The following is a 144,179-nucleotide window of genomic DNA, read 5'->3' on the forward strand; positions in this document are numbered from 1 at the left end:
AACCAGATTCTGGATTAGAGTGGTGCTGGAAAAGCACAGCAGTTCAGGCAGTATCTGAGGAGCAGGAAAATCGACGTTTCGGGCAAAAGCCCTTCAGGAATGGAGGCAGAGTGCCTGTAGGGTGGAGAGATAAATGAGAGGTAACCTCAGTTAGTGCAGGAATTGAATCTACATTGCAAACCAGCTTTGAGCCAACCAAATACCATTATTGAAAATTATTTTCTCATTGAATATTAAATCTATCATTGTCCACTGTAGGACAATGTACATTATACAGAAGAGTGTAAGGAAAGTTACAAATTCCAAGTGCCATACTCTGCTTGCACCCTGAGAAATGTTAAAGATTAAAATATAAAGGTTAAACATAAATGCCAATATTATCCTAGTGTATCCGAGTGCTCTTTCTAATGGGCGCCATGTACTTTGAAGTGTGGTCCTGGCATCTGCAATAGAGCTGGAGGTAGGCTGCTGACCCTGATGGCCTATGGCTTCAGATGACCTTAGCAGCTGTCCACTAGATGCTTAAGACTAGAATTGTCCCACACTGCTGAGAGTTCAATGCAGAAGTCTCCTCCGGTTCCATTTGAGTAAATTGAAACATTGAGAGGGAGACTGGGGAATGCTGACCAACTTTGGAGTGCCTCAAAAGGAATCCCCCAGTGTAGCAGATTGCAGCACCTCCTCGGGTGGCTTACTATCTACTGGAGGTGGAAGGAGGACTGGGGAATGCTGTTGAAAGAGACACCTACAGGTGCAGGTATAGGTTCCTTGAAAGTGGTGTTACAGGTGGACAGGTGGTGAAGAAGTCGTTTGGCATGCTTACCTTCAACAGTCAGAGCAGTGAGGAATCCAGGAGTTGGGATGTCACATTACAGCTGTATGAGACATTGGTAAGGCCACATTTGGAATACTGCATACAATTCTTACTAACAACTGAGGTCCTGTCTTCTGCTTTCCTCCCTTATTAAACAGAGGTGTTACATTAAAAATTTTCCAGACCTCTGGGACCCTCTCAGAATCCAGTGATTCCTGAAAGATCACCACTCCAATGCCTCCGCAATCTCATCTGTCTCATTTGGAACTGTGAAGTGTAGTCCATCTGGTTCAGGTGATATATCCACCTTCAGACCTTTAAGCTTCCCCACCACCTTCTCTTTAATGTTGGCCACTACACACACCTCTGCCCTATGACTTTCTTGAAGTTCCAGTATGCTACGAGTGTCTTCCACTGTGAAAACTGATGCAAAGTATCTATTCCGTACCTCTGCCATTTCTTTGTTCCATATTATTACTTCTCCAGCCTCATTTTTCAGTGGACGAGTGTACAGTCTTGTTTCTCTTACCTTTTAGATATCATAAACATGCTGTTGCCATTTTCTTTTCTATTACTAGCTAGCTTACCCCATCACCCAGACCACATCACCCAGACCCAGGCCCCCTCGCCCAGACCCAGACCCCACATAGCTTACCCACATAGTTCATCTTCTGTCCCTCTTACTGCATTTTTAGTTGTCCGCGAATGGTTTTTAAAGGCTTCCCAAACCTCTGGCATCCCACTAAGCTTGACAACATTGTCTGCTTTTTCTTTTTGTTTTAGGCTGTCCCTGACGTCTCTTGTCAGCTATGCCTTGCCATCCTCTTAGTGTGTTTCTTCTTCTTTGGGATGAATTTCTGCTATACCTCCCAAATTACCCCCAGAGATTTCTGCTCCACATCTTTCCTACTAGATTTCCTTTCCAATCAACTTTGGCCAGCTTCTCCATCACGTCTTTGCAGTTATCTTTACTTAATTGTAATACTATTACATCCTGATTCCAGGAACAAATGACCACAGATGCTGGAATCTGTACTGAAAACAACAAATGCTGGAGATCACAGCGAGTTATCCATGGAGAGAGAGCAAGCTAACATTTTGAGTCTAGATGACTCTTCATAGAGCTGAAGTGAAGTGATGAAGAGCCATCTAGACTCAAAACGTTAGCTTGCTCTCTCTCAATGAATGCTGCCTGACTCGCTGTGATCGCTAGCATTTGTTGTTTTCAGTTCACATCCGATTCCAGCTTCTCCCCCTCAAACCGCAGAGTGAACTCAATCATATTATGGTCACTAACCGCTAGAGGCTCCTTCACCTTAAGCTTTTTAATCAAGTCTGCCTCATTACACATCACCAAATCCAGAATTGCCTGTGCCTTAATGTACCCTAATAGGCTCTACCACAAGCTACACCAAAACAAAAGTCATCTCATAGACATGCCACAAATTACTTATTTTGGAATCCACTATCCATTTGATTTTCCCAGTCTGCTTACATATTGAAGTCTAGGAGAAAGTGAGGACTGCAGATGCTGGAGATCAGAGCTGAAAATGTATTGCTGGAAAAGCGCAGCAGGTCAGGCAGCATCCAAGGAACAGGAGAATCGACGTTTCGGGCATAAGCTTATGCCCGAAACGTCGATTCTCCTGTTCCTTGGATGCTGCCTGACCTGCTGCGCTTTTCCAGCAACACATTTTCAGCTACATATTGAAGTCCCCATGATTATTGTAATAATGTCCTTCTCGCATATCTTTTCTATTTTCTGATTTTTTTTTCCCCCACATCCTGACTACTAAGATGCCTATATATAACTCCCATTAGGCTCTTGTCTGCAGTTCCTCAACTCTATTCTCACGGATTCTACGCCTCTGATCATATACTACTTCTTGGTATCAATTTAATTTCATTTCTTATTATCAAAGCAACACTGCTCCTCCGCCTATCTACCTGTCCTTTCAATAAGACATGTATCCTTGGATATTTACTTCCCAGCCTGATCCCCTTGCAGCCACGTCTCTGTGATGTCCACATCATGTTCACCAATTTTAGTCTGTGCTACAAGCTCATTTCCCTTGTTTTATATATTGCCTGCATTTAAGTACAATACCTTCACTCCCGCGTGGACCGTCCCTTCTCATAGTTATCTGCTGTGCCTAATGTTAGATTCTAGACCCTTTCCATACCCCGTCCTATTACTTGTTCTGGAAGCTTTAATAGCCTCTCCTGAGCCCTCCCCTGATTCCTTTAAGTAGTGTAAAGTCCTTGTGACCTCGACCTCCTCATCAATTCATTTACCTTATTCCAAATGCTTTGAGCATTAAGATACAAATCCTTTAAGTTTGTTCTATTATAATGTTTCCCTATACTTGTATGGTTCTTGGTACAATGGGATGCTCACAGTTCTTTGAGTTTTATTTTAGCAGAATGCACTAATAGAAATCAGTTCATGTGGTATTTTTGAATTTTTTGAGGCATTTGTTAGGTCACATAGTTGATGGTTTTTTAAAAAGATATTGTTCGGTAGTACAGAACTTAATCATTGCCAAAAAGAGGCACAAACTCGAACGTCAATCGATTTCCCTGATATGGACTGGGACATACGCATCTAAACACGTTACCTTTGTAGGTTTGGTTTCTTGCTTCTCTGTTCTAATGAGTGTAAACTGAAAAGCTTTGAGTTTGTGTCTCTGTTTAGCAATGTTTAGGTTAGTAAATAAAATTAGAGGACACAGAATTTTGTTTATTTTTTAATTCGTTCATGGAATTTAGATATATTTGGCGAGGTCAGCTTTTATTGCTTATCCCTGTTTGGCCTTGAGAAGGTATGCTGTTTATGAAACTGCTGCAATCCATTTTGTTGCAAGTAAACCCACAAGCCATTAGGGAGAGATTTTCAGGACCCTCCCACAATGAAGAAACAGCAATTAATTTACAAGTCAGGATACCAAATGGTTTAGCAATTGATTTACAAGTCAGGATAGTGAGTGGTTTTGAAGGGGACTTTCAGATGATGGTGTTCCCCTGTATCTGCTTCCCTTGTCCTTCTAATGGGATTGATCATGTATTTGGAAGTGGTGTCTAATAAGCCTTAGCGAATTTCTGTAATGAATCTTATATATGGAGTGCGATGCTGCTACCTAGTATCAGTGAAGAAGGGAGTGAATGTTAGTGAATGTGGAGCTAATTGTGGGGAGTTGCTTTAACCAGCTTCTTGAATGTTGTTAAAGCCAAACTCATCTGGGCAAGTAGATAGAATTTCAACACACTCCTGACTTTGCATTCCAGATAATGGAGAAGCTTTACGGAGGTTTCCTAACCTTTGACCTACTGTTGTAGCCATGGTGTTTAAATGGTAACCATAGGATATTGATAGTGGACAATTCAGTGATGGTGGGAATGTCAAAATGCGATGGTTAGATTCTCTCTGTTATTTGAGTGGCCTGAATGTTATTTGCCATTTGTCAACCCAGGTTTGGTTATTGTCCAGGTCTTGCTGCATTTGGATATGGACTGCTTCATTACCTGAAGAATTGCAAGTGGTGCCAGATGTTGTGCAATCATCAATGGACGTCCCCAATTGTGATGGAGGAAGGTCATTGATGAAGCAACTGAAGAAGGGCCTAGGACACTACCTGGAGAATCTCCTGCAGAGATACACCTTGGAGCTGAGACAACTGACCTCCAATGACCATGACCATCTTCCTTTGTGCCAGGCATTACTCTAACTGGCAGGGAATGTTCCCTCTTATTCCCATTGATACCATACTTGATCAAATATGCCTTCATTTCAGTCTCTCTCACCCGACTCTAGAATTCAACTCTTTTGTTGATGTTTGTAACAAAACTGTATGAGGTCAAAAGGCCTTTGACCCTGGCAGAAGCCAGACTGAGCATCAATGAGCAAGTTATTGTTAAGCAAGAGCTGTTTGACAGCGCTGCATCTTCCATCACTTTACTGATGATTGAATGTAGACTGATAGGGTGGCAGCTGGCTTCGTTGGATTAGTTCTTTTTGTTGTATGGATTGTTGGTGCTTTAGTAGTATTGGAGCAGCACATTTAGAGGTGCAGCAAGTTCTGGAGCACATCTTCTGCACTATTGCTGCAATGTCTGGACCTATAGTCTTTGCAGTATTGCATGCATCCTGACATCATATGGAGTGAATCAAATTGGCTGAAGATTAGCATCTGTGATGCTGGACGCATCTGGAGGAGACGAGGAAGGACCATTACTCAATACGTCTGGCTGAAGCTTATTGTAAAATGTGTCAGCCTTATCTTTTTGATGATGTGCTGGGTTTCCCTGTCATTGAGGATGAGGATGTTTGTGTGGAGTTGCTTCCTTTACTCCATTGTGGTTTAATTACCCACCACTATTTGCATCTAGATATGCAGAACTGTAGGGTTCATATCTAATCCGTTTGATGTGGAATCACTTAGCCCTGTGCATCACTGGTTGCTTATGCTGTTTGGTACAGAGCTGTTCCTATTTTATGGTTTCACCAACTTATTTTAAGTTATGCCTGATATTGCTCCTGTCATGCCCCACACTCTTCTCGGAATAGGGGTAATGTGCTGGCATGGATTGAGAATTGGTTAATGGAAGGAAACCAGAGGAGGAATGAATGAGTTATGGTGATATACGGAAGGATCAGTGCTTGGGCTTTAGCTGTTTACAGCCTCCATTCATGATTTGGATGTGGGGACCAAATGTCATATTTCAAAGTTTGTGAATGACACAAAACTAGATGGGAATGCCAAGAGCTGCACCAGACTGATTAAAAATGAGATATTAACCAAACGAATCTACAACTTGCTAGCCAATCAGTGAAGCACTATTCAATAGACTGAGCTATATGATTCCTTAACTAATGGTTCAGATTAAAGCTCTGCCACATCCAATCATGAACGATGGGGTCCAGTTAAACAACTGACAGGAGGCTTCACAAATATACCCATTGGTAAAGGTAGAGAAGCCCAGCACAAAAGTGAAAAAGACATTTACCACCACTTTATCCAGAAGAGCAGAGTGAATGATGCATAGCTACAACAGCAGCATATCGGAGAAAGTGAGGACTGCAGATACTGGAGATCAGAGTCGAGAGTGTGGTGCTGGAAAAGTACAGCAGGTCAGGCAGCATCTGAGGAGCGGAAGAATCGATGTTTTGGGCATAAGCCATTTCTGATGAAGGGCTTACGCCCAAAACGTCAACTCGCCTGCTCCTCATATGCTGCCTGACTGGCTGTGCTTTTCTAGCACCACACTCTCAATACTAGCAAATACCCAACAAGTCAATATTGTTTCAGTATGTTATGCTCAGAAACATGAAATATAGGGACAGGTTCAGTTCATTTGGCCCTTCAAGCCTTCTCAGGGGCTGATCATCAAAACTATATCCAACTCCTTCTTGAAAACATCCAATGTTTTGACAGCAACTGTTTTCCCTCTGAGAAAAAAATACCTCATCTCTGTTTTAAATTGGTGATCCAGATTTTATGTTCTTAAAGTTCCTAAAGCATTTCATAAATGAAGGATTACATTTTCCAAATTTGTTTTGGCAAATATAGCAGCTGGTTTCAAATAGCAAAGTCTCACAAACAGGAAATGAAAGAAATAACAATTGACCTACTTATCTCAGAGTATAGGTCAACTGACACTGCTGTTCAGGTGACAAAGAGAGCTACGCTATAGAATCTTGTTGTATCCATTAAATGAGAAGCTAAGGCCTATGTTTTGCACATTGTTTGACAGAAATGATCTCTGAAAATGCAATCTTAGTTTTGTATTGCACTGACCTTTCAGCCTTGGTTTTGTGTTGATGTCATGGGCTTGAGTCCTTATCAAAACCACAGTCGAGACAGAAAACCATATCATTTCCTGTGAAGTTTATATTTCATGATCTAAGTTTGTATCATTCTAGTTTATATGATGTTTTAAGAACTTCTGAAGTACAAACTGAACTTTTCAAGAGCAAGTAAGTGTGTACAGTTAGCACCTGTTTGCGCTCATGTGTGTAAATCCAGTGAACAAAGGAGAAACAAACTGAAAATGAACATAAGTACATTCATTCCTTGTGCCTTGCTTCATTATTGAACATGTGGCAGTACAATATTACGTTTGTTGACTACCACTGGTTTTGACTCTGTTCTAAATTTGAAGGTCAAATAATCTGAATACTGTTGAAAGGGATAAGGATGTGGATCCTACTTGTAATTGAATATTTGTATCAAAATGTGTTCAGAAAACTCTCTCAAAAGGAGAAAGAAGTCCTGGTGTAATCTTGGGGAAGGGGTAGAATTACCTTAATAGTTATGAAAAGTATTGAATCTTTGGTGACTGTTGAAGGATCTAATTGATGTCTTTTTGAGAATCAATTTCCTCAGGTGAGGTGTCTAGAACAAAAGGGCATATTTGTAAAATTCAAACTTGCCACTGTAAGAAGGAAATTAGGATGTATTTTTTGTACACTGGTGGAAATCTAGAAGTTCTTTCCTTAAGGCGGTTGGGTGAATTGAAATTTCCAAAAGTAAGATTGACAGATTTTTGTTGGATGAAGGTACAGAGGCAGGTAAGGACCATTGATGTTAAGAATCATTATGATTTCATTTTGTCATGGAGCAAACGTAAGGAATCCTTTATTCAGTGAACTAAATTAAAGTCCACAAGCTTTTCCAAGTATTTTGTGAAAGTGTGATAAATGAAGATATGACAAAGAGAAAGAAACCTTTGTGAAAGGTGGTGAGATGCAAGTAGTTTGAATTACTCGAACAGAAAAATTAGGCAACTGTTCTACATCAGTTTTAAATATAATCTAGTTTCTCTGTGCCCCAATATCTTTTCTGATCTTTGTTTCTCTCTGTCCTGAAGCTACAAATGAAGAAATAAAAGGAGAAAGAGCCCATCTACTTTTAGAAATGTAACCACAATCTGACCTGTGTGATCATTCACTCCCTCAATTCCATTTGCTAACCATGTCTATCTGGGGAAAGAAAGAGAGTTAAAAAATGGCGATTCGGTACCAGATAATGCGAAGAGATTATTGAAGCCAGAAGAGTCACTAATGATCTTGATACATAAAATGTCTTGCATAATAAGGAATATCCCCATTCTTTGGTATTATGGATCCTTGAAGGCAACATCTGAGTGTTCGGCATCAAAACTGGAATGTCATCTCATCTTTGGGTGAGTATCTTATCAATTTTAAAAATCACACAGCACCCAGGTTATAGTCCAACAGGTTTATTTGGAAGCGCTAGCTTTCGGAGTGCTGCTCCTTCATCTGGTGGTTGTGGAGTATAAGATCGTAAGATACAAACAACCATCTAATGAAGGAGCAGTGCTTTGAAAGCTAGCGCTTCCAAATAAACCTGTTGGACTATAATCTGGTGTTGTGTGATTTTTAACTTTGTACACTCCAGTCCAACACCAGCATCTCCAAATCATGTCTTATCAATTGCCCTAGTTGCTACAAACTGGTAGCCTATTATTTGCGATGCACTTCTTTTTTACTGGATTGTATTATGATCCCAATAAAAAGGTTCAACATTGAGTTGGAAAAGGATAAAAATCAGTCAATCATTAAGGTTTCAAATTGGAAAAAGGCAGATTTTAAGAGGTTTAAATATTGAACTGGAGCACATCAATAGGAAATACATTTTGGTGAATAAAATCAATAGTTGAAAAATGGGAGATTTCAAGAGTCGAATATGATGCAAGCTAGGTACATGCCTATGTGAAATAAATGTGGGGTATCCAAAGCTAGACTAGCCTAGATGACTAAGACTATTGATGAGAAAGTAAGGAAGCATACGATACCGGAATAGAAGGAAGTATAACTCAAATGCAGGAGAGCTAAGGCTGGAATAAGGAAAACTAAGAGGAAAGGATGGCAGGTTGTACTAAAACAAATAGTAAAATGTTCTTCAAACACATTAATATTAAAAGATTAGTGAAAGATAGAGTGGGGCCCATAAGGAACAAATATGGCAAGGTTCTCACTGAAGCAAAGGATATGGCAGACTTAGTAAATGAATAATTTGCTTTTGTCTTTTCCAAATTAGAAGATGGTGACAATGGCTGAGTTGAAATGTGGGTATTGAGCAACTGAGTAGTATAGTGAGAGATAAAGAAGAGATGCTAAAAAGGTTGGCAGTATTCCAGGTAGAGAAGTTGCAAGCCTAGATGGCATACATCCTAGATTGCTAAGAGAGGTAACGGAGCAAAATGTGTAGCCATTGCCAGAAAATTTTCAGGTCTCTCTAAATGCAGAATTAGCCTCAGGGACTGGAACATTGCAAATGTGGCATGACTGTTTAAGAAAGGCAAAGGATAACCCAGGAAATTACAGATCCGTCAGCTTGACACCAATAGGGGGAAAATTGATGGAAGCCATATTTACGGGAAAAGGTAAACATATACTTAGAGAAAATAAATTAATACTAGACAGCCAGTGTGGCTTTGTCAAGGCAAGTCTCATCTGACAAATTTGACTTAATTTGACAAAGTGACGTAGGCAGTGGATGAGGGTAGTAATGTGGATGTTCCATATTTAGACTTTCAGAAAACAATTTATATGTGCTACATGGCAAGTTGGTGAGCAAATTAGAAATGTTTGTGATTGATGAGTCCTTGGTGGCATGAATGAGAAGTTGGCTAAAAGGTAGGAAACAGATGGACATTTCACACGCTGGCAACGAGTTGAAAGTGATACGCTCCAGGAATCAGTGTTAGAACCCTTGTTTTTTCTGATGTTTACAAATAATTTGGAGATGAGCATTGAGGGCAAAATCTCTAAATTTGCAGAAGATGCTAAAATTAGGAAGAATAGAGAATTGAGGATGATGCTGAGAGACTTCAGAGGGACATTGATAGATTGACCAAATGGGCAGAACTTGGCATATGAATTTCAGTGCAGAGAAAAATGAGGTAATGTATTTTGATAGAAGAAAGCGAGAAACAATACAGGCTCAATGGTACAGCTTTGAGCAGCGTACAGGAGAGGAAGGACCTCAGGGTTCACATGCATAATTCTCAGAAGGTGGCCAGGCAAATTGAAATCATTGTTGAGAAGGCATATAGAATCCCTGGGAAGGCATAGAGTATAAAAGCAATCTACACCTCTGCATATCACTGGTCAGATCACTTTTGGAGTATTGTATTCAGTTCTGGGCATCTTATTTAAGGAGGGATGTTAAAGCACGGAGTGAGTGTGCAAAGGATATTACCAGAATTATACGAGGAATGAAGGATTTTAGATACAAGGAAAGATTAGAGAAATTAGACTTATTCTCCTTGGAGCTAAGAATATTAAGGAGGTCACCTTACTGAGGTGTTCAAAATTATAAACAATTTTAACAGGGAAAAGAACGATATTCTGTTTCCACTAATTGGTATGTCAGTAACTAGGGGTCACAATTTCAAGTTTGTCGGCAAGAGAGCTACAAGTGAGATGAGGAGAAACTTCTTTACTTGGTTGTTAGAATTTGAATTGCACTGCCTGGGAGAATTGTAAAGGTGGATTCCATAGGAGGTTTCAAAGGAGAGCTGGGTATATATTTGGAAGTGATGAACTTAGAGGGCTACTGAGATAGGACTGAGAATGGGATGAGCTGGACAGCTCTTTTGAGAGCTGATAAAGACACAATGGGTCAAATGGCTTCCTTCTGTATTGTTAAAATTCTATGATTCTATAATAATACTGTATATGTGAGATCCCAGAGTACAAGTTGGCTTGATAGACTGTAAAGTTAATTTTTGCCATTTGTTTATGTGATAGTCAGTGACTGAACATACTCACAATAGGCTGTCAGTGTACTTAACAAAATAATGTAAAATTTATTACACAAAGGGAGAAGAACACTTATTATATCAACTATGCAAGAACTAGTTGAAATAATCTTATTACAAATATGAGAAACAGAGAGTTAAACCCTTTAACCCTTAACAATAAATTTACAGATATTCCCAACTCAGTGAGAGGTTAGCCTGTCTATACTTCTTTGTTTAGTTGACAAGGATACAGTTGCTTTTTGAAGCTTTCTCCTTACTGACATCTAAGTAATTTCAGAACAAACACATGGGTTTTTGTTACATTAAGCTTTCAGCATCTTCTGCTTTGGGATATTTTTCTTTTAGACCACTTGGGATTTTTCCACAGCCTTGATATTTTTGAGACCACTGAAGTAATGATACCCTTTCACTGTGACTGAACCTGTGCACATTGCTCAGTCTTCTGTGTGATTTTGTCTTTGTGATACGGGTTCCTAACATAAGCTACAGCACTGCTTTTATTTTTTACCTGTGTTTCTAATGCACTGATTTGTTTACCTTAAGCTATACTCCAATTCTGTGAACTCTGATTAAAAATGCATGCATCAACTAAATTCACACACTTGACTACACTCCCAGTACAAGTTCCTTCTCAACATACACTATCTGAAAATACAAATCAAACTTGGGGCTCTACATTACTTTTGCAGTAAAGTACATGTAGTGCCAGTATCTGACCTATTATTTGTGAGTGTGAGATTTAGTGGTGTGGTTCATAAGGGTGATTGGCATCCCTTTTTCCAAATCACATGGGTATGTTCATATCTTAATCAGCTGAAATAAGAGTATAAAGGTGCAGCAGACAGAGAAATGTTAATAAAAATATTTTGCAATTTGTTTTGCAGACTGTATCAGTTTGAGATAGAAATAAGAAAGGGTAAAGGAAGATAATGTCTCCTGTAAATCCAATGGGCTAACCTATGCACAACTCTTTTAACACATGAGTTCATGTCACACTGCAGGTGACGCCTCTGCATTACGCACAAACACACACAGATGCTCTCTCATACATTCACACATGAACTCCCACACGCACCTCCTTTCAGACTTATACCCCTTAACACTCTCACTCATACCCCTTCGCGCACACACCCGACATGCACATATACTTTTGTGGGGTGAATTTGCACTTGCAGAATTACATTTTATTTTGCTCAAATAATTCAAGAATCCATGTAAGATGTTATAAATCCCTTTTTTAGATTAGAATCAGTCTGAACATTGGGGCACAGACGGCCTCACACAGGGCACCTCACACCTTCAATCCATTATCTGGGCCAACATGGCACCTATTGTTCAAGTTCACTTGAGAATGTAACTTTAAGAAAGTTTGGGATTTACATATGAAAGAACTGAAACTAACATGCCCATTCTAAAAGATGAAAGACTTAAAAAACAATCCAGGTATTTTTCAATATATAATTTCAGTTACATCACACTATAAACTTTTGCTATAAATTCAGTGTCTTACGATCTTATACTCCACAACTACCTGATGAAGGAGCAGCGCTCCGAAAACTCATGCTTCCAAATAAACCTGCTGGACTATAACCTGGTGTTGTGTGATTTTTAACACTCACATACCTTTTAACTGCCCTAATTGCTTTGTAACACTTGACTCTCTCTTGATTCCCCACTTCATTTTGTTAATTGCACCACCTACTCCAATCCCAATTAAATTCCCAATCTACAAAGCTCTCTGTGATCATTCCCACTTGCTTCTCATTCTCTGGAATGTGCCCAACTCCCAACCCCTGCACTGACAAGCAACCAATCCATTGGCTTTTGAAAACTTCATCCATCAGATGTAATTTTCACTGGTGAGGCTAACAATTATTGCCTGTTCCTACTTGCCCTTGAGAAGGTGGTGGTGAGCTGCCTTCATAAACTGCTGCAATCTATTTAGTGTAGGTACATCCACAATTCTGCGAGGGATGATTTTAACCTAGCTACGGTGAAGGAGGCAAGGAATCTGTTTATAATGGAATGTGTATTTTAATATAATGTATATATGTACAGTAGACACCATTACATTTGGGGAAACCTGGTCTTATTGTTGAGTTACACTCAAATTACAATTAATGCTCGGATTGCAGGAGAGGAGAAAGATTGCAGGGTGTGCTTAGGTCACAGCATGCTCTCAGATCAACAGAGTTGTCCTGGATTGAAGGGAGGGTTCAAATTGTACAGTGGCCCCTGATTGTGTGAGTGCAGATGGATTGTAGTGTGGACTGGCAAGGTGTGGTGAATGCAGCTGTGGGGAAGGGAGTTTACGTGATGTGTTCATCTCAGGAGGGAAGGGAGATTGTGAGGTGCACTTAGACTGCAGGAAGGAAGTTTGCAGGAACACTTGGATCTCGGTAGGAAGAGACGGTTCAAATTGCATTGTGGGCAAAGATTGGAGGGTGGATTTCTATTGCAAGAGGGAAAAGTGCTAGTGAAAGGGAATAAAGATTACCGGATATAAGAGATCATGAGGTAGGCTTAGATTGACGAAGTGAAGAGTTTGTAAGGTTAGTGGAAGAGTCCACATGACATGGTTTTGGATCACAGCTTAGGATCAAGGGTATGTTCAGATTTCAAAAGGGAACAGAGTTGACAGGTTGGATGTTGATCTCTGATTGCAAAGGGTAAGAACGCCATTTCCAGGGAAAAAAACCTGACAGCAGATATAGTTGTTGAAGAAATTTAAGCATCGTGCTGAAAGATTGCCTGATCATCAGAAACTGTGGAGGATTCTGACTGAATTAATAGTTGCCCATAAAAAGGATTAAAATCTGCTTTAATACTGATTATACTGAACCCTTGGCCTGACATCCCAACCCTCCCTGTTACTGACCTCACAATCCCACTACCAAACTGAGCCTCACACCTGACCAGGCTGGATACAGCATCCCAACTTCCAAACCAACCCCGACATCCTCCAGCCGCACTGGAACTTGAATCTCCCCTTTACCCTGTGTAAAGACTATGTCTTTTTATTTTGTTTTTTTAAGAAAAGTTATGAACTGAAATGAGAAAGATATGTTTTAAAACAATGGCTGCGTGGAACCTGACACCCAAGGCAACCATTGTGTTTATACATCTGTTTAAACAAGTATTAACTGAAGTAGTTGCAGTTGAATTGGAGTTCTATGTACAGATGCAGCTGGGTGGCAACATGAGGTTAATTGGTCTGTGGACTACTGACCAGTTATTGATGGCAAGGGCCTTTTGCTTGACAACTACGTGATTTGGTCTTGGGTATCTAAACAGCTTGAAGCTGGGGAAAAGAATTACAAAAGTGTTTTGATCACAATAAGCTTAAATTCAATACCCATTCTCTGCAGTCAAAACTAACCTGAAACCTTACAAACTCCAGCTAATTTGTCCTTCAATTGCTGTAAGTTGTGAGAAGGTTACCTGCAGCTAGAGCCTCATTACTTGTAATAAATAGTAATTCTTATTAAGTACAGAAACCTGAAGTATCAGGTAAATTGTGGAATTTTGTATACTTATTTTAAAATCTTTAATTTTTGTGGTGAATTTGGGAATAGAGGGGCTTGGTTTCTACTGTGTTACCCCAATGAGTCCAACTGATCATTAGGCCTAACACGCCCTCACGTCTGTCAGGCATGAAACCTCACCAAACCTAACCCTCACAGATCCCTTTCAAAATTTCCCACTAGTGCTTCCTGACCTGGCAATCCCACCCTAAGCTGACCTACCTTCACATCCTGAAACTGCCCTAAACACTCATCTACTTACCTTCCATCCTACCCTACATCTGTATTCAGTTGCATAAGCAAATATTATTCGGAACTGAAAAAGACTCGTTCGACTCTCTAGTGGTTATGAGTTCCGCCCTTTCCCGGAGTTTGCTTCCCTTGTGACCAGTCACATGTCGTTGATGCTGCATTCTACCTCAGAGAAACCAGAAACAGCTTGTGAATGAAGATAGAGTTTCTGGCTTGCAGCAAGTAAAAGGCTGCATAGAAATTGATCTTAGTCACAGCTCTACAGTTGGAAGTGTATGTATTAATCAGGTAGGTTTTTTGATGTTTTACCCAGATATAATGCTGATGCAATGTTATTCTTTACACATCCTCTATAGATGGTACAACATCTGTTGCTAACTGTAATCACATCAGTTAGACCATTTTTTCATTAGTTTTGAGTTTTTGTACGTTTGTAATTATTGTTAATATATTATAGCCATTTGATTGAGATAATGATCTGTATGTCAGTTGCTACTGTTCTGCTTCCTTCTCTGCTGTGGTATAGTTTTAAGTTGACTAGCACTAGGTGTAAGGTCAAAAACAGAAACCACAACCTCGATCAGCAATCAAGGGTAAGTTTGTCACAAACTGTCCAAATTTAAATAAAGACATTTTTTAAAAAATCTATAACATAGTTATCCTAATCACTGTACATGTAACAACCAAATTTCTAGTGCCAAGACTGGCTCTCATGTAATTAGGGGTACATCAGGTTCCAAGCAATTGATTGTGAAAGGGAACTCTCTCCAATCAGAGGCACAGACAGACTTTTCTGAGGCAGAGAAATCAGAATGGTGTGTTGTCTCCCTGGTACCGTCATCAAAGATATCTCCAGAGAGGGTGCAGAATATTCTCAAAGCGGCGTGGGACCAGCAGCAGGTCATTGTACATATTGAAACTAATGACATAGGAAGGAAAAAGGATTAGATTCTGAAGGGAGAATATAGGAAGTTAGGCAGGAATTTAAAAAGGAAGTCCTTGAGGGTAGTAATATCTGGATTACTCCCGGTGCTACGAGTTAGTGAGGGTAGGAAATGAGGGATAGAGCAGGTAAATGTGTGGCTGAAGAGCTGGGGGTACAGGGGAGAAGGGTTCACATTTTTGGATCATTTGAATATCTTCTGGGTAGAAGTGACCTGTACAAGAAGGATGGATTGCATTTGAATTGGAAGGGGAATACTATACTGGTGGGGAGATTTTGCTAGAGCTGCTTGGTAGGATTTAAACTAGTAAGTTTGGGGTGTGGGGGGTGGGACTCAGAGAGACAGTGAGGAAAGAGACCAACTTGAGACTGGTACAGCTGGGAAAAGGAGCAAATCAAACAGTCAGAGCAGGAAAGAACAAAGTAGAGAATGTGGTAGGACTGATAAATTAAACTGCATTTATTTTAATGCAAAAGGGCAAACAGGGAAGGCAGATTAGGCTATTATAGCGATTCCAGTGACATAGTTCAGGGATGAGTGGGACTGGCAGCTTAATGTTCCAAGATACAAATGCTGTAGGAAGGATGGAAAGGTGGGGTGGGGTACAAGAGAGGAGGGGGACTGGAGTTTTTGATAAGGGATAACATTATGACTGTACTTAGGGAGGATATTATTGGAAATATGTCCAGGGAAGTTATTTGGTGGAACCGAGAAATAAGAAAGGGATGAGCACCTTATTGGGATTATAGACAATATAACAGACCCTTCGTCCAACTCATCTGCTACCACCAGATATCCTAAACTGACAGTCCCATTTGCCTGCGTTTGGCCCATATCCTTCTAAACCCTTCCTATTCATATATACATCCAACTGCCTTTTAAATGTTTGTAGTTGTATCTGCAGAGTATTTTCTTAGTTTTTAAATTTTAATATATTTTCTTAAAAGTAGGGGCTTTCGATTATGATAAAAATGAAGGAAGGTCCCCAGCTTAATTAAATTCTCTTTATAGGTGAGGTTGTGGAAGACTGGAGATTGGCTAACATGGTGCCACTATTTAAGAAAGGTGGTAAGGAAAAGCCAGGAAACCATAGACTGGTGAACCTGACATCGGTGGTGGGCAAGTTGTTGGAGGGAATCCTGAGGAACAGGATTTACATGTATTTGGGACAGGCAAGGAATGATTAGGGATATTAACATGGCTTTGTGTGTGTGAGAAATCATATCTCACTAACTTCATTGAGTTTATTGAAGAAGTAATGAAGAGGATTGATGAGGGCAGAATGGTGGATGTGATCTATATGGACTTCAGTAAGGCATTCAACAAAGTCGCTCATGGTAGACTGGTGAGCAAGGTTAGATCATGGAATACGGGGAGAACTAGCCATTTTGGATACAGAACTGGCTCAAAGGTAGAAGACAGAGGGTGGTGGTGGAGGGTTGCTTTTCAGATTGGAGGCCTGTGACCAGTGGTGTGCCCAAGGATCAGTGCAGGGTCCACTGCTTTTTGTCGCTTATATAAATGATTTGGATATGAATATAGGAGGTATGATTAGTAAGATTGCAGTTGACCAAAATTGGAGGTGTTGTGAACAGCGAAGAAGGTTACCTCAGTACAACAGATCTTGATCAGATGAGCCAATGATAAATGTGAGGTTCTGCATTTTGAAAAGGCAATTTAGGGCAGAATTTATACACTTAATGGTATGGTCCTGGGGAGTGTTGCTGAACAAAGAGACCTTGGAGTGCAGGTTCATAGTTCTTTGGAAGTGGATTCTCAGGTAGATAGGATAGTGAAGAAGGCATTTGGTATGCTTTCCTTTATTGGTCAGAGCATTGGGTTTAGGAGTTGGGAGGTTGTGTTGTGGCTGTACAGGACATTGTTAGGCCACTTTTGGAATATTGTGTGCAATTCTGGTCTCCCTCCTGTAGGAAGGATGTTGTGAAACTTGAAAGGATTCAAAAAAGATTTACAAGTACATTTCCCGGATTGGAGAGTTTGAGCTGTAGGGAGAGCCTGAATAGGCTGGGGCTGTTTTCCCTGAAGCGTCAGAGGCTGAGGGGTGACCTTATAGAGGTTTATAAAATCATGAGCATGGAGAGGGTAAACAGACAAGGTCTTTTCCCTGGGCTGGGGGAGTCCAGAACTAGAGGGCAAAGGGTGAGAGAGGGAAGATTTTAAGAGGACTTAAGGGGCAATGTTTTCATGCAGAAGGTGGTACATGTATGGAATGAGCTCCCAGTGGCAGTGGTGGAGACTGATACAATCACAACATTTAAAAGGCATCTGGCTGGGTATATGAATAGGAAGGGTTTAGAGGGATATGGACCAAGTGCTAGCAAATGGGACTAGATTAACTTTGGATATCTGGTAGGTGTGGACGAGTTGGACCATAGGGTCTGTTTCTGTGCTGTATGACTCTGATTCTGTATGCATGTTTTATACATGATAAAAAAAAAGTTCCATGGTTTTGTCAGAGCTCTTCCCCCTTTTTTTTCTGGTGAAAATGAAAACAAGCTTAGGTTTTTAATGTCATTGAACATTTTTTTTTAGCTCAAAAAGGATGGAATTAAATTCCTGACAAAATGTTAGTACCTGAAAATGATCAAGGCCCAGCTTTTGCTTCTGGGGTATAGAGTCGTAGAATTGATCCAACTCCTCCATGCTGACCAGGTCTCCCAAACTAAACTATGCCCATTGCTTGTGTTTGGCCATATCCCTCTAAACATTTCTCATTCGTGTGCCTATTCAAGTGTCACTTAAATGTTGCAGCTGCATCTACCACTTCCTCTGGCAGTTCAATCCACATATGAAACACCCTGTCTGTGGAAAAAAGTTGTTCCTCAAGTCCTCTTAAATTTTTCTCCTATCACCTTAAAATTAAGCCCTCTTGTTTTGAATTCCCACACCTTTGCTATTCACCCTATCTATGTCCCTCATAATTTGTATATGTTCATCCCTTAACCTCTTATGTTCCAGGGAAAGGAGTCCCAATGTATTCAGCTTCTCCTTATAATGCAAACCCTCGAGTCTCAGTAACATCCTTGTAAATCTTTTCTGCACCCTTTACAGTTTAATAATATCCTTCCTATAGCAGGGTGACCAGAACTGTACACAATACTCCAAATGTGGCCTCATCAACATCCTGTAGATCTGCAACATGACATCCCAACCTCTGTACTCAATGGACTGAGCAATGAAGGCAAGTGTGCCAATCACTTCTTTTACTGTCTACCTGTGAAACAACTTTCAAGGAACTATGTACCTGAACCCCGAGGTGTCTGTGTTCAACAACACTCCCAGGGCCCTACCATTAACTGTATAAATCCTGGCCTTGTTTGTCTTACCAAAATGCAACGCTTCACATTTACCTAAATTAAATTCCATCTGCTGCTCCTCAGCTCAGTGCCCAGATGATCAAGTATACTTAGATAAATCTCTTCACTGTTCACTATACAATCGATGTTGGTGTTATTTGCAAACTTACTCACCGTGCTTCCTATACTCTCATCAAAATTGTTTAGGTAAATGACAAACAACAGGGGATCCAGCACTGATCCCTCGGGAACACTGCTGTCACAGGCCTCCAGTCCAAAAAACAACTCGCCACCACCATCCTCTGTCTCCTAACACCAAGCCAATTTTGTATCTAATTGCCAAGCTGTCCTCTGGTCCCATGTGGTCCAATTTTATAAATTAGTCTACCATGCGGTACGTAGTCAAAGGCCTTACTAAAGTCCACTTAGACAACTCCTACTGCTCTGACCTCCTCTATCTTCTCAGTCACATCTTCAAAAATCTCACTCAAGTTTGTGAGACATGATTTCCTATGCACAAAGCCATAATGACTATCTCTAATCAGTCCATGCTTCTCCAAATGCATGTAGATCCTCTCAGAATCCCCTTCAAAAATCTACCAATGACTAATGTCAGATTCATCAATCTATGATTCCCAGGCTTCTCCTTGTAGTCTTTCTTAAAGACACAACATCAGCCACCCTCCATTCTTTTGTCACCTCGCCTATGGCTGTAAATGATTTTTTAAAAAAGTCTGCTCCAGGGGCTCAGCCATCTCTTGCCTATCTTCTCACACTGGGGCCCTCCAGGGGTGCTTACTCAGCCCCCTACTGTACTCGCTGTATACCCATAACTGCGTCATCAAATACCAGACTAATGCCATTTACAAGTTTGCTGATGTCACCACCATAGTTGGTCGAATCTCAGATGGTGATGAAACAGACTAAAGGTGCGAGATGGAAGACTCTGAAAAATGGTGCACTGAGAACAACCTAGCTCTCAATGTTGTCAAAACCAAGGAACTCGTTATTGACTTTCCAGCAGGATGTTACTCATGCCCCCCTACACATTAACAGCACAGAGGTGGAACGAGTGGAGAGTGTCAAGCTCCTGGGAGTGGTCATCATCAACAAGCTTTCTTGGACTCTTCAGGTAGACGCACTGGTTACAAAGGCCCAACAACGTCTCTTCTTCCTCAGGCAGTTGAGGAAATTTGGCATGACGGCGAGTACCTTTGCCAACTTTTATAGGTGCACCATTGAGAACATTCTGTCTGGATGTATCACTACCTGGTATGGCAACTGTACCATTCAAGATCGGAAATGGTTACAGAGAGTGGTGAACTCAGCCCGGACGATTACAAAGGCCAACCTCTCATCTATAGAATCCATCTACCAGGCCCGCTGTCAAGGAAAGGCTGCCAGCATTCTTAAAGATCCATCCCACCCTGGCAGTGCTTTTCTACAACCTCTGCCATTGGGGAGAAAGTACAGAAGCCTGAACACGTGCACCAGCTGGTTTCAAAACAGTTTCTACCCTACTGTTGTTAGACTACTGAATGGACTCTCAAACTCTTAGCATTCACCTGTATCTGTGTTTTTGTTTACCTATTATTTACTTATCTATGCTACTTAACTCTATGATCTGCCTGTATTGCTCACAAGACAAAGCTTTTCACTGTGCCTCGGTACAAGTGACAATAAATTCAATTCAATTCAAATTCAATGTATTGCAGTTTGCAGCAATAGTGTACCTGTGGTGGTATTATTTCTTTTTTCTCTTTTTCTTTTTTTTTTCTTTTTTTTCCTGTTTTTTTTTAAATTAACCCCCACACTACCACCTAAGTGCGGTAGTGCTTATTTTATCCCCCGCACCCGTGGTGTGTGTGTGCAGGTGTGAGACACAGTGAAAGACACAAAGTGCACAAATCTTTATTCAAATTCCACCACCAGGAAGATAGGAAAACACATGTGGTGGTATTAATATGTAAGGACTCAATGGAGTGCCAATGGAGTTCCTTGACTGGTGCTGTTAATCTACTCCAATCAGGGAATCCGGGCTGTCAGATAAGAAGTGTCAGACGTCTCACACCTACACACACACACCATGGGTGCTGGGGATAAAATAAGCACTACCGCACTTAGGTGGTAGTGTGGGGGTTAAAAAAGAAGGAAAAAAAGAAAACAAAAAGGGGGAAAAAAAAAGTGTCAGACATCCTGTTAACTCTGACAGCTGCATCTTAGGGAGCTAGAACTCTGCACATGTAAATAAAGGGTGACTTGGTGCTGGGATACCAGCCATTGTGAAGTTATTCCAGAGGTGTTGAGAGTGGAATGAATGATGTAACCATGCAAATGCACCTACCATCTAAAGCAAACATGGCCCATGTCAAGCTTCGTGAAGGACAGCACCCCCCTGCCAACTTTGCATGAAGATCTTCTCTGCCAAGGACTGGGTATTTATCCAGCTGTGAAGAGTGGTTTACCGAGTCTTTAACATCCCCATAAAAGTGAACCGACCCATCGAGCTTCACAATCAGTGCTGTCCATTCTGCAACTGGACTGGTTTGATGATTCCCTTGTTTTCCAGCCTTCTAATTTCTACCCCTAATTTTGCCCATAAGACAAATGGCACTGCATGGGCCTTGCAGAATTCAAACATACTCTACAACTGGCTTTATCATTGGAAAATTCAGAAAGTGGAGCATGAGAGTTGCAGGGTATTCAAATGGAATTGGACACCCTTGCCAGTCCAACTGAGCTTGGGGAACACCACTTGAGTGAAGGCAATTACATCGCCTCACTTGACATATCCTGAAGAGTGGGTTTGTAGGTCAACCCATAGCAAAACCCCAAAATAAAGCCAAGCCTCAATCAAACAGTTAAAATTTTGTTCAGAAGCCATTGCTGCTGGTATGCGGAGTAGAGACATCAAAAGAATCCCATGAGACCTTAAATTGAGTAAGAGACCTCAGGCTGGTATCCTGGACAGTATACACCTTGGAAAGTTCACCCACATCTGGTTTGAAACAGTTAAATGGCTCAGCAACATCCTAGTTAGAACCAATCAAAATAAACATTTGGTTAAATGGTCACCTGTTTATAATGTAGGTCGACACTGGTGCAGCTGTTTCAGTCTTTAACAAAGTTCGCTCTGGACTCCAACAATTAAATTTGTGCAAAGACCTGGGCTACACTGAGAACCTATACTAGGGAACCTTTTCAGATTAAGGGTGCGACTTCAGTGACAGCCTCTTATGCGAAGCAGTTAGTTCAGTCAACACTGATTGTAGTAAAAGCCTCTGTTCCAAGCTTGGTGGGGCAGAATTGGTTGAGAAAGATTCACCTAGCTTGTCTCAATGTTTTGATTAGAAAATAGCTGCCTGAGTCCTAATTAAATACCCAGAAATTTTTCAGGATGGTCTCAGGACTATCTAAGGAGCATGTTGACCAGAAAGCAATTCCACAATTCTGCAAGGCCCACGCAGGACCATTTGCCTTACAGGCATTTTTAGGGGCAGAAATTAGAAGGCTGGAAAGCAAGGGAATCATCAAACCCAATGCCATTTGCAGAATGGGCAGCACTGATTGTGAAGCTCAATGGGGTGCTTTATTTTAGTGGGGATGTTAAACACTTGGTAAACCACTTTTCACAGCCGGATAAATACCCGGTCCTTGGCACAGAAGATCTTCATGCAAAGCTGGCAGGCGATGCTGTCCTTCACGAAGCTTGACATGAGCCATGTGTACTTAGGTTAGATGAGGATTCCTAGACGTCTGCTACAATTAATACCTATAATGGTTTGTGTGAATATACGAGACTGCCATTGGGGATATCAACAGTCTGTGCAATTTTTCAGCGGACGATGGAAAACAATTTGCAAAGTCTACCCTAGATCATTGTTGATGGTCTAAACAACGTGCTAATAACAGGAAAGACCAGTAAGGAGCTTTGAGAGAACTTGGATATCTTCCTTAGATGTTCCTCCCAGGCAGGCAAATGCTTTAGAATGGAATAATATGTATACCAGGCACCCCAAGTGACCTTCATGTGCTACAGAGTTGACACGACTGGGTTACACCAGTTAGAAGATAAAGTGAAGGTGATCAAAGTTGCCCAGGCTCCCACACCTGAATTGGAGCTTAGGTCTTTCCAAGGGTGGCATGGTGGCCCAGTGGTTAGCACTGATACCTCACAGCATCAGGGACCCAGGTTCAATTCCCATCTTGGGCGACTGCGAGTGTGGAGTTTGCACATTCTCCCCATGTCTGCGTGGGTTTCCTCCCTCAAACCAAAGATGTGCAAGTTATGTGAATTGGCCATGCTAAGTTGCCTACAGTGTTCAGGGATATGTAGGTTAGATGCATTAGTTATGGGTAAACGTAGAGTAATAGGGTATGGGAATGAGTCTGGGTGGGTTACTCTTCAGAGGGTTGGTGTGGACTTATTGGGCCTAATGGCATGTTTCCACACTGTCGGGATTCTATGATTTTAGGGCTGGTGAAATATTACGGAAAGTTCATATATAACCTGGTCTCCATCCTTGCACCTTTGCATCAACTTGTAAAAAAATGCTCAGCCTTGGAAATGATCATGTAGCCAAACCAGAGCTTTCAGCGAAATGAAGAAACAGCTAGCATTCTCAAAGGTGTTGGCACACTGTAATCCCTAGTGAGATCTGGTGCTGATGTGTGATGCCTTCCCATTGGGCATTGGGGTAGAAATAACTCGTAGGTGGCCCAATAGAGGGGAACCCCCAATAGTGTATGCATCCAGGACTTTGGTTCATGCAGAGTGTAAATACGCCCAGACAGAGAAAAAAGGTTTGGCAGTCAGAGATGGAGTCAAGAAATTCCACAAATACCTTTTACAGATGTAAATTTGTAAAGTGATAAACTACAAACCTCTGCCAGTGGTGATGTGGGAAACCAGAGGGCCATCACAACCAGAATTGTAACCTTTTTGAACCTGGAGAGACCAGATCACAGTAGAGAACAGCATATTATTATGGGGAGCAAGAGTGATTGACCCCAGCAAATGTCACCACCAGATATCAGCTGAACTCCACCAGAGTCATCCAGGAGTTTCCAAAGTGAATATGTTAGCGAGAAAAGTTACATCTGGTGACCAGGATTGGATGCAGACCCATAGCTGCATTGCTGGGGCAGTGCCCAGAGTGCCAACAAGGACAAACATTATCGCCAGCAACTGCCCTACATTCGTGGAACAGGCCGGGTAAACCCTGGACTCGGTTACACGTCAACTATGCAGCTCCTTTCATGGGCTCAATGTTCTTAGGCACTGTAGATGCCCACTTAACATGGTTGGACATGCACAGAGTTCATTTGTCAAACACAATGATAGAAAATCTGTGCCCATCTTTTGCTGGAAAAAAACTCTTGGAAGTGTTGATCACAGATAATGGGGCATCGTTTACCAGCAGGGAATTTGAATATTTCCTAAAGTTCAATGGTATTTGTCATATGAGGACAGCTTTATACCATCCATTGTCCAAAGGTCTAACAGAAAAGGCAGTCCAAAATTTGAAGGTAAGCTTAAGAAAACAGCCTACAGCTTCACTAGATATGAAACTGTCCCGGTTCCTATTTGATTATTTGACCACTCCTCATAAAACGATAGGGATAGCTCCAGAAAAGTTGTTAATGGGGAGGCAACTTTGCACCAGGTTAAATCGATCTTCCCGGATGTTGGTGGGGGGGGGGGGGGCACAGGTTGGTAAGTGTTGGTTGTGGTTAATTGGCATCAGGAGTGCCAAAGCTGGACACAAGACTCTGCTAAGTGAGTGTTTATTTCAGGGGATGAAAGTTGGTGTAGGAATCTCAAGAATAGCTCTGCATGGATAAGAGGCATGGTTAACGCAAGTTCAGGTCCAGTGATGTGTAAAGTTCAGGTAGATGTGATGGCCGTGAACAAGCACATGGACCATATAAAAGCTGCAAATTTGCAAACAGTGCAGGAGCAAAAGATGCCCGGCTCCTTACAAGCTTTCCAACTGTTCCAGTGCCCATGGGTTCTCCCTATCCATCAAGTGTTGAAGATACCACAGAATCTGAAATGGACATGGAGGATGTTGATGCCTTTGCTGCCTGAAGAGGAGAATGAATTTCTTCTGAGACGCTCCGGGTGCAAGAGGTGAGCTAGTGTGCTTTACACGCTGCCCATGTCAGAGGCAGAGGTGGAGGAACTTGACCCCAGGAGCAACTGCAAACAAAACAGCTGTGCTTGGACTTGGTGAGATGGGAGTGGAAGAGATGAGGCGATTGTAATGAGGTCAGCCAGGTGTACCTCATAGAATATGAGTTCCCTGATTTGGAGTAGATTTACATCCCCATACGGGGAGCCCTGGCTGACAGATGAGAACGGGAGTGTCAGGCAGAGAGCTGGATCAGTGCCAAGGACTCTCCAGGTGCAAATAAAGGGTGACTTGGTGACGGGATAACAGCCTCTGTGGAATTATTTTGTTGTCCTGGTTAATATTGAGTATTTTAGTGTGTCATTGGAGTCGCAGTCACTCAGGCTAGCAAAGTTTACTCATTTTTTAAATTTAACCTATTTTTCCAATCAACTTGTTCACTGGTATTATTACACTCACCTCAAGAGCAGGTGGACTGGAATCCTGGTCTCCTAGTCCAGGGGTGGGACAGTACAAGAGGACAAGGCCTATTCAATCACATTCCTGATATGTGCCTTACAGATGGTGGAAAAGTCTTTGGGAATCAGGAGGTGAATTATTTACACAGAATACTCACTCTTTGGTTCATAATCACAATCCAGTTAAGCTTTTAGTTAATGATGACCTCAGGATGTAAATTGCGGGAACATAGTGATGGTAATGATGACTCTATCTTGTAAGAGATGCTCATTCCATCGCTCATATATGGCACTTGATATTTATCGGTTTAAGCAGGAGAGAATCAGATATTGTGGCACAGTGCTATACAGTTGGGAGCAAGCAGTCCCAGATATTATCAAATTGATTCCACAAGGCTCAGTTAGGGTGCGTGAGAGTTACAGGTTAGCCAGGAAAGACCCAAAGAGAGTGCTAAGAAGAGCCAGGAGAGGACATGAGAAGTCATTGACAGATAGGATCATGGAAAATCCTAAAGCTTTGTGTAGGTATATCAGGAATAAAAGAAAGAGCAGAGAAAGATTAGGGCCAATCAAGGATAGTAATGAGAAGTTGTGCGTAGAGTCTGAGGAGATAGGAGAAGCACCAGATGAATATTTCTCTTTAGTATTCACCCTGGGAAAAGATAATGTTATTGAGGAGAATACTGAGATACAGGCTACTAGACTAGACAGGATTGAGGTTCACAAGAGGGAGGTGTTAACAATTCTGGTAAGTGTGACAATAGGTAAGTCCCCTGGGTTAGTTGGGATTTATCCTAGGATTCTCTGAGAAGCCCGGGAGGAGATTGCCGAGCCTTTAGCTTTGATCTTTATATTGTCATTGTCTACAGGAATAGTGCCAGAAGACTGGAGGATAGCAAATGTTGTCCACTTGTTCAAGAAGGGCAGTAGAGACATCCATGGTAATTACCCTGACTTTGGTTTTGGGTAAGATGTTGGAAAAGGTTATAAGAGATAGGATTTATAATCATCTAGAAAGGAATAAGTTGATTAGGGATAGTCAATACTATTTTGTGAAGGGTAGGTCATGCCTTACAAACCTTGCTGAGTTCTTTGAGAAGTTGACCAAACAGATAGATGAGGGTAAAGTGATTGATGTGTATATGGATTTCAGTAAGGTGCTTGATAAGGTTCCCCAAGGTAGGCTATTGCATAAACTACGGAGGCATGGGATTGAGGGTGATGTAGAGGTTTTGATCAGAAATTGGCTAGCTCAAAGAAGACAGGGTGGTGGTTGTTGGGAAATGTTCATCTTGGAGTTCAGTTACTAGTGGTGTACTGCAAGGTTCTGTTTTGAGGCCACTGCTGTTTGTCATTTTTATAAACGATATGGATGAGGGCGTAGAAGGATTGGTTAGTAAATTTGCAGATGACACTAAGGTCGATGGAGTTGTGGTTAATGCTGAAGGATGTTGCAGTTACAGAGGGACAGTGATAAGCTACAGAGCTGGACTGAGAGGTGGCAAATGGAGTTTAATGAGGAAAAGTGTGAGATGATTCACTTTGGAAGGAGCAACAAGAATGCAGATTACTGGGGCATTGATGAGATTCTTGGTAGTGTAGATGAGCACAGAGATCTGTGTCCGTGTACATAGATCCCTGAAAGTTGCCTCCAGGTTGGTAGGGTTGTTAAGAAGGTATACAATGTGTTAACTTTTATTGATAGAGGGACTGCGTTTCGGAGCCATGAAGTCATCCTGCAGCTGTTCAAAACTCTGGCGTGGCCGCACCTGGAGTATTGTGTACAGTTCTGGTCACCGCATTAGGATGTGGAAACTTTGGAAAGGGTTCAGAGGAGACTTACTACGTTGTTGCCTGGTATGGAGAGATGGTCTTATGAGAAAAGGCTGAGGGACGTGAGGCTGTTTTCGTTGGAGAGAAGAAGGTTGAGATGTGATTTAATTGAGACATATAAGATACCAGAGGGTTAGATAGGGTGGACAGTGAGAGCCATTTTCATCAGATGGTGATGGCTAGTACGAGGGGGTATAGCTTTAAATTGAGGGTTGATAGATATAGGACAGATAGTGAATTTTCAGAAGATTTGTAGCTCAGGCTGAGGTTCTGGATGTAGGTTTGCTCACTGAGCTAGAAGGTTTGATTTCAGGCGTTTCATCACTATACTAGGTGGTGTAGCCCACTTTCTATTTATATGTTTGAGTTTCCTTGCGTTGGTGATCTCATTTCCTGTGGTGACATCATTTCCTATGGTGATGTCATTTCCTGTTCTTTTTCTCAGGGATGGTAAATTGGATCCAAATTGATGTGTTTGTTGATAGAGTTCCAGTTGGAATACCATGCTTCTGGGAATTCTCGTACATGTCTTTGTTTGGCTTGTCCTAGGATAGATGTGTTGTCCCAGTCGAAGTGGTATCCTTCCTCATCCATATGTAAGGATATTAATAAGAGAGGGTCATGTCATTTTGTGGCTAGTTGATGTTTATGTAACCTGGTGGCTAGTTTTCTGCAATTTGTCCGCTGTCATGTTTGTTACAGTCCTTGCACGGTATTTTGTAAATGACATTAGTTTTACTTGTCTGTATAGGGCCTTTCAAGTTCATTAGCTGCTATTTTAGTGTGTTGGTGGGTTTGTGGGCTACCATGATGCCAAGTGGTCTGAGTAGTCTGGCAGTCATTTCCAAGATGCCTTTGATGTAGGGTAGAGTGGCTAGGGTTTCTGGATGTGTTTTGTTGTGGTTTGTTGCTGAGAAATCGACGAACTTTGTCCATTGGATAACCATTCTTTTTGAGTACACTGTTTAGGTGTTTTTTTACTCTGTGTGTAGTTCCTCTGTGCTGCAGTGTGTGATGGCTTATTGAAATAATGTTCTGATGCAGCTTCATTTTGTGGATGTTGGGATGATTGCACCAGTAGTTCAATATTTGGTCCATATGTATTGTTTTCCTGTAGACGCTGGTTTGAAGCTCCCCATTTGCTGTTCATTTTACTGTGACATCCAGGAATGGCAGTTTGTTGTTGTTTTCCTCTTCTTTAGTGAATTTTATGCCAGTAAGGGTATTGTTGATGGTCTTGAAGGTTTCCTCTAATTTATTTCGTTTAGTGATGACAAAGGTGTCATCCACACAGCGGACCCAAAGTTTGGGTTGGATGTTTGGCAAAGCTGTTTCTTAGAGTCTCTGCATTCCTGCCTCTGCTAAGAACCCTGATATTGGAGATCCCATGGGTGTTCTGTTGGTTTGTCTGTAGATTTTGTTGTCAAAGGTGAAGTGGGTGGTAAGGCATAGGTCCACTAGCTTGACGATACTGTCCTTGGTGATGATGTTGGCGGTGTTCGGTGCATGTGTGTTTGGTTCTTCTAATAATGTAGTCAGTGGTTCCTTGGCCAGGTTGACATTGGATGTGAACAGGGCTGTTACATCAAAGGAGATAATTACTCCATCCTCTTCTGTCTTGGTGTCTTTGGTCTTCAGGAATTCTTGGATGGAGTGGCGTGAGTCTTCTGATAAGTATTTTAGTCTTTTGTGTAGCTCCTTGGCCAATCTGTAAGTTTGTCTTGCAGGTAATGAGACTATGGGTCTGAGGGGGGGCCCCTGGTTTATGAATTTTGGGCAATCCGTAGAAGCATGGTGTGTTGGATCCGTCTGGTTTCATTTCTTTGAAAGTTGGTCTTACTTATTTCTCCAGATTTCTAGAGTTTTTTTGAGTAGGGCTTTGATTCAGTTCTCTAGTTGTGGGGTTGGGTCTATTGCCACTTGTTGGTAAGTGTTTGTATCTGCAGGTTGTGCATTTGCTTTCTCAAAGTAGTCTCTTTGATTTAAGGTGACTGTCAAGCGTCCTTTGTCTGCAGGTAGGATAACAATGTTTTTATCGTTTTTTAGTCTTTTTAGTGCTTTTCTTTCTTGTTTATTGAGTGTGTTGGTGCGACTGCCTGTCTGATGGTTTGCTGGGTTTCTTTTGTGAGTTTGTTGTCTTTCAGTATTGTTTCTAATGCTGCTAAGAAATCTTTCTTGTCTGCATCCTGGAAGTTATAATTTAATCCTCTTACTAAGACTTTTTTTCAGTGCCTGTTAAGGGTCACTCAGATAAGTTTCATTTTTATCCATGCTTCTGTGTTGTCAGTGTTGTTATTTTGTGTAAGTTTGTCTAGTTACTTTTTTGCAGGTCTAGTTTTTTTCATTTTCTGTGTATGTCGCTGTTTAATATCTATGGCTGTTTGTCCATTCATGGTCTGTTGCATTAGTGACTAAAGCTTTTTGGTGCAAAATTTTCTGGTTGTATTTACGGAGTCTGTTGTGGATGAGGAAGGACACCACTTCGATTGGGACAACACATCCATCTTAGGACAAGCCAAACAGAGACATACACAAGAATTCCTAGAAGCGTGGCTCTATATCAACAAACACATTGACTTTGATCCCATTTACCACCCCTGAGAAAAAGAACAGGCAATGACATCATCCTAGGAAATGACGTCACCACAGGAAATGACATCACCAGCCCGAGGAAACTCAAATATATAAATATAAAGTGGGCTACACCACCAGTGTTTCATTCGGAGGCTCACCAACCCAACCACCCTGTAACACCCGGACGAACCAACCCAACCACCCTGTAGCACAGCATTTCAACTCCCCCTCCCACTCCACCGAGGATATGCAGGTCATTGGGCTCATCTACCGCCAAACCACAACAACGCGACGGTCGGAGGAGGAGCGTCTTATCTTCCGACTGGGAACCCTCCAACCACAGGGGATGAACTTGGACTTCACCAGTTTCTTCATCCCCCCCTCCCCCCACCTTGTCTCAGCCGAATCCCTCCAGCCCGGCACCGCCTTCCTGACCTGCAGTCTTCTTCTTGACCTCTCCGCCTCCATCCTACTCCGACCTATCACCCTCACCTTGACCTCTTTCCACCTATCACATTTCCAACGCCCCTCCTCCAAGTCCCTCCTCCCTACCTTTTATCTTCTCCTGCTGAACACTCTCTGCTCATTCCTGAAGAAGGGCCTGTGCCCGAAACGTCGAATCTCCTGTTCCCTGGATGCTGCCTGACCTGCTGTGCTGTTCCAGCAATAAAGTTTCAACAACAATCACTGAAGATGTTACCTAGTATGGTGATGAAACATCTGAAAACGAACCTTCCAGCTCAGTGAGCAAACCTACATCAATAGAGCACAGATGTCAGAGGTAGTTTCTTTACTCAGAGAGCAGTAGGGGTGTGGAATGCACTGCCTGCAACAGTTGTAGACTTGCCAAACTTAAGAGCACTTAAATGGTCATTGGATAGACATATCAATGAAAATGGAATAGTGTAGGATAAATAGGCTTTAGATTGGTCAGTCAGATCAGCGTAACATTGAGGGCCGAAGGGCCCCTACTGTGCTGTAATGTTTTATGTTCTATCCCATGAAGTCACTCGATATGAACACCCACGCCCAAGAAAAAGCTGATGGATCAGCATTCTTTAAAGTTGAATACTACATGGTAGACTCGAGGTGTTTCAGAGTAAGGCGCTCAGCTAGAGCGCGTCCATTCCTTATGTTTCTGTCATTTTTTTTTCTCTCTGTTTCTTGTCTTCTTTCTTCTCCCAGACTCCCAGACTCCCAGGGGTCCTCCTGGCCCAGTGTGTGGAGGCACGTGGTGGTCTGTCAATCCAGCATTTGAGGCAGCTACCAGTGAGAGTGAGGTATAGTCAGGTGATCAGAGACTGTGAGCAGGTCCTGCAATCGGAGGCTGCGAATGGGTTGTTCCTGGACTTCTTCCAAGGCAGCAAGAGGAGATCTAAGGTGGCAGCTTCAGCGGGAGCAACTGCAATAGTGGTATTGTGGCCCAATATGGGAAAAGTGAGCAGTGCGGGAGGTTTCCTGGTATCTGCAGCAGCGGGAACAGACAGCTAAGGTCTCCCAGAGAGTGACCTAAGGGGAAGAGATTGGTCCCCCAATAAGCACTCCAAGACTGTTAAACTTTTAAAAATTTATTCCTTTTATCTTTCTCGTTTACATTAAGAACTTTAATGGTAACTATTACTTTATTTCCTTCTTTTCTGCTTATTCTATGACAGTCTAAAATGCTTAACATTTTAAACTTTGTTTCTTTACTACTTTGTATCTGAGATTTCTGTACCTAGATACTTCGGTACCTAGGATGGTCCCGTGTGTGGCGACATTAGACACTTTTCCCTGTACTTCTTTATCTGTGTCCACATGACAATAAAATCTAAATCTAAACATGAGAAATCATTGAAGGTGTCAAGGGCCCAGAATGTATTTTAAATGGAGGACTTCAATATCCATTACCAACAGTATCTCAGTATCACCACTACTGACCAGCTGGTCAAATCCTAAAGGACAGAGCTGCTCATTGGATCTGTAGCAGGTAGTGAGGGGAAAAACATACTTCACCTCATCCTCATCAATCTGCCTGTTGTCGATAAAACTGTCCATGACAGCGTAGGATGGAATGACCACCACACAGTCTTTTTTCAATATATTTATATTGGAAAACATTTTTTTTATTCTTTTACAAAAAAATTATAAAAATACAAACATACAAAAGAATAGGGATAACACAACATTGCTAATATTATTGTAATATAATAATAAACTACCCTACTGTCCTACAAGATACAATTGTCTTATACTTACTCAAATTAAACTAAAATCAAATTAAATGAAGTGAAATTAAATTTAAATTTAAATTAAATTAAGTTACATTACTCTACTCGCCACGCCTTTACCAAAGTTCCTGTCCACAGGAGCAACAATTATTATACCAGTAATTACCAAATCTGGCCCCCACGCCTAGACAAAAGCTCTAGTCAGTATCACCGGCAAATCCATGTCTATGTAATTGCCACGTCTTCTAAAATTGCTCCATATTTGTAAGATAATCTTAGGGGATGTGCTCCATCACGAATCTGCACCACCCTGTAAGACCTGGGTTTTTTTCTGAAGTCCAATTCATTATAATGTTCCTCTTGCACAGTATGTAAGAATGTTAAATAACCTCTTCCCATGTTCATTCTGAGAGGGCAGATTCCCAAAAGAAGGGACACCGGGTCTGCCTTAATTCCCAGGATCTTCTCCAACTCATTCACTATGGCACCCGAGTATCTACGAATCTTGAAATATGACCAGAAGCAATGTATAAGGGTGCCTGTGCTAATTTTACATTTAGGCTATCCTGGAGACGATCCTTCTTGTAATTTGTTAACATCTCTGGTGCCATATGGGCCCTGTGAAGAACCTTGAATTGCATAGCTTGTGCTTTATTGCATATTGAGATTTTCTTCACATTCTCCCATATATCCTCCCATGTTTCTGATGAAATTTCTTCTCCTAGTTTCTGATTCCAGATTCCATGGAGTATCTCCATATCTCCCAAGTTACTCCCTCTCTGTAAATGATATATGGTACTGACTGAGAGAGCACCCGCACACTGGAGCACTCTGCTCTCTCTGTCCGGCTTGTAGGGCTGAGCCAAGATCGTGGTCCTCCTATGTATGTAATCCCTAACCTGGAAGTATCGGAAGAGGTCCCTACTAAGTAGCCCATATTTCTGACTTAATTGGTTAAAAGACGTCAAGACCTCTCCCTCAAATACGTCTCCTGAACAGGGGATTTCCTTGCTCTCCCATGCTTTGAAGCCAAAGTCCATTGGCCCCAGCCTGAATCCTGGAGCTCCCACAAAGGGGGGTAAACGGCGAGGTCTTAAGCAAATTGCCCTTACCCTGCCGCATTATTCTCCATGCTTTCAGTATGTTTAAGATAATTGGGCTCTTACAATGCTCAGCCATGGATTTCATCTTATCCATAAATAGTAAATTTAAGAGGGGACACTTGTGGACTCAAGCCAACCAGTGAACTTCTACAGCACCTGTCAGGGTAGCAACAACAGGAGCGTCCTCGTAGGATATAATAGCTGAGGAAGAACATTCATTTTAATCAAGGCTATTCGGCCTAACCATGCTATTAGTAATCCATCCCATCACTGCAGGTCCTGTTTTATCCTATTAAACAATAGCAAAAGTTACCTCTGTACATCTGATAGAAGACGGGGGTGGGTAATAATAATTCCCAAATAGAGAAAACCTTTTGGCAACCCTGAAAGAGAAACTGCGTTCCATCCTCCAGCTCAGGCACTCCCACCAATCCCACAGGGACATGGCTTCCAACTTTATAAAATTTATCCTGTATCCCAAAAAACTGCCAAATAATTTAATTTTTTGTTTTAGCTGGGGTACGGATTTTTCCGGGTTAGTCAGAAACAGAAGGATATCCTTTGGCCTTCCTACTATTTTTACCTCCCTACTATTTCAGGATCCTTCTGGATGGCCTCTACCAACGGTTCAGTTACCAAGGTAAATAGCAGGGGCGCGACAGGACACCCATGTCAGCTACCTCTCCCAGTACTATAATCCGATTTAACACTGTTTGTGATAACGCTGCCTTAGGATCATTATATAGCAATGCCACCCGCTGAGCGAAGGCTCCCCCAAGACCAAAACAATCCAGAACGCACAGAGATATGACCACTCCACCCGAACAAACGCCTTTTCTGCATCCAGGGAGACCACCGAGCCCGGAATCAATCTCTGCTGACATACTTGCACTATATTCAATACCCTCCTGATATCAAGCTTCGACCCTTGATAAAACCTGTCTGGCCTTGTTTTATAATAACAGGCAGTACCTTTTCCAGCCTACAAGTGACTACATTCACAGAAGTGGCTCAGCCAACATGTATATAAACTCCTTGTAAAACTCACTTGGGAACCCATTTGGGCCATGTGATTTGCCACTTTGGAGCTGCCTTACTGCCTCTTGTACTTCTTGTATTGTCAGGAGTGTATTTAAAATGGAGGCCTGCTCTGCAATTATACCAGAGAAGTCCAAGTTCTCGAAAAAGGAGTCCATTCTCGCTACTCATCCTCAAAACCCTCTGACCGGTATAACTCTGTATAGAATTCCCAAAATCTGGCATTAATCTTTTTCAGCTCATGGATGATAGTACCAACTCTCTCCCTAATAGATACAATGGACTGCGGAGCACTTTCCTTTCTAGCCAGGTAAGCCAGGAATTTACCTGGATTATCCCTACATTCGAACAACCTTTGCTTTGCAAAGGAGGCCTCTCCTTTTGCCACCTCCGTAAGTGCAGAGTCCAGAGCAGCCCAGAGAGCAATGGCTCGTTGTAACTTAACCACAGATGGCCTGTTATAATATGCTGACTCGGCTGCTTCCAGCCAGGCCTCAAGCACCAGCTGCTGCTCCCCTCTCTGCCTCTTTCTAGTTGTTGAATATGAGATGATCAAACCCCTTAAATACACGTTGGTGGTCTCCCAAAGCACTGATGGATTACTGGCCATACCGAATTGATGGTCCAGAAGACCCTGAACTCTCTTGTAGTGTACTCCACAAATTTGCCAACCTTCAACAGAAATGGATCCATACGCCGGTGCCATGCACCAGTTTCATTACCCTTAATCTTGATATCCAAGTACACTGCCACATGGTCCGAAATAGTTACGTTCCCAATCCTGTAGTCTAAACAATGAGTCTAAACAACCAATGTAATAAAGAACACATTAGTTCTTATGTGGCACTTGTGTGGGTTGGAGTAGAAGGTAAAATTCCTCTCATTAGGGTGGAGACACCTCCATACATCCACTAGCCCCAACTCCCTACACAAGTCCACAAGCTGCCTAGATTGCAAGGGTATACCTAACAGATCCCTTGGCATCTTGTCTACCCCGGGGCCCATGAGACGATTAAAGTCTCCTCCAATGATTGTGCGGTGCACCTCAAGAGCCATGAATTTAAAGCCTGCGTCAATGAAAAATTTGAGGGTGTGCACTGGGGAACAATAAATGTTCAAGATGCCATACTGTTCTCCGTGTACTAAGGTCTTGAGAATGCTGAATGCCTGTGTTCATCCCTGATTTGATCTATTATCTGGAAAGGGAGGTTCTTTTGTACCAGTCTGGCCATTCCTCTACTTTCAGAGTTGAAGAAGAATACCCTATCATATCCCCTTGCTGTGACTTCAAATGTTCCCCATCAGTTAAGTGTGTCTCCTGCAGCAGAGTAATGTCAACCCTTTCCTTCCTAAGGTTTGAGAGCACCTTTTTCCTTTAACCGGGAGAATAGCTTGCTGTTATATTCCAGGTGCACCATCTGAACGGATCATGGGCCATGACTGCCCACCACAGCCCTTGGTCCCCGAGAGGAAGAAGCTTATTGAATGTGCAGCAAATGGAAAAAACAGACTTTACAGAATCTAAAAAAAACTATCCCTACAAACTCTACTGAAACTAAAAAATCTGACCACTACGCTGAAATTGAACGAATAAACATCTAAACCACAAATTGCTAGAGATTTCCCCCTGTCACCCATAGGGGGCATTCTTTCCAAACCTTACAGCCATCCTGGTTCCTTCCAGCTAAGGCTGCGCCGCAGACCCAAGCAATGCACAGACAAAGAAAACAAGTTATTTACACCCATGGACATTAACAATGGACGCCGTCCACTCCCCCTCCGTACCTCAATTCCATACATCTTTACACAAAAGAAATAACCACCCCTCACCCAGAAAAAAGAGCAGTGAAGTAACAGATAATTACAAAATGGATGAAATATTAAACAAACTATGTTTTACACCAAAGCAGTGCCAAGCCTATAGGACCAAAAACCAAGGGAAAAGAACAAAGAAAAAGTAAAAAAAATACCATTGTCCGTAATTATCTACTCCCCCCACTGCCCAAGTCATTTATTTTAGAGTTCAAAAATTCTTTTGCTTTTTCTGCCGAGTCGAAAATATAAACAGACCCTCCATGATTAAAACGCAGTAATGTTGGGTACCTCAGAGAATATTGAATATTCAGGTCTCTTAATTTCTTCATCAAAGGATTTCCTCCTCTTAATTATGGCTCTGGAAGAGTCTTGGAAGAACATTATTCTTGAACCTTTATTCGCCAGGGTCTGTGGATCTCTTGCCAGTCCTGTGGAGGTTTCTGTTATTAACTGCTTCTCTTTATAGTGCTGGAGTCACACTAGGACCGGGCGGTGAAGCCAATCCAGTGGGCCTGCTCCACACTCACCTGGCCTGACTCGATCTCCAGTCCCAGGAACTTTGGGAGCCACTGTTCCAAGAATCCAACCAGACTCTTGCCCTCCTCGCATTCTGGATGACCGATGACCCGTAAGTTTTTCCTCCGATCTTGGTTCTCAAGGTTGTCAACCTCATCCAATAGGGCCTGAACCTGGCCTTCCAAGGTTTGGATCTGCCCCTCCAAGTTCTCCGTCGCAGTCTCCGATGCCGCAATCCTTTGCTCGACCACTTCCACACGTCAATCCCACATCTAGATCCTCTGCTCGTGCTTTTTCAGCATGGCAGAGATCAGCTCTAGCACTGTTTCAATTTTTCCTCGGAGTTTTATGAACTCTGAGAGTAAATGCTGCTGCTCCACCGGGTTCAAAGGCGCTGCCATGGGAGTCGGAGCAGCACTGTGGGTGCGCCTGACACAATAGGGGAATGCCCTGCCTGCTGTAATCCTTTTTCCTTCCTTTCCCTTGTTCGTCTTCATCTTGATCCCAGAATTTGCAAATCAAAATTTAAGAGGTTCGAGGTTCTTTTCCTGCTTTGTGCTACCAGTCTTTCTTAGGGGTGGCTAATGGGGGAGGTGTAGAATCCCACCTTGCTTGCAGACTTTTCAGATTGCCGCCATCTTGGATTTCACCACACAGTTTTTGAGGTTCACTGTGTTTTGTGTAAAGTGTGGCACGGTGGCTCAGTGGTTAGCGCTGCTGCCTCACAGCACCAGGGACCTGGTTCAATTCCAGCTTTGAGCAACAGTCTGTGGGGAGTTTGCACATTCTCCCTGTGTTTGGATTTCCTCTGGGTGCTCTGGTTTCCTCCCACAGTTCAAAGATGTGCAGATTAGGTCAATTGGTCATGCTAATTTGCCCATAGTGTGAGGGATGTGTAGGCTAGGTGAATTAGTCAAGGTAATTGTAGAAATAGGGTGGGAGTGTGGGAATGATGCTTTTTGGAGGGTCAGTATGGACTCAATGGGCCAAATGGCTTGCTCCTACACTGTTGAGGTTCTATTCTAGAATTTTCTCCCCTCCCCCAAGCTGGATGTCCTTCCCAATATTCCTAATGACCTTTTCTCTTCACCCTCTGGTCAGGGGAGGTAGTATAGCTGTATCACCCTGACCAGCCCTGACAGAATTTTAAACATTTCAATGAGATTCTTTCATTCTTCTGAACTCCAGTGAATAAAGTGTCCACTCAATTTGCATTGTTCTCATAAGACAAACTGCCGTCCCAGGAATTAGTCCAGTGAACTTTAGCTGTACTCTGTATAGAATGTATATCTTTTGCTTGATAAGGAGTTAAAAACTGCACAGAATACTCTAGGTGCGCATACACACACACCCCTGTGCAGCTGCAATAAGATTTCTTTGTTCCTGTACTCAACCCCTCTCGCCATGAAGGTCGGCATACCATTTGCTTTCTGAATTGCTTGCTGCACCTGCATGCTTGGTTTCAGTGACTAGTGTACAGAGGCACCTTGTAAATTTCCACCTTGACCAATTATCACCATTTAAATATTACTTTGCCAATTTGTTTTTCTCACCAAAGTGGACAACGTTGTATTTATCCGCATTATACTGCATCTGCCACGTACTTACTCATTCACTCAACTAGTCTATGTCATCTTGAAGCCTCTTTACATTCCCTCGCCATTCACAATCCCATTTAGTTTTGTGTCATCAACAAATTTGGGAATATTATATTTGACTCATTGATTTATATTCCGAATAGCTGAGGCCCAAACTAGGAAGAGAGTGTGGTGCTGGCAAAGCACAGCAGGTCAGACAGCATCAGAGGAGCAGGAGAAATGACGATTCGGGCATTAGCCCTTCCTGAATAAGGACTTTTGCCCGAATTGTCAATTCACCTGCTGCTTGGATGATGCCTGCCCTGCTGTGCTTTTCCAGACCACACTCTCAACTCTGACCTTCAGCATCTGCAGTCCTCATTTTCTCCTTTTTGCCCAAGCTACTAAAGCACTATCACTGCCTTCTACTCTGAAAAAGACTCATTTTTCCTACTGTCTGTTTCCTGTCTGCTAACCAATTTTCAATCCATGCCAGCTGTATTACCACCAATCCCACGTGTTTTGAATTTGCACACTAAACTATGTGAAACTGTATCAAGTTTCTTGTTTTGCCTTCCTCTATTCTACTAGCTGCACCCTCACAAAAAACTCCAGCAGGTTTGTGAAATACTATTTTCCTTTCATAAATCCCATTGGTATGTTCTGGGTGTCCTGTGATCTCATCCTTTATAATAATTGCCAGTACTTTTACTACTACTGATATTAAACAAAGTGAACTGTAATTCCCTGTTTTCTCCCTCTTTTTCCTTTTAAAAAAAATAGTTTGTGTTACATTTGCCACCCTGCAATCTGCCCAGCCTGTACAGAATCTTCAGAGGTTTGGAAATGATGACCAGTTTACCCACTATTTCCATGGCCACCTTCTTTAGTTCCCTGGGATGTTGATTATTAGCCTTTGGGATTTATCAGCATATCATCCTAATAATTTCTCTGACACTTATAAAATGTTAATATGAATTCCTTAAATGCTTCTTTCCCATTTGACATTTGCTTCTGTAGCATTTCTAAGAAGGCAATTTGTGTCTTCTGGGAAGATAGAACTAATGCACTTGTTTAATTACTCAGCCATTTCCTGCCCCCAATTATGAATTGTTCTTATTCAGACTGTAAGAGACCTACATTTGTTTGCACCAAACTTTTTCCTTTTACATGCTTATAGAAACTGTTACAGTTTGCTTTTATTTTCCATGAAAGTTTACTCTCTTACTTTATATTTCCCCTCTTAATCAATCTCTTGGTCCTCCTTTGCTGAATTCTAAACTGCTCCCAGTCCACTAAGAACACCGGCGGAAGGCTGTTATTATGCAATCAAAAATATTTGCCCTTTGTGAAACATCCTGGTAGTAAAAAAGAATGGTTGCAACCAAAAAAGCATACCTGACAATGAGGGCCTTTTTTGTAGCATCAGCAAACGACCTTGGATCTAACGCTGTTCTTAAATTCTTTTGTTAACCACAGGTGAGCCATTTTCACAGTTGTGTTCTTTCGCCTAAAAGGAATGTATAAATGTTACAACGCATGTAGTTTTTCCTTGGATATTAACCATTGCCAATCCATTCTCATGCTTTTAAATCAAGTTACCAAGTCTTTTACAGCCAGCCCAGCCCCTCATTCCTTCATAATTTCCTTTGAAGTTTGGTATTTGTTTAAATTTAGAGCCTAGTTTCATAAGATGTAAGAGCAGAAGCAGGCGATTGAGCCAATCGAGTCAACTTCACCCACGAGATCATGGCTGATCTGATCATTCCCAGCTCCACTTTCCTGCTCTCTCCCCATAACCTTGATTTCCTTACTGATTAAAAATCTGTTTATTTCAGCCTGGAATATACTCAGTGACCCAGCTTCTACAGCCCACTGTGGTAAAGAATTCCACAAATACACTACTCTGCGAGAGAAGACATTTCTCATCATCTCTGTCTTAAATGGCCTACCACTTACTGTGAAATTATGCCCTCTGGTCCTAGACTCTTCCACAGGTGGAAGCAACCTTCCGTGTCATGCCCCTAAGAATCTTGTGTTTCAATAAGATCCACATCTCATTCTTTTGGACTTCAGGCTCAACCTATTCCATTTGTCTTCTCTCCATACCTAGAATGAGCCAAGTGAACTTTCTCTGGACTGCATCCAATGCCAGTACATCTTTCCTTAGATAATAGGCCCAAGATTGTTAACAATATTCCAGCTTTGATCTGACTTGCATAGTTTTCGCAAGACTTTCCTATTATTATGTTCCATTTCCTTTCAAATAAAGGCCAACTTTCCATTTGTCTTCTCTGATACCTGCTGAAGTTAATGGTTGCTTTTTGTGATTTATGCACAAAATTCCTCTGTTGTGCAGTGTTGTGCAGTTTTTCTACATTTTAAATAATATTCATCTCCTAAACTCTTCCTGCCAAAGTGAATAACCTCATATTTTCCCACATTATATTCCTCACTTACTCATTTGCTTAATATGAAAATGTGATAAAAATATATTAAAACAATATGATCACTACCTTTTAAGAAGTTAACAGCTAGAAAGGTGGGCTTGCTCACATGGTGTCTGCACACTTGTAGTAATGACAGTACAAGAAGATTGTTTTGGGAGTTAAAGTACATTTGCTACATTCAGTGAGGTCAGGTTAAGCATAGCTCAAAGCAGGTTAAGTTGTCATGGCGCTAGTGGAGCTTCCCTGAAAGTTTACTGCTTTCAGCTTTTCTGGGTGTGTATTTTCTGGAACAGATTAGTTGCAGCTTAGAACTTGGAAACTGCTGAGGCAGAAGTGAGTCTTATCAGCACAAGTACTGCTGTAAGCAAACTTCAGGCAGTTAGGGCTCAGGAGAAGTTCCAGGGAGTGGTGACTCCGCTGTGAAATAAGTGAGGGCTAAAAGAAGTCATGCGACCCATCATTGCTGGCTAAGTGCAGCTAATTGTAGTGAAGAAAAAAACAGGAATCCGTTTTAATGAGATTCATTAACACACAGTATTGCTAATACATGTTTGGGATCCATCTTGACTGCATTGGCCATTTAAAGTGCAACCTATGAGATGTTCACCCAATGTTAATTTGATAATTTGTGTTTACCTTGTAACACTAAATGTCTTGAATCCTTTTACCTAGTGAAGAAAACCACAAGCAATATTTGATTGACGCAATTGTGAAAAAAATCTGAGCTTAGAGAAATTCACTAGTTTGGTTGAAGTTAGCAGTTTGATAAAATCTGAAGTTGTTCTGATAATGAGTCCTGAGGCACTCATTCTTTGGAGAAGATTGAACTATTAAGACATGAACAGTTGTTAAGATGGTCCGAGATGGAGATACTCTGTAGGTGTTGCAAAGCTTGATCTTTGAAAACCAAGAACAGGAATCCGTTTTAATGAGATTCATTAACACACAGTATTGCTAATACATGTTTGGGATCCATCTTGACTGCATTGGCCATTTAAAGTACAACCTATGAGATGTTCACCCAATGTTAATTTGATAATTTGTGTTTACCTTGTAACACTAAATGTCTTCGGGCTTATGCCCGAAACGTCGATTCTCCTGTTCCTTGGATGCTGCCTGACCTGCTGCGCTTTTCCAGCAACACATTTTCAGCTCTGATCTCCAGCATCTGCAGCCCTCACTTTCACACTAAATGTCTTCCCAATGTACACAAAGAACTGTACAGCACAGGTTAAGGCCATTTAGTCCTTAAATATTGCTATTGTACCTGTTTCTGCCACCACCTCAGGCAGCACATGCTAGCCCCTTCCAATTTTCTGTGTTTTAAAAAAAAAACCTTGCCTCTCACATCTCCTTTAAACTTTTCCCCCTTCTATCTTAAACTTATGTCCCATAGTAATTGACATTTCTATCCTGGGAAAATGATTCTGACTATCCATACCTGTCTTCATTTTGTATATTTTGTATATTAGAGCATTTAAAAAGAATAGGGAGGGGAGAAAAAGAGGAGGGGGTGTAGCACTACTAATCAGAGAGGGTATCACAGCTACAGAAGCTTCCATTGTCGAGGAAGATCTGCCTACTGAGTCAGTTAGGGTGGAAATTAGGAGCAGCAAGGGAGCAGTCACCTCGTTAGGGGTTTACTACAGCCCCCCATTAGCAGCAGGGAGATTGAAGAAAGCATAGGTCAGCAGATTTTGGAAAAGTGTGGACGTAGTAGGGTTGTTGTAATGGGTGACTTTAACTTTCCCCAATATTGATTGGAACCTCCTTCGAGCAGAAGAGTTGAATGGAGCTGTTTTTGTAAGGTGTGTTCAGGAGGGTTTCCTAACTCAGTATGTTGACAGGCTGACGAGGGGAGAGGCCGTTCTAGACTTGGTGCTCGGAAACGAGCCGGGGCAGGTATCAGATCTTGTGGTGGGAGAGCATTTTGGTGATAGTGACCACAACTGCCTCACATTCTACATAGCTATGGAGAAGGAGAGGATTAGGTAAAATGGGAGGATATTTAATTGAGGAAGAGGAAACTATGATGCGATTAGACATGAGTTAGGAAGCATGGACTGGGAGCAATTGTTCCATGGTAAAGGCACTATAGACATGTGGAGACTGTTTAAGGAACAGTTGTTGCGAGTGATGAATAAATATGTCCCTCTGAGACAGGCAAGAATGGGTAAGATAAAGGAACCTTGGATGACGAGAGCGGTGGAGCTTCTCGTCAAAAGGAAGAAGGTAGCTTACATAAGGTGGAGGAAGCTAGTGTCAAGCTCAGCTCTACAGGATTACAGGCAGACGAGGAAGGAGCTCAAAAATGGTCTGAGGAGAGCCAGGAGGGGGCACAAGAAAGGCTTGGCAGAACGGATTAGGGAGAACACAAAGGCATTTTACACTTATGTGAGGAATAAGAGAATGGTCAAAGAAAGAGTAGGGCCAATCAGGGATAGCATAGGGAACTTGTGTGTGGAGTCTGAGGAGGTAGGGGAAGCCCTAAATGAGTTTTTTGCTTCTTTACGAAAGAAACAAACTGTAGTGAATGAAACCTTTGAAGAGCAGGTGTGCATGCTGGAATGGATAGAGATAGAGGAAGCTGATGTGCTGAAAATTTTGTCAAACATTAAGATTGATAAGTCGCCAGGCCCGGAACAGATTTGTCCTTGGCTGCTTTGGGAAACGAGAAATGTAATTGCTTCACCACTTGCGAAGATCTTTGCATCCTCGCTCTCCACTGGAGTCGTCCCTGAGGACTGGAGATAGGCAAATGTAATTCCTCTCTTCAAGAAAGGAAATAGGGAAATCCCCGGCAATTACAGACCAGTAAGTCTCACGTCTGTCGTCTGCAAGGTGTTAGAAAGGATTCTGAGGGATAGGATTTATGACCATCTGGAAGAGCATGGCCTGATTAAATGCAGTCAGCACAGCTTTGTGAGGGGCAGGTCATGCCTCACAAACCTCATCGAGTTTTTTGAGGATGTGACTAGAAAAGTTGATGAGGGTCGAGCTGTGGATGTGGTGTATATGGACTTCAGGAAGGCATTTGATAAGGTTCCCCATGGTAGGCTCATTCAGAAGGTCAGGAGGAATGGGATACAGCGGAACTTAGCTGTCTGGATACAGAATTGGCTGGCCAACAGAAGACAACGAGTGGTAGTGGAAGGAAAATATTCTGCCTGGAAGTCTGTGGTGAGTGGTGTTCCACAGGGCTCTGTCCTTGGGCCTCTACTGTTTGTAATTTTTATTACTGACTTGGATGAGGGGATTGAAGGATGGGTCAGCAAGTTTGCAGATGACACAAAGGTTGGAGATGTCGTTGACAGTATAGAGGGCTGTTGTAGGCTGCAGCGGGATATTGACAGGATGCAGAGATGGGCTGAGAGGTGGCAGATGGAGTTCAACCTGGATAAATGTGAGGTGATGCATTTTGGAAGGTTGAATTTGAAAGCTGAGTACAGGATTAAGGATAGGATTCTTGGCAGTGTGGAAGAACAGAGGGATCTTGTTGTGCAGGTACATAGATCCCTTAAAATGGCCACCCAAGTGGACAGGGTTGTTAAGAAAGCATATGGTGTTTTGGCTTTCATTAACAGGGGGATTGAGTTTAAGGATCTTGTTGCAGCTCTATAAAACTTTGGTTAGACTGCACTTGGAATACTGCATCCAGTTCTGGTCGCCCTATTATCGGAAAGATGTGGATGCTTTGGAGAGGGTTCAGAGGAGGTTTACCAGGATGCTGCCTGGACCGGAGGGCTTATCATGTGAAGAGAGGTTGACTAAGCTCAGACCTTTTTTCATTGGAGAAAAGGAGGAGGAGAGGGGACCTAATTGAGGTATACAAGATAATGAGAGGCATGGATAGAGTCGATAGCCAGAGACTATTTCCCAGGGCAGAAATGGCTAACACGAGGGGTCATAGTTTTAAGCTGGTTGGAGGAAAGTATAGAGGGGATGTCAGAGGCGGGTTCTTTACACAGAGAGTTGTGAGAGCATGGAATGTGTTGCCAGCAGCCTGCTGGACATGCATATGGTCACAGAACTTTGAGGGTGTATACATGAGGATCAATGGTCAGCACAACATCGTGGGCTGAAGGGCCTGTTCTGTGCTGTATGTTCTATGTTCTATATTTCTATTAGGTTGTCCCTCACCTACCCCTGTTAAGTCTCCACTCTCTCTTTATAGCTAAAACCCTTCAAACCAGACAGCATCCTGATAAACCTTTTCTGTAATGTCTCCAAAGCCTCCATACCCTTCTGGTAATGTGACAACCTGAATTCTATATATTATTCCAAATGTGGCCTAACTAAAAGGCTGAAACATAGCTTGCCAGATTTTATACTCTTATGACCTGATCAAAGAAGACAATTATGCCTTATGCCTTCTTGACCACTTTATCCACTCGTGTTGCCATTTTAAGGGAACTGTGAACTTGTATGCTTAGCTCCCTACTTATGTTCATGCATCTAAGGGTTCTACCATTTACAATGGGCCCTCCTACATTAGACCTTTCAAAATACATAACCTTGCATTTGTCTGAAGTAAATTCCATCTGCCATTTTCTTTTCATCTGCCAAATCTCCAGCCTACCTGTATCCTGTTGTATCCTCTGGCAATCCTCTTCATTATCTGCATCTCACCAAATCAAACTTAAGAATCAGGTTATTTATGTTCTCCACCAAATCATTTATTACAAATAACAGGACTCCAGGCATTGATCACTGGCATACCATTGGTCATAAATGTCTAGTCTAAAAAAACACCTTTCCACTGCTATTCTGTCTTCTATGATCAAGCCAGTTCTGCATCCATCTTACCAGCTCACTATGGATCCCACCTTTGTACCGGCCTACCATGAGGGACCTTGTCAAAGACCTTGTTAAAGTACACGTAGACAATATCCACCACCCTGCCGTCCATCATCTTTGTGACTTCTGCAAAAAATGCAATCAAGTTTATGATCTATGGATTTCACCAGTTTCCTCATTTCCCCTCCCCCCAGCCTGTCTCAGTCAAATCCATCAAATTCAGCACGGCCTCCCTAACCTGCATCTTCTTCCCGACCTCTCCGCCCCCACCCCAATCTGTCCTATCACCCTCACCTTGACCTTTTTCCACCTATCACATTTCCGACACCCCTCCCCCAAGTCCCTCCTCCCTATCTTCTATCTTAGCCTGCTGGACAAACTTTCCTCATTCCTGAAGAAGGGCTAATGCCCGAAACGTCGATTCTCCTGTTCCCTAGATGCTGCCTGACTTACTTAATATAAAGCAAGGGTATTGAATTTGAATAAGAGAAATTCTGAAAGTATGATGAATACATTGGCTGAGCTGGATTGGAAAAATGTATTAAAACACATGATTATGCGTAGGCAATGGACAGGCTCAAAAGGACTATTACTTGACTTGCAGCAACTTTACATTGCATCAAAGGTCAATCCACTTTGGCCAACAAAAGAATTGCATACGATTAAAGGGGCTCTTATGGAACAGTGATAATGTCACTACCTCTGGATCAGGAGGCCTAAGTTCAAGTTCTATCTGCTCTCGAGATGTAATAATATCTCTGAACAGGTTGATTGGAAAATATCCAAAAGGAAAAGCATATAAAATGTCCCAAATCTGAGGATTGTGAAATTTTTAGAATATAACAAAGGAGGACCAAGAAACTGATAAGGAAAGGAAGAATAGAACACAAATATAACCTAGCAAAAAAACATAAAAATTGACTCTAAGTTTCAGCGATCATGTGAGAAGGAAATGTTTAACTAAGACAAATGTGTGTCCATTTAATAAAGGGTCAGGAGAATTTATATTATGGCAGAAAAACAACATTATTTATTTGTGTCTGTTTTCATGAGGGAAGATGCAAGAAATCTCCCAGATTTAGAGATCCAAGTGACTGGGGAGAATAAGGAGTTTAAGGAATTGATATTAGTAAGAAGGTTATGTTAAAGCAATTGAGAGAGCTGAAAGTTGATAAGTTCCCAGGACCTGATAATTATTGTCCCAAACTGTTGAAGGAAGTGGCTATAGAAATAGTTGATGCATTAGTAATCATCTTGCAAAAGTCTACATAATCTAGAATGATTCCTGCCATTTGAACACTTACAAATGATGCCCCATTGAAGGAAATAGCAATGGAAAAAAAAGTGGATCTACAGACCTGACAACCTAATGTCAGGAGTTGGGAAATGCTAGAATATATCAAGGATGTGATAAATGGAACTTAAAAATGATCTGTTGGGGCATAGTCACCTTGGATATGTGAATGGAAAATCATGTTTGACAAACTTATTGGTATTTTATAAAGATAAAGGGGGTTATGGATGTTGTACATTTTGGATTTTCAGAAGATTTTTGAAAAAGCCCACCACAATATGCTGGAAGGTAAAATTAAAGCACATTGTATAGGAGGTAATGTACTGGTGTGGATTATGGATTGGATAACAGGCATAATATGTAGGGTATGAATAAATGAGTTATCCTTATGTTGGAAAACTATGTCTAATGTGGTACTGGAAGAATCAGTACTTGGGCTCCTGCTGTTCACAACACATATCAATGATTTGAATGTGGCACCAAACTGAAGAAGATTCAAAACTAAGCAGGAATGTGTTATGGGATCATGGCTGACCTGATTGTGGTCTCCATTCCATTTCCCCGTCTGTCCCCCATAACCTCTGACTCCCTTGTCTATTAAAAAAATCCACCTTGAATGATCCAGCTAAGGAAGAGAATTCCGCAGACTCATACCCTCAGTAGAATCTTTGTCTCATCTCGATTTTGAAACAGATTTATTTTTTAAAACTCCATGCTTTCTAGTCCATGACCCTAATAAAAGTCATAAGAGATATTCTGTGTGACTATGGTAAACATTTTTTCCCTTATCATCCTCGATGATCTGCAGTCTTTGACATGGATAACCACACTATCCTGCTCTAAAGCCTCTCCTCCTCTGTCATCCAGCTGAATTGGATTACGTTGGCTTGTTCCATTCTTATTTATTCAATCATAATCAGAGGATCATCTGCAATCTTTTCTCCTGCAATATTACCTCTGGAAATCTATAAGCTCTATTCATGGTCCCCTCCTATTTCTCATCTACTTTCTGCTCCTTGGTGGCAGCTTCTGAAAAGATGAATTCCCACATAGGACACCCAGCACTAACATACCATTATCTTTCATGACCTTCCACTTTCTTTGAGTTGTCATATTGTTTATCCAGCGTTCAGTTCTGAATGAACAGATCTTTCTTCCAACTAAATTTCAGAATGACTAAAACCATTACCATCAGTCGCTGCCACAAACACTCTTCCCCAGCCGTGAGCTATATCACTTTCCTTCTAATTTATGAGGCAGAACCAGTGAATTCACATCTTCTAAAATTTTGTTTAACCCTAAGATGAGGCTCCATCTACAAATACACTCCATCAAGGCTACCAACTTTCACCTCCATAACAGCTCCGATTCTGTCTTTGTTTCAACTTATCTGCAACTGAAGACTTCATTCATGCTTTTACTTGACTATTCCGGTGATGTCCTGATCAGCATCTGGCCTTCCATTCTTCATAAATTTGAAATCAACCACAACTCTGCTACCTGCTTTATAACTCACCTCAAATTCTGTTCATTTGTCAACTTTGTCATTTGTAATTGCATTGGCCACAAGCCAGCCACATTCTGATTTAAAATTCCTTATCCTTGCTTTCAGATCCTCCAAAGCATGTGACTCCTGGTCCATATTTTGTTCTCCATCCTTTTTTTTTCTGTTCCTCAGTCATTCATCATATTGAGGAATGAGATTGATAAGTTCTTGGGAACTCATGGAATCAGTGGAATTGGGGGATCAAATGGCAAAGTGGGATTTATATGATTTAGCCGTGTACTTGTTGAATACAAGCAGGCTTGCTGCAAAGGGCCATGAAAATAGCTTACAAATGTTACTAAAAGTGATCGTGAAAAGAAACTTCAAAAGGTACATCAAAATTAATAAGAAATTCCATAGTTACGTAAACAGAAACCAAGTGATCAGGATTAATGTTGGCTCATGAAAGACTGAAAGTGAGGATATTGTCAATGACTTTGAGGAAATGGTAGACATGCTGAGTTATAGGAAGGATATTAAGCTGGAGAGGCTTCAGAAGAGGTTCACCAGGATGTTGCTGGGTATGGAAGGTTTGAGTTACAAAGAAAGGCTGAATAGGCAGGCACCTTTTCACTGAAGCGTAGGAGGTTGAGAGGTAACCTACCAGAGATTTATAAAATCATGAGGGGTATAGATAGAGTTAATAGTAGATGGGTTTTTTTCCCCAAGGATTAGGGATTTCAAGTTGAGGGAGCATATTTTTTAAGTTGAGAGGAGAAAGATTTCAAAAAGAAATGGGAGCTTTTTTTTTACACAGAAGGTGGTTTGCGCGTGGAATGAACTTCCTGAGGAAGTGGTGGATTGGGGCACAGTTACAACACTAAAAGACACTTAGATAAGGACATGAATAGGAAAGGTTTGGAGGGATATGGGCCAGGAGCAAGCATGTAGGACTGGATTATGTTCAGCATGGACTGATTGGGTTGTTTCTGTGCTGTATGTCTGTGTCTCTATGTTAGAATATGTTTGCTTCAGTATTTATGGTAGAAAAGGACAATGGCTTTCTGGAGCTCGCAAGGAAATTAATAATGGTTTGGGGAAAGGAAATGAATAAAATTAACATAAATAAAACATTTGATGATGAGGAAATTAATTAAACTAATGAGTGACAAATCCCCAAGACTTGATGGTTTCCATCTGAATATGTTAATAGAAGTAGGGGAGCACATTGCGGAAACTCTAATTAAAAGCTTTCAGAGTTCCCAAGTTTCAGGAATCATCCTTCTAAATTGGAAAATTGTGTATATCTCTATATATTAGAAGGGCAAAAGAGAAAACCTAGGAAATTACAGACCAGTTGGCTTAATGTCTGTGGTGAGAAATGTGTTGGCGGCCATAATCGAGGATAGGGTAATTGAACATCTCACAAATTTTCAATTAATCAGGGAGAGCCAGCATGGATTTGTGACATGGAGGATATATCTGACAAACGTCTTTGAATTTTTCTGAAGAGCTGACTTAGTTAGTGGGCAGGGGAATGTCTGAGTGTTGTTTATCAAATGCCTTCTGTAAAGTCCCACATAAGAGACTGTTAACTAAGGTAGAAGCCCATGGAATTGAGGGCAAATTACTGACATGGCTGGCAATTTGTTTGAGTGACAGGCAACAGAAAGTAGGGATAATAGGTAGATACTGAAATTGGCAGGATAGACTAGTATTATCCCATAAGGATCTGTGATAGGGGCTTAATTATTTGTACTTCATTAACAACTTGGAAAATGGCATAGTAAGTCACATATCCAAATTTGTTAATGTCACAAAGTTAGGCAGCAGTGCAGATAGTGTAGATGATCTTATATAATTACAAAGGAACATTGATAGACTAGGTGAATGAACAAAACTATGGCAGATGGATTTCAATATAAGCACGTGTAAGGTTATTTTGGACAGAAGAAAGGATAGATCAGAGTACTTTGTAGATGATATGATACAGTGGAAGTCCAAACAGAATGGGGGTGTTTACAATCATAGATCTTTAAAATGCCACAAAGAGGTGCAGAAAATAATCAAGGCGGCCAATAGAATGCTGGCCTTGAAATCTAGAGGACTGGTGTTTAAGAATGCAGACGTTATCTGGCAGCATTACAAAGCCCTGGTTAGACTCCAGTTGGAATACAGTCAGTTCTGCTATAATGCTTGTTTCTTCAATGTAAATTCGCTATAACGTGATTGAAAAATTTAGACCATTTATAGAGCGCAAACTTTCCTTACCTGTATTGGTGATTCTGGCCCCCATTAGTTTAAAAGGTGTTGCTATTAAGTAATTTTCTAATAACGCAGGTCGTATGGGAATGCAACTATTGTGTTATATCAGAACCAACTGTACGGTAAACAGATCTGGGCACCACACCTTAGGAAGGATAAACTGGCCTTTGAGAGAGTACAGGGTAGTTTTACAAGACTGATACCTGGTCTTCAGAGGTTAAGTTATGAGGAGAGATTATACAAATTTAAGTCTGTTTTCTCTAGAATTTAGAAGGTTAAGGGATTATCTGATCAAACTCTTAAAAATAATAACAAGAAAGAACAGGTTAGAAAAAGATAAACTATTTCCACTGGTTGGAGATTCTAGAACTGCTGGGCATAGTTTAAAACGTAGGGCCAGATCGTTCAGGAGAGATCTTAGGAAGCATTCTATACACACATGGTAGCAGTTTGCAACTTTCTTCCAAAAAAGAAGTTGATGCTAGATCAGTTGGTAATTTTAAAATCTGAAATGGATAACATTTTGTTAAGCATTAAACGATATTGGCCAAAGGCAGATGTATGGGGTTAGGCCACAGATCTACCAGGATGTTATTGAATGTGGGAACAGGCTTGAGTGCTGAATGACTTACTCCTGTACTTATGTTCTGGAGCTTTGAGACCGTATGCACCTCCTATGTTATAGCATCTTAAATTTATGTTAAACCTAGCCGCCATTCCACTTCCTTCTTAAGAGCTTTCTTTAGACACTCCTTCTTTGACAATGTTTTGATCCCAATGTAGTTTGGTGTTATGTTTTGGTAGGTGAATTATGTGAAGCTTCTTAGGAGAATTACCTACATTAATAATGCTATATAAATACAAGTTGTTGTTGATGCACTTCAATGTCAACGCTTTATTTGTTCTTTACTCTTTTTACCAAATTGGACCCAGTCATAAGTGGACAGACTGCTGAGTAATCTTTCAATACAAACATTTCTAATTTGAATCACAACTTGTACTGGACAGGTTTTATGCATTACATGCCATAACCCATTTTGTTAAAATCAGTTTTTAATCATTGTTTCTGTCTTTGTCTTTCAGAATAATGAATTTGTTGAATTGAAAACCTTGGAACCCCAGTTCTGTTCTTATCATGGCTTGGTATCAGACGGATTGTATTGAAAAACCTCTTTGTAGAGCCTTCAGAAAACTGGGAACTTGTGTTGGTCAGAACCCTTGGCAGTTCTTGTTGATTCCTCTGTTCGTTTCTGGAGGATTCGGGGCAGGATTTTGTTTCTTTGCTGAAAATGAAAGCAATAACATAGAGGATCAATTCACACCCATTAATGGACCAGCAAAGTCAGTGAGAGAATTTATTAAAGAGCATTTTCCAACCAATGATTCTCAATTTTTCTCCAGACAGAGACTTTATACAGAGGGGACATTTGCTTCTTTGATTGCTGTTTCAAAAGATGGCAACGTTCTAACAAAAGTAGCATTTGAAGAGATTCTGTTTCTTGATAAGAAAATCAAAGACTTTCAAATTATTGACAATGGCACAGCCTACAATTATTATAATCTTTGTGCAAAAACAGCAAACACTTGTTTCTCAAATGCAGTCTTAGCTTTGCTACACTATGATCCTCACCTTGTTGAGAGTACCAATATTTCTTACCCAATAGCAAATCATGCTTTTATTGCTAGTACAGTGGGTGGTGTTGAATTAGATGAAAATGGAACTATTATAAAAATGGCAAAAGCTTTAAAGTTACATTATCCTTTAAGAGAAGATGATGAAGCATATAAGAGACTCAGTTTGCTGTGGATTGAAAAGTTTCTTCGTGAATTCCCAATGGACCTTACAAATTCATCTCGTATTGAGGTAAGGATTTAAAGTACGCAGGTTATCACTTGGAGAATTCCCTCTCTTGTCCCAGTAGAATTTGACCTTGCAGCATGATCCGAATAGATGTCAAAGCCTGGATGGCCAATCCATAATTCATGTGATAATAGCCAGATTTATGAGAGATCAGTCCTTATTTCAGTTGTATCTGCAAGTTCCTATTGCTAGGGAACATATGATGCCTTTTTATGATGTCTTTGTAAGCTAGAGTGCCTTACACCTTTAAGGGATACATCAAAGCTCTGCACATGCTGTATTATTGCAGTACAGTCTTTATTGTGTTAGTAAATAGCATACTTGACAAAGTAATCCACCATGCAAAGCAATTTCTCAAATCATGAGGACAGGGTAAATAGACAAGGTCTTTTCCCTGGGGTTGGGGTATCCAGAGGGTGTAGGTTTAGGGTGAGGGGAAAAATTCAAAAAGGACCTGGGGGGCTACCTTTTCCTGCCAAGGGTGCTGCGTGTTTGGAATGAGTTGCTAGACGAAGTGATGTAGGCTGGTGGAATTACAACATTTAAAAGGAAACTGGATGGGTATATGAATAGGAAGGGTTTAGAGGGATATGGGCCAAGTGCTGGCAAATAGGATTAGATTATCTGGTCAGTATAGATGATTTGGACCAAGACTCTATGACTCTTAGCTTCGCTGCAAGTGGTCAGTCAACCCAATCTGTTTGTATGATAAACCTGCCATCCCAGGAATCAGTCTGGCACACGTTCACTGCATTATTTCTGTCAATTATACTTTCCTTCAGTAAGGAAACTAAAACTGCATGCAGTACATTAGGTGTGGTCTCACCAAGGCCCAATGCAGTTGCAGTGAGACTTCATTGCTCTTGTACTCAAACCCTCTTGCAATGAAGGCCAGTGTAACATTTGCTTTCCTAACTGCTCGTGGGGTATTTGCATGCTTGCTTTCAATCAGTGATGTGCAAGTTCACCCATGTCCCTTTGAGCATCAAAATCTACCAATTACATAGTACTCTGTTTTCATTGTTTTTCCTACCAACATAGACAACTTCATGTATTTGCCCACTCACTCAATATAACTAAATTATTTTACAGCCTCTTCACTTTCTCCTCCCCATTCTTGTTTCCTCTTATTTCTGTGTAGTCAGCAAACCTGGACATTTGATTCCCTCATCCAAATTATTGGCACAGTAGATACGGTGAATTGCTGTGCCCCATGCAGTGAACCTGTGTGACTTCACTAATTGATACATTCTGCTCTGGAAAACACCCACTTATTGCTACTTTCTGTTTCCCGTTTGCTAACCAATTCTTAATCCATGCCAGTACTTTAACTCCAACTATGTGCGCTTTAGTTTTGCATACAAACCTTGAATGTCAGTTCTCAAAGTTTTCTGATTATTCAAATGCACCACATCATTCGTCCTTGATCATCTATTCTACTAATTATGCCCTGAAAGAAAAACCACTCCGGTCAGTTTGTCAAACATGAAAAGATTTACAAGAATGCTGCCAGGGTTGGAGGATTTGAGCTATAGGGAGAGGCTGAAACAGGCTGGGGCTGTTTTTCCTGGAGCTTCGAAGGCTGAGGGGTGACCTTATAGAGGTTTACAAAATTGTGAGGGGCATGGATAGGATAAATAAATAAAGTCTTTTCCCTGGGGTGGGGGAGTCCAGAACTAGAGGGCATAGGTTTAGGGTGAGAGGAGAAAGATATAAAAGAGACCTATGGGGCAATCTTTTCACGCAGAGAGTGGTATTTGTATGGAATGAGCTGCCAGAGGAAGTGGTGGAGGCTGATACAATTGCAACATTTAAAAGGCATTTGGATGGGTATATGAATAGGAAGGGTTTGGAGGAATATGGGCTGGGTGCTGGCAACTGGGACTAGATTGGGTTGGGATATCTGGTCGGCATGGACGGGTTGGACCGAAGGGTCAGTTTCCATGCTGTACATCTTTATGTCTATGTCTATGATTTCCCTATCATCAGTTGATGTTGAACTCATAGCGTCACAGAATTGTTGTGGTGTAGAAGGAAGCCATTCAACTCCTCGTGTCAGCATTAGCTTGGAGTATTTTAACTTTGTGCTAATCTCCAGCCTTTTCCCCAAACCTCTGCATGTTGTATTTATTTAAACAGAAAACAATTCCCTCAATTGAATTTGATTCCTTCAGATTTCCTGGCAGTGCATTCCCGACCTTAATTACTTGCTGAGTGAAAACATTTTTTAGCACCTCATTTTTTTTTTGTGCAAAACACCATAAAGCTATGCTCTCTGGTTCTTGATCTGCAAAAGTGGGAGCAACTTCTCCCGGTCCATTCTTTCTAGATTCTTGAATTTGAAAACTTCTCTCAAGTCTCCTGTTTGCCTTCTCCTCTCAAAGGAAAATAATGCAAGTTTCTTCAAACCTTCAAACCTTCCTCATAACTGAAGTGTGTCATCCCTGGAAATTTTCTCATAAACCTTTTCTGCATTCTGGCATTCACAGCCTTTAAGTAATCATATTGAAATTTTCCAAGTGTCCTTTTATCACATTCTTTCTCATAGACTCAAGCTGATAAAGCACAAAATAGTCTATAATTTCCTGTTTTCTTCCTCCCACTGTATTTAAATTGGAGGGTGGCAAATGTAACCCCACTATCTGTGGGACTGTTTCACAAACTGCAGAATTTGTGAAGGTGATAACCAACTCATCCACTACCTCTACAATCATTTTCTGCATGAAATGATCCCATTTCCTCTCTGTTCTGCACATTCATGAGATGGTCAGATGATGATTTAAGACTGATTTTATCCAAAGAGCTTTCAGCCTTGCAGCTGTACCATTATGGGTGCCATTTGTTGATCAAACTCTGAAACCCAAAATGGAGGATGTTCATAGAGTGAGGTTCTTCAGTCCATAGACCTATCTGTGCTAATTCTACTTGCAACACCTGGCCCATCGCCTTGAATGTTATGGCATTTCAAGTTCTCATCCATGTACTTTTTAAAGGCCATGAGGTTTACCATCTCCACTGCTCCCTCCCTGGCAGTGCATTCCAGATTCAATCCAACCTCTGGGTGAAAAATCCTTTCCTCAGATACCCTCTCAATCTCGTCCTTCATCTTAAAATTATTCCCCTCGTTATTGACCCTTCTACTAAGGGGGACAGCTACTTCTTATCACCCTATCCATTCCCTATATATCTTATGTGCCTCAATTTGGTCACCCCTCTACCATCTCAGCTTTGAAGAGAGGTTAGATAGGCTTGGGTTTTTTTTTAGAACAGAAATGCTCCAACCCAATGCAACATCCTGGTGATTCTTCTCTGCACCCCCTTCAGTGCAATCATATCCTTTCTATAGTATGGCAGCCAGGACTGCAAACTGTCCTTCAACTATGGCCTAAACAAACTTTCATTCCAATATAACCTCCTTGCTCTGATCATCTATGCCATGACTGACTAGAAGACATTTGGGACGCTTGCCTTTAACTCTCCTATTAACCTATCCAGCCGCCTTCAGGGATCTGTGGACAAGCACCCTCGGATCCCTCTGTTCCTCCGATCTTCCTAGTGTCCTAGGTTTCATTGAATACTTCCTTATATTGTTATTTCTTCTAAAATGCATTACCTCATTCTTTTCAGGATTGAATTCTATCTGGCTCATCTGACCAACATATCCAATTCTTCCTGTACGCTAAAACTTTCTTACTTGGTATTAACTACCTGGCCAATCTTCCTCTCATTTGCATTCCTCCTACATTTTCATCTATATCGTTTATAAATGCCATGAACAATAAGGAACTCAGCACTGATTCCTGTGTTACTTCACTATACACCAGCTTCCAGTCACACAAACAGCCTTCTACCACCACCCTCTGTCTTCTACCATTAAGCCAGTTTTGGATTCATCTTGCCAAGTTATCTTGGATCCTGTGTGCTTTTACCTCATTTAGAGTCTCCCATGTTGGACCTTGTCAAAGGCTTTGCTGAAATCTATGTAAACAACTTCAATTGTGTGACCCTCATCTATGCACCTGATTGAGTTTCTCAAGGTGGCAATCAGATTTGTTAGGAATGACTTCCCTCTGACAAGGGAGGCCTGGCTGACTACTCCTGATCAAAACCTTGCCTCTATAAGTAGCAATGTGGAGCTTGAACACTAACCCATGCTATCTGGGACAACTCCCATTTCTGTGCTGCAAATTCTATGCAAAATATATAAATTTGTTAAAAATGGTTTCCAAAATTGTTGAAAATTATGAATTAATAATTATTAATTACTAACATGCCATAATACTACAGATGTCAGGAGATAATGGACTGTACATCACTTGGGAACTGAATATGGTCTGTTAGGCTGTAGAGCCAGATTTATGAGCAGCACTCATTTTACCAGTAAATATGAATAGTGTTTGAAGTTAATTGGCATTTTGTCCTCCAATAGGCTCTCTTTTGTGCCAAATGCTCAGTTCTTTTGTCATTTGGTTTTTCCATGCCCTTTCTGACTGCCCAATTCCAGGCACACACTACGCAGTAAGATCCATCCATGCATTGACTCTGATCCTCGACAACTTTAGGACTCACTTGTAAACATTCCAGTATCACAATATATAAATGCCCATCATATACAATATATCAAACATAATGTTGGATTCAAGTCATTGAATACACTGAATGGCTTCCTTTTTGTGTTGGAAGATTGTATGAATGGACAAAGGAATCTTTTCAATTGTTGTTGTACATTCATAAGGATGTTGTTACTTGTTCATCGTGTGTAAATAACATCTATTTTAACTACTTCCAGGTTTCACATTTTACTTCCGTCTCAAGGCAAGAAGAATTTGAGAAAACTTCCAAAAGAATCATTCCTCTTTTTTCTGTAACATATTTGCTATCAATATCCTTTTCCATCTTGTCTTGTATGAGGTAAAATTAATTTGTATGGAACTTGGTGCATATGTTTGTTTCCATAAATACTTAATAGAAATGTAAAAGCTTGTTACTTTACTGAAGATATGTTGCTTATTTTCAGGCTTGACTGTGTGAAAAATAAGATCTGGGTTGCTGCTATGGGAGTTATATCAGCTGGATTAGCTGTGCTTACTGGCTTTGGATTGCTACTCTTTTGTGGAATGTCATTTGCCATCAATACTGCAAATGCACCCTTTCTGATTCTAGGTCAGTATCATCTCAACAACATGTGAATTATCATTGTTTGTTAGGTAGGCTTCTCCGTAAATTTTGTTCTGGTAGGTTCCAAAGATATTTTTGGTAATAATAAATTGGTAGTACTGTACATTGCAACCTGACAGCATTCTGTTCATTGCTTGTGACTAAAACCCATTATACAAAAGATACATGGCAGCAACATTAGTACTTAGCTATAACTTAGCATGCATATAATCTCCACTTACAGATGAACTTAGCAAATAATAACCTTTAGGTTATCTTTAATTAATCTTTAGCACACAGTATTTATGTCAACTAGCATAGCTGTTATAACTTATTCATACTACATAAACCCCAGGCTTATTCACAAATGTTTCTCTCTATCTAATATCCAACCCAAAGCAACAAAACCATCAACTCTAAAACATCAATTATATAGTCCTATCAGTGTCATTAGTATCAATGATAACTCACATTCCTCTCCAGCCCTAAAGAGATTTCCTTAACTCTGGCACTGCACAGACAATACAGCTTTCACGTATCTCTCAGGTGCAAAGAACTGAATCTATCCTAATTATCATGTCCCCAATGATTACTATATTTCTATTTCATCACCCCCATTGAAATGACTTCCTGTGAAATGGTGTTACGGTCAGTTTTCTCTTGCTTACTGCAATCTCTACAATTGTCAGCACAGCTTGCAAGAATCTCGTAATTGGTGGACAGTTCTGTGGACCAAGGCTCCATGAATGCAATCCCCCAAGTCCCCATACCTGCCTAATTTTCAGTCATATCTTCAATGCAAATTTATATTGCATAGTGTAGGGATGTAACTGCCTCCTGGCTCAAGTGTTCAGTAACCTGATGTGCCACAATATCTGCATTTCCCTGCACTCATATCACATTACCACCACTGGACTCACAGTAAGTAGGCAAAAGTGAGTACTGTAGATGCTGGAAACCAGAGTTTAGATCAGAGTGGTGCTGGAAAAGCACAGCAGGTCAGGCGACATCCGAGGAGCAGGAAATCAATGTTTCGGGCAAAAGCCCTTCAAAAGTGGGCCTCTTGAGTTGTGTCTTTTATCCTCTCCTATTTATTTCTCACTCTGGATAGCTTACTTCTTGGAATAAACCTTAAAACATCCCTGTTCTCCTTTGAAGTGAATTCTCACTTTGCACCAAATTCCCAGTTTCACTCACTTAGTCTTTGTCTCAGGTGAAGTCACCAGTCACATTAACCATGCTCTTTATTAATGATGATTTCTGTTTAGCCATCAGGCGTAGTGGTATATAACGTTAGGTATTAAACTGCTGTACTTAAAGAGCACAGTTCTCCTGTTGGACTATTAGAAAGGACAGATGCATAATTATCATGAATCTAGTTTGAGCAGCTGGAAAGATCCCCATTCCTGGCTTTTCCTCCAGACCTTGTGAAAGGCAAGAAGATAGATGCATTTCTGTCACAAGACTACAACAGGATAAAATCTCTTCAAAATAATTCTAAAATTATGGATCCATTTCTACATGCTTTAAAAATGTGGAGGCAAGTTTTCATATTCAGTACAGTGTAATAAATACCTTCAATATATTTTATTCCTAATGGAATAATGCTGGGGTATACATGGAAATTTTGTGAATGGATTATCTGTTCACTGGTATTAGTAATAAGCAAAGGTGTGATGTAGCACTTCTAAAGAACAAGAGATGTTGCAATCTTTAATTATGTATAAGTTGGTTCAGTCTTCCTCTTTTATCACTGTTCCCTTCTAATTAGCAAACCATGCACCAACACTCAGTACTAGTGCTCAGTGTAATTGTTTCACAAAGTGTTCCACATTCAAGTATACATCATGAACGCAAAAAGAAAAATTTTTTTATTCGCTCATCAGCTGTGGGTGTCTTTGACTGATTCTGCATTTATTGCACTTCTTAGTTGCCCTTGAGTAGGTGGTGATGAATTGTTGTTGCAATCCCATTGGTTTAGGTAGACCAAAATGACAATAGGAAGGGAATTTCAGAATTTTGATCTAGTAACACAGAATAAATGGCAACATATTTCCAAGTATAGATAGTAAATGATTTAGACGGGAATTTGAAAATGTAAAAGCTGAACAAATTGACAGACTTATTTTACATTACACTTGAATCTGCAGGTATTGGCGTGGATGATATGTTTATTATGCTCGCCAGTTGGCAAAAGACACAAGTGCATAGTAGAATTGAAGATCGTCTGGCAGAGACTTATGCTGAAGCAGCCATCTCTATTACAATCACCACTCTAACTGATGTTTTGGCCTTTTATATTGGCATTATGACACCTTTTCGATCTGTGCAGTCATTCTGTGTTTACACAGGCACAACTGTTCTATTGTGCTTCATTTACAATGTTACATTTTTTGGAGCTGTCCTTGCATTGAACGGGAGAAGAGAAGCCAGTAATAAGCATTGGTTGACATTCAGAAAGGTTGAAGAAGATCATAAACCAGGAGAATCCAAATTCCATGGATTATGTTGTGTAGGTGGGACATACGATCAGGACTTGGGTACAGAATCAGAACTCAAAGTTTATTTTTTCTTTAAGAAATACTATGGACCATTCCTTACAAATCAATGGACCAAGGCAATTGTGGTGCTCCTGTATGTTGGATATTTAACTGGCAGTATTTATGGCTGTTTACACATCAAAGAAGGAATTGATCTCAGAAATCTGGCTTTTGATGATTCATATTTGATTAAGTTCTATGATGACGAAAGTAATTTTTTCTCAAAATATGGACCACGGGTCATGGTTACTGTTACTGACTCTGTGAAATATTGGGATTCCAGTGTTCAAGAAGAAATTGAAACCTGCATGGACAGATTGGAAAACAACTCGTATGTAGATCCTGAACTGTCCGAGTCCTGGCTTCGTGTGTATATTGACTATTCTAAAAAGATGTCAATAGGTATAAGGGAGAAGACTACATTCATTGGAAATTTACCTAAATTGTTTAAGTTTGTCTCTTCATTTCAACAAGATATTGAGCTGTCAGAAGATAATATGAGTATTACAGCTTCACGATTTTTCATTCAAATTGTGAATGCCAGTGATCCGTTTGATCAAAAAAATATGTTGATTGAATTAAGAAACTTGACAAATGAGTGTAGAATCCCTTTACTTGTGTATCATCCAGCATTCATCTATTTTGATCAATTTCTTGTGATAGTGACCAATACAGTCCAGAATGTAATTATAGCAGCTATTGCTATGTTGGTCATTTCTTTACTATTAGTACCTAATCCAGTTTGTTCTTTATGGGTAACATTTGCTATTGCATCTGTTTTAGTGGGTGTGGCTGGCTTTATGGCTTTCTGGGGTGTCAACTTGGATTCCATATCTATGATTAATCTGGTCGTTTGTATTGGATTTTCTGTGGATTTTACAGCTCATATTACATATGCATTTGTTTCAAATGATAAAACAAATGCCAATGAGCGAGCCATTGATGTGCTATACACCCTTGGCTATCCCATTCTACAGGGGGCTCTTTCAACTATTCTGGGTGTTGCAGTGTTGTCTATTGCAGGTAGTTACATATTTAGAACATTTTTTAAGATCATGTTTCTTGTTATATTTTTTGGTGCTGTTCATGGTATTGTATTTATGCCAGTGTTTTTGACATTTTTACAAGCTTGTGGCAAACAGCATAATGGTGCCTCAAATGGACAAAGTAGTAATGCCCACAGCTACCGGCATGTTCATCATAGCAAAGTAAATGGAGATGCTTCCTGTGAACTGACGGAAAAATAATAACAGTTGCTGTTATATGAGACCAAAGAGATCTGTAGCAACTTTATTAACTTGCCATGCACCATCCAACATAAGCATTTTTCTTCCATTCCCATCAATTTGAAATCAAGAGCAATAACATCCCCTATTACACTTTGGTGTTTCCTAAGGACAATGGAGCTCTTCAATTTCCACAGGATTAGTTTCCTCTTACAGACCTGAAAAGCAATAATTCGTTAATACTTAAAAGAATATTTCTTGATTGATAATATTTTCAATGCTTTCATCTCAACATTTCCTCTATGTCAATTCTTTCAATTAGCCGTTCACCTTGGTTCCTTAGTCAAATGTTTCTCTTCCAGGACTTAGAAATAAATATAAATATTGCTATAGTGAACATTATATATAATGCTCTCAAATCAAAAGGTTGTTCATAGTAAAGCAAGTATGAATTATGACAAACTGAGTCTCCACCACTGTTGTTATCAAGCTGGTTGTGACATCCAGCACTGGATGAGTAGAAATTACCTGTAATTGACTATTTGGAAAATTACAATGATTGTTTTCAGTTATCCTTCCAACTCCGTTCTCTCAGAATTGACTCTATCTCTTAATACCAGTCTTGACTCTAAACCAATTTGTTTGCAAACTTGCCATCACCTTCAAACCCGAAAAAGGATTTGAGTCATATATTCAAGCCCTCAACTAGACTGCCATTTTCCATGTCCATAACATTGTCCAACTTTGCATCTACCACTGAAACCCACATTTTATCATAGAGTCGCCACAGTGTGGAAAATTGGTCTAACAAGTCCACACCGACCCTCTGAACAGTATCCCACTGTCCCTATTCTACTACCCTACATTTCTCCTGACTAATGCACCTGTCCTAGACATCCCTGAACACTATAGGCACTTAGGCATGGCCAGTTCACCCAGCCTGCACATTTTTAGGCTTTTGGAGGAAACTGGAGCACCTGGAAGAAACCCAAGCAGACATGGATAGAATGAGCAAAGTCCTCACAGACAGTTGCCCGAAGCCAGAATCGAACTAAGTCCCTGGCACTTTGAGGCAGCAGTGCTAACGACTGAGCCACCATGCCACCCCAATTTATGGCTCTGTTACCTCTAGAATTAACTCTTTTGCACATCTGGTTGATATCCAACATTCAACTGTCTGTTAACTTGAGATAATCTAAATTCCTCTGCTCCTTTTGTTTTAATTCACAGGAAATCTTTTCCCCCTTTGACCCTTGTGTTCCCTGATGTAGATTGGATACTGGTCAAGCAACTCCTTAGTTTCTAAATTCTCATCCTTACATTCAATACCCTCTATAATGCTTCCAAAAGCACTATAATTTTCTCCAGAATGACAAACCTACAAGATATTTGTGTTCATCTAGTTGTGGCATCTTGAATGTTCCTGACATTAATCTGTCTACCATTGGTAACTATACTTTTAACTGCCTAGGCTCAAAGCTTAGAAATTCCTTTGAAGCCCTTTTCCAACTCTCTTCTGTATTTTCCTCCTTTACTCCTTCAAACCTAGCTCATTTGGTCATCTAACATAATGTCTTTTGTGGATCTGTGCCATATTTTATCATGATTTTGAAGTGCCAGTGTTGGACTGGGGTGGACTAAGTTAAAAATCACACAACACCAGTTTATAGTCTAACAGGTTTATTTGGAAGCACTAGCTTTCGAGACATTGCCTCTTTATCAGGTGGTCGTGCTTCCTGATAAAATATCACAATCACCTGATGAAGAGGCAGTGCCTCGGAAGCTAGTGCTTTCAAATAAACCTGTTGGACTATAACCTGGTGTTGTGATATTTTATTATGGTTTTGTAAAATACCCTGGGGTGTTTTACTGTGTTGAAGATATTATGTAAATATAAATTGTTGTTATGGTTGTATTCAGTCATCGGATACCAGTTGCACTTTGCAAAAGTCCAAGTGTAGAAACCCTGAGGCTGTGAAAAGGTACATTTTAAAGGCTACATCTTTCTTTACTGTTGATCCTCTTGGGAACTTGAATCGTAAACGCTGTTGAAGCTTTTGGTCTTGAACTCGTTAGGACAGAAGCTCAAGATTACCAAATACAAAAGCGATTAACAATTTATACTGCATGAGAAAGGGTGCGGGATAACATTGGTTAAAAGACCTGGAACGTATTATGAATATAATTTAAATTTACCAGTTGGGCTTGCAATGCCATTGGCTTACACGATGAAGTGATGGCTTAGTAGTAGCATTGCTGGACTATTAATCCAGAGACCCCAGGTAATGATCCAGACATGTGGGTTTGAATCCTGCCACGGCAGATAGTAAAGTCATGAAACCAATGTTGATGTTAGGAAAAACCCATTTGCTTCACTGATGTTCTTTAGGGAAGGAAACTGCCATCCTTACCTGGTTTTATCTACATGTAACTCCATACCCACAGCAATGTAGTTGACTCTTAACTGCCCTATGGGCCATTAGGATGCAATCTGTGCAGTCGCAGAAGCATCTGAAATTGAATATATTTTTGCAATTGCTTTTATATGGTGTATCAGATTAATGTGTAACAAACTGTGTCCTGCATTGAATATAACATGTTTTTCTTGTCTTTTGATATACTCATGTCTACAACGACTGTGCCTAATAAGATGAACTACTTTATTAACATATTATTGTCACAAGAAGAGATTGCAGTGTGATACTACTGTCATAATCAATATTGTCTGAAAGCATCTTATTCAAATAAAGAGCATGGCTTCACTGCAGTTATACTCAATAAATTGTATTTGTACTCTTGCATCTACCACTACCACCACATAGGCTTCTATACGCTTCTGGTAATATGGAGACCAAAAATATTTACATCACTTTAAATATGATTAACTTAAATTTTGGACAAATTTATGTAATTTTTCTTTTCAATTCTATGCTTTTTTTAAAACCCGTTATCAGTGTATGTCATTAATTTTAATGATTTGTGTACCTGAACTTCGAGATCCTTTTGTTTCTCAACATGTCTTCTGCAAGGAATATGCAAGTGTATTCTTCTTTCCACCAAAAAAACTTCTTAAAAATCTGGGTTGAAGTTTATTTACTGATTACATGCACATGCGGCAAGATTATTAATATCTTCCTGTGTTTTGTTGTAATCCTCTTCTTCTATATCCACAAATGGTGTAACTGGCAAATTTTCAAATTGTATTTACGCTTGAACAAAATCATGTGATGGTTATCGTACAAATAAGAGATTCCTGGATGTGTTAATTTAAGTCATTGTATTTCAAAACACAGTTGTTTTGCAAGGAACTTTTAAATCCTCCATGAAATTCCTTATCAGAAACCTTGTTATGACACTGCAGTGAACCACTCTGTTTTTTTAATCAAACACCCAGAAAAGCTCATCGCATAATCTCTTAAAATATGAGTGACAAGAGAACTCCAAATTCCAGGATTTAAAGAAAATAATATCAATTTTTTTAATTTTAAAAGTGAACATTAAATAACAAGCATCCACAACTCTAAGCCCCTGTCTCTTAACTGCTAATTAGCATATATACTAAGTGTGTGAAAATAGACAAGTCCTCTGGGCTGGATGGGATCTATCCTTGGATCCTCTGGGAAGCAAGGGAAGAGATTGCCGAGCCTTTGGCATTGATCTTCAAATCATCATTGTCTACAGGAATAGTGCCTGAGCTGCCATGTTCGTACTGCTGGCAAAATAGTATGGCAACAGGAAGACATCAGGTTCCCCAACCAACTCATCTGCCTATCATTTGCCAGTCCTCTCACTTCCCAAATAGACAGTGACACTTCATTCCATCATGTTTAACTACCTTGGGTATTTTATTTTACAATATAATATAGAGGGGTAATACGAATTGTGCGGTTAAGGTTGTTATGAAGTTGAAGGCATGTACGGTACCTTTAAGAGAGAGTGAATGTTGTTTTGAACAGAGATTACAAGCACCTGTGTATATGAGTAGATGGCAGTCTCACAGTGTACTGGAAAATTGAAATTATATAACGTTTAGCTGTGAAATGGATATCTGAGTTGGTTGCTGTTTTGACAACAATTTGAATTTAACCAATCAGTTTAAATTATGCCCGATACTAAAACCCAACTGAGTTTGAATTTATTGTTTTTCCAACATCGAATCAATGAGACAATCTAATGATGGGAATATAAAAAGACAGGAATTTTGAAAGTTGAAGAGAAAGCAACTGTCATCAAGAGTGACCCAATACATGAGGAAACACTCTCTATCAAAGGTATCTATTCATATGAAACATATTTGCAGTAAAGAGAAAGACGACAACCCTGGGAGATCTTCAGCCAGAAGAAACAGAAACTGATGGTGACAGCAGCCATGTGGATTTGAAATTAAGTTGATGTAATTTTAATAAGTGTCTTATTGGAATAGCATATTATTATCAAAATGGAGGTAGAGACCGTAGATACTTGTGAATTGGTCACATTTTGAAGAATTTTTAAAGCTGAAATTAAGGGGTCAACTAATACATGAGGTATTCTTTTCAAGGGGATGAAATTCATGCTTGGTATGAATCAAAAAATGGACAAACAAAAGCCAAATCTCTCTATAAAATAATAAATAACAAAAGGGAAAATAATTATGGTGACTATTGAATATTTATCAGCAAAATACCTGTCTCCATTCTGCCTGCTATGGTAGAATGGCACTGTTGTACCGTATTCCAGCTCCCAAGTACTGTAAAGTGCATGTAGGTCTACACATACTGTAATACAGTAATTCTGAAAATCTGGAGTGGTGTGTGACACCTGGCGGACTGGAAGACCCAGAATGGATGGTACGGCCATCAGACTGGAAAGCCTGAGTGGAGCGCAATGGGCTAATGCACTGACTCATAAATGTCGATATGTTATCTGTGAAGCACTAAGGTCGACTTATACACAAGATACATGGAAAATACAAGATTTTTTGGACAAAAATATGACATAAAGATGAGATCGACCTATACATGAGTATAGAACTAGGAACATAGAACATTACAGCGCAGTACAGGCCCTTCGGCCCTCGATGTTGCACTGCCCTGTCACACTAATCTGAAGCCCATCCCACCTACACTATTCCATGTACGTCCATATGCCTGTCCAATGACGACTTAAATGCACTTAAACTTGGCAAATCTATTACCGTTGCAGGCAAAGCATTCCATATCCTTACTATTCTCTGAGTAAAGAAACTACCTCTGACATCTGTCTTATACCTATCTCCCCTCACTTTAAAGTTTTGTCCCCTCACGTTTGACGTCCCCATACTTGGAAAAAGGCTCTCCCTGTTCACCCTATCTAAACCTCTGATTATCTTGTATGTCTCTGTTAAGTCACCTCTCAACCTTCTTCTCTCTAACGAGAACAGCCTCAAGGTCCTCAGCCTTTCCTCATAAGACATTCCTTCCATACCAGGCAAAATCCTAGTAAATCTCCTCTGCACCCTTTCCAAAGCTTCCACATCCTTCTTATAATGTGGTGACCAGAACTATACACAATACTTCAAATGTGGCCATACCAGAGCTTTGTATAGCTGCAGCATAACCTCCTGGTTCCAGAACTCAATCCCTCTATTAATAAAGGCCAAAACACTGTATGCCTTCTTAACAACCCTGTTAATCTGAGTGGCAACTTTCAGGGATCTGTGTACATGGACACTGAGATCTCTCTGCTCATCTGCACTCCCAAGAATCTTACCATTAGCCCAGTACTTTGCATTCTGATTATTCTGTCCAAAGTGTATCACGTCACACTTGTCCACATTAAACTTCATTTGCCACCTCTTAGCCCAGCTCTGCATCCTATCTATGTCTCTCTGCAACCTACTATATCCTTCGTCACTATCCACAACTCCACCGGTCTTAGTGTCGTTCGCAAATTTACTAACCCACCCTTCTATGCTCTCATCCAGGTCATTTATAAAAATGACGAACAGCAGTGGACCCAACCCCGACCCTTGCGGTACGCCGCTAGTAACTGGACACCAAGATGAACATGGTCCATCAATTACTACCCTCTATTTTCTTTCAGCAAGCCAATTACTGATCCAAACTGCTATGTCTCCCACAATCCCAATTCTCTGCATTTTGTATTTTGTACTGTGGGGAACCTCATCGAATAATTTGCTGAAATCCATATACACCACATCAACCGGTTTACTCTCCTCTACCTGTTTGGTCACTTTGTCAAAAAACTCAATAAGATTCGTTAGGCACGACCTACCCTTCACAAAACCAGTCAATTGAATTATTTCATTTCACATATTGATGGATATTTTCCCTGGATCAGGATGATACGATACCACTTGGGAAAATCACTGGGCGAAACTTGGAAATTTCCAGTGAGTTCCTTCTTTACGAGTATTTCATAACACACGGAAGTGCCCCCACCAGCAGCCATGGTCACTCAGATGATATTGATACAGTTGTTGCTCAACAATCTCCTCCAGCCTGTTGCTGATGCTTTGCTGACTGACTCTTGCTTCCCCCAAAATAACTCATCTGCCATTGAGGACTCATATAATTGAAGTAACCTTTATGTGGCAGACTGAACGATGGCCACGATAAGCAGTGACACTCTGAACTGCCACCACATTGATTTAATTTGGCAGCTCTTTAGGATTGGGCCATCATTCCTATTTGGACTCTTAATTAGCTGTGTAATTGACAATATGCTGCCCCAGATCCTGTCACCCACTGTGGAGAGGTCACATTCCACCTTTGTCTTATGGGAAGAAAGCAAAGTAGTTGGTAACACTCATTCTGATTCTTGTTAATAAATCTGTGCTAGTTTAGATTTATTAACCCACTTTGCTCATTAATTGTTTCCTCTATCATAAGGTCAGAATTAGGGATATTTGCTGTTGATTGCAACTGGCAACTCCGGAGATTCTGATGCAATCCATGATTGCATGCTGCAAGATCTACAATATCCAGACAGATATGAGCAAGGAACAAGCACACCATTCAAATAGTAAGTAATGGCCATTTCCAACAAGAGAGAGAATCCAATCAAGCTGCCTGGAAGTTCAGTGGCATCATCATTGCTGAATGTCTTATTACCAACACCCTGGTAGTACCACTAACCAGATTGGACAAACCATAAAAAATACGAATGATATGGGTCATAACTCCACTGCACAAAATATGCAATGTACAATTCCACAGAATGCTGATGTGTGATTAAACAGAAATTGAAGTGCAACTCTTTTACCCGTGGACCATGGTGGGCACTTTTACACCTTGACCATGCTGGAGAGGATTGGCTGAAGAGTGGGTTTCACCTTCTGAAACTCTTGGAAGCTGTTGTTAAGTTATTCTATCTTTCCCAAGTCAGATTTATTTTCCGCACAGTTGTCTTCACCTGCTTCAGCCATAAAGCATCTCTCCTTTGAGGAGTTTATGCTTTAAGTATTGCTATCTACATACGATATTGGCCCTCTGGTGAAATATACAGCCTATCTGTACTATGATTGGACACAAATCGTTTACAATAGCAAGTAGCATGATGCTGGCATGCTGCCTTTTCAGTGAGTGTGTTAATTGTGCAAGATGATTCTCATATCGGTTTCTGAGGGCAATTAAATTTATGCTTTTAGTTTTTCTAAAAGCAATTTATTATGTGCCTTGACTCAAAACTTCATGATCACAATAACTGAGTAACGTGTAAGAATTTGCAGATCTGGCACCATACCCATTTATAAATGTTACATTTCCCTGAAATTTAACTTCCTTGTATGTAACAGATTACAGCAGTTTCAAATATAGTTTCTGCTTCATAATGAAAAAAGTGCTGTTAATGTAAGCATAATCATTTATGGAATAGTTTGTAGATAGCATAGCAATAGATGACCCCATAAAATCTGTTTCTCTGACATTTATTAACTTACTCCTGAAGATTATTTGTAGTGCAAGTGACATGATAAAACATTGCATAATTTTCAATGTAAATTTTTGTTCTTATTTATTATTTTGACTTCTAACAATTTCCAATTTTTTTCCTTTAAGAATCCTCCCACCTCCAGCACCCACTGTCTCTGTGACCACTACAATTTGTTCAATGCCTCTGTCATGAGAAACTGATTGAGAATAATGATGAGTAAAGTACAGAAGGGAGACAGAGGGTTTGGTGATGCGATGCAATGAGAACAACTTCTATCTCATCTTCAGCAAAACTAAAGAACTGATCATTGACTTTAGGAAGAAAGGAGAAGAACACACCCCCATCTACATCAACAGAACTGAGGTTGAGAGGGTGGAAAGTATCAAGTTCCTCGGAGTGATGATAACCGACAACCTGTCCTGGTATTCCTGTGTAGCTGCAATGGTCAAGAAGGCATAACAATGCCTCTTCTTCGTCTGGTGGTTCAGGAAATTCGGGTATTCCATAAGCACCCTCACAAACCTTTACAGATACACAATTGAAAGCATACTGTCCAAGTTCATTACGTCTTGGTACAGCAATTGCTCTGCCCAGGGTCGCAAGAAACTACAGATGGTGGTGTGCACGGCCCAGACCATCACAGGAGACAACCTTTTATCCATGGACTCCATTGACATGGCTCGCTGCCACGGAAAGGCTGAAAACATCAAAGACATTTTGCACATTGGTAATGATCTCTTACAATCTTTTCCATTAGGCAGATGATACGGAAGCTTGATCACATGTCCCAGCAGATTCAAAGACAGTTATTAGAGCATTGAATGGACTCTTTAGCCTCAAATAATGCTGAACTTGCTAATATTGCTCTTTCTTGTACACCCTGTACAATGTTACCTGTATGTCTCCATCTAAATCTTTTGTTCTGTATATCCTTGCTTACTATGATCTGTACTGCTCATAAACAAAGCTTTTCACTGTACTTCGGTACAAGTGACAATAAATAAAATCAATCAGATATTATTGCATGTTCATTGGTTGCACATGTTAATGGGGACTTCAATAGCATGAAAGCCCAGCACTATTTAAAGTCAGCTTGTAGCTCTTATAGGGAAGCATAATAATATCACTGGACTAGTAGTGCAGAACCCCATGCTAATGTTTTACGGAAATTGATTCATGGAAGTGGTGAAATTTGAGTTCCACTAAATCTGGAATTAAAAATTGGTCTTGAAGCTAACCTCGTTTCTATGATTTTAATGGTAACCATGTAACCATTGTTGGATGTCACAAAAAAACCTAGTTCATTAATATCCTTTGGAGACAGGAATTCTGCTGTAGTCTGGTTTTGCATACATGTGTTTAAAGATGTACAACAATGTGGTTGACTCTGAACTGCCTTCCGAAATGGGTCTAGCAAACTGCTTAGCTGTATCATACCACAATGCCGTCTAAAGAACAGAATGACTCTACTTGGACCACCTACTCTCAACCTAGTCACTGGAAATAACATTAAACACTGTCCTTACAAGACTTCCCTACCATCAAGTGGGGTCCAATTCGTACCATTCCTGAGTGGCTCTGTGCCACACACACTGTCCAGTGGAGATTAAATATCGTATTCATACTGAGGATGCCCTCCTTAGTGTTGTGTAGTATTACTACTATGCTAAATGGACACTTTGACTTGATCTAGCAACTCAAACTGGGCAGACATGTAGTGTTGACTATCAGCAACAAAACTGTATTCAACTATAATCTGTAACATCAGGGCATAGCATATCTCCAAGTGTATTAATCCAATTCTCAAGCTGGAAGATCAACCTGTTAATGAAGAATGCAAGAGGGCAGCGCAGAAACAGCACAAAGCATACTAAAAAATGAGGTGTCACCCTCATGAAGCTATAACACAAGACTACCTGCATGGCAAGTATCTCACCCTCAACAAGGGGATAGCCCAGCACATTATTGCAAAAAGCAAAGCTGAATCATTTACATCTATCTTCAGCAAGAAATGCTGAGCAGACGATTCATCTAAATCTCCTTCTGAGGTCCCCAGCATCACAGATACATTTCAATCAATTTGATTCACTCCATATGATATCAAGGAATGGCTGAAGTTAGTGAACACTGCAAAGGCTATTGTCCTTGACAACATTCTGGCAATCATTCTGAAGACTTGTGCTCCAGAACTAGTGGCAACTACTAGCCAAACTGTTCCAGTACAACTACCAACACTAGCACAATCCAGCCAATGTGGATAATTGCCGAGTATACCCTTAACGCAAAAGGCAGAACAAATCTAAACTGGACAAGTTTTGTTCTTTATGTCTTTGATCATCAGCAAAGTGATATAAATGGCCATCAACAGTACTCTCAAACAAAGGAGTAACCTGCAGACTAAAACTCAGATTGAGTTCAGAAGCACACTTAACTCAACACCTCGTTACAGCCTTGGTGCAATTAAAAAACAAAAAACTGAATTCCAGAGTTGTGGTGAAAGTGATTGCCCATGAAATTACGGCTGGATTTGATTGGAAGTGGCATTAAGAAGCCTTAGCAAAACAGGAGTCGGTGGGCTTCAGGGAATATTCTAACACAAAGGATAATGGCTGTGTTTGTTGGAAGTCAATCATCGCAGCTCCAGGGCATCAGTGCAGGTCAGAAACTAGGAACTCAGTGGCAAGTGGTGATCCCCACGCAGAGTAGGACTGGCAAGAGTGTCCACTTCCATCGGAATACCCTGCAATTCATATGCTCCACTTGCCACATTTTCTAATGATAAAACCAGTTGTAGGTTTGTTTGAAGTCCAGTTGGGCTTCAGCTAGTAAGCACTTTTGCACGGCCACATCGTTAATCCCAAAAACCAAATAGTTTCTCAGCATCTCATTAATGGTTAAACCAAAGTCACATGTTTCTGCCAGTCATCTTAACCTAATCAAAAATCCCAAAGGTTTTAATATCTGGTGGTTCAGAGAAAGTTAGGCTCCTAATAACCAAAAAAAGCAGCGGGTCCACAATCTGTCAGGGGAATTACTTGTTGCTGTTCACCTGCTCCAGTCATTTGCTTAGAGAAAATAACACATTCTTTCCACATAATGGACCCAGTCTTCAATGACAGAAGCAAATGAGTCAAACTTCCCAAATAATGGCATGATGCCAGGAGTGCTCAACCTAACTCACAGGTGACTGTTCCAAGCAAATTTCTTCAAGAGCGAGCTTTTCTCTCTGTCACTGAAATAACTCCACTGAGGCCAGTATCCCATCACCAATTCATCCTTTATTTACATGTGGAGAGACCTTGACACTGATCCAGCTCCCTCAGACCCAGTTCTCGGAGTGAACAGGATGTCTGACACTTATCTGTCAGCCAGATTAACAGCCCCAATCAGGGAACTCATTGAGGTCCACCTGGCTGACCTCATTACAATCACGACAAGTTCAGTTTAGGAAGTCTGGTCAGTTTGGATGGGTTGGGCCGAAGGGCCCGTTTCCTAGCTGTGTAATGCTATGTTTCTATCACACAACCATTTGATGAAGGAGCGGCTCTCCAAAAGCTAGTGTGCTTCCGATTAAACCTGTTGGACTATAACCTGGTGTTACTTGATTTTAAACTTTGTACACCCCAGTCCAACACCAGCATCTCCAAATCATGTTTCTATTATAGCACTGTTGAAAGGTTGGTCTGATAGCATCTTGGAAGACCTTATTGGTTATTCAGAGATGAATTGACAGCCCAAATGGTAAATTGTCCAAAGGAAATAGAATTATTATCTTTAAGGAATTGAAAGGAAAGATGCTAAAACATATTTATGCAAGAATTGAGTCATGTCTAAAGAAGAATGTGGTCTCCAGGCCAAGATTTTTTAAAATTTACTTGTGGGATATGGGTGCCACTGGCTGGCCAGCATTTTTTGCCTATCCCTACTTGCCCTTGAGAAGGGAGTGGTAAGCTACCTTCTTACACGGTGCAGTCCATGTCCTGTAGGTTGACGAACAATGCCATTAGGAAGGTATTTCCTGGATTTTGACACCGTGACACTGAAGGTGTGGTGGTATATTTCCAAGTCAGTATGGTGAAAGGTTTGGGGGGAATTTTCATGTCCCATGTATCTGCTGCCCTTGTTCTTTTGGATGGAACTGGTTGTGGGTTTGGAAGGTGCTGTCTAAAGTTCTTTGGTGAATTTCTGCAGTGCAGCTTATAGATGATACACCCTGCAGCATTGGGATGGAATGGATACTTCTGCATGTGCTGCCAATGAATCTACTTTGACTTAGATGATGTCAAGCTTCTTGAGGATTGTTGGAGCTGCTCCCATCCAGGCAAATGGGGACTATTCCATCTTATTCCTGTCTTATACCTTATAGATGGTGGACAAGCTTGGGGGAGTCAGGAGGTGAGTTGCTCGCTACAGTGTTCCCAGCCTCTGACCTGCTCTTGCAGCCAGTGCATTTCTGTGGCAACTGGAATTTTTGATTAATGGTAATCCCCAGGATGTTGATCATGGAAATTCAGTGATGGTAACACCATGGAATATCAAAGAGTTCTGGTTGGATTGTATCTTATTGGAAATAGTCATTGCCTGGCATTTGTGTGGCACCAATGTTACTTGCCACTTGTCAGCTCAAGCCTGAATATTGTCCAGATATTGGGGCATTTGGACACATAATGCTTCAGTGTGTAAGTAGTTGCAGATGGTGCTGAATATTGTGCAATCATTGGTGAACATCTCCACTTCTGACGTTATGATGGAGAGAAGGTTATGATGAAGCAGCAAAAGATTATTCCATCCATGATACTCTCCTGAGGAACTCCTGTAGAGATGTCCTGGAGCTGAGATGGCTGACCTCCAATAACCACAATCAGCATCCGATGTGCCAGCTATGACTCCAACCAGCAGAGAGTTTCCCCCAATTCCCATGGATTCCAGTTTTGCCAGGACACCTTTATGTCACACTCGGTCAAATGTGGCCATGATATCAAGGGCTGCCACTTATATCTCATCTTTGGAATTCAGCTTTTTTGTCTGTGTTTGAACCAAGCCTGTTATGAAGTCAGGAGGAGAAAGTGAGGTCTGCAGATGCTGGAGATCAGAGATGGAAATGTGTTGCTGGAAAAGCGCAGCAGGTCAGGCAGCATCTAGGGAACAGGAGAATCGACGTTTCGGGCATTAGCCCTTCTTCAGGAAACTGAAGTCAGGAGCTGAGTGGCATTAGCAGAACCCAAACTGGCTGTCAGTGAGCAGGTAAATAGCAAAATCAAGAATCACATCAACCAGTGCAGTGCCTGTAACAAGTACTAAGCTTAGCAACTAGAGAGCCGCTGATTACACATGACATCTCAGGTAGACCATGGAACAAGCTGGGAGTGAAAGTGTTCACACTTGCAGGGACCGATTAAATTGTCATGATCAACTACTATTCTGAAAATTATTTATTAGCTAAATTTGTGAATGTCAAAGAATTGTGCTGTGTAAATGGCTGATAAGATGACGTGAAAGTGGTGAACAGCAAAATCAAGCTAAAACTGAGGCTAAGTTTTATTAAAAAAAGAGTCTTGCCTCTTTCCGGAGTGATGTAGGCAAGTGTTAATGAGTTAATTGATCAAACCTACAAATCTATTAATATTGTATGAAACCAATTTACTCTCATGCCAAGCCACAAATCTGTTTTAAGAGAAATGAGCAAGGCTACAGGAAATCCTTACAAACCCCGATCCCTGGCGCTGTGAAGCAGCCGTACTAATCACTGATCCACTGTGCCACCCTTACATATGTTAAAAAATATATAAAATACAAATTTTGCATGACTATAATCCCAACTGAGCTGACAATGCATCAACTGCCACTCTCTTGGTAGTCATGATCATAATGCACTGGGAACTCTGAGGATATTAAAATCTTTCATGTTCTCAGGCCAGCTCCAAGTCTGGTCTTGCTGAGAGAGTTGCCTTAAAGCTTCCTTTAAAAAGCTAGGTGCAGTAAAAATCTACCCACTGGTTTGACCATTCCCATGAACCTCTGTGTGTTCCCTCATGATGGGAACTCTTTTCTCTCACTTTCTGTGGCTCATTACTTCCACAATGTTGAAAACGTTGTTGTAGGTTTATAGAATTTGACTTTCTTATTTAGTGTAAAACTTACATCTTATACAGCATGGAATACCTCCTTTGCCAGTTGCTCATGTTCTTTTTTCAACCAATAATATAATAAATGACTTCCAATCATGACCAGTTCAGTTTAGGAAACCAGATCAGTTTGGACATGTTGGGATGAAGGGCCCATTTCCAAGCTGTATGATTCTATGTCTCTATCACAGCACTGATGAAAGGATGGTCTGACAACATCTTGGATACACCTGTTGGAAGACTTTATTGGTTATTCAGAGAAGAATTGACAGCCCAAGATGGTAAATTGTACAAAGGAAATAGACTTATTTTCCTTAAGGAATTGAAAGAAAGATGCTAAAACATATCTATGCAAGAATTGAGTCATGTCTAAAGAATAAATGCTTGGCTCTCCTGGCCAAGCATTTTTAAAAAAACATTTGCTTGTTGGATGTCGGTGTCACTGGCTGGCCAGCATTGATTTCCTATCCCTACTTTCCCTTGAGAAGGAGGTGGTGAGCTGCCTTCTTAAACAGCTGCAGTCCATGTGCTGTAGATTGACCCACAATGCCATTAGGAAGACATTTCCCAGATTTTGACCCAGTGGCAATGAGGGTATAGTGATATATTTCCAAGTCAGTATGGTGAAAGGTTTGGAGGGGAAGTTGCAGGATAAAATGGCTGACAGAGCCGCACAATATGGTTTCTGCATTGCTAAATTAGATTAGACAAAATGATTCACTGTGTCATCTCTAAAACTATGTAAATAATTAACCACTAGAACCACCAGCATGAAGAGGTAGATGGATAAGATTATGAAATACTAACCACACTGTGCAAGCTATGGGTCTTTTTAGAGGGAAATACTAATCACACTGTGCAAGCTATGAGTCCTTTTAGAGGGAAATACTAATCACACTCTGCAAGCTGCGAGCCTTCGTAATGATGACCTAATCATTATGACTTAACCTGTTCAAAAATCAAAATCATTGGTTTAACCATCTATCAATGAAGTGATAACATGCACTGATTCGTTGTTACTATGCGATCATGTTCCATGTCTGACTAGTGTACAATGTATATAAAGCTTATGCAAACTCTGTAAAGTTGTTAGATTCTTTTGATTGCCAAGAAGTTTTCATGCTTCTGGGCAAATCAGAGTCTGCCAACCCAACGCTGCAACATACAATAAATGATTGCTTGTATGTTTGACAAGGAGTCATTTACAGGTGTGTTTAATGACCGATCGCGAAACTGAGAGACCCCTACCCGGGGGTTCAGAAATCTTCATTTGGTACCGTGACTCGACTCAGTACGGACAGACCGTCGACAGTGGTGTAAGTGCCTTGAGTCCTCCACAATTAGGTATTGAGGAATCGGACACCCAGACGTGAGTATTTCCCCCTCCATTTGGTTTTCCTCTCACTTATTTTGGGGTGGGCTCGACCCTTCGCTGACTTTGGTCTTGATCCAAACTGACAAATTATCGATCACAGAAATCTACATCTATAAAAGTTTTGACGCAGATTTCTAATTAACAGTTAAAAAAAAAAGGAAGGCTTAATGATTATAAGTTTAGCATTATATGTGGTGTCTAAATTGAGACACAAAAAGATGGTAGGAGGGCTGATATGGTATTGGAAAGTGATATTTCTCTTTGGAGGGTCGACAGTAGGGATCCTGACGAATAGATTGGGATCGGGGACTGGGGACAGGGCAAGTAAGTCATGTACTGATAGAGAGGAATAACATACTTCTGACTCAGGGGTGAAGAGTGTCCTGTGGACCTGTATAAATAAGTTGTCTGTGGATTGAGGAGTTTCCCCTATCAGGCTTCTCATCCTGCAAAAAGTGATGGTGCTCCCGGGCCTCCTTAAAACATTTACCAAAGGAACGGGTTTGATCATTTCTATCTTCACTAGGCTTATGTCTGCAGGTAAAATCAAAAGACAGGTTTGGTAATGACATGGTAATTTCTACTGTCCAGATGGACCATATGGTCACTCTAATGTAAAAGTTCATTGCAATAATCAACCTTAATAAAGCCTATGTGTGTGTGTGTGTGTGTGTGTGTGTGTGGGTGTAGTGAGTGCAACACTTTCTCACACTCACAACCCCCAACCCAGACAGACAGACAGACAGACAGACAGACACACAGACAGACAAAGACCCACATGCACACATATATTTTGTGCGGTGAATTTGTACTTGCAGGATTACATTGTACTTTGCTCAAAAACTGCATGCATTCATGTAGAACTCTGAGCTCAAAAACTGCATAAATTTATGTAAAACTCTGTTATCTCACTTTTTAGATTAGAATCAATCTAAACATCATGGCATAGACAGAGAACACAGGGGGCCAACACCTTCAACATAATGTCTAGCTATCACCATTGTTAACAGCTAACTCGAGAATGCAACTTTTTTAAAAAAAGGTTTTGTGATTTACACATGAAAGAAGTGTAACTATCACTGTATTCTAACAGATGAAAGGCTTAACAGACAATCAATTTTTCGATGTATAATTTCAGTTACATCTCACTGTAAAATTTTGCAATAAATTCTGTGTTAGGATCGAGCCCTCCACTATCACCTGATGAAGGAGCATCGCTCCGAAAGCTAGTGTGCTTCCAATTACATCTGTTTGATTATAACCTGGTGTGGTGTGATTTTTAACTTTGTACACCCCAGTCCAACACCGGCATCTCCAAATCGTAAAATTTGTATGTATGTAATTGAAGAAAACATAAATCAATATAAATTTGGGAAGAAAATCTTGTGTTTGAGGATAGAGTTAATATGAATTCCACTTGTATATTTTCCTGCATTGCAGACTAATGAAACCACATTAAAAACTTGTCCAGAATTAAATAATGAAACAGGAAAAGTTAGAGAGTGTGTGTGTGTGTCAGAGAGAGCAGTTTGTTTCCTTTCAGCCTGTAGAAAATTTAACTCTGTTGTCTGGTTTGAATGCACATTTGTTTATTAGTGTTTGAATGCTTGTGTATTGTTCTCTGGAGCTCCAAACATAAAATAATTGTCTTGATTAAAGACATTGTAATTTACACATTTAAATTTGATTTGAAAACTGTATTTTAAAGATTTTAATTTGCTTTAAAAAGTCTTTTAATATTGTGTTGTCATATATGTTGAAACATTCATCTGTTTTAAACTGTTTTGAAAATAAGAAATTATGGGAAATTATATAGATTTGACCATTGAGAAAGATTATTCTTTGCGAGCATTATGTGATAAATATCCAGAAAAAGCCCAAAGTTTTAGACAATTGTCTGGTGACCCAAACAAAAAAATTGGGGTTTGGGAGGTCTGAAGAACTTAGACATGGTAAAGTCAGCCCAACAGCAAATTTGGTGAAAAATTATGAGCTCAAAAACTAAAGAATTAATTGGACTTTGGCATCAATATTGTCAGGAACTTAAAGATAATTCTTTACTAGCTTCTTGGTATGAAAATGCTACTAAATTGGGCAACAAATTGACCAAAGGGGGTATTCTTAAACTGGTTGAAGTTCTTAAAAAGAAATGTGCATATGAGAAAAGGTTACAATCTGAGAGATCTCTATGTAAATGTAATGACAAGATGAAAGAACTGTGCAGTTCAATGGTTGGCCTTAAATTAATGAGGGAGATTTTGAATATGCGGATCTTAATTATTGGACATCAATAATTCAAAAAGGGGGAAGTGAATCTTCATGGAAGGTCCCATCAAATTCCATTTAAGTCAAAAGACAATGTAGGTCAGTGGGGATACTGTTGATAGTCAACTAGGACTCACTGCTGAGGTGACACCATACATGGGAAAGCATCAAAACAGTCAAGTCTGCAAGTGACAGCAGTATAATGCATGTGGTGCCAATGAATATACTTTGACTTAGATGGTGTCAAGCCTCTTGAGGGTTGTTGGAGCTGCACCCATCCAGACAAATGGGGACTATTCCATCTCATTCCTGTCTTATGCCTTATAAGGTAGACATGCTTGGGGGAGTCAGGAGGTGAGTTACTTGCAACTGTGTTCCCAGCCTCTGACCTGCTCTTGTAGCCAGTGCATTTCTGTGGCAACTGGAATTTCTGATTAATGGTAACCCCCAGGATGTTGATAGTGGGGATTCAATGATGGCGGCACTATTGAATATCAAGGGGTGCTGGTTGGATTGTCTCTTATTGGAAATGGTCATTGCCTGCCATTTATGTGGAACAAATATTACTTGCCACTTGTCAGCTCAAGCCTGGATATTGTCCAGATCTTGTAGTATTTGGACATGGAATGCCTCAGTATCTGAGGAGTCACAAATGGTGCTGAACATTGTGCAATCATTGGCAATCATTCCCACTTCTGATGGAGGGAAGGTCATTGATGAAGCAGCGAAAGATGATTCCATCTAGGATACTACCTTGATGAGATGTCTTGGAGCTGAGATGGCTGACCTCCAATAACCACAATCATCATCCGATGTGCCAGGTATGACTCCAACTAGCAGAGTTTCCCATTGTTTCCAGTTTTGCTAAGACACCTTGATGTCACACTCGGTCGAATGTGGCCATGGTGTCAAGGGCTGCCACTCATATCTCATCTTTGTAATTCAGCTTTTTTGTCCGTGTTTGAATCAAGGCTGTTATGAGGTCAGGAGCTGAGTGGCATTAGCAGAACCCAAACTGGCCATCAGTGAGCAGGTAAATAACAAAATCAAGAATCACATCAACCAGTGCAGTGCCTGTAACAAGTACTAAGCTTAGCAACTAGAGAGCTGCTGATTACACATGACATCTCAGGTAGACCATGGAACAAAGTGGCAGTGAATGTGTTTATACTTGCAGAGACTGATTAAATTGTCACGATTGACTACTATTCTGAAAATTATTTATTAGCTAAATTTGTGATTGTCATATAATTGTGCAGTATAAATGGCTGATAAAATGACGTGAAAGTGGTGATCAGCAAAATCAATCGAAAACTGAGTTTAAATTTCATTAAAAACAAGAGCCAAGTCTTTTTCCAGGGTGATATAAGCAAGTCTTAATGAGTTAATTGATCAAACCTACATGGAAAAAAATGATGAAAAAGTACCTTAAGCTTAAAGAAATTTCCACAAGTCTCTAATACTAGGAACGCCCATTGTGTTGCATTGTAAGTCAAACTAGCATAAACAAAAGTCTATTAATGTTGTATGAAACCAATTTACTTTCATGCCAAGCCACAAATCTGTTTTACGGGAAATGAACAAAGTGACAGAATTCCTTACAAACCCTGGTCCCTGGCTCTGAGGCAGCAGTACTAATCACTAATCCACCATGCCACCCTTACATGTGTTAAAAAATATATAAAACACAAATTTTGCATGACTATAATCCCAACTAAGCTGACAATGCATCAACTGCCACAATCTTGGGAGCTCATGATCATAATACAATAGGAACTCTGAGGATATTAAAATCTTTTGTGTTCTCAGTCCAGCTGCATGTCTGGTCTTGCCTAGGGAGTTGCCTTAAAGTGTCCTTAGTAAACATCTACCCACTGGTTTGACCATTCCCATGAACCTCTGTGCCTTCCTTAGTGATGGGAACTCCCTTCTCTTGTTTTCTGTGTTTCATTGCTTAAACAATGTTGAAAAACTTTTTGTAGGTTTATAGAATTTGACTTTCTTATTTAGTGTTAAACCTGCGTTATATAGAGCATGGAATAGCTCCTTTGCCAATTGATCACGTTCTTTTTTCAACCAGTGATAGATCAAAATATCATTAATATTAGCATTAAATGCCTTCCACTCCTTCTAAGGTATTTTAAATTGACCTTTAGAACGATTCTTGCGCAGATGTGATGATTGAGAGTATGTAATTTGATTTGATTTGACTTATCATTGTCACATGTGCCTACGTACAGTGAAAAATTTTGTTTTGCATGTAGTACAAGCAGATCATACCATACAATGTGCATCAATATAATGGAACAGAGTGAAGAATACAGTATTATAGCTGCAGAAAAGGTGCACAAAGAATGAGATCAACATTAAACTTAAAATTTGAGAGATCATGCCAAAGTCTAACAATAGTGGGGAATCTGTTCCTGAATCTTTTGGTACGTGTGTTTAAGCTTTTGTATCTTCTGCCCGATGGAAGAGATTATAACTGGGGTAGGAGGGGTCTTTGATTATGATGGCTGCCTTTCCGAGGCAGGGAGAAGTATATATGGAGGCAAAGGTTTGAAGATTGGCTTGTTTGATGGACTGGGCTGTGTTTCTTACAGTCCTGAGCAGAGTAGTTGTTGTACTAAGCCTTGATGCATCTAGATGAAATGCTTTTTCTGGTGCATCTATCAAAATTTGTAAGAGTCTTTACAGACATTCTGGGTTTCCTTAGCCTCCTGAGGAGGTGGAGGTGTTGTGCTTTCTTGACTGTCATATCAACAAATAGATATTTAATTCCCAGTCCTTATCCCTTTGCAATCACATTTCTGTCAACATCATACCTGCCAATTTCAATCTGTACTGCAAGGTCATTTTCCTGTTTTGTACAATGTGTGCATTTAGGCACAACAACATCAATCCTGCATTGACTGCTCCTCTTCTCATCGTTGTCTCCTCAACTGCTGTTCCTCAAGTTGGATTCCTGAGCTTTTCCAAACTCTCTGTTTTATTATTTGTTGTGGAAACTTTAATAAGCTCTCTTGAGCCTTAACCCCCTTTAACTTTTTCCATAGTTTTCCATGCAATTGAATCAATCCCCCCTATTTAAGTTAAAGCCCAATCCACAGCCCAAGATATGTGATTCTCCAGTACTCGGGTGTCAGCATGATTTATGTGCCCATCCCATCAGAACAGCTCCCTCCTTCCTCCGTACTGGTGCCAATGCTCCATTCCAATCCCTCATCAATCTTTGAGTCATGCACTTACCTCTTTAATATTGTTGACCTTGTGTCAATATCTGTCTTGTGAGTGATTGAAAATTTTGGCCTATCTTTCTCCAGCCACAGATGCTATCTGATCTTCTGATTATTTCTAGCATTTTCTGTTTTTGTCAAGAGTATGAAATTAGTCTCATTAGCATATTTTAACAAATAGCATACTATGAATTAATCATTAAATGAAAAACTGCACTCTTAACAATTTAGAATATTCTAAGCAATAATCTGTGGAATACAAATATAGATAATGTTCTATTGTTCTCACAAACAATGTGTAAAACTAGCAATAGGGATAATTATCCTCTCCCACGAGCTACCTGAAGTGAGAGCGGGATTCTGAAAGCTTCTGTTTTGAAATAAACATGTCATACAAAACCTGGCATCTTGTGCTTTTTGACAATGGGTTAAGGATTAGATACTATAATTGAGTGCCTGTTTTACTTTATTATCAAGAATCGATTTATTGCCTCAATGTCAAAGTTATATGTAGGATAATACACTTGTTTTGATTAACTACTGCAGAAATAATTTACACTGATGATGCATGACATTAATTCTCCAGGAGAGTTAGTGGATTACTAAGGATAGACATCACACAAAAAAGCAATTTCAGAGTCATTCATTGGTCATGAATTAGACTGGGTCATTTGGTAACTTCCTATGTAAACAAGTCTTTACTGACCTGCTGAAAGTTATTGTATCTGGAAATCATATTATTTAGCAATCTTATTAATTTTGTTTAACAGGGCAAGTTTTCTGACAGCTATTACCAAGTGTGAAAGTAGTTTAGTGGTAGTGTCACTGAAATCCCATTATGATAGATGGTCAAATTTTAATGTGACAATATCGGAGACTAAAAACTTCTTAATGGTCACCCTATAACTATTGTCAATTGTTATAAAAACCCATCTGATTCAGTTGCCATTTTTACCCGATCTGCCTTATATGTTACTCCAGTTCCAAAGCAACTTGGTGACCTTTAACTGTCTTCTGGCAATTACAGATGAGCAATAAAAACCCGTTTAGTTAGCAACGTTAACACCCCATGAGCAGTTACAGAAGAATCTAAGGTCTGTGATGAATGATCTCTTAAAGCAGCATTCATTAAGCTAAATTGTCAGACTAATCCAAATAACTGAGTAAATTAACCAATTGGAAATCCCCTCGTTGATACCTGTCAAAAAACAATTTCCTCTTGTGAAGTTATTTATATCGAACTCTATGATGTAGATCACTGCATTGTTTTGAAACTGAACCAGAGAAAAGAAGTGATAGAGTGCAATATGAGGTAAGAACTAAATTCTTTCATAAACTATATAAATGCAGTTTTCACTTTACCATTTGAAAACATTTCATATTCTTGTTTCTATTAATCAATACTATTTTTACTAATCATATTAGTTCTACTTTCAAAAAGGAAATCTTCTGAACAATGTAGTTTATTGGAACATTGGAAATTGGTTAATATTGTTGCTAATTGAAATGGTGAATTGTCATCTTAACTATGTTGTCAGTACCTTTCAGAGTAGAACACTCTGTGGCAATTTTCAGTGGATTGGAAATTGTCAATATCTATAATGTATGATCATTCCTCCAGATTACAGGCAATGTAGGAAAGTCAAAACTGTTATTAATATCTTTAGGTATTTGTATCTTTGGCTTTAATAAGTTATTTAATAAGTTTAATTCATTTAATGTGATTTAAAATAAGACGTAACTTTATCTACAATTTTTAGGCAATTTATGTTCAGGTGGGTAATGCACAAAATCCACTCACCCACATTATCTGAAAGATTTCAGTGCAATTTTGCGTGAGTCCAGCAGCTGGCATCTAATTTCAACATTGCTGGAGCTCTGGGCGTAGAAGGAGATTCAAGCAGTGCTGCTAATGGCCTGTGGTACAGGCAACATGTTTGTTCTTAAAAGCAGCCTACCTTTAGGCAAGGATGGAAAAAGATTGCTGTTATGGAAACTCTGGGCTGCTTTTGACGGCCTGAGCAATGTCACTTGCAGCAGTAGCTTAAGGAGAAAAAGAGAAGCAACATCACAATAGTAAAGAGTATGGACTGTCACTTGGTCTGGCATTTGGAGCCCACAAGCTCAGAGTCTGCTGCCACATTTGTTTAGAGGATAGTTTTTGGGGTTATTATCAACACGTGATGAGTTGCCTAGTACAAACGAATTGCAACCTTACTATAGTAAAGGACAGTTTGTTAGTCAGCTGATCAGAAGGCAAAGTGGCAAGTAAGTACTACTGTAAAGATCTCAAATGTGCATCTCGATGAGGCAGCATGCAGGAGAGCACTGAATGGCTTTGGTGTAATGGTTAGCCTTTGAGGCAGTCTTCTGTCATAGTCAAGGACCAGTGTGGAACTTGGAGCTTATCCTTTCCTCAGCCTTTCATACTCCAACTCTTTGCAGTGCTTCAGATGCAGAGGCAGTGGCTCTCCTAATATCTGGTTCAGCCTTATGGCAAACAGACCCTCCGCTTTTCTGCCAAAATATGTTAACACTGACAAAATGGCAAATTCTATTACTTTCAGAAACTTGCCAACTAGAAAAAGTTGTTGGAATTTTATTTAGCTGCATTTGAAATGCTGCTGCAGGGTCAATGTTGTGTCATCATGCTTTCCTTAAGATTGGGCAATGCAGGCATCACTGTTCAAAATTAGCATCCTGGGGCTTCAGCAATGAGGTGGTCGTGCACAAAGGAGACAAGTCCAAGTGCCCATTTCAATGGAGAATGTGGATTGTGCAAATATAACATATGCTGTGCAATCTACCTCTGTGGGAACAATGTAGGGCAGCATAGTTCCACTCCACAAACAAATTTCTCATCCAATTAGAAATGATAGTGACGACAGGATAGTGTTGTATTGTTGCTGCAATATGTGGAGTCCAAAGTGATCCATCTGTAGTAAATGTTGTATCTCAAAGAACTTTGGATTGAAGTTGAGGAGCCATTGTGCCACATCAGGGAAGAGGAAAGCTACTGGACACTTTGCTTTAGAGGCAGACAAATCCCTCAGACCATGTAATTCAAAATGATGTGTCATCAGGGACATGAGGTTGTAACTGCAGATAAGAAAGGTATGGTGACCCTACAGTGCAGATAGAGGCCATTTGGCCTTTCAGGTTCTCACCAACCCACTGAAGAACATCCCACCCAGATGCACCCCCCCTCCCTGGGTTTGTTTTTAACCATGGCTAATCCACCTAACATGCATATTCTGGACAATATAGGGCAATTTAGCTTGGACAATCCACCTAGCTTGCACATCTTTGGACTGTGGGAAGAAACTGGAGCACCCAGAGGAAACCCATGCAGACATGGGGAGAACATGGAAACTCCACACAGACAGTCACCCTGGAATCGAACCTGGGTTCCTAGTGCTGTGAGGCAGCAGTGCTAACCACCAATTCCCATCCTCAGTTGTCCAACAGTTACAGGATTCTTGCAAGCTGTATGGATGAGGTTGGGGACTGCAGGGAGGATGAGCAAACTTACCATTGAACCTTGGTACGGGAAGCCATTCAAGTTGGAGGAGAAAATAGGAAGATAATAATAGTGGGTTAATGTAGAATTAGGGAGACAACTACTGTTCTCTGCAGCCCTGAATGGGTGTCTAGAAGGCCCAGTTCCAAGATTAAGGACATCTCCTTGAGGCTGAAGACAATCTTGAAGTAGGAGAGGAGGGATCAACTGTCATCATCACATTGGTACCAATGACATTAATAAGATTCACACAACACCAGGTTATGGTCCAACAGGTTTATTTAGAAGTACAAAGCTTTCAAATTGTACTGCTGCCTGATGAAGTTGCTTCTTCATCAGGCAGCTAGTGGAGCAGGATCATGGGGCACAGAATTTATAGCAAAAGATCACAGTGTCATACAATTGATGCAATATATTGAACAAACCTAGAGTGCTGTTAAGTCTTTCATCTTTTAGAATGGGTTGCAGGTTTTGACTCATCAATATGTAAATCCCAGAACTTCTTTCAAGTTGCATTCCTAAGATAACTTAAGGTGACATTTCAGCTCTGACAATGCATTAAAAGCATGAGGTTAGAGTTTGTATGTATTCCAATCTTGAGTCAGACTGCTTCTATTTCCAAAGTAGGGATTTATAAAATGTCACATGGATTGACTGTCTACAAATTATGTGCTTTTTGAACAAAGTGGAATTTATCTGCAAATACATTTCTGCAAATGCACATTCACCCTGTAGACTTCTATGTGTGTGCTTTTGAACAAAATAGAATGTATCTGCATCGAAATAGAATGCATCAGTTATATGATATTATGATCTTTTGCTATAAATTCTGTGTCTTACAATCTTGCTCCTCTAGCTACGTGACAAAAGAGCAGCACTCTGAAAGATTGTATTTGCAAATAAACCTGTTAGACTATAATCTGGTGTTATGATTTTTAATTTTGTCCACCCCAGTCTAACACTGGCACCTCCACCTCATTAATAGGACTGGATAGGATATGCTGCTGAAAGATTTTGAACAGGTAAGAGCTGAATTATGAAACAAAACCTCCCAGTCGACAATCTTTAGATTTTTACCTGAGGAATGAGCAAATTGGCATAGCATAAATAAGGAATTATTTGTGTTGCTCAAAGATGGGAGTGGGTATCATTTTGTGGACACTGGCACGATCATTGGGTGGAATGTATCTGTTCTGGTGGAAGGGGCTTCACTTGAACCAAGTTGGGATATTGTCCTGGTGAATCAAATAACTAGAGCTGTGGAGAGAGCTTTCAAACTAATTTGAGAGGAATGGGGTGGGGAAGGGAGCAGAGACAGATAGGAGAGGGGAAATTAAGGTTTACAAAACAAGAGGATATAGCAGTATTACTGGACAGCTATATAGATAATGATACCCGGAATGAAACAGAATGGGACTTTATTTGAATGTGTGGAGTATTCAGACCAAAATAAATGAATTAACAGCACAAGTATAGGTTAATGGGTATGATGTTGTTGCCATTATGGAAGCATGGTAACAAGTAGATTAAAGCTTGAAACTAAATATTCAGAGGTATGAGATTTTTCAATAGGGTAAGCCTGGTGGAAAGGATTGTGAGGTAGCAACATTAGAACAGAATAGAATAAGTTCGATAGCAAGAAATGATCTTGGATCAAAAGACTTAGAATCCCTATAGGTGGAAGTAAGAAATAAAAGGGTGATTTTAATTTTCTTGTAGATTGGGATAGTCAAATTGGCTGAGGTAGCCACAAGGACTAATTCATAAAATGTGTTCATGTTAATTTCTGAGGACAATATGCATGTAAATCCTAGTCCCGGTGCATAAATCTCTTCTAAGTTCAGCAGATAATAATGAAGGCAAATTAAATGTTGGGCTTTATTTCAGAGAGAATGGAGTACAAAAAAAGTAATGATATTTTGCAAAACAAATATACAAGGCACTAGTGAGACCACAACTGGAATACTGTGAACAGTTTTGGTCCCCTTATCTAAGGTACATATATTGGCATTGGGAGCAGTCCGGGTTCAGGGGGTTTATACCAAATATGGAGGGACTGTCTTATGATGAGATGTTGAGTAGGTTGGGCCTGTGCTCATTAGAATTTAAGAGAATGAGAGGAAACTCTTTTGAAATATTCAAGATTTTTAGGAGATTTGACAGCATGGATACTGAAAGGCTGTTGGAGAGTCTAGGACCAGAGGGCATAATCTCAGAATAAGGGTTCACACATTTAAGCCAGTGATAAGAAGGAATTTCTTCTGAGAGTAGTGAATCTGTGGAATTCTTTACATCAGAGGACTGTCAAAGTTGTCCACTAAGTATATTCAATGCACAGAGGCAATAAGGGACTCGAAGATTATGGGGAAAAGGCAGGATGGTGGACTTGAAGATGATTACTTACAGTGTGGAAACAGGCCCTTCAGCCCAACAAGTCCACACCGACCCGCCGAAGCGCAACCCACCCATTCCCTTACATTTACCCCTTCACCTAACACTACGGACAATTTAGCATGGCCAATTCACCTGACCTGCACATCTTTGGACTGTGGGAGGAAACCCACGCAGACACGGGGAGAATGTGCAAGCTCCACACAGTCAGTCACCTGTGGTGGGAATTGAACCTAGGTCTCTGGCGCTGTGAGGCAGTAGTGCTAACCACTGTACCACCGTGCCGCCCACAGATCAGATCAACAATGATTTAATCAGAAGACGGAGCAGACCTGAAGGGCTGAATGGCCTATTTCTACTTCTGTTTTATGGTTTACGGTTGTTCATACACAAAGACAGATATTCAAGGTAATCCTTCCTACGTCTGTCAGATATCCATTATGTCAACCTGTGGCTTATATTTCCTTGAAGCTCTGTGTGTAACCTGTAGAATATTGGGTCACTTATGACTCATAAAATTAAGCAACTTACTCCAGAACCCCCACAAAACAATGATTCAGTCTGTTTGTGTTTGATATATACCTTGTGTTTGCCAGCCTGGGAAGCTAGTATGGGAGCTATCCTTACAAGGGAGAAAGAGAAAGCACTCTACCCACAGTATTTAATACATTTCTTGGAAGATTTTACAAAATGATTACTGTGACTTCTTATAGAGTACAGCTCCACAGTTGATAAAGTATTCCTGTTCTTTAGGTAACTGAGCTACCGGAGGTCTTGCCACCAGTGAATTGGCCCAGCATCAGACCTATTTTGAGGACCCCTCCTAACAATGCTTCCCAGCCTTTCCTGGCCACACCTCCAATTTCAACTTATTTCCCCTTTTCCGAGGGGACAATAAAATCTTATCTGAATTATCTAACCTATCTCAACATCCAAGCATAGAAAAGAAACAGAAATTGGGAGCAGTGTTAGGCCATTCAGTCCTACAGACCTGGTCTGCCATTCAATATGATCATGGGTTGATTATCAGCTCAGTACCCTGTTCCCACTTTCTCCCCACAGTCTTTGATCTCTTTGGCCCTAAGAGATATACCTAACTCCTTAATGAAAACATTTAATGCTTTGGCCTCAATCGCTTTCCAAGGCAGAGAATTCCACAGGGTCACCATTCTCTGGATGAACAAGTTTCTCATCTTGTCAGTCCCAAATTACTGTTCTTATACAGTATCTTTTAGTCTGTTTCCCTTGATTCGGAACCCTTGGGTCACCAGAAACAGCCTTCCTCTGTTCACTCTGTCTAGCCCTGCAGGATTTCACGGGTTTCTGAGAATCCTCTCATTCTTTTAAATTTCAGTGAGTACAGTCTGAACTGATCCAACCTTTGTTCTCTTTTTCAATAGAAAAATGGAAAATAAAGGTGAAGAAATAGCAATCGTTGGAATAGGATGCAATTTTCCTGGAGGTAAATAGATAAGGATTGGAATTAAACATTTATTAATGTTATCGTAATTATCATTATTAAGCATTCAAGACTAAGAGATTTTCTTCTAATGTTTGGGTGTAAAGAACTACATACAACAGCAAATTGAAGAAAATTATGTGAAGCTAATTATATACCCATAATGAGATTGCCTCATTTTCTATCCACTTATTTTGATAAGGTTTGGTACACCTCCCCCTGCTGCATTACTATCGACATGTGACCCTGGTCATTCATTATACCCATGTTTAATATGAGAAACAAAGATTTGGAAATTTTTAATATGTATATTCTAATCTGCATGAGAAAACTAACTAGAATGTGAACACAAACCAAACCAAACTATTCTTTCCTGACCCTTAAGTGCACCTGCGTTTTGATATTCTGGCACTTCTCCAATATGCAAACAGAGGACCTTCATCCCAAAAGGTTATTCACTTTCAATTGTGCAGAACACCATGAATCAAATGAATTGGTGCATTTTTGCTGCTCTAGTGATTTCAAAGGATAGAATAAGAATTTGATGACTGTGATGCAGGCTGTTGTTTATTATTTTCATGATCTGATAACTGCAATTTGAATAGCAACCCAATGTTAGAGGCATTGTTCAAAGGCTGAGTACAACAGCTGGAGTTGACATTCCTGTTAATATCACTTCTCAGAACAGCAATTGATGCCAAACTACACACAACATGTTTTAGAGAATCATGGCACAGAGGAGAAACCACCATAGCACACCATGGCATTTTCCTCCAGGAGCCAATGGCATTGGAGGAGAATATTCTTAGACCCATGACCTTTATAGAATTATACAGTCATAGAGATGTACAGCATGGAAACAGACCCTTCAGTCCAACCCGTCCATGCCAACCAGATATCCCAACCCAATCGTGTTCCACCTGCCAGCACCCAGCCCATATCCCTTCAAACCCTTCCTATTCATATACTCATCCAAATGTATCTTAAATGTTGCAATTGTACCAGCCTCCACCACTTTCTCTGGCAGCTCATTCCATACACGTACCACCCTCTGTGTGAAAAGGTTGCCCCGTAGGTCTTTCCTCTCTCACCCTAAACCTATGTCCTCTAGTTCTGGACTCCCTGACCACAGGGAAAAGACTTTGCGTATTTACACTATCCATGCCCCTCATAATTTTCTAAACCTCTATAAGGTCACCCCTCAGCCTCCAGTGCTTCAGGGAAAACAGACCCAGCCTTTCAGCCTCTCCCCATAGCTCAAATCCTCCAAACCTTTCAAGTTTCACAACATCTTTCTAATAGGAAGGAGACCAGAATTGCACGCAATATTCCAACAGTGGCCTAACCAATGACCTGTACAGCCGCAACATGACCTCCCAACTCCTGTACTCAGTACTCTGACCAATAAAGGAAAGCATACCATACACCTTCTTCACTATCCTATCTACCTGCGACTTCACTTTCAAGGAGCTATGAACCTGCACTCCAAGGTCTCTTTGCTCAGCAACACTCCCTAGGACCTTACCATTCAGTGTATAAAGCCTGCTAAGATTTGTTTTCCCAAAATGCAGCACCTCGCATTTATCTGAATTAAACTCCATCTGCCACTTCTCAGCCCATTGGCCCATCTGGTCAAGATCCTGTTGTAATCTGAAGTAACCCACTTCGCTGTCCACTACATCTCCAATTTTGGTATCATCTGCAAACTTGCTAACTGTACCTCTTATGCTCGCATCCAAATCATTTATGTAAATGACAAAAAGTAGAGGGCCCAGCAGTCCTTGTGGCACTCCACTGGTTACAGGCCTCCAGTCTGAAAAACAAACCTCCATCACCACCCTCTGTCTTCTACCTTTGAGCCAGTTCGGTATCCAAATGGCTTATTCTCCCTGTATTCCATGAGATCTAACCTTGCTAATCAGTCTCCCATGGGGAACCTTGTCAAACGCCTTACTGAAGTCCATATAGATCACATCTACTGCTCTGCCCTCGTCAATCCTCTTTGTTACTTCCTCAAAAACTCAATCAAGTTTGTGAGACATGATTACCCATGCACAAAACCATGTTGACTATCCCTAATCAGTCCTTGCCTTTCCAAATACATGTATATCCTGTCCCACAGGATTCCCTCCAACAACTTGCCCACCACCGACGTCAGGCTCACCAGTCTCTAGTTCCCTCGCTTGTCCTTACCACCCTTCTTAAACAGTGGCACCACATTAGCCAACCTCCAGTCTTCCGGCACCTCACCTTTGACTATCAATGATACAAATATTTCAGCAAGAGGTCCAGCAATCACTTCTCTAGCTTCCCACAGAGTTCTAGGGTACACCTGAACAGGTCCTGGGGATTTATCCACTTTTGTGCGGTTCAAGACATCCAGCACTTCCTCCTCTGTAATATGGGCATTTTTCAAGATGTCACTATCTATTTCCTTACAGTCGATATCCTCCATGTCCTTGCTGATCTTTGAGGGGCCCTATTCTCTCCCTAGTTACCCTTTTGTCCTTAATGTATTTGTAAAAATCCTTTGGATTCTCCTTAACCCTATTTGCCAAAGTATGTAGGACCAGAGGAGCCCTTTTGGGATGAAGGTCCTCTGTTTGCACATTGGAGAAGTGCCAGAACATCAAAAAGAAGGTGCACTTAGGGGCCAGGAAAGTATAGGTTGGTTCGTGGTTAGTGCTAGTTAGTTTTCTCATGCAGATTGAATAGTTTGCATAAATGTGATGCTGAACTATTCAGCCAAATGATGATGACATGGTCATGATCCAGGTTGAAAAGTGGTAAATTTGAAAGGGGATGCAAAGAAATGATGGTGACTAAGGTAAATGGAAATAAATACAAAGAAAGATTTTGACTATTGTTTGTACCCTGATGTTTGCAGCAGTTACTTGGTAAGTTTCTGAGCGAAGGTGATCCTGATAGTCTTCCTCACTATCATCTGCTTCTGCAACAGCTATATCTTATGTCCCCAGAAATGTTCAAACTCAGGCTTTTCTGTATGGTGAAGATATTTCGAGCACAACAGGATTAGCAGTGCAGGATATACAAGTTGGAGCATATCACAGAGTTCTTCTGATCTGCCTAGTCAGAGATGCAGATTGCCCTCTGAGTCATTAGTTTATTTTGGGCGAATCCTAGTCTGGTTATTATTCATAAGGGTGGATTGTTTTAGCACAAAGCACTCCATAACAGATATTTTTTCTTTATCAATTCAAGGGAGGGCTGCATTTTTTAACTTGAATGCACTCTGACAACTTGCAACAAATTTCACATAATTATGCCGGATTCTTTGATATTTTCACAAATAATCTGAAGAGTAAGGGGCTGCTGAGGAGCTGACTGTAGGATTTCATGAGAAAAATGAATCTTGGGAATCCAGCAGTCCCATGAAATAGGATATTCCTTTCTCATTGCTGATATACTTTAGTGTCAGGTAGTTAATTCCCATAATTCTGAAATATATCTGACACCTCATGGACCATGTCCGTATAATACTTTTGCAGATGTTATGGAAACTTGCTGTAACCGACTGAAATATTGAATTCAATAAATAATTTCATAGTGATGGCTCATGTAGATGTTCACAAACAATAGCTTGTGCTATTATCCCTTAGTAAAGTGCAACCTTTGAATACAGCTCTCTTCATTATGATCTGCATAAGATAGTATTGGGGGAACCAGAGTCTAGATTAGAGTGGTGCTGGAAAAGCACAGCAGTTCAGGCAGCATCCGAGGAGCAGGAAAATCGATGTTTCGGGCAAAAGCCCTTCAATCAGGAATAGAGGCAGGGTGCGTGCAGAGTGGAGAGATACCTCGTCTCCTTAAATACCAGCTCCGTTTCCTTCTCCTCGTCTTCCACTGCGACTCTTTCACCTCTATAATAATATTATATAATGTTTACCCAAAGAGGAAGCTGTATTTGGTCTTGGGAAATTTTGTATGGGCTTGCCATCTCACTGTACGACTTGCTTCATCTGATGAACATTGCTGCAACCATCCACGTTGATGAAAGGCTTATGCCTGAAATGTCGATTCTCCTGCACCTTGGATGCTGCTTGACCTGCTGCGCTTTTCCAGCACCACACTTCTTTTGACTCTGAACTCTAGCATCTGCAGTCCTCGTTTTTTCTTTGTTGTGATGACCCTATTATTAAATAGGCATCAATCTCCACTGTCCAGAGAGAAATGTGAGTAATGGCAATGTAGGCAGGTTACAGGAGAGCTGTCATAACCAGATATGTGTCTTCCTTCAGTGATCTTGACTAATGATGTATTCAGAATGAATTCTAACACAGGTAATTCCTGTCTTAATCTTCTGGTTTTTGTAATCAGGAGAAGGTATTGATAATTTCTGGAAAGTTCTGCATGAAGGAAGAAACTGTGTGGTAGACATTCCACCAGATCGATTCAATACGAAGTTCTGGCATGACACAGATGAAACCAAAGCTGGAAAAATGATCACAAAACGTGGATGTTTTATTGATGGGTAACAATTTATAAATACTGTACAAGTAATAAATTCAACGCTCAGCCAACTGAAATATTTTATTCTTAATTTAGAGATATTGAACTTGGAAACAAATGTGCAAAATAAACATGTCAACATAGAGTCATAGAGGTGTACAGCACGGAAACAGACTCTTTGGTTCAACTCAACCATGCTGACCAGATATTCTAAATTAATCTAGTCCCATTTGCCAGCACTTGGTCCATCTCCTTCTTAACCCTTCCTATTCTTATACCCATCTGGATGCTTTTTAAATGTAATTTTTGTAAAAGCCTCCACCACTTCCTCTGGCAGCTCTTTCCATACATGCACCACCCTCTGCAAGAAAAGGTTGCCTCTTAGATCCATTTTAAATTTTTCTCCTCTCACCCTAACACACGCCCTCTCGCTCTGGATTCCCCTATCTAAGGGAAATTACCTTATCTATTTACCCTATCCATGTCCCTCATGATTTTATAAATGCCTATAAGGTCATCCCTCAGCCTCTAACACTCCAGCCCCAGCCTTTTCAGTCTGTCCCTACAGCTCAAACCCTCCAACCCTGGCAACATCCATGTAAATGTTTTATGAACCCTTTCTAGTTTTGCAACATCGTTCCTATAGGAAGGAGACCAGAATTGCATGCAATATTCCAAAAGTGCCCAACCAATGTCCTGTACAGCTGTAACATGTCCTCCCAATTCCTATACTCAGTCCTTGACCTATAAATGAAAGGATATAAAATACCTTCACTATCCTTTCTACCTGAGATTCCACTTTCAAGGAGCTATGATCATACAATCCAAGGTTTCTTTGTTCAGCAACACTGTCCAGGCCCTTACTGTTAAGTGCAAAAGTCCTGCCCTAATTTGCCTTTCCAAAATGCAGCACCTCCCATTTATCTAAATTAAACTCCATCTGCCACTCCTCGACCCATTAGCCAATCTGATCAATGTCCTGTTGTACTCTGAGATAACCTTCTTTGCAGTCCACTACACCTCCAATTTTGGTGTCATCTGCAAACGTACTAACCATACCTCCTATATTCACATCCAAATCATTAAAATAAATGATGAAAAGCAGTGGATCCAGTACTGATCCTTGTGGCACAGGCCTCCAGTCTGAAAGGCAACCCTCCACCATCAACCTCTGTCTTCTACCTTTGATCCAGTTCTGCATCCAAATGGTTAGTTCTCCCTGTATTCCATGTGATCTAACCTTGTTGAGCAGTCTACCATGAGGAAACTTGTTGAATGTCTTACTGTAGACCATATACATCACATCCACCATGCCCTCATCAATCCTCTTTGTTACTTCTTCAAAAAACTGTATCAAGTTTAGATTACTTACAGTGTGGAAGCAGGCCCTTCGGCCCAACAAGTCCACACCAACCCTCCAAAGAGCAACCCACCCAGACCCATTCATTTACCCCTTCACCTAACACTATGGGCAATTTAGCATGGCCAATTCATCTAACCTGCACATTTTTGGCCTGTGGGAGGAAACCAGAGCACCCAGAGGAAACCCACACAGACACGGGGAGAATGTGCAAATTCCACACAGACAGTTGCCCGAGGCAGGAATTGAACCCGGGTCTCCAGGGCTGTGAGGGAGCAGTGCTAACCACTGTGCCACCATGCCACCCACTTAGTGAATTATGATTTCCCACACACATAGGCAAGTTGACTATCCCTAATCAGTCCATGCCTTTCTAAATACATGTAAATCCTGTCTCTGAGGATTCCCTCCAACAACCTGCCCACCAGTGATGTCAGGCTCACTGGTCTATAGCTCCCTGACTTTTCTTTACCACCTTTCTTAAACAGTGGCACCACATTAGCCAACCTCTAGTCTTCAGGCATCTCACCGGCGACCATTGATAATACAAATATCTCAGCAAGGGGCCCAGCGATCACATCCCTGGCTTCCCACAGAGTTCTATGGTACACCTGATCAAGTCGTGGAGATTAATCCAGCTTTATGCATTTTAAGACATCCAACACCACCTCCTCTATAATATGGACATTTTTTCAAGATGATGAAAGTGAGGACTGGAGATGCTAGAGATCAGAGTGTGGCACTGACAAAGCATAGTCGGTCAGGCAGCATCCAAGGAGTGGGAGAGTCGACGTTTTGTGTATGTGTTCTTCATCAGGAATGAAGGGAACCCAAGAGGGCTGAGAGCCAGGCACCAACTCGCAGACACCACCTCCTACTGCCCTCTTCGACTACATCCTCACCTCCCACCACCAAACCATCATCTCCCAGACCATCCACAACCTCATCACCTCAGGTGATCTCCCAGTAACAGCCTCCAACCTCACAGTCCAAGAACCCCACGCCATCCGGTTCTATCTCCCACCCAAAATTCACAAAACTGACTGCCCCGGTTGACCCATTGTCTCAATCTGCTCCTGTCCCCCCCCCCTCCCCCCCACACCCCCAGACTTATCTCTGCATGCCTTGACCCCCCCTTGGTCCAGGATCTCTCCACATACATTTGGTACACCACCCATGCCATTCACCTCCTCCATGACTTTCACTTCGCAGGCCCCCAATACCTCCTCTTCATCATGGACATCCAATCCCTGTACATATCCATCCACCATGATGAAAGCCTCCAAGCACTCCATTCCTTCATCTCCCAACCAGTCCCTTCCACTGACACATATGATCGATTGGCTGAACTAGTCCTCACCCTCAACAATTTTTCCTTCAAATCTTCCCACTTCCTCTAGACCAAAGGGGTAGCCATAGGTACCCGTATGGACCCCAGCTATGCCTGCTTCTTCATCAGGTATGTGGAACAGTCCATCTTCTGCAGCTACACTGGCACCATTCCCTACCTTTTCCTCCGCTACATCAATGACTGCATCGGCGCTATCTGGTGCTCCCACGAGGAAGTTAAACAGTTCATCAATGTCACGAGCACCTTCCACCCTGACCTCAAGTTCAATTGGTCCATCTCAGACACCTCCCTCCCCTTCTTAGACCTTTCCATCTCCATTTCCTACGACCGACTCAACACAGCCATCTACTTTAAACCCATCGACTCCCACAGCTACCTGGACTATACCCTCCTCCCACACTGCCTCCTGGAAAAATGCTATCACTTACTCTCAATTACTTTGCCTCCGCTGGATCTGCTCCCAGGAGAACAAATTCCACCCTAACATCCCAGAAGACCATCTTCTTCAAGGACTACATTTTCCCCTCCCACATGGTCGATGATGCCCTCCAGCGCATCCCCTCCCCTTCCCACAACTCCGTCCTTGGACCCCGTCCCCTCTAACCACAGCAAGGATAGATCCCCTGGTCCTCACCTTCTACCCCACCAACCTCCGCATACAACGCATCATCCTCCACCATTTCTGCCACCATCATGGATATATTTTCCTCCCCACCCCTATCTGTGTTCCACAGAGATCAATCCCTCCACGACTCCCTTGTTAAGTCCACGCTCCCCACCAACCCACCCTCCACTCCCTACACCTTCCCTTGCCACTGCAAGAGATACAAAACCTGCACCGACACCTACACCACTCCCCCCCACTTCCGTGACCCCAAAGGATCCTTCCACATCCGACAGAGATTTACCTGTACTTTCACATGCATCATCTACTGTGTCCGTTGCTCTCGATTTGGCCTCCTCTAGGAGACAGGACACCAACTTGCGGAGCATTTCAGAGAACATCTTTGGGGCACATAAACACTTCAACTCCCCCTCCCACTCCACCAAGTTTATGCACATCCTGGGCCTCTTCCCTGCCAAACTCAAGCCACCCGATGATCATGAGGAAAAATGCCTCATCTTCCAACTTTGCATCAATGTTGATTTCACCAGTTTCCTCATTTCCCCTCCCCCCATCTTATCCCAGATCCAATCTTCCATCTCGACACCATTCTCTTGAATTGTCGTACCCATGTATCTTCCTTTCCACCTACCTGGTCTACCCTCCTCTCTAACCTGTCATCACCCCCACCTTCATCTACCTATCACATTCCCAGCAAACTTCCCACCAGCCCCACCACCCTCCCATTTATCTTTCAGCACCCATTGGGGCATCCCCTCATTCTAGATGAAGAGCTTATACTCAAAACATCAACTCTCCTGCTCCTTGGAAGCCCAACCGGCTGTGCTTTTCCAGCACCACACTTTTTGAACCACATTTTTGAAGATGTCACCATATATTTCCCCACATTCTATATCTTTCCCACGCGTCCTTTTCCACAGTGACTGATGCAAAATTCTTGCTCAGTATCTCCCCCATCTCCTGCAGTTTCACACATAGGCTGCCTTGCTGATCTTTATAAAATATTTATAAAATCCCTTTGGATTTTCCTTAACCCTATTTGACAAAACTGTTCTCATGTCATTTTTTTGCCCTCCCAGTACTTTGAAGTATATTCCTACTGCCTTTATGTTCTTCTAAGGATTCACTTGATCTTTGCTGTCTATACCTGACATATGTTTCTCCTTTTCCTTGATCAAAACCTCAATTTCTCTCGTCATCCAGCATTCCCTACATCTCTCAGCCTTTCCTCTCATCCTAACATGAATATACTGTCTCTGGACTCTCATTATCTCAGTTTTGAAGGCTTCCCATTTTTCAGCCATCCCTTTCCCTGGGAACATCTGCTCCTCCCCCCCAACCCCATCAACTTTTGAAAGGTCTTGCCTAATACCGTCAAAATTGGCCTTCCTCCAATTTAGAACTTCAACTTTTAGATCCAGTCCATCCTTTTCCAACATTATTTTAAAACTAATAGAATTATGTTCCTTGGCCCCAAAGTACTCCCTCACTGACACCATAATTAAGAGATCAAAGAATTTAATTGTAAATTATCCTGAACTCAAACTCTGTTCCTACATTCTTTTAAAATTGTGTAATTTCGCGTATATTAGCTCTCCTTACTCTCAGTCTCAAAATACATTGCTTCACATTTCTCTCACGTTTTTAATGAGACTGCAAAAGGAGTGATTTTCTGTACAGTGTCGTTAATTTCAGCAGAAGAGCCACAAAATTCCTGGAAAATTTATAAGTAGCAATTCAGCTAATTTTCCTGAGCTTTGATAGCTTTTCAGCTGAAGTTTTAGCTTATGAAAGGGAAAACTTTCCACCTATTGTAAATTTTCTTATATGCAGTTATCATGAACTTCTGATTTTTCAAAAAATTAATAGGTTTAATGAATTTGACCACAAACTGTTTAACATAAGTCAAACAGAAGCCAACAGTATGGATCCACAGCATATGCTTCTGTTAGAGTGCACATACAAAGCACTTGAAAATGCTGGGATGCCTATGGAAGACATCAGTGGCAGCAAAACAGGAGTTTTCATTGGTGAGTAGGCATCTGATGCTACATGATGGTATGACCACATCATAGGTGAAGTTCCCTAATTTGATGTAGTCCCGATGGGACACCCCCAACTGTTAAGATCCTGGTGAGGAAGTATGAACTGGCTCACCTTCTTTATTCATTCAGTTATTTGGTTGGTTGCAACAGGATTAATTTAAAAAAGGATCCCTTTCCCTGCTAGATACCTTTCTTACATATCACAAACATTTATGCTTTAAAAGGAGCCAGTTTAACCAGGCTTTTTTGAGTTAACAAAAAGAGTGAGTTTGTTAAACATTGGAGAATTAGTCAGACAACACACATGCACACAGATTAGAAATAAATGGATTGTCCAAAGGATAAAAGTGAAAAGGGACAGATATATGGATCAGTCTCTGAACTGTTTATAAGCAACAGATAGTTAACTGTCATAGCAGTGGCAGTAGAGGTTACTGGTAGTTTGATGTTGATAGTCGATTAGGGGATAATCCTTCATGTGTGACCTTCACAACAAACTAATACCTGAACCCAGGCTGTGACGCACTAGAACATTTAGTCTTACTAGTGCATCCCAGTAAACTTGAAATTGGCTTCTTAAACCATTTGATGTTAATTCTTCAAAGGGAAAAACACAGAACGTATCTTCAGTCTGGGACATAGTTTAAAGAGGATGGTTTTAAACTGAGACTAAAATGTAGAAAGTAATCAGTTCCAGTGAATATAGTACGTTGGCTGGAAAATATCCAGTATTTATTTACAATCTGCTTACAACTTTGATATGACATCACTTCGTTTCTGCTTTTTTACAAACTGTAGTGGATTTCAGTTTATATTCTCTTTGTCTCCAAAGTATATAATTGTAAGTCTGCATTCTGTTCTCTCTCCCAGGTAAATGTAAACCCTCAGCTTTTGAGTAAATAATTAGATCAATTAATGAATAGTAGTTGAATTTTGAAGTATATAAATGAGTTAACTACTACTTCACAATGAGAATGACATCTTCCATTTATTTAATGTCTTTAAAATAAGAAGACCTCAAAGAGAATGAAGGAAATAAATAAATTGGAAGCAAAAGGAGAACATTTTGAAGGGGAAGGGCTGAGAGAGAACTTTTAAGAAACATAAGAACAGGAGGAGCATATTCAGCCCCTCAAGGATGATCTTTGACCTAACTCTGTTTTCAGCAATATTCCTTAAAACCTTTTCTTAACAAAAAATTATCTGTCTCAGATTTAAATCTAGCAATTGATCTAGTATGAACTACCATTTGTGGAAAAGAGTTCCAAAACTCTACCACCCTTTTTGTGTAGAAGTGCTTCTTAACAGCTCTTCTGAACATCTGGCCCTAATTTTCAGACTATGTCCCCATTTCTAAAATCTCCATCAGTGGAAATCAATTATTGTCATCTATTCTGTCATTTTCTATTAATATTTTGAAGATTTGGATCAGGCCACCCCTTAACCTTCTAAATTTGAGAGAAAACAGACTTAATTTGTACAAATTCTCTTCATGATTCCTGTAAATGTACTCGTCACTCCTCCAAGGACAATATATCCTTCCTGAAATGCAGTGCATAGATCTGCTTGTAGGTTTCCAAATGGGGTCTCACTAGGGTTTTATACATAACCACAGTTCCCAAAAATACTCCAGTCCTTTAGATATAGCAGCCAGTATTCCATTAGCCACCTTGATAATTTTCAGCACCTATTTGTGACACTATAAGGACCTACACCCCTGAACCCCGAAGTCTCTTTGGATATCCACTGTATTTAACTTCATATACCAAATCCACATTGGATTTGGTACTGGGTAATGAACCAGATCAAGTGTTAGATTTGGAGGTGGCTGAGCACTTTGGTGACTACAATTCGGTTATGTTTACTTTAGCGATGAAAAGGGATAGATATACAGTACAACCTCAATTATCTGAACATCAATTAACCGAATTTTGGATTATCTGAACAAGATCTCAAGGTCCCGTAAAAACGGTATTAGGCAACTCAGCATACAGTAATCAGTTAAACGGCATTAATCGGCACTCAAATAATCATTTGTTTACGATCAGAATAGTTATCCAAACAAAATACACCCTGCCTGTTGCATTCGGATAATTGAAGTTGTACTGTATACAACAGGGCTAGAGTTATAGCTGGGGGAAAAGCAATACTGTACATACTCGTATATTGGTCAAATTTTGGAAACTTTTTTAAAGCTGAAATTAGGGGGTCGACTAATACATGGGCACAAGTTTTGAGAGGGTGAAATTCATGCTGTAGTTTCAAACACCGTGCTATTAGCAAATGTTGATTTGATCACACAACTAATCCCAGGTACAGAAGAAACACGCAATGAATTACGGTAAAGATAATTACTGGATAAAAGCAAGAGAACGGTATGAAAATTTAACATGTTAAAGATTCATTGAACTACTGCAAAATCACATTGTCCAACATCGTCATGGTCTGGTATAATGGCAGACTTAAAATGAAACATTTATTAAATTCTGAATGTGTAAACATCTTGAACTTTCCCACTAAATTTTTATGTTTCCCTCCCATTTACTCTCATATATTATGAACCTCAGCAACAGTAACACATTTGTCAAAAAATTAAAGATATGCCAGTATGTAGTTAATATATCTCACTTTTATTCAGATATAATGGCATGATTAAAATAATTAATTTTTTTAACGATGTTAACTTTTGGATAGATAGTTGAACAAAGTGCGATAAGTACTGATAGACTGGGTGCTGGTATGAATGAATGAATCAATCAAACCGTGCTGTCGTAAATCAAGCGCGGTAAATAGAGTTATGTATGAATGAATAGAGATGCAGCATAGTAAACAAAGAGCGATGAGTAGAGTGAATGAATGCGATTTCGTTTAAGTGGGTTAATGAGAACATGCAGTTAGTAGGGTCGACAATACATGTGATGTATGGAAAATGCATGATTTATTGGCCAAAGATAAGGGGTCGACTTATACATAAGATCAACCTCTACATGAGTATATATGGTATGATGCGATTAGGCAAGATTTAGGATGCATAGGATGGGGAAGGAAACTGAAGGGGATGGGCACATTTGAAATGTGGAGCTTATTCAAGGAACGGCTACTGTGTGTCCTTGATAAGTATGTACCTGTCAGTCGAGCGAGAGAGACCAGGTTTACTGAAGAAGTTGAATCTCTTGTCAAGAGGAAGAAGGAGGTTTATGGAAAGATGAAACGTGAAGGCTCAGTTAGGGTGCTTGAGAGTTGAAAGTTAGCCAGGAAAGACCTAAAGAGAGCTAAGAAGAGCCAGGAGGGAACAGGAGGAATCTTTGGCAGGTAGGATCAAGGAGAGCTCTAAAGATTTCTATAGGTATGCCAGGAATAAAAGAATGACTAGGTTAAGATTAGAGCCAATCAAGGACAGTAGTCAGAAGTTGTGCATGGAGTCTAAGGAAATGGGAGAGGTGCTACATGAATATTTTTTGTCAGTATTAAAATTGGATAAAGACAATATTGTCGGAGAATATTGAGGTAAGGCTATTGGACTAGACGGAATTGAGGTTCATAAGGATGGAGAGTTAGCAATTCTGGAAAGTTGGAAAATAGATAAATTCTCTGAGTTGAATGGGATTTATCCTAGGAGTCCCTGGGATGCTAGGGAGGAGATTGCAGAACTTTTGACTTTGATATTTATGTCGCGATTGTCTACAGAAATAGTGTCAGAAGACTGGAGTATAGCAAATGTTTTTCTCTTGTTCACGAAGGGGAGTAAAGACAACCCTGGTAATTATAGACCAGTGAGCCTTACTTCGATTGTGGGCAAAGTGTTGGAAAGGATGATAAGAGATAAGAATAATTTGTTTCGGGATAGTCAACACATTTTTGTGAAGGTTGTGTCTCACAAACCTTTCTGAGTTTTTTGAGAATGTGACCAAACAGGTGGATGAGGGTAAAGTGGTTGATGTGGTGTATATGGACTTCAGTAAAGCGTTTGATAAGGTTTGCCATGATAGGCTATTGCAGAAAATACGGAGGCATGGGATTGAGGGTGACGTAGTGGTTTGGATCAGAAATTGGCTAGCTGAAAAGAGACAGAGTGTGGTGGTTGATGGGAAATGTTCATCCTGGAAATTAGTTACAAGTGGAGTACCACAAGGGTCTGTTTTGGGGCCACGGTTTTTGTCATTTTTATAAATGAGCTAGATGAGTGCGAAGAAGGATGGATTAATAAATTTGTGGATGACACTAAGGTTGGTGGAGTTGCGGACATTGCCAAAGGATGTTGCAGGTTACAGAGGGACATAGATAAGCTGCAGAGCTGGTCTGAGAGGTGGCAAATGGAGTTTAATGCAGAAAAATGTGAGGTGATTCACTTTGGAAGGAGTAACAGGAATACAGAGAACTGGCCTTATGGTAAGATTCTTCACAGTGTGGATGAGCAGAAAGACCTGAAAGTTGCAACCTAGATGGATAGGGTTGTTAAGAAGGCATACGATGTGTTGGCTTTTATTGGTAGAGGGATTGAGTTTCAAAGCCAAGAGGTCATGTTGCAACTGTACAAAACTCTGGTGCGGCCACACTTGGAATATTGTGCATAGTTCTGGGTCATTGCATTATAGGAAAGATGTGGAAGCATTGGAAAGGGTCCAGAGGAGACTTACCAGGATGTTGCCTGGTATGGAGGGAAGGTCTTATGAGGAAAGACTGAGGGACTTGAGGCTAATTTCGTTAGAGCGAAGTAGGCTAAGAGGTGACCTAATAGAGACATTTAAGATAATCAGAGAGTTAGATAGCGTGGACAGTGAGAGCCTTTTTCCTCAGATGGCAATGGCTAGCATGAGGGGACATAGCTTTAAATTGAGGGTTGATAGATATAAAACAGATATCAGAGGTAGGTTCTTAGAGTAGTAAGGGTGTGGAACGGCCTGCCTGCAACAGTTGTAGACTCACCAACTTTAAGGACATTTAAATTGCCATTGGATAAACATTGATGCTAATGGAACAGTATAGGTTAGATGAGCTTCAGATTGGTTTCACAAGTTGGTACAACATAGAGGGCCAATGGGCCTGTACTGCACTTTAATGTTCTATGTTCATACCATCTAGAAAGTACACTGATCTATCCTTTATCCAAAGTGGATAACCAAACACTTATTTACATTGAACTCCTTCTGCCACCATTTGTCCTTTCACCCAGCCTACCAATATCATTTTGTAATTTTATGCTATCATCTACACTGTACACAATGCTGCCTAACTTTGTGCCACCAGCAAATTTGGATAAATGAAAGAGTATCTTAAAGGGATATTGGAGCCTTCACACACCTCCCAAAGAAAGGAACGAAACTACCGGAAAGAAGAAAAGCTAAAGATGGGGAAAAAAAGACACAGCTGTACACTGCAAGCCAACGTGGTTAATAATGAATCAATGGGAATGAACATACTTCACATCTGGACTTTCCTGGCAGCTTTTTATTTGTTCCTGTCTTGGTAGCCATCAAACATCTGACAATCTCCTGCAACTATATCATGCCACTCTCTCCACCAACCTCCCCAACTCTCCCGGTACCTTCCCCTGCAAAAGTAAAAAATGCAAAACTTGCCAGCACACCTCCCTCACCTCCATCCAGGACCCCAAATCGTCCTTCCAAACAAAACAGGTTTACCTGCTTATCTTCCAACCTAGTTTTCTGAATCCGGTACTCCCAATGTGGTCTTCTCTACATCGATAAGATGAAATGTAAACTAAGGGCATATTTTGCCAAATATCTCAGTTGGACCCATAAGGGCCAGCCTGACCTCTCGGTCACCGCCCATTTCAATTCTCCTTCCCACTCCTTCTCCGACAAGTTACCCTTTTGTCCTTAATGTATTTGTAAAAACCTTTTGGATTCTCCTTAACTCTATTTGCCAAAACTATCTCATGTCCCTTTTTTCCCCTCCTGATTTCCCTCTTTAGTATACTCCTACTGCCTTTATACTCTTCTAAGGATTCACTCGATCTATCCTGTCTATACCTGACATATGCTTCTTTCTTTTTCTTAACCAAACCTTCAATTTCTTTAGTCATCCAGCATTCCCTATACCTACCAGCCTTTCCTTTCACCCTATCAGGAATATACTTTCTCTGGATTTGCATTATCTCATTTCTAAAGGCTTCCCATTTTCCAGCCGTCCCTTTACCTGCGAACATCTGAACCCAATCAACTTTTGAAAGTTCTTGCCTAATAGTGTCAAAATTGGCCTTTCTCCAATTTAGAACTTCAACTTTTAGATCTGGTCTATCCTTTTCCATCACTATTTTAAAACTAATAGAATTATGGTTGCGTGCCCCAAAGTGCTCCTCCACTGACACCTTAGTCATCTGCCCTGCCTTAGTTACCAAGAGTAGGTCAAGGTTTGCACCTTCTCTAGCAGGTACATCCACATACTGAATCAGAACATTTTCTAGTAACAAATACCTCTCCATCTAAACCCTTAACACTGGCAGTCCCAGTCTGTTTGTAAAGTTAAAATCCTCTACCATAACCACTCTATTATTCTTACAGATAGCTCTTGCTGAGATATTTGTATCATCGATAGTCACAGGTGAGGTGCTGGAAGACTGGAGGTTGGCTAATGTAGTACTACTGAAGGGGGTATGGACAAGCCAGGGAACTATAGACCAGTGAGCCTGACATCAATGGTGGGCAAGTTGTTGGAGGGAATCCTGAGGGACAGGATGTACATGTATTTGGAAAGGCAAGGACTGATTAGGGATAGTCAACATGACTTTGTGTGTGGGAAATCATGTCTCTCAAATTTGATTGAGTTTTTTGAAGAAGTAACAAAGAGGATTGACGAGGGCAGAGCGGTATATGTTATCTACGTGGACTTTAGTAAGGCGTTCTACAAGGTTCCCCATGGGAGACTGATTAGCAAGGTTAGATCTCATGGGATACAGGGAGAACTGGCCATTTGGATACAGAATTGGCTCAAAAGTAGAAGACAGAGGGTGGTGGTAGAGGGTTGTTTTTCAGTTTGGAGGCATGTTACCAGTGGAGTGCCACAAGGATCGGTACTAGGTCCTCTACTTTTTGTCATTTATATAAATGATTCAGATGTGAGCATAAGAGGTAGAGTTAGTAAGTTTGCAGATGACACCAAAATTGGACATGTAGTGGGCAGCGAAGAGGGTTACCTCAGATTACAACAGGATCTTGATCAGATGGGCCAATGGGCTGAGGAGTGGCAGATGGAGTTTAATTCAGATAAATGCGAGGTGCTGCATTTTGGGAAAGCAAATCTCAGCAAGACTTATACACTTAATGGTAAGGTCCTGGGAGTGTTGCTGAACAAAGAGACCTTGGAGTACAGGTTCATAGCTCCTTGAAAGTTGAGTCGCAAGTAGATAGGATAGTGAAGAAGGCGTTTGGTATGCTTTCCTTTATCGGTCAGTGTATTGAGTACAGGATTTGGGAGGTCATGTTGCATCTATACTGGACATTGGTTAGGCCACTGTTGGAATATTGCATGCAATTCTGGTCTCCTTCCTATTGGAAAGCTGTTGTGAAACTTGAAAGGGTTCAGAAAAGATTTACAAGGATGTTGCCAGGATTGGAGGAGTTGAGCTATAGGGAGAGGCTGAACAGGCTGGGGCTGTTTTCCCTGGAGCGTCGGAGGCTGAGAGTGGCATAACCAATGTCCAGTATAGATGCAACATGACCTCCCAAATCCTGTACTCAATACACTGACCGATAAAGGAAAGCATACCTTATAGAGGTTTCCAAAATTATGAGGGGCATGGATAGGATAAATAGACAAAGTCTTTTCCCTGGTGTCGGGGAGTCCAGAACTAGAGGGCATAGGTCAAAGTCAAGTATCTGAGATAAAAGTCAAGTATCTGAACTCAATTCCAGAAAAAAAGTTCTCGCTTTCGCACAGCATTGATACTTCATTTCAATGTGTAAGCACAGATATATACGCCAGTTAAATGACATTTTATTCTTGGCTTTTTTTTAGGACTCATGAATCGTGACTATGAAAGGATTGTAAATAGTGTCGCCAACAAAATCACCCATTATAATGGAACAGGGACATCAATGAGTATAGCTGCAAATCGAATTTCTTTCACTTTCGACCTAACGGGACCATCATTAGCTATTGATACAGCATGCTCTTCATCTCTTGTTGCTCTACACTATGCTTCTCAAGCCATTAAGCAAGGTACAAGAAATTATATTACTTTTTTAAAAATAATATTAAATAACACCAAAAATAGCAGCATGAATATGCTATTTGTCCTTTCAAATCTACTCCGCCATTCAGGAATTTCATGGTTGATTGGAAATGAACTAATTCCATTTTCCTGCCCAGTCCATTTCCATCCAATTCCATAATACTTGTTTCTCTTGTTAACAAAAATCTGTCCAAGCCAGTCTTGAATATATTCAATGAGCTTCCACTGCTCTCTGAGGTGAAGAATTTCTAAGATTAATGATCCACATAAAATAAATTTCTCTTCATGCCAATCTTAAAAGGCTGACTGTGACATAAACCTATCATACCAAGATATAATGTATTATTGATTGACAGTTGGCTAACCTGGATGGATATTGATAGATTTATATGATAGTGTCAACAGTGATTGTAAACTGTTTCTTAACTGATTTTGGTCACATTTATTGGTGACTTTAGCGGATTGGATCAGATTTCTGAATTTTCCTCTTGGAAGACAAGATATGCCTAACAGACTGCTGCAGAGGAATTAAATGTTCTCTGAAACATATAGACTGATTCAATTATTATTGGACAGACCAACATAGGTTTTAGAGTTCAATGCTGCTAAAGTGGAATGGTATGGATAAGGAAGAAGCAAATTGTGAAAATAATGATGTGCAAGATTGTACAAAATGGAGATGTGGTTGGATGTCTGTTATTAGTATTCTGCAATTGTAATTATATTCACCCTTGCTTGCTAAATTAAAATGCTGAATGCTTTAATTAGTGAGTTAAGGGTTACACAGTAGCTTGCAATGCTGCCTCACAACACCAGAGACCTGGGTTTGATTCTACTCTTAGGTGACTGCCTGTGTGGAGTTTGCAGATCCTCTCCATGTCTGCATGGGTGCCCTCTGAGTGCACTGGTTTCCTCCCACAATGCAAAGATATGCAGATTAAGTGGATTGGCCATGGTGGGAATAGGCAGAAGTGGTTACTGCAGATGCTGGAAATCAGAGTCGAGATTAGAGTGGTGCTGGAAACTCCACAAAGACAGTCACCCAAGGGTGGAATGGAGCCCGGGTCCATGGCACTGTGATGCAGTAGTGCTAACCATTGAACCACCGTGCCACTCCAATCTGTAGCTGTTATGTTTTATGTCTTGGAGATACGCAAGGATAATACATTCCAGTTTCTACATGTACACTAAAAGTTTTATTTGATGCTTTAATTGTCTCCACTCATCTTACAGTTGGGTGGCTACAATGTTATGTCTTGTTAACAGTAACCACACCCAGGTTTAATTAATCAAACATGATAGGAAGATAGTATCAAGAGTATGGTGCTGGGAAAAGCACAGCAGGTCAGGCAGCATCCGAGGAGCAGGAGAATCAAAGTTTTGGGCATTAGCCTTTCATCAGAAAGATAGGAAGATAGAACAGACACACAGTTGGGTTAATTGAACAATACAAGTGCATGTGTTAGGGTATAGGTATGTGCACTTGTGTATGGAATATAATTTTTCTTGGTTCATTCAATTTTGTTAAGGGAAATTGGCCAGCGCAGTAGATACAGGAAATATTATAGACACAGCAGAAAGTAAGAACATTAAATCAACTTGATATATCACAGATGCTATTAGCTGCTCATGGATTGTATAGTCAATATTTTATTACCATCTTTTATTTTTATTATCATCCACAAAAACTTTTTGCCATTTTTATATAAAAGATTTGGATATGAACATAGGAGGTATGGTTAGTAAGTTTGCAGACGCCTGGAGGAAGAATGCCTCATCTTCCGCCTCGGAACACTTCAACCCCAGGGCATCAATGTGGACTTCAACAGTTTCCTCATTTCCCCTTCCCCCACCTCACCCTAGTTCCAAACTTCCAGCTCAGCACTGTCCCTATGACTTGTCCGGACTTGTCCTACCTGCCTATCTCCTTTTCCACCTATCCACTCCACCCTCTCCTCCCTGACCTATCACCTTCATCCCCTCCCCCACTCACCCATTGTACTCTATGCTACTTTCTCCCCACCTCCACCCTCCTCTAGCTTATCTCTCCACGCTTCAGGCTCACTGCCTTTATTCCTGATGAAGGGCTTTTTCCCGAAACATCGATTTCGCTGCTCTTTGGATGCTGCCTGAACTGCTGTGCTCTTCCAGCACCACTAATCCAGAATTTAGTAAGTTTGCAGGTGACATTAAAATTGGAGGTGTAGCAGACAATGAAGAAGGTTACCTCAGAGTACAGCAGGATTTTGATCAGATGGACCAATGGGCAAGCAGTGGCAGATGGAGTTTAGATAAATGTGAGGTGCTGCATTTTGGACACGCAAATCAGGGCAGGACTTATGCACTTAATTAGATTACTTAGATTAGATTACTTACAGTGTGGAAACAGGCCCTTCAGCCCAACAAGTCCACACCGACCCGGGAAGCGCAACCCACCCATACCCCTACATTTACCCCTTCACCTAACACTACGGGCAATTTAGCATGGTCAATTCACCTAACCTGCACATCTTTGGACTGTGGGAGGAAACCGGAGCACCCAGAGGAAACCCACGCAGACACGGGGAGAATGTGCAAACTCCACACAGTCAGTCGCCTGAGGTGGGAATTGAACCCAGGTCTCTGGCGCTGTGAGGCAGCAGTGCTAACCACTGTGCCACCGTGCCGCCCAATGGTGAGGTCTTGGCGGGTGTTGCTGAACAAAGAGGCCTTGGAGTACAGGTTAATGGTTCGTTGAAAGTTGGTATGAAGAAGATGTTTGGTATGCTTTCATTTATTGGTCAGTGTATTGAGTATAGGAGGTGGGAGGTCATGTACTGGACATTGGTTTGGCCAGTATTGGAGTATTTCATGCAATTCTGGTCCCCTACTATAGGAAGGATGTTGTGAAACTAGAAAAGATTCAGAAAAGATTTACAAGGATGTTGCCAGGGTTGGAGGGTTTGAGCTATAGGGAGAGGGTGAATAGGCTGGGTCTGCTTTCCCTTGGAGCGTTGGAGGCTGAGGGGTGAAATTAGAGGTTCATAAAGCATGAGGAGCATGGATAGGGTAAATAGGCAAGGTCTTTTCCATAGGATGAGGGAGTCCAAAACCAGGAAGCATAGGTTTAAGGTAGGAGGGGAAAAATATAAAAAGGGACCTGAGGGAAAATGTTTCCAGACAGAGGTAGCATACGTACGGAATTAGCTACCAGAGGAAGTGGCGGAGGCTGGTATGATTACAACATTTAAAAGCATCTGGATAGATATATGAATAGGAAGGGTTTTAGGAATTCAGGCCAAATGCTGGCAAATGGGATTAGACTTATACTGGATACCTGGTCGGCATGGACATGTTAGACCAAAGCATCTGTTTCTCTGTTGTATATCTCTATGACTCCATTGAAACACCCATTTTCATCTTTCAGGTGATTGTGAGATGGCTATTTGTGGGGGAGTAAGCTGTATCATTGAGCCAAGAGTCAATGTAGCACTAAGCAAAGCAAAAATGATATCACCAGATGGAATCAGCAAACCATTCTCCAGTAATGCCAATGGATATGGAAGAGGAGAAGGCTGTGGAATTCTTCTGCTGAAGAAACTTACAAAGGTGAGGCATGATTATTACACATCTTTCCCTACTGTTTTCTCCAAAATATTTACTTACAAATGAGTCCTGACTCCAATATTTATAATAAAATTACCATATTTGTTAATCCTGTTGACAGGCACAGGAGGATCGTGATCATATTTGGGGAGTAATAGTTTGTAGTGCAGTCAATCAGGATGGTAGGACAATCACACCAATCACCAGACCCTCACAAATGCAGCAAGAAGAACTATTGAGAAGTATTTACCCAAAAAATGTTGACCCATCACAGGTTCAGTACATGGAGGCTCATGGAACTGGAACACCAGCTGGTGACCCTACAGAAGCAGCCAGTATATCAAATATTATTGGAAAATCCAGACTTTCAAATTCCCCTCCACTCATCATGGGTTCTGTCAAAGGAAACATCGGTCACACAGAGTCTGCTGCAGGAGCAGCAGGTTTAATTAAAGTGCTCCTCATGATGTATCATGGAAAAATTGTATCATCACTGCACTATTCTGAGGAGAATTCAAGCATCAATGCAAAAGCTTTAAATCTACATATTCCAACTCATGTGGAAAAATGGGAAGAGGGTTGGATGAAAGAGAGGATGGCAGGGATCAACTCATTTGGATTTGGGGGAACAAATGCTCATGTAGTGGTAAGGCAGTTCAAACAGAGTTCTGTTCAAAACAGTGTACAAAAACCGTTAGAAATATTTGTGCTTTCTGCTGCCTCCCAGAATTCAGTTAGAATGATGTTAGAAGATGCAAGTCACCAAATAAAGGAAATGGATGACATTGTGCTCCAGAACCTGGCATATACATCTGCTTGCAGAAGAAGCCATAAAAATAACAAATACAGAAAGGCATTTGTGGCATATTCTCTCAGGCATCTACAACAGCAACTTAAATCAGCCACAGGTACGGAAGTAGCTCAGATAAAGATAGGGGTGAAGCTAATATTTGTATTTTGTGGCAATGGTATTTTATATCAAGGTATGTGCAAACAGCTACTGCAAACAGAAGCAGTGTTCAGGGCACAAATTGAGGAGATAGAACAAATATTCAAACAATATTCAGACGTCAAATTGCTAGATTTAATTCAAAATGACTGTGGTGACTTCACAAACCCTGGCATAGCACAACCAGTGCTATTTGCCATTCAGGTGGCAATTGTCTCTCTTTTGAAGTTTTGGGGAGTGCAGCCTGATGTTGTCATTGGCCATTCAATTGGGGAAGTTGCTGCAGTATGTTGTGCAGGGTTGCTTTCATTACGAGATGCTGTAAAAGTGGTTTACCACCGAAGTGTATTACAGTTAACAGTGACAGGAGGTAGGATGTTGGTAATTAGCAACCTATCTGTGTCAATAGTGTCAGACAGACTTGATTCCTATTCAGGGGGTCTGTGCATTGCTGCATTCAATAGTCCTTCATCATGTACAGTATCAGGTGATGCCAAAGCAATCGACAGGTTGTACGCTGAATTATCCAGTTCATTTGGTAACAAAAATGTATTGCTTCATATTTTAGATGTTCCTGCAGCATATCATAGTCACTTGATGGATCCAATTTTAAGGCAGGTGGAAGAGAACATAGGCAACTTAGAAACAAAAAAAACAGAGACAAAAGTAGTTTCCACAGTTACTGGTCAGTTGGTTACACGGGATGACTATGTCACAGGCAAATATTGGGCCAGAAATATTCGCAATCCTGTTGCTTTTGAACAAGCCATAAGAACTGCTGTTGCAGGCATGAAGAGTGCTGTGTTTGTAGAAATAGGTCCAAGAAGGGCTTTACAAAGATATATCAAAGAAATTGTAGGAAATGAGGCTTTGGTTTTGTCTGCCGTACAGCCAGAGAAAGATTATGCAACACTGCTTTCTGTTTTATCAACACTCTTTGAACTAGGATTCAATCCTAACTGGCAAAATATGTATGTAGAACGTGAGACTGCTCCAACATTGTATCCTTGCTATAAATTTGATCGTACTAAACTTCAGATCAATTTTGAAGACTTTAGACAAAGTCATGAAAATGTAATATCTACCTCTCATCCTTTCCTCTGTGGCTTAAATAGAGATGGCAAAGAATACAACTACACCCTAACAGTAGCCATAATGCCATATATATTGGAGCACAAAAACAACAATATTCCTATATTACCTGGTTCAATTTATGTGGAACTTGGTTTAGCATCTGCTCTAGCAAATATTAAGCCAAGGGTACCTCTCAGTTTTTGCCAAACCCAAATCACTTTTTTAAATCCCTGTATTGTGCACCCAAACTCAACTGAGCTCAAAGTGCAGCTCAGCAATGAAGGCACAGTGACCAAGTTTACTGTTTTGGCATCTACTGCCACTTATGCAGAGGGAGATGTTCATTTTGCAAATGAATGCATAGTTGAAGAAAATGTTATTTCTGTTCAACATATTTTGCAAAGAGCCAAAGAAAAGATCAAGGCAGAAGACATCTACGAAAGCCTCTCCTCTTTGGGTTTCCAGTATGGCTCAGTTTACAGATACCTTGGGGATGTGTTCATTGGGGATGAATTAAAGGAAGCTATTACATGTATTAAAGTCCCTGATGAGATTGTGTTGCAGATGCATGAATATCACATTCATCCAGTCATTTTAGATTATTATATGCAAATGACAGCTATTATAGCAATGAAAATATCAGACTGTAGAGCAGGATTCCCAACATCCATAAGGAGTTTGACAGTATGTCGACCAATGCAGCCGGAAATGATGATGTATATGAGAACATGTAAAAGTACCACAGAATTCTTTGAGGTCTCTGGGGGATTTACAGATACAAAGGGAGTCCTCATTGCAGAACTAAAAAATGTCAGAATTACATTTCTGAGCCATCACAATTCCACAGAATTGAACAATCTTTTCTACCAGAATGACTGGGAGCAAATTGTTGACCTCCCCAAAGGTAGAGCTTCAGCCCCCAAATCATTGGTATTTGCAGATAACTATGGAATTGCTAAAAGCCTTCAGAAGTATTTACACACTCAGTCCTCATATATTCCTTATAAGGAACCAAAGACAATGATGGATATAGAACTTACACAGGTTCTAAGACAGTACAATGTGAGTAATTTAAACAACTTTGATGAAGTATTATTTTTTTGGGGAATGCAAAATATAACTGATCAGAGCAGTGAAGCAGTGGTGGAGCATGTCAGTAGCTGCTGTGAGATTTATCGTCAAATTCTTCAACTACTTCAGAGAGAAAAATCCACAAAGTCCATCAGAACCATCACATACAGGACATCAGAAAAAACAGTGGATCAAATCACTCCAGGCTTTGCCTTGTGGGGTATGATCAGATCATGTGCTGCAGAACTTCATGAGGTAACTTTTCACCTGATTGATATCAGCTCTGTTCTTGATGCAGATATAGCAGCATTAGCAAATGCTGTTACCCTGCCTGCTAATTACTCTGAAGTAATGATTAAACTAGGAAAGATGTATACATCTCACATCAGACGAGTCCCCATTAAAACTTCTGACAATGTACAGAACATGGTTCCTTACTCTAGTTTTGGAAATGTTGTTTTCCAGACGATGGATCCATATAAAGTTGTAAATTTTCATGCAAAGCCACAACAAAGCAAAATGAATAAGCCTACAAAACAAACTGTATGTGTTGAAATTGATAACATTTGCATCCATTCATCAGACTATTTTCCAGTCAGTGTCTCAGAAATGAACATTGGACGGACAATGTACTGGAACAAATCTGTAACAGAAGGACATAATCTACTTGCTCTTGACTTCAGTGGTACAATCACTGCAGTCAGCAATGATGTAAAGACCTGCAAAGTAGGTGATCATGTTGTTGCATGTTATCCAGTTGCTGCATTTTCAACAGTCATCCTTTCTGCTTCTGTTTGTTACAAAAGCAGTAAAATTCCAGTACTGAAACAGACACCATGTGTTTCATACTTTATACTTGCATGGGAAATACTCCATAACACTTTGCCTCGAAATAAACATCACAAATTGGTAATAATTTCCAGTGAACCTGAATCGTGTTTGAGTCAAGTGTTGTCTGTAGCAGCCAGTGCATTTGGTTGGAGAGTTCAAATTGAATACAATGACATTTCACATACTTCAACTCATTCTGATGCACTGCTTTTTCTGCCTCCTATTAAGACATCCTTAGTTGCAAAGTATGTCAACAGCTCTTCTGCTCAGCATGTTGTAGTCCTCTTTGACAACAATCATGTGCTTGGCTCTTCTCAGAGCATTCCTGGTTGTGAAAGAGACAATGTTTATATTCACACTTTGAAGGTAGCTAACATATTTCAGAAAGGATATCTTGTAAAATCTGCACATGATGTTTACAAGTGGATGAGATCAATGCATTTAAAAATTAAACATCTTGATTTACCAAAAATTAATTTTCAACAAATTGTCTTGAATGTGAATAAATACAGGGAAGAGTCATACTTCACCTGCAAAGCTGTTTCAGTTGTAGATCTGAAGAATGTGCATGCATCAAATAGCCTGATGCCAGAGATACCAGTGTATCTTAGTCAAAATCAACTTTTTAGAAATGATGCAGCCTATATAATCACAGGGGGACTTTCAGGGCTTGGCTTTCTGACAGTAAATTTCATTGCAAAACACGGTGGTGGATATGTCATTATTCTGTCAAGACGGACTCCATCTAATGAGATGCAGGAAGAATTTAGAAATATCCAGAATAAGTTTGGGACTAATGTAGTTAGCATAGCCTGTGATGTTTCAGTGCTTTCAAATGTTGAAAAAGCAATCAATGCCTTTCGTCACTCCTTTCCAAAGGTTGCAATTAAAGGGGTTTTTCACAGTGCTGTGGTATTGCACGATGGCCTTCTTCAAATTCTGAATAAATCATTGTTTGAAAAAGTTCTGAATCCCAAAGTTGCAGGAGTCCTGAATCTTCACCACACAACACGATCCCTCCAGCTGGATTACTTTGTATGTTACTCATCAATTGCATCATTTAGCGGAAGTTCTGCCCAGTCAAGCTATTCTGCAGCAAACTCATTTCTTGACTTCTTTATCCACTATAGAAGAAACCAAGGACTTGTGGGGCAAACTTTAAACTGGGGTGCACTAAACCTTGGACTGTTACACAATAAGTTTAGAACCCAAAAATTTCTGGAGTCAAAAGGGATAATGATGATGGAACCTTCAGAAGTTTCTGAATGCCTTAAGCAATGCTTGGTGCTAAATAATCCACAACAAGCTATATGCAAATTTAATTTCTTGATTTTATATAGATTTGATGAAAATCCATCCTTCAAAGCACGATTCTTTTCAATTGTAAAGGATGAAATTAGTAATTTAGAAGTCAATCAAGAGCAAATTGTATCTAGTAATTCAGCAATGACACCTGAACAGTATGTTATTTCATTGTTGTCTGAAGTCAGCAATGCTGATCCTGCAGATTTTACAAAAGAATCAAATCTCTCCAGCTTTGGCCTTGATTCCATGCTGAGTATGACAGTGCAGAATCGCATTTATGAGGAAAAACACATCAACTTGCCACTGGTAACATTGCTTGATCCAAAAACTACGATACATACTGTGGTGTCATTACTTGAAGAGAAAAGTACTGTTCAGCCACAGATTGGTAACATAACTGTGCGACACTTCGAGAGCAAATCTCTGAATGATACAGATGATGAATACACCCAAATGTAAAATAGTTACACTTAGTTACCCTAATGAAGGAGAATTTAACATTTTCATGTGTGGAAAATGCTTTTCCAGCAATTCCATTCAGAATGGTTACTCAGAGTTAGATAGAAATTGCTGGAAAAACTCAGTAGGTCTGGCAGCATCTGCGGAGAGAAAGCAGAGTTAATGTTTCAAGTTCAGAAGGGTCACTGGATTCGTAATGTTAACTCTGCCTCTCTCCACATACTGCCAGACCTGGTGAGTTTTTCCAGCAATTTCTGATTTTGATTCTGACTTCCAACATCCGCAGTTCTTTGTTTTTTTAAGTTGCTCAGAGTTCAATAGTTACACAGCTTACAGTTTCTGAATGCTATCTAACTCAACTAATAATTAGAAGTTTATTTCATTGTTTAACATGCATATAACATCTCATAGATATTCTCAGAAATTTTCCATCTTGGTTTTTGTGCAAATCTCATAATTTAAGAATCAGAGAAGGATTGTTGGCATATTGCTCAATGTGAGCTGATTGATTGCTGGCAGGATGGATGAGCTATGTTATTTCTCTTTGTGAACATGTGTATTTTACCTTTCTGCATCAGAGGAATTTTAAATGAATATAGCAGCAATGAGAGTTTTGTGAAGATTGTTTTGAAAATCTATGTGGCAAAGGAATGCTTGCACTGTACAATAAACAATTCACCTGTAGTGTCTGTGGATAAGTTTGATTAAGCGAATTACAGTATATTTCAATCAGTTTCTATTAGCATGTTATAGCCTGTGAGGATCACAATTTGTTTGCATCATTCGTCATTTAGGCATATTTTCATTAAATGTCAATTTGTTCAGGATTTCCAACTGACTGTGTTATAAAATTTATAATCGTCTTCTTTAAGAAGGCCAAATTAAATTATTTTAGTAATATGATGCATACGGATATAATTGTGAACGTGGTTGCAAACTATGATGTAATAAATAATATCTGGTGGGTGGGAATACAATTGAATTCTAATAAAATTAATGGTTGTTTTATTAAGAATCCATGACTTCAATATTCTTCTTTGGAATTTTCCACAATTATCTCACTGTCATAAGGAAATAATGATTCTTCCTTTATGCATAATGATCAAGATAGTGAGGACATAAGTTCTATTTTATTGAGTTGAAAAACTAGTTTCTGTAAGGAAATAATCCAGAAGGCCCAAATCAAAATGAAAGTTTATGATTTTATTGGTATTTTATGGTCCAAGTTAATACAAACATTGTAGTGAAGAGATGCAGGACAAATGCTTTGAGACCAACGTGCTTTTACTCCAGTACATAGTTATGTTTTAACATGGACTTATCTTAGAATTAAATTATTTAAGTAGCATATGGTGATGTAGCTGTGGTATTAGGTTCTGCAGTGCATTTTGCCACTCTTACCTGGTTTCTACATGTGACTCCAGACCTACACAAGGTGGCTTACTCTTAATTAATCTCTTAATGGATGAGGAAGCTACTCTGTTTAAACACAGTTTTGGATCGATAGCAAATGCTGACTGTGCCACTGACACCCACATCCCATGAAAGAAGAAGAAACGTTACAGTGTACCAGGGTCAAACCTATATTACATACAAACCTATATTACATACAAGAAGACTTAGGTTGAGGCTCATCTGCTTATGTCACAAAGATAAGGAGAAGTGTAATAAAGCTGAAAAAAAAACAGGAAATTAATATTAGCAAAGATGTTTCAGGATGTTAAGTAAAATAAAGGAGAGAGCAAGAATAATACAGAGATATTTCAAAGTAATTTTAAAATTCATCTGCAAAATTGGAGGTGTAGTGGACAGCAAAGAAGGTTACCTCAGATTACAACATGATCTTGATCAGATAGGCCAATGGGCTGAGCAGTGGCAGATGGAGTTTAATTTAGATAAATGTGAGGTACTGCATTTTGGGAAATCAAACTTATACACTTAACAGTAAAGTCCTAGGGAGTGTTGCTGAACAAAGAGACCTTGGAGTGCAGGTTCATAGCTCCTTGAAAGTGGAGTCACAGGTAGATAGGATAGTGAAGAAGGCGTTTGCTATGCTTTCCTTTATTGGTCAGAGTATTGAGTACAGGAGTTGAGAGGTCATGTTGCGGCTGTACAGGACATTGGTTAGGCCGCTGTTGGAATATTGCATGCAATTCTGGTCACCTTTCTATTGGAAAGATGGTATGAAACTTGAAAGCATTCAGAAAATATTTACAAGGATGTTGTCAGGGCTGGAGGATTTGAGCTATAGGGAGAGGTTGAATAGGTTAGGGCTGTTTTCCCTGGAGCATCGGAGGCTGAGGTTTATAAAATTATGAGGGGCATGGATAGGATAAATAGACAAAGCCTTTTCCCTGGGGGTGGGGTGTCCAGAACTGGAGGGCATAGGTTTAGGGTGAGAGGGGAAAGATAAGAAAGAGACCGAAGTGGCAACGTTTTCAGCAGAGAGTGGTACATGTATGGAATGAGCTGCGAGAGGGAGTGGTGGAGGCTGGTACAATTACAACATTTAAAAAGCATCTGGATGAGTATATGAATAGGAAGGGTTTGTCGGGATATGAGCCAGGTAGTGGCAAATGGGACTATATTAGGTTAGGATATCTGGTTGGCATGGACGAGTTGGACCGAAGAGTCTGTTTCCGTGCTATACATCTCAATGACTTTAAGTTCAAGGAAGGAACACGTTAATATTTGAAGTACAAAAGTACAATATTTGAAGGGGGGTGGGGCTGGTCTGGTGGGAAGCTTTATGTAGGGTCAGTGTGGACTTGATGGGCTGAATGGCCTGCTTCCACGCTGTAGGGATTCTGTGGTCTGAATGCAACATTGAGAAATAAAGACAGCAATATCTCTCAAGCATTATGTCAATCTGAAACAAATTTGCTTATTTTACAAGAGCAAAGCTTGTATAGATCTGAGGTTAATTTTTAAAGTTGAATAAGTCCTTGAAGTTTCTAAAAGCATTAGGGACATGGATAGGGTAAATAGTCAAGGTCCTTTTCCCAAGGTATGGGAAAAACTAATAGGCAAAGGTTTAAGGTGAGAGGGAAAAGATTTAAAACAGGCAACTTTTTCACACAGGCAGTGGTGTGGGTCTGGAATGAGCTGCCAGGGGAGCTGGTGGAGATTAGTACAATTACAACATTTAAAAAGCATTTAGATGGGTACATGAATAGGAAGGGTTTAGAGGGATATGGGCCAAATGCAGTTAAATGGGACTAAATCAGTTTAGGATATCTGTTTGCCATTGGACTGAAGAGTCTGTTTCTATGTTGTATAATTCTATGGCTAAGAGCCAGGTATTGAATTCAAAAAAGAAATCCCCAAACTATCCGGAGCCTTGGGCTAACTGCGAATTACATCCCACAATATGCTAAAAACAGATGCAAAGGTCACAAAACAGAAAAACAAATGTGAAGGCAATGGTCATTGTAAAATGTCATTTCACCAGTAGCAAAACCAATCAGATGTTGTGACATGAGTCCAGTTCGAAACCAAGTTGTGTTTACCTAAACCATTGAATGAAGCCATAAAACATAAAGCATATCCAACACCACCTGTAGACAAAAGCTTGGCTAAACTTGTGAACAGTACTATATTTACAAAACTTGGTGCAAACAGGGAACTCTGATAGTTACCACTGGGTGGTGAGACAAAACTTCTAACTGATTTCATCATCATTTTTCAGTCATTACTGTTTCAGCTGTCAATCTTTAGGAATCTCATCCACACTGGAGATGAACCAGAGAAATAAGTAGCTATTTTAGATGGAATGGATGACGGTGTCATTTGCCAAATGGACGATGTTTTGCCCTACGGTTCAGTGAAATCAGAACATGCCAGGAGAGTATGAGAAGAACTACAAACACTCCAAAATGCTTGACTAACATAAATGAGAAGCATAGGTTCTGTGTATTGTAAAATATTTAGACCACAAATTCCAAGAAACAAGGATTACTGAAAACAAAAATACTATGAGAATTTTTGTCACTCAAAGATGTTACAGGGATCTACAGGATTGTGGGAATGGTTGAAATAAGTGGACAAATATTTGCACAACCTGTCTTTGATTTATAGAGTCATAGAGTCACAGAGTCATATGGCACAGAAACAGAGCCTTTGATCCAACAGTCCATGCCGAACATAATCCTGAACTTAACTAGTTCCATCTGCCTACTCCTGGTCCATATCCCAAACTTCTCTCAGTGTCTCTTAAACATTGTAACTGTGCCTGCATCCACCACTTCCACAGGAAGTTCATTCCACAAATGAACCAGTCTCTGCATAAAAAAATTGTCACTCATATCTTCTTTTAAATTTCTCTCCTCTCTCCTTAAAAATATACCCCCTAATCTTAAAATCCCCCATCCTAGGGAAAAGACAACAACCAGTAACCATGATTTTATAAATTTCTATAAGGTCACTTCTCAACCTTCTACACTCCAACTAGCGTATCCAGCTTTATTTTATAACTTGCATACCGGCAACTTCCTGGTATATCCCTTCTGAACCTTGTCTAACTTAATAATATTTTTCCTATATCTGAGCGACCAGAACTGGACACAGTACTCCAGAAGAGGCTTTGTTAATGTCCTGAACTACCTCAACATTTGACTTGACTTGATTGCTTGTAGTCACATGTACCTAAGAATAGTAAAAAGTTTTGATTTGCAAGCAGTGCAGGCAGATCATAGCAAACAAAGATATAGAAATCAAGGGGTGCTTAGACAGAGTCAGGCATACAGGTTACACTACACAGGAGGTGTACAAAGCAAAATCAACATTATTTGAAGTTAGAGAATCCATTCACCAGTCTAATAACAGCAGGGAAGAAGCTGTTCCTGAACCTGTTGGTGCATGTATTCAAGCTTCTGTATCTTCTGCCTGATGGAAGAAATTGCAAGAGAACACTACTGGGGTGGGAGGGGTTTTTGATGTTGGCAGCCTTTCTGCGGCAACGAACTGTGTAAATGTAGTCCATGGATGGGAGGTTGGTTTCTGTGATTGTCTGGACTGTGCACACCACCATCTAGTCCTGGACAGAGCAGTTGCTGTACCAGGCTGTTATACAGAGCTGAAAATGTGTTGCTGGAAAAGCGCAGCAGGTCAGGCAGCACCCAGGGAACAGGAGAATCGACGTTTCGGGCATAAGCCCTTCTTCAGGAATGAGGAAAGTTTGTCCAGCAGGCTAAGATAAAAGGTAGGGAGGAGGGACTGGGGGGAGGGGCGTCGGAAATGTGATAGGTGGAAAGAGGTCAAGGTGAGGGTGATAGGTCAGACTGGGGTGGGGACGGAGAGGTCGGGAAGAAGATTGCAGGTTAGGAAGGCGGTGCTGAATTCGATGGATTTGACTGAGACAAGGTGGGGGGAGGGGAAATGAGGAAACTGGTGAAATCCGAGTTCATCCCTTGTGGTTGGAGGGTTCCTAGGCGGAAGATGAGGCGCTCTTCCTCCAACCGTCATTTTGTTGTGGTCTGGCGATGGAGGAGCCCAAAGACCTGCATATCCTTGGTGGAGTGGGAGGGGGAATTGAAATGCTGAGCCACAGGGTGGTTGGGTTGGTTGGTCCGGGTGTCCCACAGGTGTTCTCTGAAACGCTCTGCAAGTAGCCGGCCTGTCTCCCCAATATAGAGGAGGCCACATCGGGTGCAGAGGATGCAATAGATGATGTGTGTGGAGGTGCAGGTGAATCTGTGGCGGATATGGAAGTTTCCTTTGGGGCCTTGGAGGGAGGTGAGGGGGGAGGTGTGGGCGCAAGTCTTGCACCTCCTGCAGTTGCAGGGGAAGGCTGTTATACACCTGGATCGTATGCTTTCTGTGATGCATCTGTAAAAGTTGGTGAGGGTCCTGATGAAATTTCGAAACTGCATGAAGAGGCATTGTTTTGTCTTTTTGACCAGCACATCTACATGACTGGCCCAGGACACGTTGTCAGTTATTGTTACTCCTTGGAACATGACACTCTCGACCCTCACCACCTCAGCTTTGTTGATGTAAATGGGAGCATGTTCTCCTCCTTTCCTACTGAAGTCAAAGATCAGTTCTTTTGTTTGGCCAACATTGGGAGAGACGTTATTATCATTGCATCATGACACCAAGCCCTCTATCTCCTTTCTGTATCTGACTTATCATTGTGTGATATCTGTCCTACCACACTGGTGTTGTCAGCAAACTTGTAAATGGAATTCATTCAGAATTTGGCTATGTAGTTGTGGATGTACAGGGAGTAAAAGTAAGGGCCTGAGAATGCATCCTTTGGGGACTGCAGTGTTGAGGGTTATCGTGGAGGAGGTGCTATTGCCTATCTTCACTGACTGCAGTTCATGGGTCAGGATGCTGAGAATCCACTTGCAGAGGGCGGAGCAGGGACCTAGGTCTTGAACTCAGTCTAGAGGGGATATTTGTGTCGAAGGCAGAGCTGTAATTAATAAGGAGGAGTCTGACATAGGTGTCCTTATTATCCAGATGTTCCAGGGATGAGTGTAGGGCTAGGGAGATGGCATCTGCTGTGGATCATTTTCGTTGATAGGCATATTGCAGGGAATCAAGGCAAGCTGGAAGGCTAGAGTTGATGTGGGTCATGATCAGCCGCTCAAAGCACATCATGATTATTGAGGTCAGAGTCACTGGGTGGTAATAATTAAGGCACGTTGCATGTGTTTTCTTTGGTAGTGGGATGAAAGTGGTCTTTTTGAAGCAGGTGGGGCCTTTGGTTTGTAAGAGGGAGAGATTGAAGATGTTAGTGAATACCTCTGCCAGCTGGTCCACGCAGGAGCTAATTGCATAGCTGGGGACTCCATCTGGACCTGTCGCTTTCCTTGGGTTGACTCTCAGGAAGACCAATCTGACGTCTGGAATGGTGACGGACTGAAAAGGTGCATCCAGGACTTTTGCTAAAACCAAGCATAGAAAACATTGAGTGCATCATGGAGGGACGAGGTTTTATCCACTATATTGCTCTGTTCGTTTTGTATCCCATTATATCGTGTAGGTCTTGCCACAGATGGTGGTCGTCTACATGGTTAATTTGGGCCTCTAACTTGGTCCGGTACTACTTCTTGGCATCTTTGATGGCTTTGCAAAGGTCACATCTGGATTTTCTGCATAGGTATGGGTCATCTGAATTGAATGCTACATGCCTGGTCTTTAGTAGGCAGTGGATTTCTCAATTCATTCAAGGTTTCACCCAATTGAGTATGAGCTTTCAGAGAGAAGAAGGTAGCATTAATATTGCAGTGAGAGAAGGACATTATCCTTCTTCCAGTGCTGTGCTTTCCTCCAAATGGCTGCAATTGCTTTAACATGGGTGTCAACCTAGCATGATCTAGTGTCATGGCAGCCACTCTTGGCCTGGAAGAAGAGGGACTCCTGCCACCATACAATTCCATCCAGCAGGATCTTCTGGTCTCTGCATAAAGCAGGATTCTGATTTCCTCCTGTCTGCAATACTGCTGAAACTGTGCGGGATGCCTCCAGGCTGACAGTGCTTATCTGGGTGCTCAGTGGGCTTCTGAACATGCCATGGTTGCTAGTCTTTTGGTGGAAATCTGCTGAGTAGCAAGTTGGTTTGGGAAAGGTACTGGTAAGTTGGGGCCAGAATTAATTATGAGGCATGTGGTAGCTAATTATTATGATGTATTTGGTACAATATGGCAAGATAATTTACTAGGCCTGCCAAAAAATGCTTCAAAAAACTCGATGCGCCTGGGACTTAGCCAAAACAATAAGATGCTAAGTATTTGAGGACGTCGCACTGATCCCTCTGGTAATTCACTTAAAACCAGTTTACCAATCTAGAAAAGACAATTTATTCCTGCTTTCTGTCAGCTAACCAGTCCTTATCCACGCTAATTACATTATGTGCTCTTATCCCATGCGACAATCTTTGATGTGGCTCCTTAACGAAAGCATTTTGGAAATCGAAGTACACCACCTCCACTAGTTCACATCTATCTAACATGGATCTTATTTCATCAAAAAAAACTTAATAAATTAGTTAAACATGACTTCTTTTTCACCAAGTTATGTTGGCTTTGTCTGATTGCTGTCATTTTTGAAATATCCTGCTTATTCTGAGCATATTCTTTATGACAGAGGTTCAGCTAACTTGCCCATAGTTAGATTTATGTGCTGTCTTCGAGAAGCACTCTGCTTTCTGAACTCTAAAATGTTAATGTTTCTAACACAAAATGTTGTCAAAGAGCCTTGGTGAATTTCTGCAATGCATCATGGATATGGTGCACACCGCTGCTATTGGGTATTCATGTTGGACGGAGTAGATGTTTGTACATGTGGTGCCAATAAAGAGGGCTACTTTGTCCTGGAAGGTGTCAAACTTCTTGACTGCTCTTGGAGTTGTACTCATCCATCACATTTCTGACTTATGCCTTGTAGATGATGGACAGACTTAGGGGAGTCAGGAGGGGAGTTACTCGCTGCAATGCTCCGAGCTGCTGACTTGTTGTTGTAGCCACTCTCTTTATAATGGCAAGTTCTGTCAGTTTCTGGTATTCCCCAGAATATTAATTTAAGGGGATTCAGTGATGGTGACACCATTAAATGTCAATGGGCAGTGGTTAGATTGTCTTTTATTGGAGAAGGATATTGTCTGGCAATTGTGTAACCACTTTTCAGCCCAAGCCTGGATATTGTCCAGCTCTTGCTGCATTTAGACAATGACTGCTTCACTATTAGATGAGTCACAAATGATGCTGAACATTGTGTACTCATTAGCATCAGCACATTGAGCTATCATTCTTCAGCAGTGATGTGGAGTGCAGGTTTTGGATTGGGATGGACAAAGTCAGAAATCACATGGCACCAGGTTACAGTCCAACAGGTTTATTTAAAATAGCAAGCTTTTGAAGCATAGCCCCTTTGTCAGGTTAAGTGAGAGGGAAGCACATAGAACACAGAAGATGAAGGGCAGAGAGCTCAAAACGTCTTACAAATGGTGTGAGTGGTCTGTCGAATATAAGTCTCTGCAGGTGACCAAGGATGTTAGTTGGTGTGAGTAAAGTGTCAATAGTTAAATAACAACATTGATCGCTCTACCAATAAATTCGGTATTCTGTATGTGATCCTGTCCAGTTTCCAGCAATTAATCAGTTTAACCACTGGCTAACATCACAAATTTGTCATCTACCACACCTGGTTTAATTATTGCTCATTAAACCATTTATCTCCCTGGAAACAAGGTTGTCTCTGTTTGAACAAACATTGAACATCAGCCAGCTTCTTGGTGCTGCTGCCAGTCAACTGTATGATATTTACACAGAGCACTTCTGTGGCTACTAGCTCCAGTTTAGCTGATAAATAGTCAAATTATGTGCATATCTGATGCCCTGGTCTGTTTCAAAGAGAACTTCAGCTAAACACTGTAATAGTCCAGTTATCACTCTGCAGTTTATAGCACTTGATTTAAACCACTTAATTTAAACCTGCGCATTCCTTCAGGTAAAGAAACATTTAAGACCAGTGACCTCTTCAATCATTAGGTCATCATCTAAATCAATTAACTTTTCAATATAGCAGGTTTGAATGTTTTTTTTTCATTTCACTTTGACTCCCCAGCAAATTTTAGTATACTACCTATGCAATATTCTGAATGCATAACCTGGAAATATGGTGGACACAGATTTAATTAAGACATTCAAATGATAAGTTAAATACTGTGCAGGGTTATAGGGAAAGGGTCCACCACAACAGAAGAAAATGTATGTATATTTCTTTCAAATTTTATTTGTCTGAACATCCAAAAGGAACTTGCAGTGGATTTAAACATTGTGTATCAATTTAAAGTAGAAGAGTCATGTTATAACTATTTTTGATTGACTATATTTACATCAATCGTTATTAGTGGAACGGAGCATTGAATATTAACTTTTGTGGGCGGCACGGTGGCACAGTGGTTAGCACTGCTGCCTCACAGCGCCAGAGATCCGGGTTCAATTCCCACCTCAGGCGACTAACTGTGTGGAGTTTGAACGTTCTCCCCGTGTCTGCGTGGGTTTCCTCCGGGTGCTCCGGTTTCCTCCCACAGTCCCAAGATGTGCAGGTCAGGTGAATTGGTCATGCTAAATTGCCCGTAGTGTTAGGTAAGGGGTAAACGTAAGGTTATGGGTGGGTTGCGCTTCGGCGGGGTGGTGTGGACTTGTTGGGCCGAAGGGCCTGTTTCCACATTGTAAGTAATCTAATCTAATCTTTTCTTAGAGTCATCACTACCTATGTAAGTGAAGTGGTTATCTCCAAGCGTTATATATTCTACAATGCTGAGTTCATTTCATTACAAAGTAATCAGGAATTAATTTATACAATTAATATTCACTAGCAATTATAAATGTTTTAGTCTCATATTTATATATTCATAAGCTTACATTTAAATGACAATATTCTAGAATTCTTAAGTTAAGAATGTAAGATCTGATGGAAGTGGACTTAAAAATAACTTTTTCTGCTATAACATACCTGTAAATACATTCTACCCTGAGATAATTTTGTTGATTTGAAAGCTCATGAGAGCGAGGACATTTCATTACAGGACTTAGTCTAAAGCTCTGACTAAGTTCATTAACAATATGAAATTTCTTGGTTGTTATTTTAAGCCACAATTAGTTTGTCTCGGCAGGTTTACCTTGATGGGAGATCAGGATAGTAGACTGGAATAACTGCACTGAGGCCCAAATCAACCTTCATTCACTTGTGCACAGTACACTAGCTATGGTCCGCCAGCTCAGAATCTGTCCCTGAAATGAGGAGATGCTAGATCTCCTGTTTATATCTGTCAGCCAGAGCTCCCTGATTAGCCCAGCATAAAAACCCAATACAAGGATCTCATTGTCAATGAGATCCACCTGGTTAAAATCACTACACTGGGGGATAAGGATAGTAAACCTTTCCACATATCTTGATCTTCAATACAGTGACAGGAACATCAGCAGGTGTGGGTGCAGAATCCACTATGTAATCATCTATAAGGGTTTGCAGCCAGGATTGCTGAATAGATGATCTATCCTGACCACCACATCCATGTACAGTTTAAATGTTATGAGATTTCCCATCTCTACCGCCTTCCCAAGCAGTATATTCCAGAGTCCCACCATCCCCTGGGTGAAAAGTTTTTCCCCTCTAATCTTCCTGACCTTCATCCTAAAATTATAGCACCTTGTTATTGACCCTTCAACTAAGGGGAACATCTGCTTCCTAATCATCCTGTCTATTTCCCTTGTAATCTAATAGACCTCAACCAGGTTCTCTCTCAGCATTTTCTGCTCTAAGTAAAACAAGTGTGGTGCTGGAAAAGCACAGCTTGTCAGGCAGAATCTGAGGAGCAGGAGAGTCAATGTTTTGAGCATGACTCTTCATCAGGAAGCTCATGCTTGAAAGGTCAACTCTCCTGTTCCTCGGACACTGCCTGCCCAGCTGTGTTTTTCCAGCACCACAATTTTCGACTTTGATCTCCAGCATCTGCAGTCCTCATTTTCTCTAAGTAAAACAACCCAAGCTTATTCAGCCTCTCTTCAGAGCTAAAAAGTGCCAACCCAGGCAGGATCTTGAAGCAACTTCTTTGCATCCACTCCAGTGTAATAATATCCTTCCTATTGTGTGGTGCCCAGAGTGCACACAGTACTCCAGCTGTGGCCTAACCAAAATTGTGTATCAAGACCTTCCCATTCTTATACTCTGTGTCATTACTGACCAAGGAAAGTGTCCTCTATGCATTCTTATTAAAATACCCTTCCATTGTCAGAGAACTATTGTCAAGCTCTCCAAGATCATTCTATTCCTCTGAGCTTCCTGGTCTCTTGCCATACCACTTTTTAAAAATTAGATTAGATTAGATTAGATTAGATTACTTACAGTGTGGAAACAGGCCCTTCGGCCCAACAAGTCCACACCGACCCGCCGAAGCGCAACCCACCCATACCCCTACCTTTACCCCTTTAACCTATCACTACAGGCAATTTAGCATGGCCAATTCACCTGACCCGCACATCTTTGGACTGTGGGAGGAAACCAGAGCACCCGGAGGAAACCCACGCAGACACGGGGAGAATGTGCAAACTCCACACAGTCAGTCGCCTGAGTCGGGAATTGAACCCGGGTCTACAGGCGCTGTGAGGCAGCAGTGCTAACCACTGGGCCACCAGTGTTGTTCATGTAATTTTTGGGCTTATCATTACCACTTTTCTTGAACAAGGGCCATAATGTTTGCAATTTTCTTGCCTTCAGACACTTCCCAGAGTCTAGATATATTTTGTAGCCAATACCCGTGCATTTGCAAGCTCACTTCCTGTAAAATCCTTGATGCACCGCATCTGGTCCCAGTGCCTTGTCAACATTAAGTATCAACAATATAGCAAGCAATTCTACCTAGTAGTTATAAACACTTTTAGTAAGTAAGTTTCCTCCCCATAGCCTGGGTAGCATCTTTCTCTTTGGTAAAGACAGATGTAAAGCATTCATTTAACCTGTCAACCATGATCCCTGCCTCTAAGTGAAAATCTTTTTTTTTAAATTGGAGTCTTTTTCTCAGACTGGAAAGGTCAAATAATAGGGGACATATGTTTAAAGTGAGAGGGAAAAATTTTAAAGGAGATGTGTAAGAAAAGTTTTTTACACAGAAGATGGTAGGTCCTTTGAACACGACACCAAGGGAGGTGGTAGAAGCAGATACGACAACAAAGTTTAAGAGGCATTTAGACAGATACAAGGACAGGCAGAGAATAGAGAGATATGGACTAAGTGCAATCAGGTGGGATTAGTGCAGGATGGCATCATGGTTAGCACAGACATGTGGGCTGAAGGGCCTGTCCTTGTGCTGTACTGTTCTATGTTCTATCTTCTATGTCCGTTTGGTCCCCAGTTGGCACTAATGCTCCTTTTAGCAGCCTTTTACTATTTATATGGCCATAGACAACATTGGGACATGTCTTTATGTTGGCTCCCATATTTTCTCATAATCACTGTTTCCTTCTGTTCTTTGCTACGTCATCCCCCACCCCAAATCTTTGATATTCTCTTGATTCTCATTTTTATTTTCTACCAGGCACTTGCCGTAAATGCACTTTTTCTTCTTTATCTTAATTTCAATTCCACATCAGTTTTTGAACCATGCATTTACCTCCTCTTGGTAAACCTTGGGATTAGAGCACTGCTGTCCCCATTTACAACAAATACCCACTTGAACAAAAATTATAACAGTAAACTCTCTCATCTTGTTCTGCTACAGTCACCTGCATACTCACTGTGCACCTTACACACTTTAACTCCTGGATAACTGTTGAATTAAATCCCTGATTTATCATTGATTCCCCTTAACTTTACCCCTTTGACCACTGACATCAATTGGACCTGACACTCCCCACTCTCTAACCTAGGACCATTGCCTCCCCTATGAGACAATACTCTATTAACCAATGCAACCCAATCCAACCCTCTCGGAATGAGCACCTATTCCACAACCAATCTGATCCCACCAGAGCTGACCTGCCCTTGACTCCAGCTGGACACTTCCACACCTCCCAATACCTGACCCTTAACCACATGCCATAACTAACTCCTCACTCTACTCCCACGCTTAACTGATACACTTTTTCACAGTAGTTTTCAAAGTGTCTGCTGGATATTTAAACTTTGCAATATGGCACTCAGTACTTTAAAATGGGCTGTGGTTTTGATGATAACTATCTAATCTTCCAGACTCAAAGATTCCTGGACAGGTTTATAAAAAAAGGCCAGGAATCTCCAGTGTAAAAGTCATTAAAAGGAAGTGTGTTTTTTTTTCCAAAACTGATCACAATTGGAAGTAGGGTTTCATAAATTGGAAAGCCTTTTCTACCATCTTTAATACTTCAATGACATGACCTTTCATCTTTTTCAAGAGGTTGTTTTGGATTGCTTTGATAAGTGTATAAGCTGTAACTAGCTCCATTGTCTGCTCAGACAGCTCACCCTTTGAAAAATCACTGCCTCCTCCTTGACATGGCATCAGGCGACAAATTGATCACTTGATTCTTGTGTCAGTCGCCTGTAAGGTCGAGACAGTGCATTTTAGAATTCACTTTTCCTTGAAGTTGATCTTCTAGCATTTCCCACAGCTTTGCAGGATCTCTTTGACCCAACTGAATCAAGTCTCAGTCTTAATTCTGTGAATTTCATTGATTCTAGGTGCTAGGCTATTAATCCAGAAACTGGGGGCTGGGGACTTGAGTTCAAGTCCTGCCATGGTGAATTTAAATTCATTTTTTTAAAAATCTGGAATTAAGAACCTACTGATGACCATGAAATCTTGTCAATTGTCAGAAAAACCCACTAATGTCCTTCAGGAAGGAAATCTGTCATCCTCACGTGGTCTGGCCTACATGTGACTCCAGACCCACAGCAATGTGATTGACTCTCAATTGCCCTCCCAAATGGCCTAGCAAACCACTCAGTTGTATCAATCGCTACAAAGTCGAAAAGAAATAAAGCTGGATGGATCACTTGGCATTGGCCTAGGCACCAGAAAAGACAACAATAGAAACTGCCCTGTCAACTTTTCCAAGTCCAGGGGCTAATGCTGTCTCACAGACTAGTTAAGCAATAGCCTGACACAATCATACCTTACTGTAAGTGCAAAGAGCTTAATAATTTCTTTGTTATTAAGATTGAGACCATCCAATTAGCAGCTGCTAGCCTTCCCTCCCTTTCATTATTGCCGAGGAACCACTGGAACTCAAATCTTTCTGCAGTTTCTCTCCAATCTTCCCTCATACTTTCTCTAAGTTGAGATCCATCACATTATGCTGCCTCTTCCCATTAAACTGTTGACCATCCAATTTCCTCTTAATTAACATTGTTAATGGTTCTCTGTTTAGGTGTTGTCCTTATCTCCTTTAATTCCTTTCAATGGATATAGAATTTAAAGAAACTAGGGGCCAGATATTTTCCAGGGGCTTCATGACCTTTAATGTATGGGCTAAGTGTAAGAAGTTACAATATGAGAAGAACAGTCACCCAGTAAAGAGATTCCCTGAACAGGACAATTAATGCCAGAGGGCAGGATTTCTATGAAACTAGGGATGACAGCAGAGTCTTTAAACTGGACCAATTCAATACTGTCCAGCAAGCTGTCTTTTCAAGTAGGGCATCCTAAATGGAGGCTCCTTCTCTCCATCTTCTTTTATTTTGCAATAAAACAATTAAAATGCAAAAATACCCTTGGGAACAGACCTCCCATTATAGTGGGGAACATGTCTATAAAGACGTCTGTAGCTGCAGCTCAAAGCTGGCAGGTGGAGAGGGCCAAAGGCTGAGAGCATTAGCCACCATATCTGCTGCTAGAAGGTTCTGACAATAGGCCTTAATAATATTTTAGCAAGCTCAGTTGGCCACCTGCAACTTTTGACCAGGTGGACCTGCTGTCCTGTTAAACCCCCATCCCCGTCAAACTAATCAACCACTCCCATCCACCTCTAAGAGAAAAGGACCTTGTCCTAGGATCGTGCTGGCAATGTGACTTTGCTCTCTGGCCCACCTGTCTGCTTATCTCATGAAGAGATAAAAGCCCTCTTCATGATGTACCTTAACACATCTTGTTTCTATATTAAATAATGATTGAATGGTAGGAGTTTCTGAGAGTAATTCAGGAAATACAGCAGACATTCATCCCAAGGAAAAAGAAACATGGTTCAGAGAAGATGGGGCAACCATGGCTGACTAGGCAGTGGGAAACCTGAGGATTGGGAAGTTTACAAGGACTAACAGAGGACAGCAAAAAAAGAAATAAAGAGGGAGGAGATTAAAAATGAGATTAAGCTAGCCAGTAATATAAAGGAAGAATGTAAGAGTTTCTTTAGATATGTAAAGGGCAAAAGAGAGGCAAAAGTGGACATTTGACTGCTGGAAAATGATGCTAGAGAGATAGTAGTGGAGAACAATGAAATCATTGAGGAACTGAATGGTTACTTTGCGTCAGTCTTCACAGTGGAAGTCACTAGTAATATCCCAAAAATTCAAGACAGTGAGGGGGCAGAGCTGAGTATGGGGACCATCACCAATGGTCTTATGGTCTTATGTTACAGGTAAAGAAGCTCCTTCCATTGTTTGGATGGCACTGTACAAACCATTTCCAAATATTTGTCACATGTATTCACCATATCAGATCTTACCTCACTCTTGTAGAAGTAACCTCCTGACTGTAACTTCTTACTGAAGGTAATGATATCTATTGGATCACCCAGGCCCCAGTGATTGTGAGCCCAGAACTTGCCAGTGACACTTCCTCCTGTCTGTACTTCGTCACACAAGAAAACAGAGCCATGCTGATTGGGCCGTTTCAGCCAGACAGAATAAGGTAGGTGAGCATCAGAGTCAGAATTTCACACATCTGTGGCAATGATAAACACAATGTGACAATGGGTGATCTGCATGTGGCAGGGATCAAGCAACAGGAAAACAAAATGGTCAGCAAGGATGTAAAATAAAGGTACCATCAGTGTCAATTCATCAATTCATATCACCTACCCATAACAATTAAGGAGGCATGAAAGCTTATGTTTTGCTAATGGTAAATATATTTTCCAAGTATGGTATACTAAAAATATCTTCTAGTGCTCAGCATTTATTAAAAATGGACAATATGCAATTATCACTGGTATTAAAAGCAAATTTAACCTTTAATACGGAAATGTTTCTATGTCATTAAACAACTTGTCATTTCAGCTATGATGGCCTGATAAAGTTATTATGCTTGCTGCACAGCAAATAAATCTTTTTGCATGAGCTTATCTGAAGGTGTCTACTGTAAATCCATCAGAGGGTAGTTATGATTGATTAAAGTACTCCTAGAGAATGGAGATAGACTTGAAGTCATAATGTTGTTAACTCTTCCTGAAGTGTGGTAAAAATCAAGATAACCTAAGTTTTATAAAAGGAAACGCAGATGTACAAAATCATCATTATTCTGCTGGACTGTAGAGCTGCTCTGTCATTAAGAGAGCAATGACTGGTGGTGGTTTAACCTCAGCTGGTGTGGGAACTGAATTAATGCATTACTCTGCATCGCAAACCGACGAACTGAGCTAACTGATCTGCTATATACCGGCACCCTGGAACTGAAAGTTAATATGAAGGAGGTAACATTTTTCAGTTAGAGGCTGTGCAATAAAAACAAGAAAAATGGAGTCAATTCAGAAAGCTGTCATTTATACTTTTCAATAATTTTTATAGTTGAATGTCTGATTGAGTGACATCTGCTTCAATGGATATTCTGTCTGCTTATTGTTACATAGTACAGCGGCATATTAAGTAGCAAAACCCCTTTTCTTATGATTTCTCAGTCAGATTACAGAAACATTTCAGGATTTTTGTAGTACAGAGAGGTCGAGGCAGGGTTCAAGTCCCACCTGCTCCAATGTTGTGTCATAACAGTAAGTACACGATGGTCTTTGTGAAAGATATAGGACTGGATGTTTGCTATTGAGGTGTAGTTTGAATTGGTCTTTAAATGGTGCGCTGTTTGCTTCAGGGGGTTGGATTATTGTGGGATGGAACCCTCTGCCTTTGCAAATGAAGTGTTGATTGGCCACATGATGTCCAAATGTTGGGGTGGGCTGGTTAATAAGTCTACCTTGGTTCTCTGGATGAGTGTTGCCATTGTATTGTGACAATGTACACGTTTACCAAAAGGATACAAATAGCATATATTCCAGTGGCACTCATTTTCTAAGAAAATACGTTTAAAAAAATAGATATTATTATTTTGAATAATTGTCCATCATGGGCAGTGCAGCAGTACACCACAGTTCCTAACTTCTTATTTCTGTCATAGCAAGACAGCTTATGGGACAACATTCTCGATAGAGTTACCCTCTTACTGACCTCCACACATCCCATATGACTGCTTATACCCTTCTTTTCAACCCTTGTTACCACATCCTGTTCCTTGGCCCTTTACCCCACAAAGGTAACTAAGGCAACAGCTCAATTTTAAATGATATAAAATCAATTTTCAGGAATTAATCTTATTTAAAATGGATAGAGCAGCCATTAAAGGAGCTAAGGATCAGGTACTGAGGGGCCTAGAGCTGTGCATATACAGGTAGACATGAACAGGTTGAGAAAGCTGTTAAAAAGCTTACAGTATGTTTTTGTTTTATAAGGAAGGGTGTGAAGTACAAAAGCCGGTAAGTTAAATCTAGTAATGAAAAACCCTTATTAATCACGGATTAGGTTCCAGTCGGAACACTATATCCAACATTTTAAGAAAGATTTCAAGATTTAATGTAGATTTCAAGATTCAAATGTAGAAAGTAATTCTTCAGTTTACGGAGAAAGTAGTGAAACAAAGAATGGAAAAGGTTAAAGGAGATTTAATGGCAGCATTCAAAAAAATGCAGAGTTTTGAGAGCATACATTGTTCTGGGTTTGACATTTTAGTTGAGGATTTAGTTAATTTGGGTAGTTAATCTACAAAGACATGAGGTTGAATCTTCACATTTTCAGTCAGTGTTTTGTCAAGTATAGTTCATGGCGCTGAGTCCACTGTGGCTCAAAGTGACTTTTTTCATGCAATCTATTGCTCTTCAACTAATTAATTATGCAAATAGATTATTTGGTGCCATCTTTGTATTATTGTGCAGCTGAGAGGCGGACGTGTTCACCACTCCTGGGACCTTTGGTCTTCACACATTTGGTGCCATATTTAAAGCCCAACTACACACCATTTTAGTCGCTGTGATGCTCCAGCAATATCACAGAGGAAATGACCCAAAAAGACAAATTAGCTCCCTGTTTTGTGGAGAAGGACCTGGAGGAGCTGGTGGATGCAGTGGTAGAGAGGCGATAGTGGTTTATTCTGTGACTGCCACAGGAGACAATGCCACCAAACTCAGTCAGCCTGGATTCAAATAGAGGCTCAGGTCAGCATTTCAGAGGGAATAGTTTGCAAAATAATTCCACGATCAAGAATTATAGTCGTTTATTAAACTTAATAACAGAAGAATGTTTTCCTTTTTGCAATCACAATTATTTGTAACTGGTCTAATGAGATGTATGGCAGTGTATCATTTTGCTTTCTAAGGGGCTTTAGTGGTGCAGTGGTAGTGTCTTTACCTCTGGGCATGACAATACAGGTTGAAGTCTCACCTGTTCCAGAAGTTGACTAGAAACTATCCATTGAATTCCATTGAAAACCTTTGGAAGAGTTTTCCTTCAGTTATGAAGTTGTCACATTTATTCTGGATTTTAGGCATTATTTCATCTAATGTAGAGACAAATTTGCACAGATCAAAATGAAGATGGTAGATTTCCTTCCCTGAAGGACATTAGTGAACCAGATGGGTTTTCCGATAATCAGCAATGATTTTGATTGTTGGAAAGACCCATCTGGTTCACGAATATCCTTCAGGAAGGAAATCTGCCATCCTCACCTGGTCTGGCCTAAATGTGACTCCAGACCCACAGCAATGTGGTTGACTCTCAATTGCCCTCCGAAATGGCCTGGCAAGCCATTCAGTTGTACCAATCGCTACAAAGTCTCGAAAAAATGAAACTGGGCCGATCTCCTTGCATTGAATTCAGGCACTGGAAAAGACAACAGCAGAAATAGACCTGTTGACTCTGCAAAACCCTTCTTACTAACATCTGGGGGCTAGTACCAAAATTGGTAGAGCTGTCTCACAGACCAGTCAAGCAACAGCCTGACATTGTCATACTCATGGAATCATACCTTACGGACAGTGTCCCAGACACCACCATCAGCATCCCTGAATATGTCCTATCCCACCAGCAGGGCAGAGGTGGCAGCATAGTGGTATACAGCCAGGAGGGAATTGCCCTGGGAGTCCTTAAAATTGACTCTGGACCCAGTGAAGTCTGTGGCTTCAGGTTAAATATGGGCAAGTAAACTTCCTGCTGATTACCACATACTGTCCTCCCTCAGCTGATGAATTGGTACTCCTCCATGTTGAACAATGCTTACAGGAAACACTACGGGTGGCAAGGGCACAAAATGTACTCTGAGTGGAGGATTTCAATGTCCACCATCAACAGTGGCTCAGCAGCAGCACTAATGTTCGAGCCATGCAGATCCAAAAAGGCATAGCTGCTAGACTGGGTCTGTGGCGGGTGGTAAGGGTGGCACAGTGGCTCAGTGGTTAGCACTGCTGCCTCACAGCACCAGGGACCTGGGTTTGATTTATGCCTCGGGTGACTGTATGGAGTTTGCACAATCTCCCTGTGTCTGCGTGGGTTTCTTCCGGGAGCTTCGGTTTCCTCCCACAATCCAAAGATGTGCAGGTCAGGTGAATTGGCCATGCTAAATTTCCCATAGTATTAGGTGTATTATTCAGGGGTAAATATAGGATAGGGAAATAGGTCTGGGTGGGTTACTCTTCGGAGGGTCGGTGTGGACTTGTTGGGCTGAAGGGCCTGTTTCCATACTGTAGAGAATCTAATCTAATCAACAAGAGGGAAAAACACACTTAAACTTACACTTAACAATCAGCCAGCTGCAGATGCATCTGTCCATGACAGTAGCGGTAAGAGCTACCAGTGCACAATCCTTGGGGAGACAAAGTCCTTGCTCATTGAGAATAACCACCATTGTATTGTATGGCACTATCACTGTGCTAAATAGAATAGACTTCAAACGGATCTAGCAAATCAAGACTGGCCATCCATGGGGTGCAGTGGGCCATTAACGGCAGCAAAATATTTTTAAAAATTCATTTGAGGAATGTGAGCATCGCTGGCTGGCCAGCAGGTATTGTCCATCCCCAGTTCCTCTTGAATTATACTCCAACACAGCAGTAGTAACCAGGTTCGTGATGCTTCAACTGGGTCTGGGGCACAGCAGGAAAGAGTAAAGTTAACCAGGGCCTTAGTAATCGGAGGCTCGAGAGTTAGGGGGACAGACAGGAGATTCTGCGGTCGCAAATGGAAATCCAGGATAATGTTGTTGCCTCCCGGGTACCAGGGTCCAGGATGTCTCAGAGCGGCTGCAGATCATTCTCAAGGGGGAGGGGGAGCAACCAGAGGTTATTGTGCACGTTGGCACAAGCGACACAGGCAGAAATAGGGATGAGGTCCTGCAGAGTGATTATAGAGAACTAGGAAAAAAATTAAAAACCTGGACCTTGACTGTGGTAATCTCTGGATTACTTCCAATGCCACGTGCTAGTGTGGGTAAGAACAGGAGGATATGGCAGATGGATGTGTGGCTAAAGGATTGGTGCAGTGAGCAGGAATTCAAATTTTTAGATCATTGGGATCTTTTCTGGGCAGAGATGACCTGTTCAAGAGGGACAGGTTACACCTGAACTGGAGGGGGACCAATATCTTACCAGCTAGGTTTGTGAGTGCTGTGAGGAAGAGTTTTAAGCTCGATTGGCAGGAAAGGTGGGATCCTTAACAGCAGGGAGGCAAGTGCAACGTTCAAAGGAGATATAGCCATCAAAAATAGCATGTTGAAGAGAAAGGTCAGGCTGGAGCAAGGAATGCCTATTGGATTAAATTGCATGTATTTCAATGCAAGAAGGCTGTCAGGTAAGGCCGATGAACTCAGAGTGTGGATAGGTACGTGGAACTTGAATATTACAGCTATTACAGAAACATGGCTAAGGCGGGGACAGGACTGACAGCTTAATGTGCCAGGACACAGGTGCTATTGGCAGGACAGAGGTGGTGGAAGGAGGGGACGAGGAAGTTGCATTTTTGATTGATTAAGATGAGTATCACAGCAGCAATCTGAGATGAAATAACTGAAGGATCATCCAGTGAGGCTTTGTGGGTGGAGCTAAGGAATAAGAAGGGGATGGTGATATTATTGGGGTTATACTATAGGCCCCAAAATAGTCAATGGAAATTAGAGGAACAAACATGCAGAGAAAATGGGGAGACTTGCAGGAGCAATTGGTTGTCATAATAGGGGATTTTAGTTTTCCTAACATAGACTGGGACTGCCAGAGCATTAAGGACTTAGATGGGGTGGGAATTTGTTAAGTGCGTTCAGGAAAGTTTCCTTCAAGCAATACATAGAGGATCCTATACGGGAAGGGGCAAAACCCGACCTACTCTTGGAAAATGGGCAGGACAGGTGACTGAGGTGACAGTGGGGGAGCACTTTGGGATCAGTGATCATAGTTTTATTAATTTTAAAATAATTATGGAGAGGATCAAAACTGGTCTGCTGGCTCAAATTCTAAATTGGGGCAAGATGAATTTTGATGGAATTGACAGGAGCTTGCAGGGGTTGATTAGAGTAGTTTCTTTGCTGGCAAAGGGGCCTCCAGCAAGTGGGAGGCCTTTAAAAGTGAGATAGCTAGAGTTCAAGGTCTATATGTTCCTGTGAGAGTGAAGGGCAGGATTGGCAGGAGTAGGGAACCCTAGATCACCAAACAAGAGGAGGCATGGCTCAGATACAGGCAACTGGAATCAAGGGAATCCCTGGAGGTATATAGGGGATCCAGGAGATTACTGAAGAAAGAAACCAGGAGGGTAAAAAAGGGGTATGAGATAGCTTTGGCTGAGAAGACTAAGGTGAATCCAAAGAGATTCTTTAAGCATATTAAAGGAAAAAGAATAACTAGAGTGAGGCCTAGGACAAAGTGGACAATATGTGTGGAATCACAGGAGATGGGCGAGGTCCACAATGAATATTCTCCTCTGTGTTTACTGCGGAGAAAGACATAAAGACTTGGGAACTTGAAGAGGTTCATGGTGATATCTTAGGGACAGTCCATATCACAGTAGAGGAGGTGTTAGATGTCTGAGAACAAATGAAGATGGATAAATTTCCTAGACCTGATCAGCTATATCCAAGAACCTGACAAGAGGCTAGAGAAGAAATTGCAGGGGCCCTGGCTGATATATTTACATTTTTATTAGCCACAGGTGCGGTGCTGGAAAACTAAAGGGTAGTGAAAGTTGTGCCCTTATTCAAGAAGGGCTGCAAAGAAAAAATTGGGAACAGTAAGCCTAATATCCATGTTGGGTAAGTTACTTGAAAAGGTTCTGATGTAAATGAAATACATGCATTTGGAAAGACAGGGTTTGATCAGGAGTCATCAGCATGACTTTGTGCATGGAAGATCATGCCTCACAAATTTGTTAGAGTTCTTTGATGTTGTGACCAAGAAGGTTGACGAGGACAGAGCGGTAGTTGTAGTCTATATGGATTTCAGTAAGGCCTTTGATAAGGTTGCACATGGTAGACTGTTCTGGAAGGTAAGATTTTTTTTAGATTAGATTACATTACAGTGTGGAAACAGGCCCTTCGGCCCAACAAGTCCACACCGACCCGCCGAAGCGAAACCCACCCATACCCCTACATTTACCCCTTACCTAACACTACGGGCAATTTAGCATGGCCAATTCACCTGACCCTGCACATCTTTTGGTCTGTGGGAGGAAACCGGAGCACCCGGAGGAAACCCACGCAGACACGGGGAGAACGTGCAAACTCCACACAGTCAGTCGCCTGAGGCGGGAACTGAACCCGGGTCTCTGGCGCTGTGAGGCAGCAGTGCTAACCACTGTGCCACCGTGCCGCCCACAAGATTGCATAGAATCCAAGGGATCTGGCAAATTGGCATGATGGTAGGAAGCAGAGGCTAATAGTGGAAAGATGCTTGTTGGACTGGAGACATGTAACTAGTTGTATGCGCCAGGGATTGGTGTTGGGCCCATTGCTGTTTGTTATCTATATTGATGATTTGGATGAGAGTGTACATGGCATGATTAGAACATAGAACATAGAACACAGAACATTACAGTGCATTACAGGTCCTTTGGCTCTCGACCTGTGAAACCAGTCTGAAGCTCATCCAACCAAAACTATTCCATTTTCATCCATTTGTTTACCCAAAGACCATTTAAATGCTCTTAAAGTTGGCGAGTTGACTACTGTTGCAGGCAGGCCATTCCACACCCCTACTACTCTCTGAGTAAAGAAACTACCTCTGACATCTGATCTATATCTATCACCCCTCAATTTAAAGCTATGTTCCCTCATGCTGGCCATCACCATCTGAGGAAAAAGGCTCTCACTGCCCACCCTATCTAACCCTCTAATTATATTTATATGTCTCAATTAAGTCATCTCTCAACCTTCTTCTCTCGAACAAAAATAAGTCCCTTAGCCTTTCCTTGTAAGATCTTCCCTCTGTACCAGACAACATCTTAGTATATGTCTCTTTTCCAAATTTTCCACATCCTTCCTATCATGTAGTGACCAGAATTGCACGAATACGCCAAGTGAGGCTGCGCCAGAGTTTTTTACAGCTGTAACATGACCTCATGGTTCTCAAACTCAATCCCTCTACCAATCTAAGCACCATGTGCCTTCTTAACAACCCGATCACCCTGGGTGGCAGCTTTCAAGGATCTGTGCATGGACACCAGTATTTCTCTGCTCATCCACCAAGAATCTTACCATTAGTCCAGTACTCCAAATTCCTGTTGTTCCTTCCAAACTGAATCACCTCACATTTTTCTGCATCATACTCCATTTGCCGCCTCTCAGTCCAACTCTGCAGCTTACCTATGTCCCTCTGTGGCCTGTAACATAGAACATAGAACAATACAGCGCAGAACAGGCCTTTTGGCCCTTGATGTTGCGCCAACCTGTGAACTATTCTCAGCTTGTCCCCCTACACTATCCCAAAATCATTCATGAGCTTATCGAAGGATTGTTTAAATCTCCCTAATGTGGCTGAGTTGACTACTTTAGCAGGCAGGGCATTCCACACCCTTACCACTCTCTGCATAAAGAACTTGCTCCTGACATCTGCCTTAAATCTATCACCCCTCAATTTGTAGCTATGCCCCCTTGTACAAGCTGACGTCATCATCCTAGGAAAAAGTCTTTCACTGTCTACTGTATCTAATCCGCTGATCATCTTGTATGTCTCTATCAAATCCCCCCTTAGCCTTCTTCTTTCTAATGAGAAAAGACCCAAGTCTCTCAGCCTTTCCTCATAAGACCTTCCCTCCAGACCAGGCAATATCCTGGTAAATCTCCTCTGCACCTTTTCCAATGCTTCCACATCCTTTCTGTAATGGGACGACCAGAATTGTACACAATATTCCAAGCCGCACTAGGGTTTTGTATAGTTGCAGCATGATATTGTGGTTCTGGAACTCAATCCCTCTACCAATGAAACCTAACACACTGTATGCCTTCTTAACAGCACTATTCTGGGTGGCAACTTTCAGGGATCTATGCACATGGACTCCAAGATCCCTCTGCACATCCACACTACCAAGAATCTTTCCATTGACCAAGTACTCTGCCTTCCTGTTATTCTTCCCAAAGTGCATCACCTCACATTTAGCTGCATTGAACTCCATTTGCCATCTTTCAACCCAAATCCCCCTGCAACCTGTAACATTCTTCCAAACTGTCCACTACTCCACCGACTTTAGTGTCATCTGCAAATTTACTAATCCATCCACCTATTCCTGTGTCTAAGTCATTTATAAAAATGACAAACAGCAGTGGTCCCAAAACAGATCCTTGTGGCACACCACTAGTAACTGGATTCCAGGCTGAATATTTTCCATCAACCACCACTCGTTGCCTTCTTCCAGAAAGCCAGTTTCTAATCCAAACTGCTAAATCACCCTCAATTCCAAGCCTCTGCATTTTCTCCATCAGCCTATCATATGGAACCTTATCAAAGGCTTTACTGAAGTCCATGCATACCACATCAATTGCCCTACCCTCATCTACATGCTTGGTCACCTTCTTAAAAAACTCAGTGAGGTTTGTGAGACACGACCTGCCCTTGACGAAACCATGTTGACTATCTGAAATCAAATTGTTGCTTCCTAGATGATTATAAATCTTATCTCTTATAATCCTTTCCAAAACCTTTCCTACAACAGAAGTAAGGCTCACTGGTCTATAATTACCTGGGTCATCTCTACTGCCCTTCTTGAACAAGGGCACAACATTTGCAATCCTCTAGTCCTCAGGTACTAAACCCGGAGACAATGACGACTCAAATATCAAAGCCAAAGGCTCTGCTATCTCCTCCCTAGCTTCCCAGAGAATCCTCGGCTAAATCCTATCTGGCCCAGGGGACTTGTCTACTTTCACTCCTTCTAGAATTCATAACACCTGTGTGTAACTAACCTCGATCCTTTCTAGACTAATATGTCATACCTCATTCTTCTCCTCTACAATATTCTCCTTTTCCTGAGTGAACACCGATGAGAAATGTTCATTTAGCACCTCTCCGATCTCTACAGGGTCCACACTCAACTTCCCACTTCTGTCTTTGACTGGCCTTATTCCTACCCTAATCTTCCTTTTATTCCTCACATACCTATAGAAAGCTTTAGGGTTCTCCTTTATTCTATTAACTAAAGACTGCTCGTGTCTTCTCTTTGCTCTTCTTAACTCTCTCTTTAAACCCTTCCTAGCTGATCTGTAACTCTCCATCGCCTCATCTGAACCATCTTGTGTCATCAACACATAAGCCTCTTTCTTCTTCTTAACAAGAGATGCAATTTCTGTAGTAAACCACGGTTCCGTTACCTTATCACTTCCTCTCTGCCTGACAGGGATATATCTATCAAGGACACGCAATATCTGTTCCTTAAACCAGCTCCTCATTTCAATTGCCTGCATCCCCTGCATTTTGCTACCCCATTCTATGCATCCTAATTCTTGCCTAATCGCATTATAATTGCCCTCACCCCATCGATAAATCTTGACCTGTGGCATGTACCTATCCCTTTCCATCGCTAAACTAAATATAACTGATTTATGGTCACTCTCTCCAAAATGGTCACCTACAACTAAATCAAACACTTGGCCTGGTTCATTACCAAGCACCAGATCTAGTGTGGCCTCCCCTTTTGTCGGCCCTTCGACATACTGTGTCAGGAAACCCTCCTGTACACTTTGGACAAAAACTGATCCATCTGACATACTAGAGTTATAACATTTCCAATCAATGTTGGGGAAGTTAAAGTCCCCATAATGACCCCCTGTTCCTTTCACGCCTACCCAGAATAATGTTGCTAATCCTCTCTTCCACCTCCCTGGAACTCTGCAGAGGCCTATAAAAATCTCCAAGAAGTGTGACCTCTCCTCTCCTGTTTCTAACCTCAGCCCCATTACCTCAGTAGATGAGTCCTCATCAAAATTTCTGTCAGCCACCGTTATACTATCTTTGACTAACAAGGCCACGCCTCCCCCTCTTTTACCGCCTTGCCTGTTTTTAATGAAAGATCTAAACCCTGGAACCTTCAACATCCATTCCTCACCCTGCTCTATCCATGTCTCCGAAATGGCCACAACATCGAAGTCCCAGGTACGTATCTATGCTGCAAGCACACCTACCTTATTTCGGATACTTCTGGCGTTGAAGTAGACACACTTCAAACCACTTCGTTGTCTGCCAGCACATTCCTGTGACCCTGAAATTCTGTCCCTGTCCTTCCTACTTTCATCCTCCTGTGCACTGCAGCTACACCTCCGGTTCCCATCCCCCAGCACTATCTACAACTCCACTGACCTTTGTGTCATCTGCAAATTTACTAACCCATCCTTCTACTCCCTCAGCCAGGTCATTTATAAAAATGACAAATAGCAATGGTTTCAAAACAA

General features: G+C 40.9%; 2 protein-coding genes across 4 annotated transcripts; both read left to right on the plus strand.

Annotated features, from left to right (window-relative positions):
* Nucleotides 1-14,534: 14,534 nt before the first annotated feature.
* LOC122550057 (patched domain-containing protein 3-like) lies at nt 14,535-63,741 on the plus strand. 2 transcript variants are annotated; one of them, XM_043690521.2, is made up of 6 exons: nt 14,574-14,667; nt 36,272-36,433; nt 51,274-52,054; nt 56,841-56,962; nt 57,069-57,214; nt 59,359-63,741. In XM_043690521.2, exons 3-6 carry the CDS (start codon nt 51,326-51,328, stop codon nt 60,993-60,995), a joined length of 2,634 nt encoding a protein of 877 aa, XP_043546456.2. In that variant the 5' UTR covers nt 14,574-14,667; nt 36,272-36,433; nt 51,274-51,325; the 3' UTR covers nt 60,996-63,741. The 2 variants fall into 2 exon arrangements, with proteins under 2 accessions (XP_043546458.2, XP_043546456.2); XM_043690523.2 differs by lacking the exon at nt 36,272-36,433 and having other exon boundaries at nt 14,535-14,667.
* Nucleotides 63,742-88,103: 24,362 nt separating this feature from the next.
* On the plus strand, nt 88,104-117,578 carry LOC122550056 (uncharacterized). Of its 2 annotated transcripts, XM_043690516.2 has the most exons (7): nt 88,104-88,208; nt 89,201-89,262; nt 93,598-93,751; nt 98,935-99,095; nt 107,088-107,291; nt 110,711-110,892; nt 111,011-117,578. In XM_043690516.2, the coding sequence occupies exons 2-7, from the start codon at nt 89,205-89,207 to the stop codon at nt 116,576-116,578; spliced, it is 6,327 nt and encodes a 2,108-aa protein (XP_043546451.2). In that variant the 5' UTR covers nt 88,104-88,208; nt 89,201-89,204; the 3' UTR covers nt 116,579-117,578. The 2 variants fall into 2 exon arrangements, with proteins under 2 accessions (XP_043546451.2, XP_087843582.1); XM_087987456.1 differs by lacking the exons at nt 88,104-88,208; nt 89,201-89,262; nt 98,935-99,095 and having other exon boundaries at nt 93,618-93,751.
* The last annotated feature ends 26,601 nt before the right edge of the window (nt 117,579-144,179 follow it).

This window comes from Chiloscyllium plagiosum, unplaced genomic scaffold (genome assembly GCF_037043375.1).
Source record: "Chiloscyllium plagiosum isolate Xiang-an unplaced genomic scaffold, Cpla_swu_hap1 HiC_scaffold_5, whole genome shotgun sequence".
NCBI lineage: Eukaryota > Metazoa > Chordata > Chondrichthyes > Orectolobiformes > Hemiscylliidae > Chiloscyllium > Chiloscyllium plagiosum.

Coding starts and splice junctions, on each gene's coding strand:
- LOC122550057 (XM_043690523.2), top strand. CDS start 51,326: ATGGCTTGGTATCAGACGGATTGTATTGAAAAACCTCTTTGTAGAGCC. Junction 56,963..57,068: donor TCCATCTTGTCTTGTATGAG/GTAAAATTAATT, acceptor GCTTATTTTCAG/GCTTGACTGTGTGAAAAATA. Junction 57,215..59,358: donor TGCACCCTTTCTGATTCTAG/GTCAGTATCATC, acceptor TTGAATCTGCAG/GTATTGGCGTGGATGATATG.
- LOC122550056 (XM_043690516.2), top strand. CDS start 89,205: ATGGAAAATAAAGGTGAAGAAATAGCAATCGTTGGAATAGGATGCAAT. Junction 89,263..93,597: donor AGGATGCAATTTTCCTGGAG/GTAAATAGATAA, acceptor TTTTGTAATCAG/GAGAAGGTATTGATAATTTC. Junction 107,292..110,710: donor TTCTCAAGCCATTAAGCAAG/GTACAAGAAATT, acceptor TTCATCTTTCAG/GTGATTGTGAGATGGCTATT.